This window comes from Salvelinus alpinus, chromosome 9 (assembly GCF_045679555.1).
Source record: "Salvelinus alpinus chromosome 9, SLU_Salpinus.1, whole genome shotgun sequence".
Classification (NCBI taxonomy): Eukaryota; Metazoa; Chordata; class Actinopteri; order Salmoniformes; family Salmonidae; genus Salvelinus; species Salvelinus alpinus.
Genome location: NC_092094.1, coordinates 81816084 through 81960262, shown reverse-complemented (window position 1 = coordinate 81960262; position 144179 = coordinate 81816084). Strand labels below are relative to the sequence as shown.

Here is a 144179-nt window from a genome sequence, read left to right as displayed (position 1 = left end):
AGTGCAGATAGACACAGGCTTAAGGGTTGTAGGATCGGGCAGAGCGACTTATCAGATCATAATGGAGTTTACCTTACTCTACACCTTGATAGCAAACCAAGAAATACTATATGGAGACTTAATACAAGCATGCTGAATGATCCAGCATTCAAGGAATCAATAAAGACAGAATTGAACATCTATCTGGAGAATAATGATAATGGGGAAGTATCTCCTGCTATATTGTGGGATGTAGCTAAGGCAGTTATTAGAGGAAAGATCATAGCCACATCGTCTCTCAAGAAAAAGATTAAAGCACAGAAACTGCTGAAATTACAGGAAACCCTAAAACTTAGAACAATCATTTGACAAAGCAAAGCATTTGATTCAGTCAATACAAAGACCCTCTTATATTACGAGAGATCCAAAAGGTAAAACAGGAAATTGACCAGATTTATAGAGAAGAAGTAGAGAAAAAGCTTAGGTTCCTGAAACAACGATATTATGAAGCAGGCTCAAAGGCAACCAAATTACTAGCATGGAGACTCAGGAAACAACAAGCACAGAATACCATTTTCAAAATAAAAGACCCCAAAACAAAAAAGATCACATGCAAATTAGATGAAATACAGAATGCATTTGAATCATATTACACAAATCTGTACAAGCAACCAGAGAAGGCAGATGCACAGACAATAGAGCACTTTTTGAACTCACTTGATCTCCCCTCAATTGGGACAGAGCAAAATGATAGACTAACTTTAGAAATATCCACCGACGAGATTAATAAAGCAATATCTCAACAAAAAGTCAACAAGTCTCCAGGCACTGATGGCTTCCCTTCAGAATGGTTCAAGACCTTCAGAGAACAATTAGCACCTCTACTTAAGGCCTGTTTTAACTGGACTCTGAGGGGGGGGGGGGGGTCTCCCACCGTCATGGAGAGAGGCCATCATATCTGTAATCCCAGAAGAGGGTAAAGATAAGAAGGAATGCAGTTCATATAGACCTATCGCAATTCTTAACACAGATTATAAACTATATGCATCAATAATAGCCAAAAGAATGGAGAACATAATCCCAGAATTGGTTGACGGAGATCAAACTGGTTTCATACAAAATAGGCAGACACAGGACAATATAAGGAGAACACTACATGTCATGGACCACATTACTCAGAATAAGACAAGTGCAATATTAATCAGTCTAGATGCAGATAAAGCATTTGATTCAGTGGGATGGGATTACCTATTCCAAGTTATGGAAAGATTTGGTTTCAACAAAGAAGTGATACATTGCATCAAAACATTGTATTCGTGTCCGACCGCTAGAATAAAGATAAATGGACATTTGACACGAACGATAAAATTAGAGCGAGGGGCAAGACAAGGCTGTAATCTTTCACCCACGCTCTTCTTCTTGTACCTCAAACCATTAGCACAGGCAATAAGACAGGACCCAACCTTAGAGGGAATAACAATAAGAGGCAGTGAACATAAGATATGTATGCTGATGACGTTCTGTTATTCCTTAAAGACCCAGGCGCAAGTGTACCTACAGTGGGGAGAACAAGTATTTCATACACTGCCGATTTTGCAAGTTTTCCTACTTACAAAGCATGTAGAGGTCTGTAATTTATCATAGGTACACTTCAACTGTGAGAGACGGAATCTAGAAAATCACATTGTATGATTTTTAAGTAATTTGCCTTTTATTGCATGACATAAGTATTTGATCACCTACCAACCAGTAAGAATTCCGGCTCTCACAGACCTGTTAGTTTTTCTTTAAGAAGCCCTCCTGTTCTCCACTCATTACCTGTATTAACTGTACCTGTTTGAACTCATTACCTGTATAAAAGACACCTGTCCACACACTCAATCAAACAGACTCCAACCTCTCCACAATGGCCAAGACCAGAGAGCTGTGTAAGGACATCAGGGGTAAAATTGTAGACCTGCACAAGGCTGGGATGGGCTACAGGACAATAGGCAAGCAGCTTGGTGAGAAGGAAACAACTGTTGGCGCAATTATTAGAAAATGGAAGAAGTTCAAGATGACGGTCAATCACCCTCGGTCTGGGGCTCCATGCAAGATCTCACCTCGTGGGGCATCAATGATCATGAGGAAGGTGAGGGATCAGCCCAGAACTACACGGCAGGACCTGGTCAATGACCTGAAGAGAGCTGGGACCACAGTCTCAAAGAAAACCATTAGTAACACACTACGCCGTCATGGATTAAAATCCTGCAGCGCACGCAAGGTCCCCCTGCTCAAGCCAGCGCATGTCCAGGCCCGTCTGAAGTTTGCCAATGACCATCTGGATGATCCAGAGGAGGAATGAGAGAAGGTCATGTGGTCTGATGAGACAAAAATAGAGCTTTTTGGTCTAAACTCCACTCGCCGTGTTTGGAGGAAGAAGAAGGATGAGTACAACCCCAAGAACACCATCCCAACCGTGAAGCATGGAGGTGGAAACATCATTCTTTGGGGATGCTTTTCTGCAAAGGGGACAGGACGACTGCACCGTATTGAGGGGAGGATGGATGGGGCCATGTATCGCGAGATCTAGGCCAACAACCTCCTTCCCTCAGTAAGAGCATTGAAGATGGGTCGTGGCTGGTTCTTCCAGCATGACAACGACCTGAAACACACAGCCAGGGCAACTAAGGAATGGCTCCGTAAGAAGCATCTCAAGGTCCTGGAGTGGCCTAGCCAGTCTCCAGACCTGAACCCAATAGAAAATCTTTGGAGGGAGCTGAAAGTCCGTATTGCCCAGCGACAGCCCCGAAACCTGAAGGATCTGGAGAAGGTCTGTATGGAGGAGTGGGCCAAAATCCCTGCTGCAGTGTGTGCAAACCTGGTCAAGAACTACAGGAAACGTATGAACTCTGTAATTGCAAACAAATGTTTCTGTACCAAATATTAAGTTCTGCTTTTCTGATGATTCAAATACTTATGTCATGCAATACAATGCAAATTATTTACTTAAAAATCATACAATGTGATTTTCTGGATTTTTGTTTTGGATTCCGTCTCTCACAGTTGAAGTGTACATATGATAAAAATTACAGACCTCTACATGCTTTGTAAGTAGGAAAACCTGCAAAATTGGCAGTGTATCAAATACTTGTTCTCCCCACTGTCGATTGATGGATGTTTTACAAACATTTGGAACATATTCAGGGTATGTGCTTAACGTACACAAGACCCAAGCCCTAGTATATAATTATACCCCACAGGAAGAGCTGAAGAGTAGGTATAACTTCACCTGGACCTCTTCATCCATTAAATATCTTGGAGTATATCTACCAAAAGATACACCCAAACTTTATTGCATGAATTACGATCACATCAACAAGAAAATATATGATGACCTAGACAGGTGGAATTCACTTCCCTTAGATCTTAGTAGTAGAATTGAAACAATCAAAATGAACATCCTGCCGAGGTTACTGTATTTGTTCCAGTCACTGCCCATAGAAATCCCACCTAAACAGTTTAGGGATAAACGGATATCAAGGTTTATCTGGAACAGTAAGAGACCAAGAACTAGATATACAACATTATAATTACCAAAAAACGGTGTGGGTATGGCCTTACCAAACCTAAAAGATTATTATGTGTCAGCCCAATTAAGACCTCTGGTGTGTTGGTGCAATTCAGAATACGAATCCAAAGACATCGAGACTACTTTGACAGAGATACCCATACAGTCAGTTTTGGGAATTACAATAGACAAAATCAGTGGATTAATTTCTCTCTGAAGACATGGTTTAGGGTAGTTAAGCAAAATCATTTAGACAGAGAGATCAAACTGCTGAGTTGGCCCGCATACGACCCCAGCTTCATCCCTGCAACTCAGGACAGCAGATTTAAACAATGGACGCAGAAAGGCATCACATCATTCAGTACAATTATAAGGAATGGGAACCTAGATAACTTCCAGGACCTAAGTAAAAACATGGCTTGGATAAACAAGATTTTTACAGATACCTACAAGTTCAACACTATTTCTTAAGGGAGATAAAAGGGACTGACCCTCGAGCACCTCCAAAATTAATCCAAGTATTCACTAACGCATTCAACTTGGGGAGTAACAAAAAAACGATTTCAAATCTCTACTTGGGTATTCAATCATCAAAGAAACATTCTACAAACTATATTAAACAGAAATGGGAGGAGGAACTTAACATTGAAATAACTGATGAAACATGGTTGAACATATTAGAGACTCAACAAAGCTCCACCAACTCAAGGTCATGGAGAGAATTCTGTTGGAAGAATGTTATACGTTTCTTCATAACACCTAAACTGAAATCAAAACAGACTGGCTCCCTACACCCTTGTTGGAGAGAATGCGGGCTATTGAGGGTGGATCACTCTCATATCTTTTGGACTTGCCCCGCAATCGAAACTTACTGGGGAGAAATAAGATCTAACATTGAAAAAATAATGGGATTTCACATAGAACAAACATTAATTTCTTTGTACTTGGGTGAAATACCTGATAACTTACACAATAGAGAAAAGTACTTCTTGAAGGTCCTACTGACAGCCAGTAAAAGGCTATCACTAGGAAATGGCTACAAAAAGACCCTCCCACAGTGACACAATGGATAGACATTGAAATACACACAGAAATACACCACATGGAGCGTATGACCTTTGCTTTTAGAACTCAACAGGCGAGAGGTCAAGAATCCTGGGAAAAATGGGTTTCGTACTTGGAAAAGGTCTAATTCAAAGATGTCAATGTAACTAATATGATGATATGATGATGAAGGTATCATCACTGTAACTGCCAGATCTTTTTTGTTGTTCTTTTATTTGACTTTATTTGTGCTTTCTGTGTGTTCCTACAATAAAAACAAAGTATAAAAACAAAAAAAGAAGTGGTTTTCCCTGTGGTGAAGTCGGAGGTTCTGACTAGGTCCTCGTGTGGGAGTGATGCTGAACTGGAGTAGTACCCACCACAACTATTTTCCACTGTCTGAACAGACCAACTTGTTTTCACTGAGTTGCACGGATGTTCACTGGGGGGTTCATGTTATTGTCCAGGTGAGGCTAAGCTTTACTCTTCCCTTGACACTAATAGGTAACTGGTGAAAATACGGCCCCAGACTCCAGGCTCCTGCCCTGGCCTGAGCGAAGAACACTTGGGGACAGAGCTGTGTCTCTCCCTGTCACAACCCTGGACACACCAACCTGTACACCAACATGACCGATGTGGCGATAGTGAAGGAGGGATGGCTGCACAAAAGAGGTGAGTGGGTTTGGACCATTTCCCTGTATCAACAGATGCTTTACTTCTTATTTTATCACAACATGTGCATGACTGCTGACCAAGCTAGCAGCTCTAACTGTGTGGTGTGGCTCTGTGGTGGACGTGATCCTGTTTGGACGAGGAGGCATTCCTCAGATACCTGCTGACTTTGAGCGGCTGTGTGTGTGTGTACACGCGCCTCAAAGCTGGGGCTATAGCTCCCCCCCACACAGGGCAAAAGGGAATCTTCCAGCACAGAGAGGGATCAGGGGTGTGGTCCCGGGGACAGGGACACGGGCTCAGGAGACAGACATGGGAACATGTCACTAGGGGCCAGATTCAGACTCAGGAAATGCACGCCTTTCCTATGCACTTCTCTGGAGTTGGTATTCAGACTTACCTTATGCAGGTGTGTAACGGGCTTTGCAGGCGTGGTTCCCTTGCGCACTTGCTGAATACATTTAATTCAACTGCTGAAAACCCTCCCACTTGCTGGCCAACAGATTTTCTCGTGGAGTTTTCATTCATTAGGGTTCTCAGTACATTTCTCTAAAGCCATCCCATTACATTTAGTGTACCTCTATTTAATTAGAATTTTCTCGACAGACTATATGGAGAGAACTGTTCAGAATATTAGGGATCAATTCAATAAAGCCATGTAAATACACGCATGTTCTTCTCCTTTTCAGCACTGCTTGTTAGTAGAGGTCGACCGATTATGATTTTTCAACGCCGATACCGATTTGGAGGACCAAAAAAAGCCGATACCGATTGATCGGCCGATTTTTAATTTATTTTTAATTTTTTTAATAGATAAAAAATTGTAATAATGACAATTACAATAATACTGAATGAACACTTATTTTAACTTAATATAATACATCAATAAAATCAATTTAGCCTCAAATAAATAATGAAACATTAATAATGAAACATTAAACCAATTTGGTTTAAATAATGCAAAAACAAAGTGTTGGAGAAGAAAGTAAAAGTGCAATATGTGCCATGTAAGAAAGCTAACGTTTAAGTTCCTTGCTCAGAACATGAGAAAGCTGATGGTTACTTTTAACACGAGTCTTCAATATTCCCAGGTAAAAGGTTTTAGGTTTTAGTTATAATAGGACTATTTCTCTCTCTACGATTTGTATTTCATATACCTTTGACTATTGGATGTTCTTATAGGCACTTTAGTATTGCCAGTGTAACAGTATAGCTTCCGTCCCTCTCCTCGCTCCTACCTGGGCTCGAACCAGAAACACATCGACAACAGCCACCCTCGAAGCAGCGTTACCCATGCAGAGCAAGGGGAACAACCACTCCAAGTCTCGAGTGACGTTTGAAACGCTATTAGCGCGCACCCCGCTAACTAGCTAGCCATTTCACATCGGTTACACCAGCCTAATCTCGGGAGTTGATAGGCTTGAAGTCATAAACAGCAGAGCTGCTGGCAAAATGCACGAAAGTGCTGTTTGAATGAATGCTTACGAGCCTGCTGGTGCCTACCATCGCTCAGTCAGACTGCTCTATCAAATCATAGACTTAATTATAACATAATAACACACAGAAATACGAGCCTTAGGTCATTAATATGGTCAAGTCTGGAAACTATCATTTAGAAAACAAAACATTTATTCTTTCAGTGAAATACGGAACCGTTCCGTATTTTATCTAACGGGTGGCATCCATAAGTCTAAATATTCCTGTTACATTGCACAACCTTCAATGTTATGTCATTATGTAAAAAGCTGGCAAATTAGTTCGCAACGAGCCAGGCGGCCCAAACTGTTGCATATACCCTGACTCTGCGTGCAATGAACGGAAGAGAAGTGACACAATTTCACCTGGTTAATATTGCCTGCTAACCTGGATTTCTTTTAGCTAAATATGCAGGTTTAAAAATATATACTTCTGTGTATTGATTTTAAGAAAGGCATTGGTGTTTATGGTTAGGTACAGTCGTGCAACGATTCTGCTTTTTTCGCAAATGCGCTTTTGTTAAATCATCCCCCGTTTGGCGAAGTTGGCTGTCTTTGTTAGGAAGAAATAGTCTTCACACAGTTCGCAACGAGCCAGGCGGCCCAAACTGCTGAATATACCCTGACTCTGTTGCAAGAGAAGTGACACAGAAATTCATGTTAGCAGGCTAAATATGTAGGTTTAAAAATATATACTTGTGTATTGATTTTAAGAAAGGCATTGATGTTTATGGTTAGGTACCTTTTTCGCGAATGCGCACCGCATCGATTATATGCAACGCAGAACACACTAGATAAACTAGTAATATCATCAACCATGTGTAGTTAACTAGTGATTATGATTGATTGATTGTTTTTTATAAGATAAGTTTAATGCTAGCTAGCAACTTACCTTGGCTTCTTACTGCATTCGCGTAACAGGCAGGCTCCTCGTGGAGTGCAATGAGAGGCAGGTGGTTAGAGCGTTGGACTAGTTAACCGTAAGGTTGCAAGATTGAATCCCCGAGCTGACAAGGTAAAAATCTGTCGTTCTGCCCCTGAACAAGGCAGTTAACCCACCATTCCTAGGCCATCATTGAAAATAAGAATGTGTTCTTAACTGACTTGCCTAGTTAAATAAAGGTGTAAAAAAAAAAATAATCGCTCGCGTTAATTCAAGGTCAGAATATGCATAGAGAGAAAAGTGCATAAAACGGGAATTATGTTCCATTTACATGCGCTTAACTCGGGTCGGAATTCCCCCCTAGGAGAGGAGAGTCCCAGAGGCTGTAAGCCAGGGAACAGCATGCTACGCAGTCTGCTCTCCCTGAGGCAGGAACACAACAGGGCCCTGTGTCGTAACATAGTCACCCGAGGCAAGCTTCGCAGGCTGACCCAGGCCCATGCACACTGATGCAACCCCTGACGATGCTTCCCTGGGGTGGAGAGAGCAACACTAGGTACTACTGACTTGTCGTTTCAGTACTACTGACTTCTCGTTTACATAAAACAACAATGTAATCTATCTGACACCCTTAGATTCTTGGGGCATGTCCAGAGGTTGAGGAACACAGTCTGATGCCTTCAGATGTAAGATATGTTGTCTGGATAACCAGAGGCAATATATGAAAAACCAAACAAGGAGACAAATAACAAGGAAAGATTAAACAGCATTTGCCTTGTTGGAAGTATATGGACCAAAGTTTATAATTTAGAGTTCTGATTTAATAACAAATGTTAGCTAAGGAGGGTCTTTCTAAGGGTGTCTAGTTCTTCTGACCGGGCCAATTTTTTTTTTTTACATCATGCATGTGATTTTAACATCTTTACCTCACTGTTGGCATACAGTATGTCTATTTCCGCTATTCCTTGCCAGAGTGATAAGGAAGCAGGGAGGTTTCTGAAAGATTGCCAGCGTAAAATGTCAAATAGTGACAGGTGAGGGGAAATACAAACTCCTTGAGCTAAAGTCACATCTTAACCTTGAATTATTGAAGAACAAAGAAAATATACAAACAAACAAGCCTTCAGGAATAGGGAGTTGGCATGCTGTCATACCCTAGCAGCTGTGCCCGGTGAAATGTCACCCAGAGCAACTCTGTTTTGATTGGAGGGCGTCTGCCTGCTTGCTGCCCGTTACTTGACAGAACGGATTTTAATGTCACGTCACTGTCACCCCGTCTCTGCCCCAGTGCCACAGCACAGAAGGTGAGTATGCAGTAACGAGCTTCTGCTGGCCATCACCATTAGCCAGCCACCCTTTTTCTGTGAACCTTTTAGTTTGATCTGAATCTCTAACCCTACCACTACCATGTCTTATGATAGCACTGTTTAATATTGTGGACTGCAGTCACAGGACAATGCAGGACTGATGTCTACAACTCATTACAGTGTATGTTTGATGGCACGTGATTGAGGCAGGCTTCTGCAGCATTCTGAAGGGACTTCCAGGTAGGTGGCAGTGCTGTTGACTGTGGCTTGCCCAGTGCCCCAGAAATGCCACTTTAATGACGTGCTGTCGCGACTACATTCTATGCTCCAGACACGGCCACGGAGTGGAGCAGCTCAGGTCTAGCCTGGCTGGGAACTGAGAACATCCACACCACCCTTAACCCTCCTAACCCTGATTCCTGTTTGATTCATCGTTTGGGCACGTGACTGTAAGCCAGTTTTGTAGTTCCCTTTTGCTGCCAGACAATGTCAGAGTAAAGAAAGTAGATTCCAGCCAGTCTAAGCCACAGAACGGCCAGAGTGTTCTGTTCTGTATCTTTGTTCCAGATGGGCCCAGCTCAGTCGGGTGATCCCCAACATCAGACCACACCTTCCCACTCCATCAGCCTTCCCTCTCCATCAGCCTTCCCACTACATCATTGAGATGTCATTATTTTGCATTTTTAGTCTGACAATCATTTCTGTTGTCATTCATCTGACAATTGATGACTCCCATTGAAAAACCACTGGCTCCATCCAGGATTTTGGGACACAATCTCAATGTGGCCATACCCTAATCTGTAAATCAGGGGTCCCCAACTAGCGGCCTTTGAGTCAAATTTGGCCCGCGGGTGGTTTTATTTAGCAAAAAATCTATATATTTTTTTGTTGAATTTTCATTTTTGGACATAAGACTGTAAAAATACCAGGAAACCAGCTCCAAGTGATTTTTAATTTTGGAACTCTATTCCCAAATATTTCCACACATAATAGAGATGTATGTATGTGATCGTGTACAAATAATAATAAATAATTAATTTGATTTATATAGTGCTGTTCTACCAACTGAGGTACACAACACGCTTTACAAAGTGGTGGGAAACTCACCTCATCCACCAGCAATGTGTAGCACCCACCTCAGTGATGCACGGTGACCATTTTTGTGCCAGAACGCTCACCACACATCAGGTGGAGAGGTGAGGAGTGATATATGCCAATTAGGAATGAAGGGGGATGATTAGCTGGCCATGTTGGGGGAATTTAGCTACTCCTACAATAATTGCAATGGGATTTTGAATGAGTCAGGACGACAGTTTTAACGTCCCATCCGAAAGACTGCACCCTACTCAAGGCAATGTCCCCAAATGAAATTAAGGTTTGAAATTATTTTGTAAAAATATTTGTTTTGTAATGTTCCGGACCCCAGATCATCTGCTCAAGAAAAGAATTGGCCCACGGCTGAATCTAGTTGATGATCCCTGCTGTAAATGTTTTGGATCTCCTTGACACCAACCACACAGTTTACATTATACCTCTAGTGGTGGCTACATTCAATGGCTCTTCTAAAGCCTATTTGTCTAAAGTTTCCATCAAAGGTGGAGTGCATCATCCAACATCAAAGAGGCAGATTGCAGGTTCTCTAGATTCCATGTGAGCGCCGTGGCCAATAACTCAGTGAAGTGTAACAGAACTGTGCTCGTTATCCCTCTCTCTTCCAGGCAGCCCTTGTTCATTGGACTCATTTGCTCTCTGACAAGTATAAAGAGCTGACCCCCTCGTTAGGCTAACGAAGGCCACAACAACTGTTGAATTTGGGTAGCACGCTCAGCTGGCTCGGAGGCGAGAGCAGAGGGAGGGAGCGAGGAAGCAGAGAGGAGAGGAACGAGAGCTGCAGCACACAGGTTTTTATGATGTTCCCAGAACATCATCACTGTGTGCAGTCCGTTACTCACTTACCCAGCCTTCCTCAGAAGCAGGGTGTTCGGTTTAATCTCTGTGTCACACTGACTGGGTTGATGCTTATTGGATGTGATCCCATGGAGTAAATCATGACTGATCACCTGCGAGTCACAACACCATTATCCCAGAAACCCTAGACCCACTCCAATTTGCATACCGCATCAACAGATCCACAGGTGACGCAATTTTCTATTGCACTCCACACTGCCCTTTCGCACCTGGACAAAAGGAATACCTATGTGAGAATGCTATTCATTGACGACAGCTCCGCTTTCAACACCATAGTGCCCTCAAAGGTCATCACTAAGCTAAGGACCCTGGGACTAAACACATCCCTCTGCAACTGGAGCCTGGACTTCCTGACGGCCCGCCCCCAGGTGGTAAGGGATAGGTAACAGCACATCTGCCACACTGATCCTCAACACGGGGGCCCCTCGGGTGCATGCTCAGTCCCTTCCCTGTACTCACTGTTCACTCATGACTGCACGGCCAGGCACGACTCCAACACCATCCTTAAGTTTGCTGATGACACAACAGTGGTAGGCCTGATCACTGACAACGATGTGACAGCCTATGAGGAGGTCAGAGACCTGACCGTGTGGTGCAAGGACAACAACCTCTCCCTCAATGTGATCAAGACAAAGCAGATGATTGTGGACTACAGGAAAAGGAGGACCGAGCACGCCCCCATTCTCATCAATGGGGCTGTAGTGGAGCAGGTTCAGAGGTTCAATTTCCTTTGTGTCCACATCACCAACAAACTATCATGGTCCAAACACACCAAGACAGTCGTGAAGAGGACACGACAAAACCTATTCCCCCCCTCAGGTTACTGAAAAGATTTGGCATGGGTCCTCAGATCCTCAAAAGGTTCTACAGCTGCAATATTGAGAACATCCTGACTGGTTGCATCACTGCCTGGTATGGCAACTGCTCGGCTTCCGACCGCAAGGCATTACAGAGGGTAGTTTGTACGGCCCAGTACATCACCGGGGCCAAGCTTCCTGCCATCCAGGACCTCTATACCAGGCGGTGTCAGAGGAAGGCCCTAAAAATTGTCAAAGACTCCAGCCACCCAAGTCATAGACTGTTCCCTCTGCTACCGCACGGCAAGCGGTACTGGAGTACCAAGTCTAGGTCCCAGAGGCTTCTAAACGTCTACCCCCAAGCCATAAGACTCCTGAACAGCTAATCAAATGGCTACCCAGACTATTTGCATTGCCCCCCCCCCCCCCTTATACGCTGCTGCTTCTCTCTTATTATCTATGCATAGTCGCTTTAATAGCTCTACCTACATGTACATATTACCTCAACCCCGGTGCCCCCGCACATTGACTCTGCACCGGTACCCCCTGTATATAGCCCTGTTATTGTTATTTACTGCTGCTCTTTAATTAGTTGTTATTCTTATCTTTCTTTCAAAAAAATATATGTTTTTAGATATTTTCTTAACTGCATTGTTGGGTAAGGGCTTGTAAGTTATCATTTCACTGTAAGGTCTACACCCCAGCTAGCACAGTGGAACTAGGCCGATTCCGGCTGAGAATAGGGGCACTCGGCTGTAGGTCAGACTCGGCCGACGTCATGTAGCCAGAGTCTGGGCCGCCTTTGGCAGTATTACTTATGGCTAGGATTCCGGGACTGAGATCTGGCCCAAATGTATTATTTGGGTCTCGGGCCGATTAGGGCTACTCTCTGGCAGATGATTACACTGGCTGCTTTATGTAATTAACTTTTCATAATTTCATTTTTTCATTTTCCTCATTGTTTCTGTGATCAGAAAATACAATTAACATTTTAAAGAAATTCTTTAAGAGTCCTGTGTAGTATTTTGATACTTTGTGCAAGGCAATTGATAAGAATGAAAAACTTTGTGGATGGAGCCTGCCGAGTGGCGCAGCGGTCTAAGACACTGCATCGCAGTGCAAACGGCGTTGCTACAGATGCTGGTTTGAGACCCGTGCCGGCCGTGACCGGGAGGCCCATGAGGCAACGCACAATTGGCCCAGCGTCATCCGAGTTAGTGGAGGGTTTGGCCGGCCGGGATGTCCTTGTCCAATCGCGCTGTAGCGATTCCTGTAGTGGGCTAGGCGCATGCACACTGACACGGTCATTATGGTGTATGGTGTTACCTCCGACACAAAATGTATTTTTGTGGATGGGCATAATTTGTATGTGTAATATTTAAAATGACGAAATTTATTTAAATTTGCATCGGGCCACTTCTGGGGGGATTCTGGTAAGATGCCGACAAATTCTGCAGAATTCCGGTAGACGGAAATGGCCGCTTTTGGGCCGATTCCTCATCGCTAGCTGGGACCAGTTGTATTCGGCGCATGTGACAAATATAATTTTATTTGATCTAGCCAGCTTTCTAGCGTAGTAGCTAATAGCTAGCTAACACCACAGATGAAGGTGTTAGTTAACGTAATCTTTGCTAACAGGTATCTGCTTATCTAGCTTGCTTATTGCATGCATGTCCGGGCATGTCGACACAAGCCTTATTATTAGTGACATATCTAATATTTGCAACAGAAGTTTGATTTTGGTCACTGTCAGTTCAACATGAATGTACAGTATTGAGAAATGGATGAAGTGAGCTAGCTTGCTGCTACTGCTGATTTTTCCCAGCTAGACATTCCTCGGCATTGTGCAGTGTTTGTGGCTCGGCGGTGAGAGGTGGCTGGCATAGAAGCAGCTTTGCTATGTAGAGGGCGAAGGGCTGATAGCCGATAGACTAGAAGAGGCCGATACATCGGTTCAGGCATATTATCGGTCGTTTTGTTTTGTGTGTATGTATGTACAGTCGTGGCCAAACATTTTGAGAATGACACAAATATAAATTTTCACAATCTGCTGCCTCAGTTTATATGATGGCAATTTGCATATACTCCAGAATGTTATGGAGAGTAATCAGATGAATTGCAATTAATTGCAAAGTCCCTCTTTGCCATGCAAATGAACTGAGTCCCCAAAAACATTTTCACTGCATTTCAGCCCTGCCACAAAAGGACCAGCTGACATCATGTCAGTGATTCTCTCGTTAACACAGGTGTGAGTGTTGACGAGGACAAGGCTGGAGATCACTCTGTCATGCTGATTGAGTTCGAATAACAGACTAGAAGCTTCAAAAGGAGGGTGGTGCTTGGAATCATTGTTCTTCCTCTGTCAAACAGAGTTACCTGCAAGGAAACACGTGCCGTCATCATTGCTTTGCACAAAAAGGGCTTCACAGGCAAGGATATTGCTGCCAGTAAGATTGCACCTAAATCAACCATTTATCGGATCATCAAGAACTTCAAGGGGAGCGGTTCAATTGTTGTGAAGAAGGCTTCAGGGCGCCCAAGAAAGTCCAGCAAGCGCCAGGACTGTCTCCTAAAGTAAATTCAGCTGCGGGATCGGGGCACCACCAGTACAGAGCTTGCTCAGGAATGGCAGCAGGCAGGTGTGAGTGCATCTGCACGCACAGTGAGGCGTAGACTTTTGGAAGATGGCCTGGTGTCAAGAAGGGCAGCAAAGAAGCCACTTTTCTCCAGAAAAAACATCAGGGACAGACTGATATTCTGCAAAAGGTACAGGGATTGGACTGCTGAGTACTGGGGTAAAGTCATTTTCTCTGAATCCTCTTTCCGATTGTTTGGGGCATCCGGAAAAAAGCTTGGCCGGAGAAGACAAGGTAAGCGCTACCATCAGTCCTGTGTCATGCCAACAGTAAAGCATCCTGAGACCATTCATGTGTGGGGTTGCTTCTCAGCCAAGGGATTGGGCTCGCTCACAATTTTGCCTAAGAACACAGCCATGAATAAAGAATGGTACCAACACATCCTCCGAGAGCAACTTCTCCCAACCATCCAGGAACAGTTTGGTGACGAACAATGCCTTTTCCAGCATGATGGAGCACCTTGCCATAAGGCAAAAGTGATAACTTAGTGGCTCGGGGAACAAAACATCAATATTTTGGGTCCGTGGCCAGGAAACTCCCCAGACCTTAATCCCATTGAGAACTTGTGGTCAACCTCAAGAGGCGGGTGGACAAACAAAAACCCACAAATTCTGACAAACTCCAAGCATTGATTATGCAAGAATGGGCTGCCATCAGATGTGGCCCAAAAGTTAATTGACAGCATGCCAGGGCAGATTGCAGATGTCTTGAAAAAGAAGGGTCAACACTGCAAATATTGTCTCTTTGCATCAACATCATGTAATTGTTAACAAAAGCCTTTGACACTTATGAAATGCTTGTAATTATACTTCAGTATTCCATAGTAATATCTGACAAAAATATCTAAAGACAATGAAGCAGCAAACGTTGTGAAAATTAATATTTGTGTCATTCTCAACTTTTGCCCACGACTGTATGTAAGCATGTATGCATGTTTTTGAGTACCTAATATGGTTGCTTCTCATACAACCACACACCATTTTGAAACTTGTTTTTACACTTCTTTCAAGATAGATTTTCTCAGTATCAAAGCAGTAAAAGGGAACTGGGTGTGTTCAGTTTTTGCTTTTCAAAGGAACCGACCCAACTGATTAACTCTGTCTCATGACACTGCAATGCTGATCACCCCAGGACTTTGTCTGGCTGCCAGCTTTACCGACAGGCTCGCCTCGCCTAGTCTCCTTCACACACACCCTTCATTAGGTTACAGCCTGCCATGGGCCACACACCGGTCCTGCTCTCACTCTCTCTCACACACACACACACACACACACACACACACACACACACACACACACACACACACACACACACACCACCACCTCACTACAGCAGCAGGGGCTGCCCCAGGGCCATTATGCCCTGTCCACACTCACACCACCCAGCTAGCTAAACCTGTACCAGTAACCAAACTTTAAACGCCAGAAGCAGAGTCAGGGACAGCAGCAGAGGGTCGCTCCCCAGGAGGGGAGTGCTCTGCCTGGTGTCAGCAGGGCCCCCTGCTCTGGGTAATGGGAAGCAGCCTCCTGCTAAATGTGGTGGAGATAAGTACATTGTCTGGGTACAGCTGTCGACAGGCAGGCTGGATGGTAGGGGAACAGGAGGCCAGGGAGAGCCACCTCCGTCACTTGTCTCCGCTCGCAGTGAGCCCGCTGTGTGCTTACTTTTCTGTGCAACATCCTCCTGCTCCACAACTGTGGCGCCTGGCTGTGCTCCCCCTACCCCTCTCTCTCTCTCTGTATTTGTCACTTACTCTCTTTCTTCAATTTTCTCTGTCCCCTTTTTCTCTCTTTATCCCATATCCTGCTTCCTACTCCCACTCTCTTCCTCCTCTCCCTCTTTCTTAATCCTCCTCTCATTTCTTCTCTGCCTCTGCCAGTCGCCCCCCCCCACCACCACCACCTCCTCGCCCTCTCTCCCTTCTCCAGCTCCTCCCTCCCCTTTGCCAGGATAATGACCCTGCTGAAAACACAGAGCCGAGGCGGAAGCTGCTTCTGACTGGTGTGGCGCTCCCAGTCTGACATCAATCACATCACTGGCTCTCCCCGGCAGCTGGGACAGAGAGAGAGGTGGAGTGTGGACAGGCAGGGCTGCTCAGCTGTCCATAGAGTCTGACTGTGACTATGTTCAGGCTGCTGTCACGTTCATCAGACCATCATGATACACACCCAGATTACACTTAGCCTCTCATCTGGCTCAGGGACCACTTGTCATTATGGATCACAGACAGATATACCCTAACAAATGTATTTGAATTGGCCTTACCTCTCCTAAAGGTAGAAATGTAATGTCCCCCTTTTATTATACATGATTGTATCATTTAAGAGTGATGGACTGTTCCCTGGTCATTTAAAGTTAATTGGCACTCATTTGAACTAAATAATGTGTATTTGTTTGTCATGCAGTAACCCAGTTAACTAATCCATGGTCGGCTTGTTTACCAAAAGGAGGGGCCAAATTTCACACACAGAAAAGCAGGGTGTACTTCCCACAGTGTCTCTATGGTAATAGGCAGGTGTCATTTGCTGTGGAGAAGAAGTGAGGGCTTTCTTACGAGCGTGAGAAAGAGGGGCAGACTCCGCACCCCCTCCCCGTGTCCCCCCTTTTTTCCTGTAGCAGCAGCCGCAGCAGCAGAGCGAGAGGGGGAGATGGAGAGAGAGGGCTGCAGTGGAGGCTGAGGCGGGCGGCCCTTCCCTGCGACCTGTTGAGGCTGCTGCCAAAGCCCCGGCAGTGCAGTCCCATCCAGCTGCATGGGAGAAAGAGATGGGCCAACAAAAGAAGAGAGGGACAGCAGGAAGAAAAAAAGAGGGGGAAGAAAAGAAAGAATGAAGGAGCCCAAACTCCTGGGCGGTTTAGCCTGGCATGTGAGTGGGCCTGTTGTGAGCCTTGTCTGCCTTATATGGTCATGGGGAGAGGGGCTGCCCTGAGTCCCGGGGCTGGCTGGGATGAGGATGGGAGCAGCATTGGGGTGGTGGTACAGAGTGGTGACCCTTCCATCAGGGAGCCCCTTCTCCTCTGGAGCGGCACAGAGGCTCATTGAGATGCAGGACGCAGGGCTGTAGGCTGCAGCTGCAGTCTACAGGCAGGGCCCAGCAGCAAAGGGCTGAAGGGATGGAGGGGGTGACTGAGGAATAACCAACAAAAGAGACACACACCCCCCCACCCCCCTGCTTTGGAGTTTGAATTCCTTAATCCGCAACCCTTCTCCTCCCGATGTGCTTTACAACTGCGGTTCCCAACCTTTTCCGTTCCGGGGACAACCAAATCACTGTCAAAAGCTTTTCAGGACCACCATTCGCGGCGACGCAGATTTGTTTTTTTACCTTTATCTTGGCTGTCAAATTGTCCATTTTACTAGTGACTGTAACAAATTAAAGGTTTATTATTAACAATTAGCATTGTGGAAAGTAATGTAACATTTATTAAATAGCATTAATACTCCCAACTATTACTAATTTTGGAATATTTTTTATATATATATATATATATATATATATTTTTTTAAATACATTTTATATATACATTTAAATACATTATATATATATTTTTTAATTATATATTCTTTTAAATAAAGTATATATTTTTAAATAAATTATATATTTTTTTATAAATTATATATTTTTTAATTAAATATATAGATATAGTGTGTGGACCACCTGCAGGCCACAGGTTGAAAACCACAGCTCTACACATACACTCACACAGTTCCCACTGGCTCCCTTCCTCTCTCTCATCCCCAAACTATGAATGGACGGCCAGGCAGGGACAAAACCACCACAGCAGCCACCTCAGGAAGTCCAACCACTGGGTGTGGGCACTGTGCTGAGAGGGGCTTGTTTTGTCTGACCTCTTCTCTTCTCCCCTTTCTTAACATTTATTTTCCGCTCTCATTCCTCCCTCTCTTCCTCTGTGTCTGTGTCTCTCTGTCTCTGTCTGTGTCTGTACTCTGTGCCTGTGATGCCAGACAGATCACAGGGGTTGGCCTCTCCTTTGCAGTGTGATGAATGTTGCATGATGTGTTTATTAAAGGGCTAGCTGTGGCAGCCGGGACCTCACATTCCTGCCGTTGTCACGTAGAGACAGAGCGAACATGACGCTTCTCAGACTCGCAAGCTAACCTCTGACACTCTACAGCATGCTCTCCCTTTTACATTTTTCCCTTAATCTTCTTTTCAATGACACACTGACTGCCTGGGCCTCTTAAGCTAAGCAAATGTCCTCTGTGTCAAATGGTAGTATTAATGTACACTGAGCAAAAATATAAACGCAATATGCAACAAGTTCAAAGATTTTACTGAGTTACAGTTCATATAAAGAAATCAGTTAATTGAAATAAAATCATTAGACCCTATTCTATGCATTTCACATGACTGGGAATACAGATATGCATCCGTTGGTCACAGATACCTTGAAAAAAAGGTAGGGGCAAGGATCAGAAAACCAGTTCGTATCTGGTGTGACCACCATTTGCATCATGCAGCGCGACACATCTCCTTCGCATAGAGTTGATCAGGCTGTTGAATGTAGCCTGTAGAATGTTGTCCCACTCCTGTGCGAAATTGCTGGATATTGGCGGGAACTGGAACACGTTGTCTTCCACGTCGATCCAGAGCATCCCAAACATGGTCAATGGGTGACATGTTTGGTGATTATGCAGGCCATGTAAGAACTGGGACATTTTCAGCTTCCAGGAATTGTGTACAGATCCTTGCGACATGGGGCCGTACATTATCATGCTGAAACATGAAGTGATGGCGGAGGATGAATAGCACGACAATGGGCCTCAGGATCTCGTCACGGTATCTCTGTGCATTCAAATTGCCATCGATAAAATATAATGGAACATGATACCAACACTTTACATGTTGCATTTATATTTTTGTTCATTGTAGATCCAAATCGGTCACCCTCTCTTTCCTTTACAATGGACTGACCTTGAAAACCGTATCTAGGTACAGTCTGGATTTTTTTTGGAAAACTTTTCATCAGTTTGAGTGAATAATTTTTGTCAGAATAGACTGTTCACCTTGGTTAGTTAAGTAGAAGGTTTTTGATGAATGTGTCTGTTTTTTTAAAGCTCTATTGAACTACGGCGTCAACTCACAAACCATTCAGACACATTCAGTAATAGCACCAGTTCTGAAGAAAATGACAACACGGTAACATACCATGTTCCATGGTAACAGAATTACGCTGAGACTCCAATTTTCAAATTAAAAAGTATGCCAAACAAAACCATTGATTGCAAAGTTAAACAAACCATTCAACTATATGCGCAAGGACTACTTTTTAACAATTTCCACAGAAAAAATTGCAAAAACACATTTACTCAGTTCAGATATAAAGTTTGGTAACAGAATGATGGTAAAATCTCCCTCAGTTTTTTTTTTTTATGTGACCGAATTAAGATTCAAAGATGTTTGCAGAAAGAATGGGGTGTCCGCTATGACATGACACCTTGACTTTGAAAAATATATTTTGGTTATTGAACTACAATAAGTGAAGTGTATTTACCCCCAGTAACAGAATGATGGTAACAGAATGACATCTTTGGCCTCTGATCTGTACTATAGAGAAATGCATAATTCTGAATGTCATTCTCTTCATGGTGATGTATCCTGAATAGGTACACAAAGGTAGAACATTGTAATATCCTCCTTTGCATTTTAATGAGTTCTATCTACAAACAAGACCAAATTTGGTTGGTCTGGACCGGACCACATCTGTACCAATCATAGATGTCTGTTTTCACAGCTTTGGGCATCACAGTAAAGTACAATACAGTAGAGTATAATTCAGTACAGTTAAGTACTGCACGGTGCATTCGGAAAGTATTCAGACCCCCTGACTTCTTACACATTTTGTCACGTTACTGCCTTATTCTAAAATTGATTAAACATTTTTTTTATCATCAATCTACACACGATACCATATAACGATCAAAGCAACCCCCCGGAAATTTAGCATTTTACATTTTACAAGTATTCAGACCCTTTAAATCAGTACTTTGTTGAAGCACCTTTGGTTAGCGATTACAGCCTTGAGTCTTCTTGAATATGACACTACAAGCTTGGCATACCTCTCCAATTTTTCTCTACAGTTCCTCGCAAGCGCTGTCAGGTTGGATGGGGATCATCCCTGCACAGCTATTTTCAGGTCTCTCCAGAGATGTTAGATTGGGTTCAAGTCCGGGCTCTGGCTGGGCCACTCAAGTACATTGAGACTTGTCCCGAAGCCACTCTTGCGTTGTCTTGGCTGTGTGCTTAGGGTTGGTGTCCTATTGGAAGGTGAACCTTTGCCCCAGTCTGAGGCCCTGAGCACTCTGGAGCAGGTTTTCATCAAGGATCTCTCTGTACTTTGCTCCGTGATCCTGACTAGTCTCCAAATCCCTAATGTTGAAAAACATCCACACAGCATGATGCTGCCACCACCATGCTTCACCGTAGCGATGGTGCCAGGTTTCTTCCAGATATGACGCTTGGCATTCAGGCCAAAGAGTTCAATCTTGGTTTCATCAGACCAGAGAATCTTGTTTCTCATGGTCTGAGAGTATTTTAGGTGCCTTTTGGCAAACTCCAAGCGGGCTATCATGTGCCTTTTACTGAGGGGTGGCTTCCGTCTGGCCACTCTACCGTAATGGCCTGATTTAGTGGAGTGCTGCAGAGATGGTTGTTCTGCTGGAAGGTTCTCCCATCTCCACAGAGGAGCTCTGTCAGAGTCACCTCCCTGACCAAGGCCCTTCTCCCTCGATTGCTCAGTTTGGCTGGGGCGGCCAGCTCTAGGAAGAGTCTTGGTGGTTCCAAACTTCTTCCATTTAAGAATGATGGAGCCCACTGTGTTCTTGGGGACCTTCAATGCTGCAGACATTCTTTGTTTTTTTTCCAGATCTGTGCCTCGACACAATCCTGTCTCAGAGCTCTACGGACAATTCCTTCAACCTCATGGCTTGTTTTCTTGTGCTCAGAAATGCACTGTCAACTGTAGGACTTTATATAGACAGGTGTATTCCTTTCCAAATCATGTCCAATCAATTGAAATTACTACAGGTGGACTCCAATCAAGTTGTAGAAACATCTCAAGGATGATATATATATTTATACATTTTATTTAATTGACCTGTTTGCTTTTTCATTATGGGGTATTGTGTGTAGATTGATGGAAAAATGTATTTAATCAATTTTAGAATAAGCCAGTACACAAGTGGGGTGTACTGTCCTCTACTTTATTGTGCTGTACAAACTTGTGAAACAGATGTTTAGATTTGGACTGGACAAATTTGATGTCTGGTGTCGGTCAGTGCTCAGTGGTGAGAGTGCTGGTTACAGTAAATGGAAAGAGAGGGGGCTCATGGGTAGGTGTCAGTAGGAGTTGGGAGATGTGACATTAACGAGAGAGTGGAGTTGTCCAGACTGTTTTCACGCTCTTGCTTTGACCACCACGCGACCGAAAGAAAACCGGTATAGGCTGAACATAACAGTATGCCAATGGAGGACAGTAGCAGGTGACCCAACTTTGGTTTGTGACTACTATTTTTCATTGTAGCCAATTCAGTTGCAGTCATTCTGTTACCGATTTTAATCACGTAATAAATCATGAACCAAATTGTTATCAGTAAAAAAAAAAAAAAAAAAATTTGTTAGGTCTACCTTGTTTGTTTGATTATCCTCCCTCATGAGGGAAGAAATGAGAAAATCTCTTAGAGGCAGTGCAACACCTCACGGCCTCCCCTATTTGAACTAGATATGTTGTGTGTATGTGTTGATGTAGTTCTGTCCTTGAGCTGTTCTTGTTTATCCTGTTGAGGATGGGGGCGCTGTTGTGGCTATTTATGCTAATCGTGTAATTTTTTGAAACGGCTTCCCACAAAGTTCTTGATCGTACAATATGCATATTATTATTATTATTGGATAGAAAACAGTCTATAGTTTCTATAGGAGTTGAAATTTTGTCTCTAAGTGGAACAGAGCCCATTCTACAGCAATTTCCCTGACATGGAGTCAGATTTAAAAAAAAATTGGCCACTGTTCTGGAGTCAGTTAAAAGGGCACTGTTATTGCTATGACTATACGGACACTGCTTACGTCTTCCCCTGGATGTCTTTACGTGATGACGATTTGAATGGGGTCGATTGCGCGTTCACAGGCACTATAAATTAAAAAACCCTGAGGCTAGTCACTCTTTTGGAGCTGCGTCAAGCGCCTAGAGGACACCGACCCGCACCTGTTCCAAGCATTAGTGGAGGGAGTAATATTACTCGGGTCATGTTTCTACTCGTTATGGGAGTTAAAAACATCATAAGGTAGTTAATTTAAAGCGTTTTATAGCAATTTATATCCGTTTAGTGCGATTTTGGGACATTTATTTCTGAAACGCTGTGAATTGCTGGGCACGCTTCCAGTTCATCCCGAACGCAGTTGGCATTTCCACATGGCAAGAGGACAGCTTTCCACCAAAAGACGATTGGACCCAAGAAAGGATCCTTTGCCCAAGATACCGATGGAAGAACAGCTCAAAGTAGGACATTTTTATTATGATAAATCGTGTTTCTGTCGAAAAGTGTTAGTGGCTTTGGACGCCATGTTTTTTGACGTAGCTTCGCTTGGCGCAAGCTGTATTGAAAAGTAAGGATAATTTAAAAAATGTAATTCCGCGATTGTATTAAGAATTAAATTGTCTATCAATCCCTGTCCACCCTATATTTTTTAGTCACGTTTATGAGTATTTATGTATAAGAGTAGATCACTGTCTAAGTGGCGCACAGACTTTTTCTGACCAGCTGAGCTACATTTCACATTGTCTAACCATGATTTTGGTGGCTAAATATAAACATTTTCGATCAAACTCTATATGGATTGTGTAATATGATGTTACAGGAGTGTCATCTGAAGAATTCTGAGAAGGTTAGTGAAAAAATTAATATATTTTGGCGATGTTTACTTTTATCGCTCACTTTGGCTAGAATCAATGCTGGGCTGCTATGTGCTATGTGCTATGCTAATATAACGATTTATTGTGTTTTCGCTGTAAGACACTTAGAAAATCTGAAATATTGTCTGTATTCACAGGATCTGTGTCTTTCGATTCGTGTATGCTGTGTATTTTTACGAAATGTTTGATGATTAGTAAGTAGGTAAACACGTTGCTCTAAGTAGTTTTTCTATTCCATTTGTGACGGTGGGTGCAATTGTAACCTATGCCATCTACCTGAAATATGCACTTTTTTCTAACAAAACCTATCCCATACCATAAATATGTTATCAGACTGTCATCTGATGAGTTTTTTTATTGGTTAGGGGCTATAAATATCTTAGTTTAGCCGAATTGGTGATAGCTACTGGTGTTGGTGGACAAATAAAAGATGGTGGATTATGCTAATGTGTTTTTAGGTAATAGATGTACATCTTTACATATTGTGTCTTCCCTGTAAAACATTTTAAAAATCGGACATGTTGACTGGATTCACAAGATCTGTGTCTTTCATTAGCTGTATTGGACATTAATGTGTGAAAGTTAAATATTTAAAAAAAATATTTTTTTTGAATTTCGCGGCACTGGTTTTTCAGTGGGGGTGGGGGGGGAGTGCCGCTAGCGCCACTCTCATCCTAGAGAGGTTATTAATGTTCTGTATTATGTCATGTTTTGTGTGGACCCCAGGAAGAGTAGCTGCTGCTTTTGCAACAGCTAATGGGGATTCTAATAAAATACCAAAAGTGCAGTTAAAAATGTATTAAATCTAAAAATAATAATAATGATATTTCCACGCTATGTGGTTGAAATGGGACTGACATTTTGAAAATGATGATATTGCCCTTTTCGTGTTCAGGTGGGATGGGACTTTTGGCCCACATCATGACCTCACAATGATCTGATTTATATTATACCAATGAAAGTTCATCTGGATAAGTGCGTGGGCTCTAGAGAGCATCCAGGCTGTGTATGTAAATATGTTCAAATTTGTTTCCTAATGCCCAAACGATTAGACTGAGCATTTAAAGGGCTTAAGGAGACTCAGGAAAATAACTCCCAAATATATTTAGCATTTATGTTCATTAAATGAACACACACACAATTATTTATTAGACATAGTGATGATTTGCAAAGACTGCACAGGGGTCTTTACAAATATGCTTTTTTGGGTAACAGAATGACAACACTAGGCAATATATATTTTAACTTACAGAAGGCAAAAAAATTCTGCAAGTTAAATGTTGATATTTGTTGTCAGGGGTCTTCACCTCAACGTTATTGTATTTCTAATACCTTATTCAGACTTTTTCTGCTAGATGTTTTCTAAGACCCCTTTTTCCATCTGTTTTAACCAGAAATCAAAGCTTTTGCTTATTACAATTTTTGGTGGTGGAAAAATTTATCAATGCCTTAATTTCTCATACTCTTAGCTTTCATTTGACACCAAATGTGATGTGCTCCTATGCACTTTACATGTTGGTGCTCATGGGTCTTTACATGGAACTGCCCATATACAGTATTTGGACAATTGGCTGTCTATGCAGCTGTAAGTCATTGAGTGTGTGTGTGTGTGGAGGGCGTGGCACTGGAACATTGTGGCTGTCCACACACAAGCCATGTAGCAGTTGGCAAATAAAGATGAATTCTCTTGTGTTTGGCAGATTCTCACTGTTCATTATTTTCCACTTTGCCAAGCGTGCATCCCAGACCTCAGCAGCTGTTTGTCATGTAAAGACACTCTATCAGCCCCCGACAGCTCCTCGCATGCCCCCCCCCCCCCCCCCCCCACACACACACACACACACACACGAACATGCGCGTATAGACTTCAGTCACGCTCTCAGACACGTATGTAGTGAACATATGTAGTAATCTCTCTCGCTACCTTCTGGTTCTCTCATCTCATTCATTTACAGTTTGTACTCTCGTCTACGTCCTTTGCTCCTAGAACTTTATCTGACGTCTCTGGGACAAATGTAGAGCAGGCTCCAACAGTGGAAATGGATCCTGTTTGTGGTTGTTGTTGTGCATATGTTTCCGGGATGAGTCTGTAGTCAAAGTTACCCATCTCAAAGATTGTTCAGTTCTTGATCTTATCTGCTATGTTGTGATGCTCTCTGTCCAGTTGTTTCCTGTTTTCTACAATCAAAACGTTCTAGTGGGATGAAATAGGCCAGTTTACTGCAGCTGAAAGACTTTGAAGATAGAGTTGATCGCAGGGGACTCCTTTTATCCCAGAGTCCCTTTTCTTAGTCAGCATGTTGTCTCTTCTCTTACTCTCTATCCTGCGACATGTCCAGTTGGTCCAATCTGTCAAAATATAGTGTGTCAAAAAAGCACACAAGTACTTAGTGAGTCATTTAATTTGTCTATGAATGAGTCTTGGCATCCCCTCTCACTGTGCAAAGACATCAAATCAACATCTAGTCCACATTGGTTCAACGTAATTTCATTGCCAACCAGTGGGCTGCTGCTGTTGTCTGCACATCCATAGCCTCATATCCCATAAGCACGCATTCTCAAGTTGTGGGGATAGCACGTTAGGATGTCATCAACATAACATTAGCACAGTACAGTACAGTAGTGGGCTGGGTTTTTAGTCTTAGAAAAAGGTCATTGTAAAAAGTAGAAGTGATAATGGAAAGGGGAAGTGCATGTAAATAGAAAACACAGCAGGGTCATGGCTGTTTTCTACAGGGAAAAAACAGACTGCAGGTAACAGAAATGGGCACACAGACAGACGGGTGTGGGCATTTCTACCGTCACATGACTCCACAGGCCCCAGTCAGGATGAGGATACGTATGGCTGGTCAGGATGTCCTCGCTCCAGCCAGACCAAAGACCATCTTCTCATTTTATAACCTGTCTCATAGGAGACATTGGCAGTATGCATGTTATCGAAGGGCTTTTAAGCATTCACAGCCATTGTTTTCACCACTGTTTAATTTGGAAGAGAAAAAAAGAAGCACACAAACAATTTTTTTGTTCTGCCAATTGCACCAATGTCAGTCCTGCTGTGGTCCCAGCCTGCTGTGGTCCCAGCCTGCTGTGGTCCCAGCCTGCTGTGGTCCCAGCCTGCTGTGGTCCCAGCCTGCTGTGGTCCCAGCCTGCTGTGGAGTCTCATGGTGGGGTTAGGTGGAGAGGTGTCACATTCCACCATGATGACCTCGTTCAGTTCACTGAACTCCCTACTCTCTGGTCTTTACAAGCTAGCGTTTCCTGAGATGCCATTTGTATTACAGTGAAGGATGACCATTAAGTGCCTGTCACCTTGGCTTTGTTATGTAGTGACCGGGTACAGCGTGTATTCATCATCACCTTGGCTTTGTTGTTATGTAGTGACACTGTGACAGGGTACAGCGTGTATTCATAGTCACCTCGAGAGCCATGTGACAGAGCCAAGTTTTGCGTGGAGGAATGTCTCTGCAGTGCGTTCCAGACACAAGGCATGGTGGACACCAACTCGTGCCAGCCTGGGTGGGCATTGTGCGTCAGAGGGGCTGGCAGGCCAAATCCAGGCCCCATGCTGGCCCTCTGTGCTTGGGGAGGGCAACAATAGCTGTTGTCAGATATATACTGTACATTCACACATTCAAACATAGACATATACACTGTAGAGTGTACTTTCGTGCACATAAACAAACATCTGTCTCTGCTTGTCTGTGTTGGGACCATGGTCTAGATACCAGTTTGTGGCCTCGACACAATTAAGGTAATCACTCAGCCAGTTCGTGTCATTGTTGAAAACCCCAAACGGTAGACCTAGCCTACTTCCTGAATCTCTCTCTGTATTCTTCCCGAAAGAGTTGAGCGGAGCCCTGCCAGTGTGTAGGCTAACCCTTCCTCTGTCACTGTGCTGGGGTGATGCAGGCTTGGAAGTAGGGGCTCATTATGCTGCCTCTGCATTGTGCACATACTGTCCCCAGCCTACCCTTCCAGGGGCTCTGAGCCTGGCCTGGGGTGAGGTGGGGGATATGGGTCAGCCAAGACCTCACTGACAAACCAGCTGGGGCAGAAGTGAGGCCTTGGTTTAAGGCTGGGGCTGAGACCAGGTCTGAGAGGGTGTTTTTTTGGACACAATGTCCCTCAGGTTTGTCATGAGTCTGGAAAGGGGTCTTGGATATGGAGGGTCCAGCTGTTGGAAACTGTTGGCTTCTCACCCATGATCCTGCTCCTTATAGCCGTATCTCTGTTTCTCCTCACCAATGCCCACCACTGTGCTGATGTAACGAGGAATTGTCAGTCGTGTGAAGCTGCCATTGACCCATAGTTGTAAATCACATTGACGATGTGGATTCTCTGGGGACCGGTGTGTGTGTGTGGATTAGTGTTGTGAATGTTGATTCATGAGCCATGTAGTGTAAAATAGACAAATGACTCATCACTGTAATTGCAGCATATTGGACAGGCATGGGGAAATCCACAGAGGTTTTACTCTATCACACCGTGTGTTTTTCAACGAGGATGTAGTGAGCTCAGCTCTGTATGCAAGCAGTAAGCATTGCAATCTGAAGGCAGACAAAGTCTAACTAATTTCTAAATGAGCTGCATTTGGTGTAAAAACACTTAGCCAGCAGGTTGGAGATGGAAAAATCTCCTCCCCGTGCCATGATGAAAAATGGCAACAGCCGTAATAACATATTGGACATCTGCTGCAGATTGAAATTTAAAGTATACAGTGCTCTGAGGCAGATGTTTTCTCTAGTGCTGTGATTTGTGCCGCCACCTCGCAGGTTGCAGTAAAGCAGGTGTTTCACACTCTGTGTGTGTGTTACTGCTGTAATGGTTGGTGTTTGAGTGAATCAGAGCCATCTAGCCCCTCAGGTGGCACTCTGCTAGTCGGACAGTTTAACCATCACTTTGAGGTGAGACTTTTAGAATATGGCGTACTATCCACTTAGTGATGGTCTACATTGCCTCTTCTCACTAAGAGGAGTTTATATGAGTTGTGATGAGTGGACTAGAGGTCATTTAGGTACTGTTATAGAGGGATTCCCGGTCTGTCTGCCTCATCACAGACAGGTCTGGGATCAGTTTCCTCAGACTGGAGCCTGTGGCCTAACTGTGCCAGGCTCGGGGAGAAGAGGAGCAGGACGCCGGCATTGACTGATCTCCACTTCCCCCAGACTTCTGTATCAGAGGAAATGGGGCAATTAAGGACAGCTTGCTCAGGCACTGCATGGGGTTAATATCCGGCTCCCATAATTAAAAATAAATTACACTTTTCCAATATAAATATTCAAGCCCCTCTCCGATGTGAGCCACTGCCTTTTTTATGGTGCGTAAGCGTTTTTATTTTTCAGATTTCGGGAACATCTGGCACAACGTTTCCTGAACCATCCACAGAATAAATTGAGTTTTGTTGCCTTTGAGAGATTAGTCTGTGGGTGTGTTGTATTGAAGTGGATGGGGAAGGGATGGATCCCTTTGGGAGCTCTGTATGGGACACGAGGCAGAGGCAAGGGTCCTGACTCTGGCTAAAACAGCCATTTGTCCTGGCTTTGTCCTACTATAGCGGAAAGTGGGTGAAAAGATGGTAATTTTAGTGAACAGCATGGTAATTAGATCACAGGAAATGGGTCACACCACTGAAATAAGGGTGGCGCCTTGAAAAGAATAACTTTGTGCATCATAAATCATCAAACCGCACAGCTAAATTGTCATAGACCAATCAACATGAAGAATATAGCTGTCGTCATGGTGTCGGCTAATGGGATCCAAAAAAAATTGAATCTTGTGAAACCAGCACATTGGATTATAGACACCAATTATGCGCATCCAATTTCTCCCTCTCTCTTTGCAGGAGAGTACATTAAGACCTGGAGGCCTAGGTATTTTCTACTCAAGACTGATGGTACATTCATAGGCTACAAGGAACGACCACAACATGTTGAGGCACTTGAAACCCCTTTAAATAACTTCTCAGTAGCACGTGAGTATCTACGCTTTCAAGACTACTATCGACATTACCTCACCCATTTTAAGTTCATATCACGCTATACACTGAGTATGCAAAACATTAAGAACACCTGCTCTTTCCATGACGTACTGTAGACTACTGAGCAGGTGAATCCAGGTGAAAGCTATGATCTCTTATTGATGTCACTGATCGAAGTGGATTTAACAAGTCTAGATGAATGGGAGGAGACGGGTTAAAGAAGGATTTTTAAGCCTTGAGACAATTGAGACATGGATTGTGTATGTGTACCATTCAGAGGGTGAATGGGCAAGAGAAAATATGTTCCTAATGTTTGGTGTACTCAGTGTATATTGCATAATCCCCCATAGAAAATGTTTATATTCTGTTCAGTAGCTCCTATGCCAATGTCTTACCTTAATTGGTACAGTTCAAAGAAACAGCAGAATAGACTGGTGTATTCTCCCTGGCTATGTGTGAATTCCAGTCTTGTCTAAGAGACCGCTCTGCTGCGACTCTGTAGAGCAGAGCAACCCTAGATGGCAGAAAGTTACTGGGACAGGCTCTGCAGATGATTGAACAGAGTAATTAGACATCATACTGTTTGTTAAACAAAACGTTTCCTCCTGACACTCTTGAGTTATAGTAGTTATTAACCGTCTGATTTCAATTATTTATCTGTGCTCTGCTCTGTAGCTCTGTCTCAATCAGCAGTACGGAGAGTCACTGAGCAGACCTGCAGTAGACCCACAGAGGGGCCGTGTGGTGCTGGGTGTGGGTCTGGGCTACACAGCCACACTGACAGGGCCCTGCTGGAGCTCAGTGGTGGCCCAGCCCCATATCCTCCATCTAACAGACATCCTGACAAACTCCTTCATGTCTCCTTTTGGCACACGCAGTATGTTGACTATGTGAAAGAGCTGCACTGGGAAACTGGCTGCTCTCTTAGAATTCTAACTTTGATTCAAGCAGATTCTTTTGAAGTGAATGTTGTCTGTGGCCCATATTATATATTTGACATTTTCTGGAATTGACTGAAACGTCTGCTTATTTCACATTATCCATCTCACAGTCCCATGTAATGACCAAATCTTGAGGTTCAAATATTCAGTATGAAGAGATCTGTGATCAGGGTTTCCCCCTTCACCCATAGTGCGCCTGTTCAGTTCCCTGTGTATGGTGGCAGTCCCTGCAGTGTCTGTTAGGGTGGCGATAAAGATAAATGGCTGTAACTGCGGGTCTCTCTCTCCTCCTGCGCCATCTCACCCTGGATGTGGCCAGAGTGCCAGCTGATGAAGACTGAGAGGCCCAAGCCCAACACATTCATCATCCGCTGCCTGCAGTGGACCACTGTCATCGAGCGCACCTTCCACGTGGAGACCCCCGAGGAGAGGCAAGCTCACATGATTGGGCTGAATTACCTCATGTTAAATGAGGTGTTGTAATTTCCCTTCCACTCTCTCTCCCTCTTTTCCTCTAACTCGTCTCCTTTCTCAATCTCTCAGGGAAGAATGGACGAAGGCCATTGAAGCCGTAGCAGACAGTCTACAGAAAGAGGAGGAGGAGATGATGGATTCCTCCCCAGACCCAATGGACATGGAGATGTACCTGACCAAACCCAGACTCAAAGTGGTGCGTCCTGCCCTCCTCACGGCCCTTCCTGCCTCACCCCCTCCTCACGGCCCTTCCTGCCTCACCCCGCTCCTCACGGCCCTTCCTGCCTCACCCCGCTCCTCACGGCCCTTCCTGCCTCACCCCGCTCCTCACGGCCCTTCCTGCCTCACCCCGCTCCTCACGGCCCTTCCTGCCTCACCCCGCTCCTCACGACCCTTCCTGCCTCACCCCGCTCCTCACGGCCCTTCCTGCCTCACCCCGCTCCTCACGGCCCTTCCTGCCTCACCCCGCTCCTCACGGCCCTTCCTGCCTCACCCCAGCCCACCCGGCTCCCTGACACTTTCCTGACATAAGCCCTGGGAGGCTTAGCACCACATAGCGTGTCCACTATGTTTCAACAGCACACGTGTGCTGTTAACTCATGAAACAAAGGTCTAAGGACACCGGATTGGATGTCCCCCACGCAACCGTTTTCAACATTCTCACCAGCCCTGGGGGTCAGAGGTTAAATTAGCCACTGCAGCATATAGTCCCACCTTTAGAAGAGTGGAAATTGCGGAGTGGATGAACTAGCACTTGTAATGCTTCCGTGTTGTTGTCAGTGGGATTATATGTTTTGACTAGTTAGAGCATGAATTTGTTATAGCTGCTGTTTTGTAACCCGGTGGCTCTTTTTCTCCCCTCACTCATAGACTATGCATGACTTTGAATACCTCAAACTACTAGGAAAAGGCACTTTTGGCAAAGTGATCCTGGTGAAGGAGAAGGCCACAGGACGCTACTATGCCATGAAAATCCTGAAGAAGGAAGTAATCGTAGCGAAAGTGAGTACAGGCCACTGACCGTTACAGGAAGCATGAGAGCGAGAGAGAGAGCATGGGGGCGATCATGGATACCTAAACGGCAGCCATTGTGGGAGTTGCACAGACACTCTTTGTGATCTCTTTCAGGATGAAGTGGCACACACACTCACAGAAAACCGAGTGCTCCAGAATTCCAAGCATCCGTTCTTGACGGTGAGAGACCCCTCCATCCACTCCATACACCTAACCCAAACTCTCCTCTGGCCACAAAGACTCTGCGGAGCTTCCATGCAGGGGGAGATGCTGAATCTGTGCTGGGAGAGTTTGAGCTATGTTTACAAACACAGCAATAGACTTGGCCTCTATTGAGGACACTAGACCTTTCATTGTCAGTTAACCACCTTTCTCAAAGTCTGATGGCTCACAATGCCAAACTCTTCCACGTTAAGTGGTAACACATGCAGCTTGTGTTCATCCCACTGTGGTGAATGGGCAGTTGGCACACATAATATCCCAAAGGCAGATATCACATCAACAAAGACTTATGTTTCTTTTGGAGAACTTGCAAGCTTATTTTTTCATTGATTGCAGTTAAAGTTATTAGTGTATATCTCCAGGGCCTGAAATACTCCTTCCAGACTCATGACCGGTTGTGTTTCGTCATGGAGTATGCGAACGGCGGAGAGGTGAGCTTTTTAAACTGTCAATAACACCTGACACGCAAGATCCAATTTAGCTAGTAGTAGCCAATAACGCCTCCCACCCCTCCTTCTGTGTACGCTTACCCTGTTCCCTCTGTCTCCTCTCCCTCCTTCCCTCCCTCCTCTAGCTGTTCTTCCACCTGTCCCGGGACCGGGTGTTCTCGGAGGAGCGGGCTCGGTTCTACGGAGCAGAGATAGTGTCAGCGCTGGACTACCTGCATGCTGAGAGGAACGTGGTCTACAGAGACCTGAAGGTAAGGTGGTGGAACACAGTCAGTCTCCGACCTGGGATATAAATAGTGTCCACAGCAGCATGCTGCAGCCAGGGGTGCATCGATCTGCCTCCCCCTGATTCAGGCCTCACTGCAGCTGGAAACTTAGGCCTAGACCTCCTCTTATGGCAGGAGGAGTAGAATAACCAACATATCCTTCTGGACAGCTGTTCGACTCGTTTATTTTTCTTTGTTTTCACCATTAATGTAAATAGGTAACAATTAAACATTTTGTATTTTAGAAAGTGTGTAAGAATATTGAGTCATCTTTTACCCCCGGCATCAAACTTATTCCGTAAAGCTGCAATTTGTTCCTACCAGAAGCAAGAGGCCGGTACAAAAACTCAGTGAACTGTATTCATAGCATAAGAGCAGAGGTATTATATGACTGTTTTTTAGGAGGGAGGGGAGGGAGGCATCTGTAGCCCTGTTTCTTCCAGCTGATGAAACTATACCAGCCAGGTCAGCATACCCCCCCCCCCCCTCCTCCTCGTTCCCCCCTCCCTGTGATCTTCCCATGGGTTTATGAGGCAGGCTTCCAACCTGCTAAGGTTCTCCTGAAAATGCCAGGGTAGCAGTATTGGAGGATGTGCTGACTCTGGCCTGCCTGCCTGGTGCTACTGGTCACGTGTGAGCTACAGATGCCAGGTGACGTTTAATGAGAGGATGATATTAAAAGGCAATGCATCGCTAACTCATTCCTCTGAGCTGAAGCCAAATCAGCTGGGCCTCAATCACACACCTCATACAGGCATTCTCCCTCCTGATGCGGATACTTCCTGTCTCATTCTGTCTCCTCCCTTCAGCTGGAAAATCTCATGCTGGACAAAGACGGACACATACAGATCACTGACTTTGGACTGTGTAAGGAGGGGATCACAGACGGGGCCACCATGAAGACCTTCTGTGGGACGCCAGAGTACCTGGCCCCAGAGGTAGTGTATTCTCACTGTCCAATCACCAATATGGGGGTCATTAAATCTTATCATTTTGAGTCAGTAAAGATGTAGCCTTTGGAGCCCAACCCATGTGGCCTTCTTCCTCTTCAGATGTTTAGAATTTGATGTTGTGAAAAGACCTGATGGTTCACACACTTTTGACATGTTCTTGTTAGTACACTGTATCAAATTTGAGTTTAAATCAACTGAACAGAATAAAGTCACATAATTGGTAAGTACCTGAAAGAATTAACAGTATGTGTGGCGCAGAGAATATATCCCACTACACACAGCATCATAAATGTATGTTGTCGGGCATATTGTTAAGGCATACAAGCTATGTGGAAGAGTGGCTTTGGGACAGCTGTTCCTAAATGCCTGTCTAATCTTCAGTGTAAGATATGGAGCTAATGAGTCTGCAGTGTGACTAGGGCAGGGCAGGGTGTGCCCATTTTTGTTGGTTGAGAGGATATGTGTACAGGGGTGTGGCTGCTCCCCACTGCGTGCAGATGTGACGTGTGTTTGAGTGGTGTGTGTTGCGCGATAGGGCATTGTGTGTGCGATAGCCCTCTTGCCATAGGAATTTCTTTCCGGGAGAAGGGTGCCCATGTTGACACATTTGCCGGCTCGTTGTTTTTAGCCGCCATTTGGAATTTGCTGGGGGGGGGGGGTTGGCAGTGCCTCAGGAAACATGAGCTTCCACCCCTGGAGAAAAGTCCACATTGGCTGCAGCTGCTTCTAGCCCAATGCTGCCCGGGATGATGATGATGATGATGATGATAACAATTGATTACATTTGTAAAGCGCTTTTCATTAAGCAAGATTTATCTCAAAGTGCATAAAATTTAAAGTTAAAATAGAAAAATCATTTTTTTTAAAAACAAACAAAGAAAATATAAATCACCATATCATAAAAGCAACAATCAAAGTCTAGGAAGAAGGGTAGGCCAGCCAATAAAGTTAAGTCTTCAGGCCTGCTTTAAAAGCCCCAACAGTCTGAACTGCTGTTCAGGATGACTATCCTGACCTGTCAAAGCCAGGGCCACGCACGTTGTCCTTACTTCACTTCTCCCCAGTAACATTCTCCCATGGCGCTTTCATCTGATATCTTCATCTCTCTTAGAGGACCATCCTGATCTAGGGCATAGTCTACAGTAGCTATCATCACAAAAGCCAACCAGCGCATGAATGACTATTTCATCATAATGTCCCCCACTCACACTAGGGCCAGCAAAAGGCAAATGATAAGTAAAAGGAAAGAACATAATCTGTTTATATAATTTCATGTTTTATGTGGGGTATGTTAGAAATGAAAGACAACCTCCATTAACTGGACCCCCCCCCCCCCCCCATATTCACCCCCAGCTCTTCCTCTGCCATTCTGTACACAGTAACATTCTAGCTGGGGCTGTTATAGGGTAGAATGTTACTGTGTACTGAATGGCAGAGGAAGAGCTGGGGCTGTTATAGGGTAGAATGTTACTGTGTACAGAATGGCAGAGGAAGAGCTGGGGCTGTTATAGGGTAGAATGTTACTGTGTACAGAATGGCAGAGGAAGAGCTGGGGCTGTTATAGGGTAGAATGTTACTGTGTACAGAATGGCAGAGGAAGAGCTGGGGCTGTTATAGGGTAGAATGTTACTGTGTACAGAATGGCAGAGGAAGAGCTGGGGCTGTTATAGGGTAGAATGTTACTGTGTACAGAATGGCAGTACACAGTAACATTCTACCCTATAACAGCCCCAGCTCTGCTAGACTCCAGCAGCGGAGACATCAGGGGGCGTTTCCGTGGAGACAGGGTCGCCGCAGAGCGTCTCTATGGAGCCAGGGCCAGGCAGTGTTACAGGTTGTTCTGCAGTAAACAATGACCTTGTTGTGTGTGCTGCACAGGAATCCTGTAACGTCTGGGAATATTCCACAGGCCAGGAGCCCAGCACTGTAAACCTTCCTCTAGAGAACACCCATGGAACCAGTTTCACTTAAGCCACTGTGAAATAGGGTCGTTTTATAGAAACATTGGAACAGTAATGACTGAAGTTGAATTAGGGAAGTTATTTACATTTACATTTAAGTCATTTAGCAGACGCTCTTATCCAGAGCGACTTACAAATTGGAAAGTTCATACATATTCATCCTGGTCCCCCCACAACCCTGGCGTTGCAAGCGCCATGCTCTACCAACTGAGCCACACGGGACCAAGTTATGAACAAGGAAGTTAAGGAGAGTGAAGGGAATCACATATAATGTGAGCCAGTGATGTGTTTGAGAGAGGGACGGTAGCTGTGTTTCTGTTAGAGGGAGAAAAAAAAGGGCCAGAGTAAGATGGAGAGTAGTATCAAGTGGAGGATATTTCTCTTCCACTCCTCCCTCCACTCTGCACTGTGCTGTCCTTGGGGCCAGTGTAACAGAGTCGGTCCAGGCAGCCCTGGTTACGTGTGAGGGATGAGCTTGGCTCCTGTGGTCCTGGCAGCTCCACAGCTGTGGCGCTCTTCTACATACTGTATATGGGGCAGCTGCAGACCCAGCTGTCTCACGGTGTGAATCGCACGACAGCAGCGCTGGAAATAGAGACGGTCCAGTAATCCTAGCACCGTGCCGGCTTCAGGTTACCCCTGCCCTCCGAGGCCCTAACCGCAGCGCCAAGCAGCGTGCCCCTCAGACACACACACGCCGCCCACCCACACGCACAAACACACTCCGGTTTTGTTCTATTTACGGCCACGTCCGTCCATCTGTTCTGCCTTCCTCTTTCTGGGTCTGTGTACCTTCATGTCCATATTTAATTATATTAGGCTGCCCCCTTACCTATGAATCTATTCCTGGACCGGTCTATCTCACCTCATATAACCTTTTGATGTTTTAAAGAACAGCCTGTTCTCAGTGACTTGATTTCACTTACAACATCCTTCTGGTACTGTTGACCCAACTACACATCCCAGAAGGCCTTGTATAGTAACAAATGGAAGAGTGTACTGACGTTCAACAGGTTGCCTCAGTTGGTCAGCACAGAGCTGAAGCAAGCCAGTTGATTAGAACGTGTGAACATGTCACCTTCCACGGTGTGTGAGCCTCCACCACCATGACGAAGGGCTGTGGCAGTGGTGTGGTTGGATATACAGTGCATTCGGGATGTTGGTGTGTACTGCAGACCTCTGGTGATTAAATATGCAGGGCTCCTGGGGAAATTCTATCCCTGCTCCTATTGTGAGATGTGAGTCAGTGCTTGCTGTGGCTGGTCAGAAAGCCCAGACCAGGAGAAGGGGGGGGGGGGGGAGGGGGGGCACTGGCCTCAGGGTTCTTTATACAGCCTGGAGAGCTGCTGACCTCACTACTCACCTAATGTCCATCCACTTAGCTAATAGATAGGTTTCAGAGATCTAAACCAAGAATGTATAGTATGTGTGTCTCTTTTGATGCCGTCATAGGGCTGACCGTACATTTGAACTCCTGCTAGCCCTATTATTGTCCTTGTACTGTCCTACATTATTTTATTTGTATTATTATTTTTATTTCACCTTTATTTAACCAGGTAGGCAAGTTGAGAACACGTTCTCATTTACAATTGCGACCTGGCCAAGATAAAGCAAAGCAGTTCGACACATACAACAACACAAAGTTACACATGGAGTAAAACAAACATACAGTCAATAATACAGTAGAAAAATAAGTCTATATACAATGTGACCAAGTGAGGTAAAGGCAAAAAAAAGGCCATGATGGCAAAGTAAATAAAATATAGCAAGTAAAAGACTGGAATCGTTGATTTGCAGTGGAAGAATATGCAAAGTAGAGATAGAAATAATGGGGTGCAAAGGAGCAAAATAAATAAATACAGTAGGGAAAGAGGTAGTTTGGGCTAAATTATAGATGGGCTATGTACAGGTGCAGTAATCTATGAGCTGCTCTGACAGCTGGTGCTTAAAGCTAGTGAGGGAGATAAGTGTTTCCAGTTTCAGAGATTTTTGTAGTTCGTTCCAGTCGTTGGCAGTAGAGAACTGGAAGGAGAGGCGGCCAAAGGAAGAATTGGTTTTGGGGGTGACCAGAGAGATATACCTGCTGGAGCGCGTGCTACAGGTGGGTGCTGCTATGGTGACCAGCGAGCTGAGATAAGGGGGGACTTTACCTAGCAGGGTCTTATAGATGACCTGGAGCCAGTGGGTTTGGCGACAAGTATGAAGCGAGGGCCAGCCAACGAGAGTGTACAGGTCGCAGTGGTGGGTAGTATATGGGGCTTTGGTGGCAAAACGGATGGCACTGTGATAGACTGCATCCAATTTATTGAGTAGGGTATTGGAGGCTATTTTGTAAATGACATCACCGAAGTCGAGGATTGGTAGGATGGACAGTTTTACGAGGGTATGTTTGGCAGCATGAGTGAAGGATGCTTTGTTGCGGAATAGGAAGCCAATTCTAGATTTAACTTTGGATTGGAGATGTTTGATGTGAGTCTGGAAGGAGAGTTTACAGTCTGGCCAGACACCTAGGTATTTGTAGTTGTCCACATATTCTAAGTCAGAACCGTCCAGAGTAGTGATGTTGGACAGGCGGGCAGGTGCAGGCAGCGATCGGTTGAAGAGCATGCATTTAGTTTTACTTGTATTTAAGAGCAATTGGAGGCCACGGAAGGAGAGTTGTATGGCATTGAAGCTCGCCTGGAGGGTTTTTAACACAGTGTCCAAAGAAGGGCCAGAAGTATACAGAATGGTGTCGTCTGCGTAGAGGTGGATCAGAGACTCACAGCAGCAAGAGCGACATCATTGATGTATACAGAGAATGCTGAGTATGCAGAGTATGCTTCCAGGTATGATTGTAATTGTCCATAGTGGTATTAGTAAAGTTGTATTCTATTGAGTTGTGGTTGTCCTGTGTTGTTTAGGTTCTGGAGGACAATGACTATGGCCGGGCGGTGGACTGGTGGGGTCTGGGCGTGGTCATGTACGAGATGATGTGCGGTCGGCTGCCCTTCTACAACCAGGACCACGAGAAGCTGTTTGAGCTCATCCTCATGGAGGACATCCGTTTCCCACGCACCCTGGGCCCCGAGGGCAGGTCCCTGCTCTCAGGCCTGCTCAAGAAAGACCCCAAGCAGCGGTATATAGGCCTAGCCTCTCCTCCCTTCTCATTCCAACCAAAAAGGCCTCTGTAGTTACTCTTGTCCATTGGTCCCTGTGTCTTCCAGGTTAGGTGGTGGACAGAATGATGCTAAAGAGATCATGCAGCACAAATTCTTTGCTGGGATTGAATGGCAAGATGTTTATGAGAAGAAGGTAAATCGGTGTAACAATTTCCATTACTTCAGAGAACAACCAATAGATTTGACCAGACCTGCAAATGTCTATACTCTGACAGGACAGATGTGCCAATGTGCTCCATGATATCCTCTCTTCTCTCACAGCTGGTCCCGCCCTTTAAGCCGCAGGTTACCTCAGAAACAGACACGCGGTATTTTGACGAGGAGTTCACAGCACAGACCATCACTATTACACCGCCCAGACAAGGTACTACCTCACCCACTGCCACTGTATCGTTACAGGGTACACACACCAGACTCGCATCAGAGAACAGTATTACGAGCCCAAATAGACAATCAATCATACTAATGTTTTTCACTGACTCACTGGACCGGAATGCTTTTGTTTAATTGTGATGATCATAATGAGTCAGACTAAGAATAAACTGGACACACACGTGGGTCTGAATGTCAGTACTGTTGAGAATACGACAACCACTTACTGAGTTTCAGAATCTCAGACATTTCTATCCCCCTCTTCAGAGAATTTCTGAAAATGTTGATTTTAAACTGAACTTTAAATTGTTTTTATCATGGCTCCAGAGGTACTTGTTTATTTTGAGGGGGGTTTACAGAATTTCAGTGTCCCAAACGAAAACCCCAAGCTGATCTACATGGTTTAGTTTTAGAATGTTGATTGAAGACTAATATTCTTCCTCTTGTCAGGCTTATGAGAGAATGCCCCTTGTTTCTACTTTAAATGCAGTCCTATCTTTGCTTACTATCAGACTGCCTAGGACATGTACGTTTTGGGTACCCCCAGTAGATTTACAACCTATTAATTGAACAACCATTTTAAAAGGTGCACTCCATAAGAGTTCCACGTGCAAATAGCCCTTGATGTAGATGATACTGTATATCTGTACTGCAGTAGTCAAGGAATTAAATCCCACGAGATAAATAAAAGTTTGAACATCATTTAGAAGTATAGATTGCACTCTCAAAGGCGAGTATTGAAATGAGAAGGGGAAGGTTCATGTTCCCTATCCCAGTGCAATTAATGCGAGGTCAAATTACATAGAGCTTATTCAATTCCTCTGGGGGATTTGTGCCCTCTTCTGGAACGCGCGTGTAACATCTATGTTATTCCATAGTTCACTGTGTCCCTCAAAATGGTGGGGCTAGAGCACTAGCAATGTGTGCCAAACTGCACCCTGGGCTAGTTCTAGGTACATTATGTATTAGGACTAAATCATAATGCTTTTCGTAGTCACTGAGATGAAAAATAACAAATTGAATTCAACAAATGTGATGATCAGATTAACGTTATACACTAATTGAGTTCTCTCTGTGCCATCTCGCTCTTTCCTTCCCACTTATGTATTCCAGAAGACAGCATGGAGTCGTTTGACAGCGAACGGAGGCCCCACTTCCCACAGTTCTCCTACTCTGCGAGTGGGACAGCCTAAACACCCCCTCATTCCTCTGGTCCCAACATTTCCCCTCATCCTACCAGACTGCACATCCAACTACATTCGCCCCATCCTTTTTTTACTTCCAGTGTCGCATATAGTATTGTTGAACAGACATTTGCTATCTGCAAGTTCGGTAATTATAGGGGAACATGCTTCATACTACACAAATGAAAAACTGGTTGTTTCTGTGGCTTCTTAAGACTTTTCTAATGGTGAGAGATAACACGACAGTGTTGCTTGTCTTGATGAGTTGAGTCAGACAAGCTTGATGTTCACAAAACCATACTTTATAGGAAAAGGGTGGCAATGCAGCAAATCATTTTAGAATGGTCAGGCTACACTTTCCTAAACTTCTATTTGCCTTGCTTCTGTCAGCACCTGTTATATTTGTCACAAAGTGAACATTTTATGGGACCATAAGGATTGTATCGGAATTAGCCATGTAAAATGTAAATGTATTTTTGATGTTCTTTGTTTAAGGCAAAGACATATTGTGGACCAACAACAACATATGACCAATGACTTAATGTTCCATGTAGTGGGAGGTTTAATCATATTTAGATATTGTTATCAGGACTTTCACATTACACTATTTGACCAACACTTTGAAACCTGTTGTTCAGCCATTTGAATGTACCTAATCAATAAAATGTATAATTCTGCATACCTAACTGTTGTAGAACATGGTTGATTCTCATAGGACTTCCATCCCTCAAAAGAACATTCTTATCCGTATGTTAGAGCCCCAAAACATTCTAGAACAAAGTGAGAATGACATGGTCTATGGACCTCTGTCAGAGTGCTCCGCTCCATTATCAGTCTAATGACAAATTGTGCAATACAATGGCAGACACTTAAAGAACTGATTCTGGGAGCAGGCATACAATGTAAATGTGTTCAAGCTTGCCGTCAATGAATCTCAGAACTGTGTCTACACGGTCAATTGGATATCCTTTTGCTGTTGTCCCATTTGAAAAGACAGTTACTCTAATCTCTCTGGACTATGTGCTTGGATCATGATGCCTTCCTGTCTGAATGCTGTGTTTCAAACACTCGGCTGTTTCTTTCTGAACTGGCCAGTCAGGTACTGATCCTTTCTGCCCAATCAGGGAGTCTTCTGTCTCCTCTGGGTTTTTTCCTCTTCCACAGTATTGGGTGTTTTCACTACAGCCTCAATGAGGTCACTGTAACAACATAGTCCTTTAGGACTTACTCCATAAACAAGCTGGGCTGTGGTTCAGGGGAAAACGAGTTGAGTCCGCTTTGATCTCTATAGGTAGGGATCAGGGTACATGGTTCTGAGTTATTTATAGAAAACGAGTTTGACTGTGCCAATGACATGCAATTTTCTACCCCAAAACATGTATTTGTTACACTTTATAGTCAGAAATGACTGAATTAATGTCAATTCTGAAAGGTGTGAACTATTAAAGGCTTGTTTGTGTAATTAACCCCCCTATACAGATTGCTGTAAATAAACTGAGAATCTTGGAAATGCTTTTTGGGGAAACTGCACGGAGTGTTTCCAGAGGACTGATAACTATGACGTTAATGTTATTGAATGTAAAGGCTTTTTTTTTTTCACCTCAATTCCTTTTTTTTTCAAACAAACAATTGCTAGATTGGATTGTTCCTGGGCACTCACCCTTTGCTGTCACCCTCTGAAAATGCCTTATACCTTTATTTTTACTTTTTTTTTGTACCTGCCCTTTCCCATTCCTGAAACTGAGGACACCAGCTTTAGTAAACAAATAATATAACCTTTGTACACTTTTTACAGTTTTGTTTCTTTCAAATTTATATTAAAATGTCTTAACTAAATTTGTGCCAACTTGTCTTTTTTTCAGTTGATCGTTAAAGAACATTTATCTTCTCTAATATGCTTTAACCCACAGTCATAGATCCAAAACATTAGCAAGTCAAGCTTGTCCTGAGTGAAGTACTTAAGAAAAAAATAACTCATGAGGTGAGCGTCTGAAACAAATGAATAAACCTAAATACTGAGTGGTTGGACTTGGCCCTGTTTCTGTACCTCCACAGGATTGCTTAGGTCCATGTCTGTCTGGCTCGATCTGCAGCTGGTTAGAGCTGGAGGAGAAGCTCCTTTGGGCCAGACCCAGATGGTACAGTCTCTGGAGCAGATGTTGACAGCCAGGGCTCAGTCTGTCTGTCTGGCCAGCAGCACTGCTCCTCACCGCAGGACCATGGTTGTGCCCAGTGTGGGGCTCACCTGACAACCGCTCCTCACCTGGCTCCAGCTGCACAACCCACAATGCACCTCTGTGTTAGCAATGATGTTCTGCCCGCTCTTGGGATGCGTTGTAGGGAACTTGTCAAATACTGACTCCACCTCTTTCTCCTTACCTCACTGTACCAATCTTTCCAATTTTCATCTGAGGGTTGAAAACACATCTATGCTTTAGATATATCCCTGGGTGGCAGGTAGCCTAGCGGTTAGAGTGTTGGGACAGTAACCGAAAGGTTAGTAGCAAGGTGGAAAAATCTGCCGTTCTGCCCTTGTGCAAGGCAGTTAACCCACCTCACAACAACTGCTCCCCGGGGTTAAATGTGGAAGAGATTGGTTGTATGCATTCAGCTGTGCAACTGACTAGGTCTCCCACTAAAGTTGGAAGTCTTCATGTAAGGTATACTGAAGGAGAACAAACCCTTAATGCCATTAGAGGCCATTTACATCCAGGAAGGAATGGAAGAGGGCTCCAAGAAAAGGCCTTTGGAATAAATAGGATGTGCTTTCCCTCCTCTCACACGGCTGCCTGCAAGGCCCTCAATGGCTAGAATAAAGTAGGGTGTGTTAAGATGTTGAGAGGAAGATTAAAATAAACTGGTGGTTGTAAATGACTGGGAGAACAGATTTCTTTGCTTTCGAAGTGAGCAGGGAAACAAAAGGGGGTTGCCCTGAGAGAGGTCACAACCTCAGAAAACCCAGATAAGGAAGGATAGGGATTAAGTCTAACAATGGAGAAGAGTCTTTGGGTTTGGGGCAAGTTTGGTGTCAATGTGAGCTAGTCTGGACCCAGCTGTGATTAAACCAACTTCCAGGACTTATACCATGTACTCAGCCCTTGGTAGTTATGTTGCACCTGCATAAGCTATGGAAAAGTAAATATAGTGATCTGGTTACTATGTTAAAGTAGTTGCAGGTGTTTACTACAGTAGCAACTGCAATTTTGAGACAGACATTTTCTACTTAGTCGTAGATCACCACCTAGCGGAGAGTAGCAGAACATCTTTGATAGGTAACTCAGACAACGTGATCGTCAGTACGTCCGGGTCATGGAATTTTCTAAATAAAAGTCCCCCACGTAATAGAAAAGTGTAACCTGTATTTATTAATGTATGAAAAATTCTATAAACATTAACAATGATTCATATGTTTTCATATTTAAGTGACATTTGCTTTAATTTGGGGTTTTAAAACATGTTCCAAGGCCAAATAAATGCCCACCATGCAAATCACTGTATATGCATTACTTATTGGCTTACAGAGAATAAATTATTCTTTTTGCCGATGGGACGTGGGGAGTATCAGTGGCGTCTGTAGAATCTATATGGCATAATTTCACATGGCTATAAATAATACGGAGTGTTGCTGGCCCTTTACAGTGGTCAAAACAGCTTAAAAATGGGGTGCTTGGACACAATACGGTACAAATATAGCACTGTACAGGAAACTTTAATTTGTGCCGATGTAAAAGTGGGGTGGGGAGTACTCAGTAGGCTCTGTAGAATCTATATATGGTGTAATTTCACATGGCCATGAATAATACAGTGTTGCTGGCCTTTTACTCCGCCCAGTACATTGGCCACAATGCAAACGCTACGAAAAGATTGCAGTCAGAGTGTAGTATAACTGCAGTATGCTGCAAATACTGCATCAAAATAGTTTTGTTTACTGCAGTAATTTTGCAGTTTAACTGCAGTTATTCTGCAACTACCGCTTCCAATATACCACAAGCGACTGCGCACTTTTACTGCAGTTTCAAAACTGCAATCTTTTTTTGAAAGGGAATCACTGTATACCGTTGCCCATGGCAAGTAAGACCACAATTTAGCCAACGTTTGCCGTCTTTGTACACTTTTTTTAATCTGTTCTGGCGACTGATTCACGATCTCTGTACACTGAGATATACAGTACCAGTCAAAAGTTTGGACACACTCATTCAAGGGTTTTTCTTTCTTTTTTACTATTTTCTACATTGTGAAGACATCAAAACTATGAAATAACACATATGGGAACATGTAGTAACCAAAAACGTGTTAAACAAATCAAAATAGATTTTAGATTCCTCAAAGTAGCCACCCTTTGCCTTGATGACAGCTTTGCACACTTTTGGTGTTCCCTCAACCAGATCCATCAAGTGCAAACCAGATGGGATGGCCATGCTGGTTAAGCGTGCCTTGAATTCTAAATAAGTCACTCACAGTGTCACCAGCAAAGCATTCCCACACCATCACACCTCCTCCTCCATGCTTCACGGTGGGAACCACACATGCGAAGATCATCTGTTCACCTACTCGGTGTCTCACAAAGACACAGCAGTTAGAACCAAAAATCTGAAATATGGACTCAGACCAAAGGACAGATTTCCACCGGTCTAATGTCCATTGCTCATGTTACTTGGCCCAAGCAAGTCTCTTCTTCTTCTTGGTGTCCTTTAGTAGTGTTTCTTTGCAGCAATTCGACCATGAAGGCCTGATTCATGCAGTCTCCTCTGAACAATGTATGTTGAGATGTGTCTGTTATTTGAACTCTGTGAAGCATTTATTTGGGCTGCAATTTCTTAGGATGGTAACTCTAATGAACTTATCCTCTGCAGCAGAGGTAACTCTGGGTCTTCCTTTCCTATGGCGGTTCTCATGAGAGCCAGTTTCATCATAGCGCTTGATGGTTTTTCCGATTGCACTTGAAGAAACTTTCAAAGTTCTTGACATTTTCCGATTGACTGACCTTCATGTCTTAAAATAATGGACTGTCGTTTCGCTTTGCTTAGTTGAGCGGTTCTTGCCATAATATGGACTTGGTCTTTTACCAAATAGGGTTATCTTCTGTATACCACCTCTACCTTTTCACAACAACTGATTGGCTCAAATGCATTAAGAAGGAAAGAAATTCCACAAATTAACTTTTAACAAGGCATACCGGTTAATTGACATGCATTCCAGGTGACTACCCCATCAAGCTGGTTGAGAGAAGGCCAAGAGTGTGCAAAGCTGTCATCAAGGCAAAGAGTTGCTACTTTGAAGAATCTCAAATATAAGATATATTTTAATTTGTTTAACACGTTTTTGGTTACTACATGATTCCATGTGTTATTTCATAGTTGATGTCTTCACTATTATTCTACAATGTAGAAAATAGTACAAAATAAAGACACACCCTGAAATGAGTAGTTGTGTCCAAACTTTTGACTGGTACTGTATATAATGCTTGACACAATGGCAGAAGAGGCACAGATGTTTGATGTGGTTCCTTGAGACATTGGATGTCTGGACTCGGAGTGTTGCCGACCTGGACATCTCTCGACCTGGACTGGACAGAGCAATGGTAAATGGTGGTGAATTTTTGGCCTTAGAGATGGTCGTTCGCTTGGTGGTGCTGTTTCATCTTGGAGGAAAGCCGTTGTGCTTCGGCCTTGGTCTTGAGGCATTTGGAGAAGTCTGTCAGGTTGTACGGGTTGCCTGTTTGTCTGCAGCCTGCACCGTGCCTGTAAGTGCTCCACAAAGCTGTCCCTGTAGTACCTCGGGAGTTCTCCCACGTGGCTTGTGCATGACAGCTCTATGCCTTGGGGACCTTCAAGGGATTTCAGCATGCTGACCAGGAGGTCTACTTTGAGTGCGAAGCTGGAAGACCTTGGAATCGCCACCTCTGATGTCATGGGCATTGAGGATTGCAGCGATCTCACTCTGTGCCAGCTGGTGTGGTTGCCTGTACTGCATCTGCAAGACCTGCATGGCTGCAGTGTAGGGCTGCTGGTAGTGTCTACATGCTTGTGCTATCAGCCTGGCCTCATCCAGTGTCAGGTGCTCCATGAGGACCCTGTACTTGTAGTGTTCTGATAGTGCTGTATGAGGGTTCAAGAGGTAGTCCAGTGCCATCTTGAGGTCTGAACTCCCTTTCACTGTTGTGGACTAGATTAGTTGCAGGTATGGTTGGAGCGGATAAGCTAGCTTAGGTACAGATGGGTTCATTAGTTGTACAGGCTGGGCTGGAGGTTGCTGAGGTACCAGTGCATGTGGAGCAGGATCAACTGGCTGAAAGGGTGCATCAAGTTCAGGAAGGTGGACTGGCTGAAGAGGTGCAGCAGGTCCAGGCAGGTGAGCTGGCTGGAGAGGTGCAGCAGGTAGTAGCTGATAAGCCAGCTGGAGAGGACCGGTCCATGGAAGATAAGCTAGCTGGGCAGGTGCAGTCCACGGTTGGTCATTTGAATAGGATCGAGCAGATGACTGAGGTTGGTAGGTGGACTGAGTTTGAGCAGCTGATGGCCGATACCCAGAATAGACCAGAGCAGTGGATGATGCAGACTGAGCCTGAGCTGCTGGTTGGAACAGCTGGTGGTTGGAACAGCTGGTGGTTGGAAGACTGGTCAGACAATGGCTGGTTCAGTGCGGTTAAAAGCATCCACAGGGTCGACCTCGCCAGGGCTTCCATTCCTGCCGAGGGGTATGTTAGCGGTAGAGGGACTGAGACATTGGCAGCAGTGTCCTTTGGGTCTAGCCATGAGCTGAGTGTTGGATAGTGGCAGTTCATTGTACTGGGTGTGTTGTGAGGTGGTTGAAGTAGTACTGTAGGGACCTGGACCCTCACTGAGCAGGCTTGATACAGAGGAATGGATTAGTACGGCCTGACCGAGCTGGGAGGCCCTGGCGGTGATCTGGGCACTCAGGTTGACTACCCTTGATATAATGTAGTCGAGGGTAGTGAACTCTCCTTGAAATTGTGGAGACAGCGGACGTTGGGGGTGGGGGGGCGCAGGCTCGGCCTGCCCTCCGATGGGCTGCAGCTTAATGGTGCTGGCACTCTGCACCTGTACTCCTCCTGCTGGGGAAGTCAGGTAAAACTGTGGGGGCTGGCTGGAGAGGTTGGGCATGTGCTGCCATGGGTTGTTGTCGATGTTGTAGAGGTATCGGTATTCATCGGTTTCTGAGATCATGTCCTGGGATGGGATCTTCTGACGATGAGACTTTTGCTGTGTTTCTTTGCTCTTCCGCCATGTCACAGTAGGTGTGTTGCATCTGTCTTGAAGGACCAATGTAACTGAATGAAGGTTTAGGAGAGGGTGATGGTGACGCCCATCTACTGTGGGACTCCGACTAGAGAGCAGACGGAAGCAGAGATGCCGTTTAAGAGTATGTAGTCAGAGGAGATAGGTGATCAGGGCATGGAACATGTCATTTAGATGGGTTGTATTACAATTTTGAATTGGCTTGATGTCTTGAACAGTGCCTTGACTCAGTAACCAGCTGGTTGGTTATGTAGGATAGGTAAGTATGGTTTGTCTAAAGAGGGGACAGAGAGTATAAACAATAACAATGCATAATTAATTGACTGTTCATGAGGCTAGCAACAGCAATATGCAAATGGCATTAGCATATGAATGGGTAAAGCTATACATAATATAGCAGTACTTAACAAACGGCATTGAGAGGGGTTGTGATAGCATGAAGCATGGTAGGCCGAAGCTAGAGCACGTTACATGAACAGTGGCTACGTAGCATGGCATGTGGCAAACTAACAAAAGATAAATAAAGCTAATGAAATAATATTCAAGTAACAAGCAATGGCCATTAAAGCCGGGTTACAGAAGAGGGCTGCGGGCAGCTGAGCGTAAATGGAAGAAAAGTAAACTACAGGAGGCACTATCATCATTTCACTCCGTCCTCTCTACCTTCTGTTCCTCTGTATCCGCTGCTAAAGCCACTTTCAATCACTATACATTTCAAGCTTCTGCCTCTAACCCTAGGAAACTCTGTTCCACCTTTTACCCCTCAAACCTCCACCCCCCCCTCTTGGCGGACGACTGTCAACCACTTTGAAAAGAAGGTTGACGACATCCACTCCTCATTCACTCAGCCTATTGAATCCACTGGTCCCACTCACAGAACTACGCCTAGGACTCTTTCTCTCCTCTCTCTCCAGATGAAATCCTGTGACTAGTGAGGTCCGGCCGCCCGACAACCTGCTCCCTTCTCGAGACCATTGAACGTGCGGTCTCTGACCAACTCTCTCGTTATCACTCTCAGAACGATCTGCTTGACACTAACCAGTCAGGCTTCAAGACGGGTTACTCAACCGAGACTGCTCTTTTCTGTCACGGAGGCTCTCTGCGCTGCCAAAAAGGACTCTCTCTCCAATGTTCTAATCCTCCTAGATCTATCCGCTGCCTTTGACACCTTGAACAATCAGATCCTCCACTCCACCCTCTCAGGGCTGGGCATCTCAGGCTCTGCACGCTGTTGGATTGCATCCTACCTGGCAGGCCGCTCCTACCAGGTGCCTCAGGGCTTGGTTCTAGGCCCTCTCTTCTTCTATCTGTACACCAAGTCAATCGGCTCCGTCATATGCTCACATGGTCTTTCCGATCATTGCGATGGGGATGACACTCAGCTACTTTTCTCCTCCCCCCCCCTTCTGACACCCAGGTGGGGACACGCATCTCAGCTAGGATGTCGGCTACACAACCTTAAGCTCAACAAGATGGAGCTGCTCTTCCTCCCGGGAAAGGCCTGCCTGCTCCAAGACCTCTCCATCACAGTTGACAACTCCACAGTGTCCCCCTTCCAGAGTGCAAAGAACCTTGGCGTGACCCTGGGCAACACCTTGTCATTCTTTGCTAACATCAAAGCAGTGACTCGCTCCTGCAGGTTCATGCTCTACAACATCCGTAGAGTACGACCCTACCCCACACAGGAAGCGGAGTAAGTCCTAATCCAGGCACTTATCATCTCCCGTCTGGAATAAGGCAACTCGCTGTTGGCTGGCTTGTGCCATCAAACCCCTGCAATGTATCCAGAATGCTGCAGCCAGCTGGTTGTTCAACCTTCCCAAATGCTCACCCGCTTCTCCGCACACTCCACTGGCTTCCAGTCAAAGCTCGCATCACTACAAGACCATGGTACTTGCCTACGGAGCAGCAAGAGGAACTGCCCCTCCCTACCTTCAGCCTCTGCTCAAACTCTACAACCCAACCTGAGTACTCAGTTCTGCCACCTCTGGTCTCTTGGCCCTCCCACCCATACAGGAGGACAGCTCTAGCTCAGCCCAAGATCTTCTATGTCCTGGCACCCCAATGGTGGAACCAGCCTTCCCCTGAAGCTAGAAGAGCAGAGTCCCTGTCCATCTTCTGAAAACCTACCTCTTTAAAAAATCTTAAATAATCCCACAGCACTCCCCCTCATCACCTAAAAAAATGAAAAAAAGCCTTTAGTTAACAAAACACTCCCACTTGACTCTTCTCTCGAATTTGACACTTTTACCTCTTACTTTGCAGATAGTTACTTTATTGAGATTTATTTAAAAAAAAATGTTTTACATACTATGACATGTGGTTGTCTCACCTATCTATCTTAAGATGAATGGACGAACTGGAAGTCGCTCTGGATAAAAGTGTCTGCTAAATGACTAAAAAGAAAATAATTATCATACAAAAGGCAGCTGCACAAAAGGTGTGTGAACTATTAACATGTATTACAAGCTACATGTAACAAAGGAACAGATCAATAAACTCACAATGACTTACCCATAAAGCTTGTGGCGGCCATTAGCAGATGAAATCCCAAATAAACAAAACAGAGGTGAAGAAGTCCTGTTCTTAGTCCTTTTCTATGCAATATTGGATGTTGGTACTCACTGCTCACATTCAATGATGCATACTGGTTGTTGTTGGTGTGCTCAACTCTGGGTGAAGGAGCTGGATTGAAAGGAGGCACCCTCAATGGCTGCCCATATAAATACCTGGCTATAGAGCTATATAGAGGGCACACCTGCCACGAGTGCCCTCTGTTCTTACATGACCATAGAGTTGGGTAGAGGGCACACCTGCCACAAATGCCCTCTTCCCAATTCGTCACTGATCAGGGAATTCTGTATAGGTGTATTTCATTAGCTGATATCCTGAACCCTGATATTGCATATAATTTGACATTTCTGTGTAACTGTTGATGATCAATTTGATTAATTAACGTCATTGTGATATTTGTTATGAATGAAGTATACCAAATGTAATCTCTCTTGACTTTTTTAATAAATATATTGTACTATGTTGTATAAATTCCAAAGTATACACCAGAAGGAAGATTATAAGATATTTGTATTTTACATTATAAGGTATTTTAGTGTGACAATGCACCCTATGACATAGTGCTGTATTTGAACCATATAGTGTCCATGTACCCTATTTTAAGCTGTTTGACCATAGTAAAAGTCCAGCAACACTTGCTATGACCAAGCTTTTTGTTCAAACGAACCTGTTTTGTATTCTAGGGACTCTAATGACTGAACCCTGGTTTTATGGACACAAAATTGCATCCTTGAACAATAGTAAATAAACAATAATCATACAATCAAAATAATCATTTATTTTGTTTAATTTTAATTGTATATACAGTACCAGTCAAAAGTTTGGACACACCTACTCATTCCAGGGTTTTTCTTTATTAAAAAAAAAACTATTTTCTACATTGTAGAATAATAGTGAAGACATCAAAACTATAAAATAACACATATGGATTCATGTAGCAACCAAAAAAAGTGTTAAAACAAATCAAAATATATCTTATATTTGAGATTCTTCAAAGTAGCCACCCTTTGCCTTGATGACAGCTTTGCACACTCTTGGCATTCTTTCAACCAGCTTCATGAGGTAGTCACCTGGAATGCATTTCAATTAATAGGTGTGCCTTGGAAAGAAATTCCACAAATTAACTTTTAACTTCGTAATGCGTTTGAGCCAATCATTTGTATTGTGACAAGGTAGGGGTGGTATACAGAATATAGCCCTATTTGGTAAAAGACCGTCCATATTATGGCAAGAACAGCTCGAATAAACAAAGAGAAATGACAGTCCATCATTACTTTAAGACCTGAAGGTCAGTCAATCAGGAACATTTCAAGAACTTTGAAAGTTTATTCAAGTGCAGTCGCTAAAACAATCAAGTGCTATGATGAAACTGGCTCTCATGAGGACTCATGAGAATGAGGTGTGATTGTTTGGGGGTGCTTTGCTGGTGACACTGTCAGTGATTTATTTAGAATTCAAGGCACACTTAACTGGCATGGGTACCACAGCATTCTGCAGCGATACGCCATCCCATCTTGTTTGCGCTTAGTGAGACTATAATTTGTTTTCAACAAGACAATGACTCAACACACCTCCAGGCTGTGTAAGGGGTATTGGACCAAGAAGGAGAGTGATGGAGTGCTGCATCAGATGACCTGGCCTCCACAATCAACCGACAATCACCCGACCTCAACCCAATTGAGATGGTTTGGGATGAGTTGGATTGCAGAGTGAAGGAAAAGCAGCCAAGTGCTCAGTCCTTCAAGACTGTTGGAAAAGCATTCCAGATTATGCTGTCATCAAGGCAAAGGGTGGCTACTTTGAAGAATCTAAAATATATTTTGATTTGTTTAACACTTCTACATGATTCCATGTGTTATTTAATAGTTTTGATGTCTTAACTATTATTCTACAATGTAGAAAATAGTAAAAAATAAAGAAAAACCCTGCAAACCAAACTTTTGACTGGTACTGTATATTTTTTACCAGTAGGCTATTATTATGTTCTTGACATTAATATACTCTATAATATTCTATATTTTTACCAGGTAAGTCAGTTAAGAACAAATTCTTATTTACGATGACGGCCTAGAAACACTGGGTTAACTGCCTCGTTCAGGGGCAGAATGACAGAGTTTTTCCCTGTCATCTCGGGGATTCGATCTAGCAACCTTTCAGTTACTGGCCCAACGCGCTAACCACTAGGCTACCTGCCGCCCCTTTAGCTTATATAAAATAGTAGTTCTCTTTAGATTTTTCCCACATGTAGTTAGTTACCTTTGTTTAGTTTTTCATAATTGTAACATTATGCACTATGAAAAACTACAACAACAAAAAATAATGATTTCGTATCATACAAATACATTTTACCTTTTATTTTGAAGGGAAAATCCTAAAACCGGAAGTCTTAATGTGGATAGGATCTAGCTAGTGTCGCTGCCGTTACGCTAATCAAAGTCATTGATGACGGTACTAAAGCATACATAGCGCATATAATAAAAATGTTTTCCAGTCTTCTGTGGCTTGACAGTAAAAAGAACTCCACACCTGTCTACATACTACATTGCATCCACCAGAAAGAACACTGTGCTGAAATCAACTGCATCTAGTAATTTAATAGGAATGCTGTCTCCATGTGGGCGAGTTATGAGATTACTGACCGTTTCTGAAACATAATTTCACAAAAACTGTTATTACAAAGTTATATTTACTTTGTTATTTATTACTTTGATGTGACATGATTTAATTCATTGTAAAAACATACTTTTTCCCATTCCCTACATTTTTGAGCGAAGTTGGACAAAACCCCATAATTGTGTGGTGCTTTTATTTAGCAACTTTAGATATTTCATTACTCTTCTCTTTCGTTCGGGTGCTAAGCATTTGAGTTGACATGTGGGACTGACTAGTTGCGTCACTCGTCTAGAGAACGTTGATCCTTGTGCGTGGCGGTGGAAGTGTAATGTCAGTTTTCGTCGGCTTGTCAAATATTGAAGGGAGGGTGTGTTCGCCATTTACCTGGACTAACATTACTGCTTCTTGAAACTACTTTACTAAAGAAGAGGACAGATACAGCTGTAAATTATTATTTATTGTGTTAACGCTGGCTACTATTCTGGAGAAAGCAGAGTCCGGATTAAAGGTATGTTTGTGAAGGGGGAGTCGAACTAGTACTGTTTTTTTCTCGTTCGGGAAAACCTTTCCTATTTCCTGTATGATGATGTTTGGCCTTTAATTTAAACAGGTAACTAACTAACCAGAGAGACAGGAGCTAACGGACCAGTAATCCCAACATTCTTTCGAAATAAGATAATCTAGCTACTATAGCTAGCTTGCTGAAAGTGGAGAGTCAGTCTGCTTGCAAACTCACCATAAAGTCAGTGTCAACTGCTGGCTAACGTTGCAACAAGTGTTGTTACAACCATTGTAACCTTCAGGATCGTTTGTTGTTTTTGTAGCTTTCCACCTGGCCTAGCTTGTTTGACAAGTGAGTTGGCTAGACATGATGAATTGCATATACAACATTTTCCAGATATGAATATGGGAACTATTGGTTAGTAAAGTGGCGGAGACTGATAGCAACTAGCTTACTAACATTACTACAGTACAAGCCATTGACCACAGATCATTCTGGTATTATAGCATAGCCATATCATGTTTAATTAGTTGTACCTCGTTCCAAACCAATGTTGAATGGTAGGTAATTTTAAGCGAACAGCAATTTAGGTTGGCTGCATGATTGAGCAGAATTGTAGACCTAAAATCAAAGGTGATCAGAACTGAGGAGTTAGCATAGTTAAGGTACCCGAACAAACAGCCTAACTTGATAAGACCTAGCTAGCTCTCAGAACCTTCTACTCAGTATGTAGGGTTTTCAGCCATTACATTCCCCCATATTTGGCTCCGTGTAAACCGACGCTGTGTTTTAACGTTTAGAAACGTCAATCATCGCTTACGAAATGGTTTTCCAAACATATGCTGATATGCCCGTTATCTTTCATGTCAGCTAGAAAGAATATTTCAAATAAGAGACTTACTGTAGCAGTTTTGCACAGATCCATAATGTGTTTAAATCCAGTTGACAAAATACACTTCCTCCCCAAAAACACACAGGTGTTCGGATCATGCTAATTAGCACAGGTGGTCTTCTGTCTGTCTTCCATTAACAAGCGCTGTAACATGGAGATATGCCCGTCAAGGAACACTAACCCTATAAAAGGTGTGTAGTAATTTCACTTTTTTATTATTATTTCTCACCGATATGAAAAGAGACCCCAGCAAAATCGGGTTTTCATTTATCTGCATGTCCAGACCTTATATTTAGCCTCACATTGGAGTGTTTAAACATTTTCTTTTCAGGACAGGCTACAGATTAAATAAATTATGATGAACTTCATAGGGCGGTGAAAGTGCACGGAATGAGCTTGATGCTCCTTTCCAATAACTGTCGAGGTTCTTGTTCTGCTGACATGGTGGTCGATGCTAGAATGCTGTTTGACAAATAAAAATATTCTCTTAACCATAATAATCTCTTCAAGTAGACTAACCTACCTGCAGAGCCTATCCGCACTGTATCTGCAAGCTGTTGGCTGTAGTGAAAGTGCTAAAACCAGAGTAGGTACATTTGTTATTTAATGCAACAGTTTGTGATAACTCTTGGTAGAGTTGAAAATGGAAACACACTGAACATTAGATTTGTATTTGTTGCATGAAAACGTAAGTGGATACCAAATGCTGTGTGCACTACATCATCATGCACTGATTTTTATCCACAACGCGTCAGTTTGGTGGAAACACCACTCGTGGGAAAATGCACATATTTTCTTTCACATCAAATCAAAGTTTATTTTTCACGTGCGCCGAATACAACAGTTACAGTGAAATGCTTACTTACAGGCTCTAACCAATAGTGCAAAAAAGGTATTAGGTGAACAATAGGTAGGTAAAGAAATAAAACGACAGTAAAAAGACAGGCTACATACAGTAGCGAGGCTACATACAGACACCGGTTAGTCAGGCTGATTGAGGTAGTGTGTACATGTAGATATGGTTAAATTGACTATGCATATATGATGAACAGAGAGTAGCAGTAGCGTAAAAGGGGGGGTGGTGGGTGGCAGGACACAATGCAGATAGCCCGGTTAGCCAATATGTGGGAGCACTGGTTGGTTGGCCCAATTGAGGTAGTATGTACATGAATGTATAGTTAAAGTGACTATGCATATATGATAAACAGAGAGTAGCAGTAGGGTAAAAGCAGGGTTTGGGGGGGGCACAATGCAAATAGTCTGGGTAGCCATTTGATTAGCTGTTCAGGAGACTTATGGCTTGGGGGTAAAAACTGTTGAGAAGCCTTTTTGTCCTAGACTTGGCACTCCGGTACCGCTTGCCATGCGGTAGTAGAGAGAACAGTCTATGACTGGGGTGGCTGGGGTCTTTGACAATTTTTAGGGCCTTCCTCTGACTCTGCCTGGTGTAGAGGTCCTGGATGGCAGGCAGCTTAGCCCCAGTGATGTACTGGGCCGTACGCACTACCTTCTGTAGTGCCTTGCGGTCGGAGGCCGAGCAGTTGCCGTACCAGGCAGTGATGCAACCAGTCAGGATGCTCTCAATATTGCAGCTGTAGAACCTTTTGAGGATCTGAGGACCCATGCCAAATCTTTTTAGTTTCCTGAGGGGGAATAGGCTTTGTCGTGCCCTCTTCACAACTGTCTTGGTGTGTTTGGACCATGTTAGTTTGTTGGTGATGTGGACACCAAGGAACTTGAAGCTCTCAACCTGCTCCACTACAGCCCCGCCGATGAGAATGGAGGCGTGCTCGGTCCTCCTTTTCCTGTAGTCCACAATCATCTCCTTAGTCTTGGTTACATTGAGGGATAGGTTGTTATTCTGGCACCACCCAGCCAGGTCTCTGACCTCCTCCTTATAGGCTGTCTCGTCGTTGTCGGTGATCAGGCACTGTTGTGTCGTTTTTTTTCTTTATGCGGATTTTAGAATATTCACATGCAAGTCTGTCACCAATTGGATAGAAACCTAGCTAGTAAGACTCGATCACATTTTTTGTATTAATGGGAATACTTGGGATAATATTTCCTAAACAAAAAGTAGTTTTATATCTTAATTCCTGGTGATTTTTTTTGGGGGGGGGGGGGGCAAAAACAAAAATCTGCCAAAATGTTTTTCCTGTATCAGCTGTGTGTTAATAGATCTGAAAAGATTAATTGAGTTGTTAGTGAATGTGGTGACAACAAGAATCTACTGCGCTACATGTTGTCTAATATCAAGTCTTCTCGCCCCTCCCAGGATGCTAAAAAGGCTCTGAGTCTGGGCTCCAAGATGAGTGTGACGTCATGGTTCCTGGTCAGCAGCTCAGGCACAAGACACCGGTTGCCACCGGAGATGATCTTTGTGGGCCGGGAGGAGTGCGAGCTCATGCTGCAGGTGTGTATGACATCAAGATTCCCTAAAATCTCGTCCCGTGTGGCTCAGTTGGTAGAGCATGGCGCATGCAACGCCAGGGTTGTGGGTTCATTCCCCACGGGGGGACCAGGATGAATATGTATGAACTTTCCAATTTGTAAGTCGCTCTGGATAAGAGCGTCTGCTAAATGACTTAAATGTAAATGTAAATGTAAAAACACGGCACTTCCATACAGCTACTACCAGAACTGGCTTTTTCGTAGCAGGTTAGGAGAATTAGCTTAAGGTTAGGATTAGCGAAAATGCTCTCCTAACCTGCTATGAAAAGTCACTTCCAGTCGTAGCTGTATGGAGGTGGTGTGTTTTTAGGGAGTACCGAATGACATCCGCAGCACCTTCTGTTTAGACACCACATGCCATCAACCTGTCAACTGCCCATCCACCCTCTAGTGAAAGGATGACGCCTATATTAGGGTCCTGACTCAAGGAAAGCAAGTTTTATTAATGTACGAAAGATCTGTGGGAGTTAACCTGTGTGTATATGAGAGGTGTTTATTTGTGCACGTGTGTGTTTTAAGAGCAGTGCCTGCTGGGAGAATTGCCTCCCGCAAATGTCAAAGCAAAATGCAACTGACACATTCCACCCTGCTATTTTTCTCCATGTTTTCTGGTTCTAATAACTGTTTGGAATCATTTGCTAGTTTCTTTCTGTGTACTTCTCGCTCTTGCCTTCTAGCTCTTGCCACTGGAAAAAAGAACGCTGCCTTCAAAATAGTTTATACACTTTCCTCAGTCTGTGGTTTGCTCAACATGCCCAGCCCACCACATCTGCTTGTAGAATTGAAAAGTTGCTCTTGTCCACATTCAGGCATCACTGGCTCCAGCAAAACCTCAGCCTCTCCTATTGGAAATGATGCTTACTTATAATCTCTCTTTAAGTGTGCATGCTTTCTGGTCTGGCATGTGCTACAGCCCAAGCATATTTCAGTCTTGTCCCTTTTTGGCATTGTACAGTCTTTTGTTTTTGTATTTGCAGCACAATGTAAAATGACAATACCCACAAAAACCAACGTTTGGTGACTGTCTGTAATGTGAGCATTCCGTTTGGCTTTTTGACAGATGTGGAACTGGAGCCATTTCAAATGAAAGTTGTTTAGCGTCTTGATGTTGTCTCTTTGTAAAAGTCTGTCTGAACAGTATGTGCCTCTACAAGCCCAACAAGTAGGCCATGAAGTCTTTAGAGAAACTGTATTCGTCACTCTGCAACGGCTGTGGGGTGCCAGAGGTCGCATTCGTCTCAGATAAGATAAATGGACATTCCTCTGGGAAAGTGGGGTGATGTTGTAACTGAGTGGTGTTTTATTTATTATTTGAGACCAGACCTTTTTTTTTGTCAAGGGCAATTCCATGGTAATGGAATTTTCACTTAAAATGTTTGCTAAACTAAAAATATTGATTTCAAAATGTAACAATACATACAACTCTATGCACAAGTAACACTTTCAACAATTTACACAGAAAATTGTACAAAATCACATTTACTGGAAGAACTGTGCAGATGCAAATTTTGGTAAAAGAAATTCGGTAAAATCCCCACATTTCACCACAACTTTTTTTTACATCATTTGGATGATGCAAGGTTGCCACTTTACAAAATAGTATGCATTACAATTTTTTTTACCACAGAGAATCAGATAAATGTAGGCTACAGTCTTTCTATTGGCTTATTTGCATATTCAAGCCTGTCTCAAAATACAACACTCCCCTTTTAAGGCTCTCCTGGGGGATGGTTAAACACCCTTGGTAGCCTATAACATATTGCACCATTAGGCTACAATTTAAACCAAATACTTTTTGTTTTTATAAAATAATTCTCTCCATGGCTTAACAGTAATGGCGTCCCATCATCAAAGAAATATATGGTTCAAAACGGACTCTTGGACAACTGATCCAAAATTCATACAACCACTGCATATAAAAAAAATAATTCAAAAGCAAGGAGGCTGATTGATGCAACCGATCAGACTGTTTAGCTTAAAATCGTAATGTTTTATTTCTTCTTATTAAAAGCTCAACGATGCTTACATGGCTATAGGCAATGCGCAAATGTTCCAAAATGCAATTGGCGGGAAAACACAATTCTCAAACGCGCACCCCAAGCGTAAGCAGTTTCATGTGACAGGTATGAAAATATCTGTTAAAAATTAAGAAAGGGGAGCTTTGAAGGTGCTTCAGCTAGCATGGGTTACTAATATGACAAGGATTATGCCTTTGGCTGCTGGACAATTAAAATAACGTTGATTTGAAAACCAATAACGTAAACTCACTCACTTTTGTACATCGTCTTGGTCCGTACAATTGACCTTACCCCAAAAACGTCATACTTCCAGATCAACTGTAATGTCAATACCATTGTAAAGCACAATTTCTCCCCTTTCCAACAAAATCAATGACATGCGCTCCACGCTGCCCGTTTCTGCATAATTCAAGAAGGCATTTTATTAAATGGCGGGTGGGGAAGCAAAACTAATGCGTGATAGTGAGAAGGACAGATGTGTGGGAAAACTGCTTTTTTTTGTCACGGTTGCGCACATTTGTACAGAATGGGGTGAGTTTACATACATTTTTGAAAATGTATAAAAAACAGGTACTTTATTTACATTTACAGTATTCAGACCTTTTGCTATGAGACTTGAAATTGAGCTCAGGTGCATCCTGTTTCCTTTGATCATTCTTGTTTCTACAACTTGATTGGAGTCCATCTGTGGTAAATTCAATTGATTGGATATTATTTGGATAGGCACACACCTGTGTATATATAAGGCCCCACAGTTGACAGTGCATGTCAGAACAAAAATCAAGCCATGAGGTCGAAGGAATTGTCTGTAGAACTCCGAGACAGGATTTGGGTCGAGGCACAGATCTGGGGAAATGTACCCAAAAATGTCTGCAGCATTAAGGGTCCCCAAGAACACAGTGGCCTTCATGATTCTTAAATAGAAGTTTGGAACCACCAAGACTCTTCCAAGAGCTGGCCGCCCGGGCAAACTGAGCAATCGGGGGAGAAGGGCCTTGATCAGAGAAGTGACCAAGAATCCGATGGTCACTCTGACAGAGCTCCAGAGTTCCTCTGTGGAGATGGGAGAACCTTCTAGAAGGACAACCATCTCTGCAGCACTCCACCAAGCAGGCCTTTATGGTAGAGTGGCCAGACGGAAGCCACTGCTCAGTAAAAGGCACATGACAGTCTGCTTGGAGTTTGCCAAAAGGTATCTAAAGACTCTCAGATCATGAGAAACAAGATTCTCGGGTCTGATGAAACCAAGATTGAACTCTTTGGCCTGAATGCCAAGCGGCACGTCTGGAAGAAACCCGGCACCATCCCTACAGTGAAGCACGGTGGTGGCAGCATCATGCTGTGGGGATGTTTTTCAGCGGCAGAAACTGGGAGATGAGTCAGGATCGAGGGGAAAGATGAATGGCAGAGAGATCCTTGATGAAAACCTGCTCCAGAGTGCTCAGGACCTCAGACTTAAGCAAAGGTTCACCTTCCAACAGGAGAACAAGTCTCTGAATGTCCTTGAGTGGCCCAGTCAGAGCCTGGACTTGAACCCAATCTAACATCTCTGGAGATACCTGAAGATAGCTGTGCAACAACGCTCCCCTTCCAACCTGACAGAGCTTAAGAGGATCTGCAGAGGAGAATGGGAGAAACTCCCCAAATACACGTGTGCCAAGCTTGTAGCGTCACACCCAAAAAGACTCAAGGCTGTAATCGCTGCCAAAGGTGCTTCAACAAAGTACTGAGTAAAGGGTCTGAATACTTTATGTAAATGTGATATTTCATTTATTTGTTTTTTAATACATTTGCAAACATTTCTAAACCTGTATTTGCTTTGTCCTAATGCAATATTGTGTGTAGATTGATGAGGGGAAAAAACTATTTAATCAATGTTAGAATAATGCTGTAACGTAATAAATTGTGGAAGAAGTCAAGCGGTCTGAATACTTTCTGAATCCACTGTACATCTTCATTTCTGTTCCAATTAAACTGAGTGGATGAAAATGATCCCAATTTGTGACTTATTTTCCTTTCTTAGGGATTAGGGATATAGTAGCTGTGTTGATGTCTCTGTGGAATTGTCCTTTTTCAATAGCAATGTTAAGCGATTCAATAATAACTGATCCTAGCTCATCCCAAAAGTTGGGAATGGGTTCAGGAGGCATTCCATCAATACCAGGCGCTTTATCTGTCTTCATATTTAAAAGAGCAGCTTTCAGTTCAGATAAAGTGACAGGTTCCTCTAATAAAACTGTCTCTTCCTGAGAAAGTTTGGGCAACGTAAGGTTCTCCAGGAACCGCCGACAAGCAGAAGCTATTTGAAGAACTCTATAAATCTGACTAATATGCTATAAAACTTCTTTATTTCTGTAGGATCAGATATCAGTCCCTTAGTAGGGGATCTGAATAGCTGTATTGATGATCTTGTTTCAGCATGTTTAAGCTGCAGTGCCAGTAAGTGGCTAGGCCTACTCCCTTAAACAGTATTTTTGTCACACCCTCTGCTCTGTTGCAACAGGTCATTAAGTTTCAGTCTACTTGTTTTTATCCCAATTTCTTTCTCTGAGTAGTTGTCTTCCTGCATTTTACAATGAGTTTTCCAATTCACTGATCTTCTGAAGTCTTTATTTCTGGAAATGGGAGGAAAAATGTGTAGTGTTTCCTCTTATGAAACCTTTTACAGCTAACCATACCATAGTTGAGTCCTCCACTGAGTAATAATTTATTTCAAAAAATTATTTTAAATTGGATCTAAACTGAAAAAGGAAGTCAGTTGTGTAGTGAAGTATTATTAAACCTTCATCTCAGTGCACATTTTTTCATTGGGAAGATTTGAAATTTACAGAAGAATGATCAGTTAGAATGGCGTGTAATGTTTTTATAAGTTCCATGTTACCTGTAATATCAGTAGATGTTGAAACATAGTAAATTCTTAAGTCTTAAATCTAAAAGAAAAGCATGTATAGTCCTTAGTTGTGTGATTTTGAAGTCTCCAACGGTCATTAAGATCTTTAAGAAATTGGTTAAGTGCACTGGAAGCATTCACTTGTGATGAGCTATGAGAAGGTTCATATCTATCTAGCTTAGCATCAATAATGGCATTCATGTCAGTTCCAATAATAAGCGTATAATCCGATTTAAATTGATCAGGCTTCTGGTTACAGAAGGGAGAACATCTTTGTCATATGGGTTAGGAGCATAAATAGATACAAATGCTATTCTAATTCCATACAGAGTGGAGCATATATAAGTAAATCTGCCCTGTATCATTTCCACTTTTTTCAATTGTAAAGGGTACATTGTGTTTATGTAGGATAAGCACCCTTTTAGATATGAAGCAGGAAGCAGCTACCAGTTTGTAGTATTTGTTTTGAAGTCTATGGACATCACCCTCTAAAATATGTGTTTTGATGTATTTCTAATAGCTTTAATGACTTTTTCTGCTAGATGTTTTCTAAGGCCCCTTTTTCATCTCTTTGACCAGAAATCAAAGCTTTTGCTTATTCATAATTTATAGGATGGAAAATGGTTGAAAGATTTTTTATAATAATATCTCTCTATATATACAGTTGAAGTTGGAAGTTGACATACACTTAGGTTGGAGTCATTAAAACTCGTTTTTCAACCACTCCACAAATTTCTTGTTAACAAACTGTTCTTTTGGAAAGTCGGATAGGACATCTACTTTGTGCATGACGCAAGTCATTTTTCAACAATTGTTTAGACAGATTATTTCACTTAATTCACTGTATCACAATTCCAGTGGGTCAGAAGTTTACATACACTAAGTTGACTGTGCCTTTAAACAGCTTGGAAAATTCCACAAAATTATGTCATAGCTGTAGAAGCTTCTGATAGGCTAATTAACATTATTTGAGCCAATCGGAGGTGTACCTGTGGATGTATTTCAAGGCCTACCTTCAAACTCAGTACCTCTTTGCTTGACATCATGGGAAAATCAAAAGAAATCAGCCAAGACCTCTACAAGAGAAATCAGCCAAAAATTGTCGACCTCCACAAGCCTGGTTCATCCTTGGGAGCAATTTCCAAACACCTGAAGGTACCACGTTCATCTGTACAAACAATAGTATGCAAATATAAACACCATGGGTCCACGCAGACGTCATACTGGTCAGGAAGGAGACGCCTTCTGTCTCCTAGAGATGAACGTACTTTGGTGTGAAAAGTGCAAATCAATCCCAGAACAACAGCAAAAGACCTTGTGAAGATGCTGGAGGAAACAGGTACAAAAGTATCTATATCCACAGTAAAATGAGTCCTATATCGACATAACCTGAAAGGCCGCTCAGCAAGGAAGAAGCCACTGCTCCAAAACCGGCATAAATGGCTTAAGGACAACAAAGTCAAGGTATTGGAGTGGCCATCACAAAGCCCTGACCTCAATCCTATAGAACATTTGTGGGAAGAATTGAAAAAGCGTGTGCGAGCAAGGAGGCCTACAAACCTGACTCAGTTACACTAGCTCTGTCAGGAGGAATGGGCCAAAATTCACCCAACTTATTGTGGGAAGCTTGTGGAAGGCTACCCCAAACCGTTTGACCCAAGTTAAACAATTTAAAGGCAATGCTACCAAATACTAATTGAGTGTATGTAAACTTCTGACCCACTAGGAATGTGATGAAATAAATAAAAGCTGAAATAAATAATTCTCTCTCCTATTATTCTGACATTTCACATTCTTAAAATAAAGTGGTGATCCTAACTGACATAAGACAGGGAATTTTTACTAGGATTAAATGTCAGGAATTGTGAAAAATCTGAGTTTAAATGTATTTGGCTAAGGTGTATGTAAACTTCTGACTTCAACTGTAAATATATATATATATATATATATATATATATATATATATATATATATATATTGCTTTCATTTGACACCCAATTTTGATATGCTCCATTGAACTTCACATTGCTGTTCATGGATCCTTTTAAATGGAAATTACTCAATACTGTGGAGTTTTCAAAGTGGTGATGATAATACCAAACAAACCAGGATAATGATACTAGCCATTGCCCTGCCCAGTGCTGATTGAGACAGGAAAATAGTTACTCCATAAAGCCAGAGCCTCTCAAATCTCCAAATTAGTGGTAAACCAGTGGATGCTCCTCAGAGGAGGAAGGAGAGGACCATCCAACTCTGTGAACTTCAGAAAAATAGTGAAACATTTTTAGATAACTATACTAAATATATTCATGTCACCAAATAACTGTTTTAAAATACACTGTTTTGCAATGGTCTCCCTGAAGGACATCTACCTGAATTTGTCTAATAGAAACACTTGTTTTGCAATTGTTTTGGACTAATGGTTACACCCTAGAGGAGCTAGATGCAGGCAAGAGTGGTGGTATTGGCGGTATTGAATGCGTTACTGTCTGTCACCTTGATTACTCCAATTTTTCTATCGACATGTGCACCAATGTTAAACTTTCATTTGTAGGCTAGGTTGTAGCAACCTGATGATGGTGATAGGGAAAATTTGATTATCATGTAGTAGCCTTAACCTATCTATGTTACATTGAACTGGGTGAAAGGAAAATGAATGACCGTCATCCAATATCCTGTAATAGAAATAAGGCCATGCTCATAAAAAAATGAGGTGTCCTCCCTAATATTAAATGGCACCGACTGCCACTGTGGTTAACATGCAGCATGTGACAACAATAAGAAGGAACGATAGCAACAGTAGCAACTCTGCAAATGAGTTAGGTGGGTGAATGGTCTGTCTCTGTGGTGAAGAGGAGGCCTGGAGTGGATAATGAGTGGAAGAGAGAGCGAGTGGCTCAGCCTGCCTTAATTACTGCTTTTGTTCTGCCCGTTAATTAATGAGCAGAACTACAGTAGAGCTGTCTGTCTTGTCCTCCTGCCCTACCGGCTGGTGGCTTGTTGAGGACCGGAATGATTGGTTGAGTTGTGTAAAGTGCTCTTTCTGCCTGTTCAGTGTCAGACTGGGGTTGTCTTCAACCAGCGGGTACCATAAAGGCCCGGCGTGTATTGGTTAGGAGTAATAGGGATAATTTGCGAGAATGTAAGCAAACTCAAAGGCCTATCTGTTTGACTATGAGCACGGTGATCTACTGTACATGCATGTTGCCTTCATTGCGGATATTTTGTTTTACTGCTTATACTCATGACAGTATCTAGTCTGAAGTTTCTTAGCCATTGCCCATCAGTATGAGATGCTCAGGTATGTTCTCTGTTGCTTTACAGTCACGCAGTGTGGACAAGCAGCACGCTGTCGTCAACTACGACCCAGCCACAGACGAGCACATGGTGAAGGACCTGGGCAGCCTGAACGGGGTGAGTCTCATCATGTCCCCTGCATACAGGTTAAATAAAGGATCCAGCCAGCCACAGCCATCTCTGGAGGGTCCAGAGCACCACTACCAGTCCCTCAGGCCTTAGCACAAAAGTGCCCTCAGTGCCAGAGACAGTTGCTAGAGCTGTAATGAGTACTGTGTTTTCTGCTGGCCTGGACCTTTTCTCTGGTGTTCCTTTCTCCCTCTCTTTCCTTCCCCCTGACACCTTCCCTCGTACTATTGCCACTTCATTGCACTGTTCCAGCCAAGCACAGGACTGAGGAGAGGGAAAGACTGTCCTTTGTTTCACGGTAGTGTTTCTCTCTGCACCAGCAGCCAACTCTAAACAGAGCAGAACTTAACATCAGTGGCTTGTTACTGAAATGTATCATGGCTGTTTCCTTTTACTTTGACAATTCTCTTTATTTAGTCTACTTACAGTGGGGAGAACAAGTATTTGATACACTGCCGATTTTGCAGGTTTTCCTACTTACAAAGCATGTAGAGGTCTGTAATTTTTATCATAGGTACACTTCAACTGTGAGAGACGGAATCTAAAACAAAAATCCAGAAAATCACATTGTATGATTTTTAAATAATTAATTTGCATTTTATTGCATGACATAAGTATTTGATCACCTACCAACCAGTAAGAATTCCGGCTCTCACAGACCTGTTAGTTTTTCTTTAAGAAGCCCTCCTGTTCTCCACTCATTACCTGTATTAACTGCACCTGTTTGAACTCGTTACCTGTATAAAAGACACCTGTCCACACACAATCAAACAGATTCCAACCTCTCCACAATGGCCAAGACCAGAGAGCTGTGTAAGGACATCAGGGATAGAATTGTAGACCTGCACAAGGCTGGGATGGGCTACAGGACAATAGGCAAGCAGCTTGGTGGGAAGGAAACAACTGTTGGCGCAATTATTAGAAAATGGAAGAAGTTCAAGATGACGGTCAATCACCCTCGGTCTGGGGCTTCATGCAAGATTTCACCTCGTGGGGCATCAATGATCATGAGGAAGGTGAGGGATCAGCCCAGAACTACACGGCAGTACCTGGTCAATGACCTGAAGAGAGCTGGGACCACAGTCTCAAAGAAAACCATTAGTAACACACTACGCCGTCATGGATTAAAATCCTGCAGCGCACGCAAGGTCCCCCTGCTTAAGCCAGTGCATGTCCAGGCCTGTCTGAAGTTTGCCAATGACCATCTGGATGATCCAGAGGAGGAATGGGAGAAGGTCATGTGGTCTGATGAGACAAAAATAGAGCTTTTTGGTCTAACTCCACTCGCCGTGTTTGGAGGAAGAAGAAGTATGAGTACAACCCCAAGAACACCATCCCAACCGTGAAGCATGGAGGTGGAAACATCATTCTTTGGGGATGCTTTTCTGCAAAGGGGACAGGACGACTGCACCGTATTGAGGGGAGGATGGATGGGGCCATGTATCGCGAGATCTTGGCCAACAACCTCCTTCCCTCAGTAAGAGCATTGAAGATGGGTCGTGGCTGGGTCTTCCAGCATGACAACGACACGAAGCACACAGCCATGGCAACTAAGGAGTGGCTCCGTAAGAAGCATCTCAAGGTCCTGGAGTGGCCTAGCCAGTCTCCAGACCTGAACCCAATAGAAAATCTTTGGAGGGAGCTGAAAGTCCGTATTGCCCAGCGACAGCCCCGAAACCTGAAGGATCTGGAGAAGATCTGTAGGGAGGAGTGGGCCAAAATCCCTGCTGCAGTGTGTGCAAACCTAGTCAAGAACTACAGGAAACGTATGATCTCTGTAATTGCAAACAAAGGTTTCTGTACCAAATATTAAGTTCTGCTTTTCTGATGTATCAAATACTTATGTCATGCAATAAAATGCAAATTAATTACTTAAAGATCATACAATGTGATTTTCTGGATTTTTGTTTTAGATTCCGTCTCTCATAGTTGAAGTGTACCTATGATAAAAATTACAGACCTCTACATGCTTTGTAAGTAGGGAAACCTGCAAAATCGGCAGTGTATCAAATACTTGTTCTCCCCACTGTATAGTGGTGAGCCCTCTTACTTACAGTACATTGTTTTAAGCACTGTTAGGCTATAACCTTCCACTAAGCGATACAGTATCTATACTTCTGGATTGTGGGTTTAACGTAGATTGTGTAATGTAATTACGTCGTGTAGCTTTTGCTGGTGTGTGAGTGCTTTCAGTGTCAGCCTGCTCTCTACCCACCTGTCCCCTGACTGCCTTAGCCTACTCAGGGCAGATGGCCATTACTTAACTGCATAATCTCGTTAATGCCTTAATTTACAGGTAGGATAGCTTAAATTTCACTCACAGGCAACTGCTAAGCAGCACCTAGCTAGGAAAACCCCAGAGGCTGTGTGTGCAATTGAATGACCTGTTGCCAGTGTGACAACTAACTCTCATCGTCAGTATCTGTTTTTATTGCAATGGTATTGCACTAATCATGATTGTTGTGAAAACAAATAATTACTGTCTAGATTTTTCTGAAGCTTTCAATGTAAACACACCAAAACAAACTGTTTTATCTCTTTTCTCCCCAGACTTTTGTGAATGATCTGAGAATCCCAGACCAGACTTACATCACCCTGAAGCTCTCTGATGTCATCCGCTTTGGATATGATATCCTTTTGATTATCTGATAATGATTGTAATTCTTTTGTTTTATTGATTCTTCATTGTTTGGGGACTTTCTTGATTGGATCAGAAGGATGTGTACTTTTCAACCTCAAAGTGCTCTCTGTGCTAGTTTCTTACAAACAATTGAATTCCATAAAGCTTTGGTCTATACTTGCTGGTAGAAAGGAATTTAAACATTCATTTTCTTTTCCCTCTGTGGTTTGTGCACCAAACTCTCCCAACATGTTAATTCCCTGTGGTTTGAGTCAGGGGTTTTGGATTATGTCCAACTCTGGACTGAAAATCTTTTGGACCCTTGAACCTCTGAGCTGAAAAACATGAATAGTGAAAATGAGTTTCGATAACTGGGACAAAAGCTGCTTAAAGGTAGACGTTTAGTATGCGTTACCAGAACTTACCATGCATGCTACATGTCACATGTCTTGAGTTCTCAGAAAGTTAGAGCTTCAAGGACTGCACAGGCTAATAATTACCCAAAATGGCAAGTGTCAGTGACATGTATTATTCTAACCCAATGGCTTCAGTTTGAATATGCTTTCCTTAACTCTGCTTTCACATTCTCATGTGTACATCCTGGAGAGGAGTCAACACAAGGTGCCAGAGGAGGCTCTCAAAGTAAGAGAACTTCCACATGTACAGTGCATTTGGAAAGTATTCAGACCCGTTGACTTTTCCCACATTTTGTTACGTTACAGCCTTATTCTAAAATGGATCAAATATTTTTTCCCCTTATCAATCTACACACACTACCCCATAATGACAAAGCGAAAACCCTCAGACCCTTTGCTATGATACTCAAAATTGAGCTCAGGTGCATCCTGTTTCCATTGATCATCCTTGAGATGTTTCTACAACTTGATTGGAGTCTGCTTGTGGTAAATTCAATTGATTGGACATGATTTGGAAAAGCGCACACCTGTCTATATAATTGCAAACACCAAGCCATGAGGTCGAAGGAATTGTCCGTAGAGCTCCAAGACAGGATTTTGTCAAGGCACAGATCTCGTGAAGAGTAGCAAAACATGTCTGCAGCATTGAAGGTCCCCAAGAACACAGTGGCCTTCTCCCCCATTCTTAAATGGAAGAAGTTTGGAATCATCTAGAGTGGCCAGACGGAAGCCACTCCTCAGTAAAAGGCACATGACAGTCCGCTTGGAGTTTGCCTAAAGGCTCCTATAGAACTCTCAGACCATGAGAAACAAGATTCTCTGGTCTGATGAAACAAAAATTGAACTCTTTGTCCTGAATGCCAAACGTCACGTCTGGAGGAAACCCGGCACCATCCCTATGGTGAAGCATGGTGGTGGCAGCACCAGGGATGTTTTTCAGCCGCAGGGACTGGGAGAATAGTCAGGTTTGAGGGGAAAGATGAACGGCGCAAAGTACAGAGAGATCCTTGATGAAAACCTGCTCCAGACCCCTCAGGATCTCAGACTGGGATGAAGGTTCACCTTCCAACAGGACAACGACCTTAAGAACACAGCCAAGACAAAGCAGGAGTGGCTTTGGGACAAGTCTCTGAATGTCCTTGAGTGGCCCAGCCAGAGCCCGGGCTTGAACCCGATGTAACATCTCTGGAGAGACCTGAAAATAAAATGTGTAGTGATCCTCCCCATCCAACCTGACAGCGCTTGAGAAGAATGGGAGAAACTCCCCAAATACAGGTGTGCCAAGCTTGCAGCTTCATACCAACGAAGACTTGAGGCTGTAATCGCTGCCAAAGGTGCTTCAACAAAGTACTGAGTGAAGGGTCTGAATACTGAATACTGAATACTTTAAAAAGTGTAAAATCCTAATTTTGCTTTGTCGTTAGATTGAGGGGAAAAAACGAAATCAATTTTAGAATAGTGTAACAAAATGTGGAAAAAGTCGAGGGGTCTGAATATTTTCCGAATGCACTGTACATATCATCTATGAATGTGAGTGGTAGGGGCTTCTTCATTTCCCGTTTTCCTTTTTGTGTTTATTAGCATGAGAAGTACACCAGCCAGCTGCAGATGAGTATGAAGGCCCTGGAGGCCAGGAAGAGGGAGAAGGAGAGGCAGCATGCTGAGGAGAGAACCAGAGACTCATTCCGCTCCAAACAGGATAAAGCTGAGGGTAAAACTGCCCTCGCAGCAGGTAAACCTTGCCCAGTCCTGTTGTCCATTTCTTCTAGAGACCACAGTATAGGTGCTATCCTACATTATAGACCAGGCCTATGAGTTTTCTCTACAAATGTAGAAGAATTGCGCTGGAGATGGCTGACGTTTTACAGGCTCCTCACCAATTGTGTTTTTTGGCTTTGTTTGTAACTTATTTTGTACGTAATGTTTCTGCCTTTGTCTCTTAAGACCGAAAAGAGCTTCTGGATATCAGAACAGCGATTACTCTCCTCGAACTGGACAAATATGTTTTTTTTCTTTAACAAGTCGGACGTGAAGAATTTACTCCAGTTACCCAACCAGGCCCAAATCCCCATCATTTGAATGAAAGAAGATGCCGATACAGGGGACGCAGGTGCGGGTGCCATTATATTGGCCAACGTGCAATCATTGGAGAATAAACTGGATGAGCTCGGTTCGAGACATTCCTACCAACGGAACATTAAAAACTTGAATATCTTATGTTTCACCGAGTCGTAGCTGAACGACAACATGGATAATATACAGTTGGCTGGTTTTTCCGTGCATCGGCAAGACAGAACTGCTTCCTCCAGTAAGACAAGGGGTGGCGGTCTGTGTCTATTAGTCAATAACAGCTGTTGTGCGAAATCAAATGTTAAGGAACTATCAAGGTTTTGCTTGCCTCACTTAGAGTATCTCATGATAAGCTGTAGACCACACTATTTACCAAGAGAGTTTTCATCTATATTTTTCATAGCTGTCTATTTACCATCACAAACCGATGCTGGCACTAAGACCAGTCTCAAAAAGCTGTATAAAACTGTATAAGCAAACAAGAAAATGCTCATCCAGAGGCTGCGCTCCTAGTGGCCGAGACTTTAATGCAGGGAAACTTAAATACGTTTTACCTCATTTCTACCAGCATGTTACATGTGCAACAAGAAGAAAACAACTCTAGACCACCTTTACTCCACACACAGAGACGCGTACAAAGCTCTCCCTCACCCTCCATTTGGCATATCAGACCATAATTATATCCTCCTGATTCCTGCTTACAAGCAAAAACTAAAGCAGGAAGTACCAGTGACTCGCACAATACAGAAGTGGTCAGATGACGCAGATGCAAAGCTGCAGAACTTTTTTGGTAGCACAGACTGAGATATGTTCCGGGACTCATCCGATGGCATTGAGGAGTACATCACATCAGTCACTGGCTTCATCAATTAGTGCATTGATGACGTTGTCCTCACAGTGACCGACCATACATACCCCAACCAGAAGCCATGGATTTCTGGAAACACCCTCACTGAGCTAAAGGGTGGAGCTGCCGCTTTCAAGGAGCGGGATGCGTATAAGAAATCCTGCTATGCCCTCAGACGAAACATCAAACTGGCAAAGCGTAAATACAGGACTAAGATTGAATCCTACTACACCGGCTCCAACGCTCGTTGGGTCTGGCAGGACTTGCAAACTATTGCGGACTAAAAAGGGAAGCCCAGCCGTGAAATGCCCAGTGACTCAAGCCTACCAGATGAGCTAAATGACCTCTGAGTGCTTCGAGGCAAGCAACACTGAAGCTCTATACTAGCTGTGTGATCACGCTTGCCGTAGCCGACGTGAGTAAGACCTTTACACAGGTCAACATTCACAAGGCCGAAGGGCCAGTGGTTTACCAGGACATGTACTCCGAGCATGCGCTGCTGTACTCCCTGTTCACCCATGACTGCACGACTCCAACACCAAGTTTACCGACGACACAGCGGTGGTAGGCCTGATCACTGACAGCGATGAGACAGCCTATAGGGAGGAGGTCCAAGACCTGGAAGTGTGGTGCCAGGACAACAACCTCTCCCTCAACATGATCAAGACAAAGGAGATGATTGTGGACTACAGGAAAAGGAGGGCCGAGCACACCCCCGTTCTCATCAACAGGGCTCTGGTGGAGCAAGTTGAGAGCTTCAAGTTCCTTGGTGTCCACATCACCAACAAACTATCATGGTCCAAACACACCAAGAAGGTTGTGAAGAGGGCACGACAATGCCTATTCCCCCTCAGGAGACTGAAAATATTTGCCATGGGTCCTCAGATCCTCAAAGTTCTACAGCTGTACCATCGAGAGCATCCTAACTGGTTGCATCACTGCCTGGTATGGCAACTGCTCGGCCTCCGACCGCAAGGCACTACAGAGGGTAGGGCGTATGGCCCAGTACACAGTACCAGCATATCAGTCTGTTATGCCTCAGGTAAAATATAGCTGCTGACGTCTATTCTAATATCTTATTCAAGTGAGGAAGATTGTCTCCTCATAAGCATTTTATACCACAAAGTGTTAGATGATCTGTTAAGATGCACACAGCTCTCCTTGTTAAGTCTACCCTTAGTGTGCGATCAAGCAATATTATGAGATGACAGGGTCAAAGGTTCAATCCAGTAGGGTCGGACAAGCAGCATTACTAATATGGAACACCAGTTGGCAGGATGAGTGAAGTGACATTGGGCTTGCCTGCTGAGCATGTTGAGCTGGGACAGTTACAGCCTTATCTCTGTCTGCCATGCCTCTGGGGAAGAGTGCTGAACCTACTCCTGGTGCCGCTAGCTCAAGGTGTGTGTGTGAGGCTGTGTTTTTCCATGCCATGTGAGCGTCAGTGGTCGGTTGGTTAGAGGGATTGTAGTTTTGCTGTCTCACTCACCTTCCAGTACATACAAGTCTCCTTCTGTCCTTGTCTCCACTTTTTGGCTGCATCTTTTTGGCTGTTATGTATATTCCGACCGATATATCGGTTCACCAATATTATTGCCGTTATTCGCCTTTTACGTTTATATTGGTATCGGATAGGGCTGTGGCGGTCATGACATTTTGTCAAACTGTCATTGTCAAGCAAATAACTGCCAGTGTTATAATTAACCGTTAATTAACAAACACATTTATCATCTCCTGGCGCATGGACACGCATAGCCTACAAGCCACCAAAGCAGCCCTTTGGAACATCTACATTTTAAAAAGTCTAACTTTTAATATAGCCTACACCATCACAATAAATCCATTTTATTTTAGACTGGTCTAAAGAAACATATGAAGAAAATATAGTAATATTTTTGAAGAACATACTATCATACTTTCTTTGTTAGGAACTAATATGACTATGCCATATTGCTGTGGGCTACACTAGTTCATTTAGCAGACAAGATTTGCTCAGAATTCCGTGGCATAATTATTTTCTTGTTTTATAGTATGAATAATATAATTGAACATAGCTGAAAAAAATAAAATTATATTTTCTTCAAATGATTTCCAAGGAAGTGCACACTTCCTTGCTGAGCAGTTAACAGGACCTTCTACAGTGAATTCAGAAATTATTCAGACCCCTTGACTTTTTCCATGTTTTGTTACATTACAGCCTTATTCTAAAATCTATAAGGATTTTTTTTATCCATCTACACACAATATCCCATAATGACAAAGCAAAAACAGGTTTTTAATCATGTTTGCAAATGTATAAAAAAACGGATAAAATGATACCACATTTACATAAGTATTCAGACGCCTTACTCAGTACTTGGTTGAAGCACCTTTGTCAGCATTTACAGTCTCGAGTCTTTTTAGGTGTGACGCTACAAGCTTGGCACCTGTATTTGGGGAGTTTCTCCCATTCTTCACTGCAGATCCTCTCTCATGCTCTGTCAGGTTGGATGGGGAGCGTCACTGAACAGCTATTTTCAGTTCTCTCCAGAGATGTTTGATCGGGTTCAAGTCCGGGCTCTGGCTGGGCCACTCAGAGACTTGTGCTGAAGCCATTCCTGCTTTGTCTTAGTTGTGTGCTTAGGGTTGTTGACCTGTTGGAAGGTGAACCTTTGCCCAAGTCTGAGGTCCTGAGTGCTCTGGAGCAGGTTTTCATCAAGGATCTCTCTGTACTTTGCTCTGTTCATCTTTCCCCTCGATCCTGACTAGTCTCCCAGTCGTTGCCGCTGAAAAACATCCACACAGCATGATGCTGCCACCACCGTCCTTCACTATAGGGATGGTGCTGGGTTTCCTACAAACATGACGCTTGGCATTCAGGCCAAAGAGCTCAATCTTGGTTTCATCAGACCAAATAATCTCGTTTCTCATGTTCTGAGAGTCTTTTAAGTGCCTTTTGGAAAACTCCAAGCAGACTGTCATGTTCCTTTTACTGAGCAGTGGCTTCCGTCTGGCCACTCTACCATAAAGGCCTGATTGGTAGTGCTGCAGAGATGGTTGTCCTTCTGGAAGGTTCTCACATCTCTACAGAGGAACTCTGGAGCTCTGTCAGAGTGACCATCGGGTTCTTGGTCACCTCCCTGACCAAGGCCCTTCTTCCCAAATTGCTCAGTTTGGCCGGGCGGCCAGCTCTAGGAAGAGTCTTGGTGGTTCTAAACTTCTTCAATTTAAGAATGATAGAGCCCACTGGTGTTCTTATAGACCTTCATTACAGCAGAAATGTTTTGGTACCCTTCCCCAGATCTGTGCGTGAACACAATCCTGTCTCGGAGCTCTACGGACAATTCCTTCGACCTCATGGATTGGTTTTTGCTCTGACATTTTTTTCCCCCACCTTTTATTTAACCAGGTAGGCCAGTTGAGATCAAGTTCTCATTTACAACTGCGACCTGGCCAAGATAAAGCAAAGCAGTGCGACACAAACACAGAGTTACACATGGAATAAACAAACGTACAGTCAATAACACAATAGAAAAGTCTATATACAGTGTGTGCAAATGAAGTAAGATTATGGAGGTACGGCAATGAATAGGCCATAGTGGCAAAATAATTACAATTTATCAATTAAACACTGGAGTGATAGATGACCAGAAGATGAATGTGCAAGTAGAGATACCGGGGTGCAAACGCGCAAAAAATAAATAGCAATATGGGGATGAGGTAGTTGGGTGGGCTATTTACAGATGGGCTATGTACAGGTGCAATGATCTGTAAGCTGCTCTGACAGCTGATGCTTAACGTTAGTGAGGGAGATTTGAGTCTCCAGCTTCAGTGATTTTTGCAATTAGTTCCAGTCATTGGCAGCAGAGAACTGGAAGGAAAGGCGGCCAAAGGAGGAGCTGGCTTTGTGGAAGACCAGTGAACTATACCTGTTGGAGCGCATGCTACGGGTGGGTGCTGCTATGGTGACCAGTGTCAGTGGGTTTGACCTGGAGCCAGTGGGTTTGGCGACGAATATGAAGCGAGGGCCAGCATACAGGTCGCAGTGGTGGGTAGTATATGGGGCTTTGGTGACAAAACGGCTGGCACTGTGATAGCAAATTGGATGCAGTCTGAGTAGAGTGTTGGAGGCTATTTTGTAAATGACATCGCCGAAGTCAAGGATCGGTAGGATAGTCAGTTTTGCGAGGGTATGTTTGGCAGCATGAGTGAAGGATGCTTTGTTGCAAAATAGGAAGCCGATTTAATTTTGGGTTGGAGATGCTTAATGTGAGTCTGGAAGGAGAGTTTACAGTCTAACCAGACACCTAGGTATTTGTAGTTATCCACATATTCTAAGTCGGAGCCGTTCAGAGAAGTGATGCTGGATGGGCGGGCAGGTGCGGGCAGTGATCGGTTGAAGAGCATGCATTTAGTTTTACTTGCATTTGGAGGCCATGGACGGAGAGTTGTATGGCATTTAAGCTTGCCCGGAGGTTTGTTAACAGTTTCCAAAGAAGGCCCAGAAGTGTACAGAATGGTGTCGTCTACGTAGAGGTGGATCAGAGAATCACCAGCCGCAGGAGCGACATGATTGATGTATACAGAGAAGAGAGTCGGCCCGAGAATTTAACCCTGTGGCACCCCCATAGAGACTGCCAGAGGTCCGGACAACAGGCCCTCCGATTTGACACACTGAACTCTGTCTGAGAAGTAGTTGGTGAACCAGGCAAGGCAGTCATTTGAGGAAACCAAGGCTGTTGTCTACCGATAAGAATGCGGTGATTGACAGAGTCGAAAGCCTTGGCCAGGTCGATGAATACGGCTGCACAATATTGTCTTTTATCGATGGCGGTTATGATATCGTTTAGGACCGTGGCTGAGGTGCACCCAAAAGGACTTGACTTCCTGTATGTTGTTATGATCACACCACGTCTCGTTAATCATAAGGCATACACCCCCGCCCTTCTTACCAGAGAGATGTTTGTTTCTGTCGGCGTGATGCATGAAGAAACCAATTGGCTGTACCGACTCTAACGTATCCTGAGTGAGCCATGTTTCCATGAAACAAAGAACGTTACAATCTCTGAGGTCTCTCTGGAAGGCAAACCTTGCTCGGATTTCGTCTACCTTGTTGTCAAGAGACTGGATATTGGCGAGTAGTATACTCAGGAGCGGTGTGCGATGTGCCCTTCTACGGAGCCTGACCAGAAGACCGCTCCGTCTGCCCCTTCTGTGGCGCCGGTGTTTTGGGTTGCCGGCTGGGATCCGATCCATTGTCCTGGGTGGTGGGCAGAACAGAGGATCCACTTCGGGAAAGTCGTACTCCTGGTCGTAATGTTGGTGAGTTGACGTTGCTCTTAAATTCAATAGTTCCTAACGGCTGCATGTAATAAAACTTCAGATTTCCTGGGGTAACAAAGTAAGAAATAATACATAAAAAAACAAAATACTGCATAGTTTCCTAGGAACGCGAAGCGAGGGGGACATCTCTGTCTGCACCGGAAGCTTTAGTGTCCCAGAACTTTTTGGAGTTTATGCTACAGGATGCAAATTTCTGTTTGAAAAACCTAGCCTTTACTTTTCTTACTACCTGTGTTTATTGGTTCCTAACTTCCCTGAATAGTTGTATTTCGCGAGGGCTATTCGATGCTAATGCAGTATGCCACAGGATGTTTTTGTGCTGATCAAGGGCAGTCAGGTCTGGAGTGAACTAAGGGCTATATCTGTTCTTAGTTCAACATTTTTTGAAAGGGGCATTATAAGAATGCAGAGGATGCCTGGTTATTCTTTTAAAGTGCTTTCCTCACCATCTTAAATAAGTTAAGATGGTGAGGAAAGCACTTTAAAAGAATAACCAGGCATCCTCTACTGACGGAATGAGGTCAATATCCTTCCAGGATACCCGGGCCAGGTCGATTAGAAAGGCCTGCTTGCTGAAGTGTTTTAGGGAGCAGTTGACAGTGATGAGTGGTGGTCGTTTGACCGCGGACCCATTACGGACGCAGGCAGTGATCACTGAGATCCTGGTTGAAGACAGCAGATGTATATTTAGAGGGCAGGTTGGTCAGGATGATATCTATGAGGGTGCCTGTGCACTGTCAACTGTGGTACCTCAATATAGACAGGTGTGTGCCTTTCCAAATCATGTCCAGTCAATTGCATTTACCACAGGTGGACTTCAATCAAGTTGTAGAAACATTCTAAGGATGACCAATGGAAGCCGGATGCACCTGAGGATGCATTTCGAGTCTCATAGCAAAGGGTCTGAATACTTATTTACGTAAGATATTTCTGTTACTTTATTTTTAATACATTTGCAAAAATGTCTAAACCTGTGTTTGCTTTGTCATCAAATCGTATTGGTCACATACACATATTTAGCAGATGTTATTGCGGGTGTAGTAAAATGCTTGTGTTCCTAGCTCCAACAGTGCAATAGTATCTAACAATACACACAAAAAGTCAAATAATGGAATTAAGAAATATATAAATATTAGGAAGACCAATGTCGGAGTGGCATTGACTAAAATACAGTAGAATATAATACAGTATATACATATGAGTAAAGCAGTATGTAAACATTAAAGTGACAAGTGTACATAAATGTAGATATTACCTCAATTACCTCGACTAACCGGTGCCCCCGCACATTGACTCTGTACCGGTACCCCCTGTATATAGCCTCGTTACTGTTATTTTACTGCTGCTCTTTAATTATTTGTTACTTTTAGTTTTTGCGCATCAATTTTTTTACTTAACACTTATTTAAGCATTTCACTGTTGTATTCGGCACGTGACAAATATTTGATTTGATTTGTTCCATTTATTAAAGTGGCCAGTGATTCTATGTACAGTTGAAATCAGAAGTTGACACACTTAGGTTGGAGTCATTAAAACTCGTTTTTCAACCACTCCACAAATTTCTTGTTAACAAACTATAATTTTGGCAAGTCGGTTAGGACATCTACTTTGTGCATGACACAAGTAATTTTTCCAACAATTGTTTACAGACAGATTATTTCACTTATAATTCACTGTATCACAATTCCAGTGGGTCAGAAGTTTACATACACTATGTTGACTGTACCTTTAAACAGCTTGGCAAATTCCAGAAAATTATGTCATGGCTTTAGAAGCTTCTGATAGGCTAATTGACAGAATTTGAGTCAATTGGAGGTGTACCTGTGGATGTATTTCAAGGCCTACCTTCAAACTCAGTGCCTCTTTGCTTGACATCATGGGAAAATCAAAAGAAATCAGCCAAGACCTCCACAAGAGAAATCAGCCAATAATTGTCGACCTCCACAAGTCTGGTTCATCCTTGGGAGCAATTTCCAAACGCCTGAAGGTACCACGATCATCTGTACAAACAATAGTACGCAAGTATAAACACCATGGGACTACGCAGCTGTCATACCGCTCAGGAAGGAGACGCGTTCGGACTTTGGTGCAAAATGTGCAAATCAATCCCAGAACAACAGCAAAGGACCTTGTGAAGATGTTGGAGGAAACAGGTACAAAAGTATGTATAGCCACAGTAAAACGAGTCCTATATCGACCTAACCTGAAAGGCCGCTCAGCAAGGAAGAAGCCACTGCTCCAAAACCGCCATAAAAAAAGCCAGACTACGGTTTGCAACTGCACATGGGGGCAAAGATCGTACTTTTTGGAGAAGTGTCCTCTGGTCTGATGAAACAAAAATATAACTGTTTGGCCATAATGACCATCGTTATGTTTGGAGGAAAAAGGGGGGAGTCTTGCAATCCGAAGAACATCATCCCAACGGTGAAGCATGGGGGTGGCAGCATCATGTTGTGGGGGTGCTTTTCTGCAGGAGGGACTGGTGCACTTCACAAAATAGATGGCATCATGAGGCAGGAAAATTATGTGGATATATTTAAGCAACATCTCTAGACATCAATCAGGAAGTTAAAGCTTGGTCGCAAATGGGTCTTCCAAATGGACAATGACCCCAAGCATACTTCCAAAGTTGTGGCAAAATGGCAACAAAGTCACTGTATTGGAGTGGCCATCACAAAGCCCTGACCTCAATCCCATAGAAAATGTGTGGGCAGAACTGAAAAAGCGTGTGTGAGCAAGGAGGCCTACAAACCTGATTCAGTTACACCAGCTCTGTCAGGAGGAATGGGCCAAAATTCATCCAATTTATTGTGGGAAGCTTGTGGAAGGCTACCCAAAACTTTTGACCTAAGTTTAAACAATTTTAAGGCAATACTAATTGAGTGTGTGTAAACTTCTGACCCACTGGGAATGTGATGAAATAAATAATTCTCTCTACTATTATTGAGTTTGAGTTTATTTTATTTTTACAGGGACAGTGCACACCAATAAACGTTTCAGTAAAAGTGCCGGTTTTAGCCAGCTGGCTAATTTTCAACCGCATTCCCTGGGCAGGTTATTAAAAACAATTACAATATAGACAATCATGTAGCAGTGAGCACATGCAGAGCAACATAGGACAAGCAAGACATAGAACAAAAAGCAACAAGACAAAATCCATAAAAGCAACAAAGTGTTTCCACCTCACAAGCTACAGACAACAGACAACATGGAAAGCCGCAATACACAGCTAGGGATTATGTTCACAAATCTGATTGACCTTTAGCCATGTCTTCATGCATTTTGTGAAAGTGTGATATGTGGTGCAGTTATGTGTGTCTGATGGCAGTGTATTCCAGACATGGGAAATCTCTCACAGAGAAAGCGGATTTACTAACGGTGCTTTTCCTTAAGGGAACTATACAGTCACCTCTCATGGCAGACCTTGTGGATCTGCTGCCATATGTTTGGGTTTTCTGTTTAACAAAAATACTGAGTGGAGGGGGAGCCAGGCCATTTAGGATCTGGAATACAAGACATGCGTCGGTGTATTGCACAAGATTTTCCCAACTCAGGAGCTCATGCTTTCTGAGGATGTAACAGTGATGATGGCTATTGGGCTTCCTATCAAGCACTTTGAGAGCCTGTTTGTAGACACTGAATAGGTTTTCATGTTGTACAGCAAGCTTGGGCCCAACTAGTCAAGCAGTATGTTAAGTGGGGAAGTACAGTTTTGCTACCTCTGTAGTCAAACAGTTTCATATAAATTGGAAATTAGCTAGGTTGAACTTGGTTATTTGAATGACCTTTTTCACATGCTTTTTAAAAGAGAGGTTGGAATCAAGTATGATGCCAAGGTACTTAAAATCAGATATCACCTGGAGCTTCTCCCCTGACACATAGACATCTGGCTCAGTAGCATCTGTTGCCCTCTTTGTGAAGAACATGCAAACTGTTTTTTTCACATTGAGATGCAAACTGAGCCACTTTGTCACTGAGCCACTTTGTAACCTGGACCATTACAGTAGTGAGTTCTTGTGCAGCTTGTTGTTTGCTCTTTGCATACACATATATCACTGTATCATCTACATACATTTCAACTTCAGACCCAGTACAGACAGAAGGCAGATCATTAATGTACAGGCTGAACAGGAGGGGCCCCAGTATTGACCCTTGGGGCACGCCCACATCATAGCTAAGAGTGGGCGACAGCTCATTGCTCACTCTGACACACTGAGTTCTGCCTTCAAGGTATGATTTCATCCATCTCAAGGCATCGGGGGAAAAGTTGAACTTGGACAATTTTGTGATGAGAATCTCATGGTTAACAGTATCAAAAGCCTTTCTTAGGTCCAGAAACACAGCCCCAACAACGCCCCCTTTGTCCATCTTGGACTTCACATTTTCCAGAAGAAAGCAGTAGGCCGTTTCTGTGGAGTGTTTCGCTCTGAAGCCAAACTGCATGGAGTGTAATGTTGAGGTGGGCAATCAGTTGTTCTGCTACACACTTCAACAACCTTCGACACCACAGGTAGTATACTAATGGGCCTGTAGTTACTCACGTCAGCAGGGTCGCCTGATTTAAAGATGGACGTTATTATGGCCGACTTCCATACCCTTGGAAACACCCCCAGACCAATAGATGTGTTGGTGACCTTAGTAATGGGGCCAATGAGTGACTCTTTGTAGTTTTTAAGAAAGGTAGAGTCCAGCCCAAACACATCTTTGGCTTTAGAGTTCTTTAGTGAGCTAATCACCTTGTTCACCTTTGACTCAGAAACCTCCCTTTATGATTTTATTTTATTTTATTTGGATCTCTTTTAGTCCCTATTTGGACTAATCTTCCAAGAGTCCTTAAACATTAAAATACAATTTATAATACAAACACATTTTCACATATAACACACTATTACAAACATACATAATATACTAACATAATGACCCAATAAATACTCAATCTAAAAAATATTGATTCTTCTACTATAGTCCCACAACATTTCTATATATTATATTTAAATAGTTTTAAAATAATGTTTAAATGTATATATTGAAAGGTTTCTGGTTTGCTCAGTTAATTTATTCAATTTCTTTATTGCTCTAAATAGAAAAGAGAAATATGTTATTTTGCCTTTCTGTCTGGATAACACAGATGGTGGACAATCTATTCCTAGTATTTACGGAATGTGTGTCTCTTACCAACTGAAAACCGTTGTGAATAGAACTTGGCCGTTTTAAATTATGTATATTATGAAATAAAATAAGCATGTTTTTTTCAATTATGTTGTCGATTGATGACCAACCAAGAACACTGCGCATGACTGCAACAGAAGAACCATATCTTCACCTTAAAACAATCCTTGCTGCTTTGTTCTGTGCATTCTGCAGCCTCCTAACTTCACTTGATGATGCATTTCCCCAGACCACAGAACAGTAGTTCACCTATTTCTCAATTAATGCTTGTGTTATTTGCTGAATAATTTTTCCTGGTAAATATTTAGCTATCCTTCTGATTATGCATGCTGTTTTAATAATTGTTTTACATAGATTAGTTATTTGAGACGACCATGATAAGCAGTTGTCTAGCTGCACTCCCAATAGTTTGGTTTCTGCCACTTCTTCAATTTGTACTCCTCCCATACTTAATTGTATCCCATGCTGTTTTGGCCTTTTCCTAGTGGAACAGACCAACATAACTTTGGTCTTCTTGGTGTTTAAAACAAGTTTGTTTTAGCAAACCCACTCCCTGATATTCTCCAAATCTCCTTGTAAAGCTTGCTGTACCTGTTGAACCGATTGTCTTCCTGCATAAATTGTAGTATCATCTGCAAATATAGTAGCTTGAGTTTCAGCTAAGGCATAGGGAAGGTCGTTGGTATATATTAAATAAAGAAGTGGCCCAAGGCAGCTGCCCTGCGGTAGTCTTATGATAAAGACAGGTTGAGCATCATTCACTAGCACTGAGCCCAAGAAACCAGTGGAGGGGTTCTGTGTCAGTACCCTGACAGAGTCAATAAAGTAGGAATTGAAGGCTATTAGTATTTCGATTGCATCCTGTGTTAGATTGTTATTCACCATGATTTCTAGTCGTTTTCCAGTGTTACTATGGTCTTTCCCTGTTCTCCCAGATAAATTTATTCTGACATTTCACATTCTTAAAATAAAGTGGTGATCCTAACTGACCTAAGACAGGGAATTTTTACTAGGATTTAATGTCAGGAATTGTGAAAAACTGAGTTTAAATGTATTTGGCTAAGGTATATGTAAACTTCCCACTTTATATCCAACTGTATATAGGACAGCAGCTTTTAAGTTGCAGGGTTGAGTAACCAGGTGGTAGCCGGCTAGTGATGTCTATTTAACAGTCTGATGGCCTTGAGAGAGAAGCTTTTCAGCCTTGTCCCAACTTTGATGCAAATGTACTGACCTCGCCTTCTGGATGATAGCGGGGTGAACAGGCTTTGGATCAGGTGGTTGATGTCCTTGATGATCTTTTTGGCCTTCCTGTGCCATCGGGTGCTGTTGGTGTTCTGGAGGGCAGGCAGTGTGCCCTGGGTGAAGCGTTGGGCAGACCGCACCACTCTGATGAGCCCTGCGGTTGCGGGGGGTGCAGTTGCCGTACCAGTCGGTGATACATGATGCTCTCTATTGTGCATTTGTAAAAGTGTTTGTGTGTAGATTTCTGTGGAACATTTGTTATTTTACCTATTTTAGAACAAGGCTGTAACGTAATAAAATGAGGAAATTCATTCAGTGCATTCATTCCGAATGCACTGTATATGCTTAATTTAAAGTTATTTATGAAACTTTAGTTGATACATACGTTTGGCTATATGTTTTGATTTTTAATACATTCTAAGGCTGCAAGATGCGACTCTAATGATGATGCTTTGAAAAAAGTTGCATGAAAGGCATGACTTCTGCTTTGTTTCTTGTGCAGGCTGCACACAATTCATCAGTCTCTCATTCCCTATTTAGCAAGCCCTTGATAATATTCCCACCAGGCCTTGAATTTCCTGGCAGCATCCCCCTTGTGTGTCCATAATGCCCCCTAAAAAATCAATACCTTTTGTGACCAAAGTGGCTGTTGTGGGCTTAATAAAATAATTATAATTCCCTTCTCCCGGCTGCCATGCTCCGAAGCACCTCTCACTCACATGGCTCTCTCAGATATCTCAATTCTTATTAGCCAATGCCCGTCACGTGATCGGGTCCTTCTCAAAGCATCTCAGCTAAGAAGTAGGCTACAAGTGAAGACGCACACATCGGGGACGCAACTGCGTATTTCGAGGCGCATATTGAAGATGCAAGAACTGTCCACGTTTAGCCTACTTTTCGTCAGCCAACAAGATGAGTAGGCCTAACGAACAGCAAAAGCACTGGCCTATGTCAATATGCTATCGCCCATAGTACAAAAGTTGATCTATTCTATTGGAAGAAGAAATACATTTTCCAAACATACTCTGGGACAGTTGTGGGATGCGATAGACCCCTGATTATACAACCACTCGCATCAACATTTTTTTTTAAAGCAATGAGGCTGATGCAACAGATCAGAAGGTTAGCATAATAGTTTATCAACATTTTAAGCTTTTTCTTCCCATTATTGGCGCAGCAATGCGCATAAGGCAGTAGGCTATAGGCATGAATGTTCCAAGATGCAGTCAATTAGCGGGAAAACTCTGTTCTCATAAGTAACCGCAAATGTGATTATTCATGTAATACTTTATTATAAAGGTGCACTTTTATGGTGTAAATGATCTTCCCCAAACGTGAAACTCATGCACCGCCTATGTATGCCAGTAAGGCTCTTCACCGGTTGTAAAGCGGATTAATATGCTTAATTTTAAGTTATTTGGCCACTTTAGTCAAAACATATAGGCCTATGGGCTAGGCTACGTGAGTTGTGCGACTGAAAAGTTGCGCACAAATAAAAAGGCATGCGCTTTTTCTTTCCTTGCTGCACGCACTGGGCATCATTCACAAGTGATGATACATCATTCACAAGTGATAGGCTAATATTATCACCCATCAGACAATTCTTAATTTAATGTGGTCTTTACCTATACTAAATAATATGTGTGAAATAAGTTTTGATTTAGAATGGACCATTATCATGCACTCAGGGGCATGGGGAAAATAAATGCATGTCATCTATGCACTTAAATAGCGAATGGAGAACGCGTTTCCCGTGGTTCATTTTCATGCCAGCCAGGTAGGCTATACTCCTGTTGCAAAGCAATGTGCTTAATATTAAGAAAATTCAGAAATAAATATAGTAGGCCAAGCCTATAGAAAGATGATCGCATTTATTTAAAAAAGTGGAGGACCTATCAAAACTTTGTTTTCTCACGCAATTGCAGAGCCTATAGAAATGTTGCGCAACATGAGCTCATTGGCTCTCATGAAGTGTTTTGATTTGAATTTAGATTTTTTTTTGCATTGATGTCAGAGTGATTAGAGGTCCAATAGAGTGCTGAGTACCAGGCAGTTAGCAAGTTTGGTAGGCTAAGAATGACCATCGGCAGCATCAGAGCTTGGAGAAGCCTAGTTACCGTGACTAAACGGTCACGTGGAATTTGTCTGTGGTCATGATTCCTGACCGCCGATGTGGTGGTAATACTTTCACCGTTACAGCCCTAGTATCGGACGAGAATTCAACCAATATTCAATAAATAGGATGAAAAAAGGGTATTTCATGCTTATTTGAACACTTGCTTATCTGAACACTTGCAACCATTCTCATGATGTCATTATTGCCACAATGTATGAAATCAGCATTTGAAGCATAGTTATAGGACAAATGCTCTTTTGGATGGAAATTGATGTGAATTCAGTGTGGGGAAATTACTTTTTTTTATTTCCCCGCTGTAAAACACTAGTCAGATATGTCGGTATCAGTCATTTTTGTCTCCCAAGAATCGGACCCGAGAAAACATATTGGTCGGGCTCAACTTTAATATGATTTTCAGGGCAGTTATGTTCCTAAATCACTGAGGGATGTACTGTCTGATTCCAATGAGTGATATCTTATTTTCTATCTTCATTTTCAAATCTTGTAGAGTTGTTCATTGTTCACACACACAGTCAGTACATCTGGCAAATTGCTAAACATCTAAATAACACAGGGGAATCGAAGTTTCAGGCACTGCATTTTGAATGAGTTTCAGAACACACACGACTGCTGTTGGCTGAGCAATTTCCACACTACTCTCAGATAGTTTCCATTTACAAGATGCAGACATGAACTCTACTTGAGAAAAGAGCTCTTTATTCCAAACGATTGGGGCACATTTTTTTGCACGATCGCTTGATGTTTTCTCTTGAATTCTCATCATACCTGTACATAGCCTTGATGACTTGAATATTGGATTTGGAATTTGGGTATGTCAGGTGGTTGTGTAAGCCAGCCAAGCATACTTGGATTGATCATATACTGTAACTCTTCATAAGCAGTACTGCTGTCTCGCTCCACAATCTTTAAAACTGGATGTCATAGCTCCCATGACTGTAAGTTGATCAACCATGTTGTATGACAGTAGAGTAAACCCTTTAACCCAGCTGATCCCACTCTGTAATCCAGCTCATACAGACCCATTATCCAGCAGTGGAATGCAAGGATGGACCATCACTAGTGGTTTTAACTACTGACAGTCAGAAGGTTATGACACGCCAGACTTCCAGCCATTTACACTTAGTTTAAATGTTTACATTCAGCCTTCATCCCACTCTGCCTGTATGTGATGGGGTAATGTAGCTGCTGACTGACTCTTTATTTCCTCCTGATGAAGCAGCTGGACTGGTGAGGTGACCAGTGTCCCGGTACCTACAGGCCACATCCTGTTGACAGTCCAGTTACTCCATACTGTGAGGCTCAGAGATGTCTGTTTTTCCTGAAGCCTTACAGGGTGTGGACTGTGGAGGTAGTCTTCTCCTCCTGCTGTCTCTAAAGCCTGCTGGCTCTCTGAGGTGACCTTGTCTGGACTACTGTAGTCTACCCTGACAGGCCATGTACTTTTTAATATATATTGAACAAAAATATAAACGCAACATGTCAAGTTTTGGCCCAGTGTTTCATGAGCTGAAATAAAACATCCCAGAAATGTTCCATATGCACAAAAAGCATTTTGTGCACAGTTTTGTTTACATCCCTGTTAGTGAGAATTTCTCCTTCGCTAAAATAATCAAAAAATCTGATTTTAAACAGCATGATCATTACACAGGTGCACCTTGTGCAGAGGACAGTGAAAGGCAGCTCTAAAATGTGAAGTTTTGTCATACAACACAATGCCACAGAGGTCTCAAGTTTTGAGGGAGTGTGCAATTGGCATGATGACTGCAGGAATATCCACCAGAGCAGTTGCCAGAGAATTTAATGGTCATTATCTACCTTAAGCTGCCTTCAATGTTGTTTTAGAGAATTTGGCAGTACGTCCAACCAGCCTCAACCGCAGACCACGTGTAATCACACCAGCCCAGGACCTCCTCGTCTGGCTTCTTCACGTTTGGGCTCATCTGAGACCAGCCACCCGTACAACTGATGAAACTGTGGGTTTGCGCAACTAAAGAATTTCTGAACAAACTCTCAGAAACCGTCTCAGGGAAGCTCATCTGCGTGCCCGTCGTCCTCACCAGGGTCTTGACCTGACTCCAGATCGGCGTTGTAATCGAATTCAGTGTGCAAATGCTCACCTTCGATGGCCACTGGCACGCTGGAGAAGTGTGCTCTTCACAGATTAATCCCGGTTTCAACTTTATCGGGCAGATGGCAGACAGCGTATGGCATTTGTGTGGGGTTGAGCGGTTTGCTGATGTCAACGTTGTGAACAGAGTGCCCCATGGGGTTATGGTATAGGCAAGCATAAGCTACGGACAACAAACAAGTGCATTTTATTGATGGCAATTTGAATGCACAGAGATACCATGATGAGATCCTGAGGGCCATTGTCGTGCCATTTATCCCCCGCCATCACATCATGTTTCAGCATGATAATGCACAGCTCCATGTCACAAGGATCTGTACACAATTCCTGGAAGCTAAAAATGTCCCAGTTTTCCATGGCCTGCGTACTCACCAGACATGTCACCCATTGAGCATGTTTGCGAAGATGTTGCGCTGCATGAGGCAAATGGTGGTAACACCAGATACTGACTGGTTTTCTGATCCACACCCCACTTTTTTTTTTAAGGTGTCTGTGACCAACCAATGGAAGTCTGTATTCCCAGTCATGTGAAATCTATAGATTATTTAAATTGACTGATTTCCTTTTATGAACTGTAACTCAGTAAAATCTTTGAAATTGTTGGATGTTGGTTTTTATTTTTGTTCAATGTAGAACATAATGTGGAAATGTATCCTTATGGTTTCCACTGCCTGAGAAGAGCTCTGGATTTAAAGTTTATTTTCATGTCTTTCATTAGTGGCTTCATCATTCCTGATACACACCAACATAGAAAAGCTTAAAATGACTCAGTGCAGCACTAGAGAGAGTCCACAAACCATTTTAGGCTGTGTCATCCATCCTGTGTAGCTAGAAATGAAGCATTGGGTAAGCCACATGGAATTAGTGACATGCCCTTCTGTTTCCTTCCCTCTCTCTGTTGATGTCTTATTGTGTGTCCTGGGCAACAGCACTTTGGAGTTGTAGTGCTATGGTTTATTTAGGCCAGTGTGAGAGAGCCCTAATGTGTCTGTTTAGTTTTCACAGACACCAGGCATGTGGATAATCTGATTTATGCCATATAGGCTAGTGTCCTGGGCTTGCCAGCCAGCTGTTAGATGTCATCACATTAATGAGGGTGACAGGAAATCTGCCCTAGTGCCCTTATTGGTCAGATGTAGGGGATGGATAAAAACAGATTCATATGGTTTGTTAGTGCAATTTTATATAAAAGAAAGAAAATGTAAAGAATATATTTTGGTTTATTTGTTACTGAATTATAAACCACTTACCAACCTGGAATCTGTGTGACAATCAATTAATATTTATAAGCAATAAATATAATTGAACTGCGTCAGCAACCCCTCATCTCATATATGGAAATGCGCATGGAACCAACCTGTATTTTGGCGTCTATAGAAGTGGCCTTTTAGAATCTAGGGACCACCACTACATGGATCAACCATGATAATGCATTCAAGCAGGACAGCAGCAAGTACTGTATGACCATATACTGTAGATGGAAGGTTATCAGTTTGTCTCAATGTTCTGCTCTGGAGAGATGAGTCATCGTTAACCAGTGTTGTTTGAAAAGCTTCATATTTGTTATAATTCTGCATCTCCTCCCTTTAGTGAAGATTAGGATTACCATGTCCAGTCTCATTCTCCTCCGAGGAGGAGGATTGTGTATCACGTGACCTCATTTATAACTCCAGGCCCCTCTACCTGCTTTGTCAATGGCTGATTCTTATCAAAGTTATTAAATTGATGAAACATTTTAGTAGGACAAAATGCTTAATATTATCCATTGCGACTGTTTGTGCTACGCTTATTTGTAATGTTTCAATGTACAGCTTCACTTCAAACCCAGACATTATAGGGTTTGCAATCATTCTGCCATGTGACTATTACATCATTCAGTTTTTGTATTTATTATAGTCCAGCTAAATTAAGGCAGTTGCTGCTATACTCACTCTGTTCTCTCTCTGTCCATGTATCTGCTCGTGTGTGTGTCTGTTAGTGGCCAGCGAGGCTCCAGTGTCCAGACCTACTCCTCTGTATGGGCAGCCGTCGTGGTGGGGGGAGGATGATGCTGAACACGGTGAAGGACAGCGGCCAGACGAGGACCCGGCAGGTCTGGAACAAACACTTCTCTACTATTAGTATACTATCAGTTCATTTGTTTCTCCTGATATGTGAGAGTGAGCATGTCACTCTGAAAGAGGCCTGGCACTTCAATATTGTTATTAGCTGTGCTAACTCATAAAGGTTACAGCCATTGTATTTGATTAGAGTGGCAAGCATATTACTTCGTTATGCATCACACCAAAAGTTTTCAATACATCCATTGAGAGATAGATGGTGTTTAGCTCTGTAGTGCCTACTGGTGACCAGGAGCTGCCAGTGTCACACTGAGCCAGGTTGGTCCAGGGCCATCCCAGGCCAGCGGGCAGTGCCTCGTGATGGATTACCCCTGTAAGACCAGGGGACAGGGTGGAGGAGAGAGGAGGGAGGGTGACTGTTAGCGTCATGCTGCCCAGCCTGGCTGGAACAGATTACCACTCTCCTTTGGACTCCATGCTCCCACAGTGGCATTTCTTCACGGCCAGCTGGCTGATGTTTTTGTTTGTTTACTTAGTCAAGCCACCTTATTATTTGTGGCTGCAGATTTATAGGGAATACTTGGCAGACTGAGTTTTTCTGTGATTTGTTTTCCTTTGAGTATTTCATTAGAGTAGTGACTGTGTTTCCTTCCCTTAACCACCTCATACTGCATGTCCTTTGTGCCTGCAGTTTACAGTAGGGCTGGGAATTGCCAGGGACCTCACAATACGTTATTATCATGATACTTAGGTGCCGTTATGATATGTACTGCGTTTCTCATGATTCTCACAATTCTGTGTATTGTGATTTGATGTTCCAAAAATATTGCTCACTAGATGTCTGCTGCAGAGAGACGAGAGAGCATGATAAAAAATAGTTTTGATCAGTCAGGGAAATAAAAGTGAGTTTTGACGCCCACAAGCGCTAGCTAACGCTAATGATATCAAATATATCAAATATCGATATAATATCATCCAAAATAATATTGCGATATGTAACTTTATCGATTTCCCCACCCCCCCAAAATCACTAGTTTACAGTATTGGTCTATATAGTATTGATCTATATTGTCCCCTGTGTCTGCCCCTACAGAGAATACTAAAGAGAGCTACAAACAGGAGGCCAACGGCTCTCTGTCAGACAGCCAGGCCAGGTCCATCTACTCGCACCACAGGGAGCCCAGCTACTTTGAGATCCCCACCAAGGAGTTCCAGCAGCGGGAGCTCCAGGAGGTTCCCACTAAGGACACTGACCCCCCTGCTGTCCCTGTTCTCCCCCCAGCCCCCACACCCCCTGTGGTGCAGAGCCACGCCTCCTTCACCATCGAGTTTGATGAATGCATGCCGGGCAAAATCAAGATCAAAGACCATGTGACCAAGTTCTCCTTCCGCCAGCAACGCAAGCTCCTGAGTAAGGAGGCGGTCACCGCACCCACTGAGGTGATGTCAGCAGAGAGCAAGGTGGCTGATTGGCTGGACCAAAGCGACGTGCGCATGATGCAGAGGTGGTCTCGGACAGAGGACATTTTCAGCACCAACAGTGACCTGCCCATCTACAACAATGCTTCCACAGGTGAGTGACTCAATGATTTATACACTGAATCCACTGTTACTATCCACTGTTACTGTCAGAGCTTTCAAGCTAACATGTTTCTGTATTTATTGTCAGGCCATCACCATGAGGATGGGACTCGGGGCAACTCTGAGGATTCTGTTGTGAACGGGAAGCAGGTTATCCAGTCAAAGCCACCGATGGGGCCTCACACGACTCTATCAACCCATCTGTGGCCCCCTAGACCCTTCACACCCCCTGACTCAGAGGAGCTTCTGTCCAGCTCCCCTCCAGAGACTCACTCCCCTCCTCAGAGCCATGGCAAAGAAGACCCCCAGCAGGCCTTCGTCATCGAGTTCTTTGATGACAATCCACGCAAGAAGCGTTCACAGACCTTCACCAACAACACAGTCCAGCCCGACAGCCCGGCCCTTAGGAACAAGCTGGAGAAGAAGTTGGGCCCCAGCACCCCCACCCAGCAGTATACCATACCCCTGAAGGGCCCGGGCTCTGGAGGCCCCCAGAGGGCCGGCTCCCTGAGGCGGGAGAAGGTGGAGGATCGGATCAATACTAGCTTCTCTTCCCAATCTTCCTCCATACAGCCCAGGCCCTTTAGAAGTGTGGGCCGCAGGTCCAAACTGGCCCAGGACTTCACTGCTGAGTTCCTGAGGGAGTCCAGACAGGAGACTAGACCGAGCATGAACACAACCTGGGAGAGGAAGACTTCACCTGTGTCTCCTACCATCAGCCCACCACCAACAGAAATGGCAGCAGTGCCCAACTCCCACCATACCCCACCAAGCCCCCCTCAGCCCCCTGTCCCATATCTGACTCAGACCTCCACCGTCAACCAGCCTGTGCCCCTGAAAGCCCCTCTAATATCCCTGGTCAACCATACCCTGGAGGCCGCACGTACCCTGGAGGCCGCACGTACCCTGGAGGCCACACGTACCCTGGAGGCCACACGTACCCTGGAGGCCACACGGAGCCTGGAGGCCACACGGAGCCTGGAGGCCACACAGAGCCTGGAGGTTGGAAGCCCCAGAAGCTTGGGGAATGAGGAGGATGATGCCTTGAGTGAAGCAGGCACCTACACCATCGAGACAGAGGTCCAGGATGAAGAGGTGGTGGAGGCACGCAGCAAGATAGACCAGGCAAGTCTCTTTGCCTTACTCTCTCTAATAGTCTTATCTCTCCAAGTTTGTTTTAATATCACACCTTGTCATGCCATGAGCTTCAGCCTGAGAACCTGCCTTGTCAAGTATCCGACAGCCATGCTATCTAACAAAAGCCACCATGGTTGTCACACAGGAGCGTAGAGGACTTGGCAGCCTCCAGCCCAGGAGCGACAGCATTCACACATCATGCTTTGTTTCTGACAGGTGTTTGGGGTTGTTGAGGGGCCAGAGCAGCCCAGCCACACTGCAGCAGCAGCATATAAGCCTGTTAAGCCTCAGGACAGGGAGGAGCGTAGGGAGAGTAGCTCTGTGGATCTAAGGCCAGCTCCAGGGCAGGGACAGAATCAGCTGCAGGTAAACCCCCAGCCGGCCTCCGTTTGGTGACAGATTCCCAGAGCTAACACAATCAAACAAACAATCAATCAGTCAATTAATTCATCTACTGGGTCAATAAGCTGGGAAGCACAAATCTGCATGTTTTGGTCTCTTGATTCTCCATGGTTTCTCCTTATCTCCCTCGCAGATTTTGTGTAGTCTCTTTTGGTTTCTGGGGGTGTTGGTGGTGTAGTTCTTTACTTCCTGCTGGTTTTGGATGTGACCAACTGGTTTTCTCTTGTGGTGTCCTTGGTTTCAATCTGAGGAATAGGAATGGCTTTGTGGCGGCTGGCATGTTTTTGCTGTCATAGGATATTTTTTTATATCTGAAAATGACACTAACATCCCAAGCCGTAAATGTGTCTATTCCCTAATAGATTTTTAAATCGTAAATTATACTTTCTTGAACGGGATTATGTGTTATTTTTCCTTATATTGTAAGCGTTATTGTGTTTACTGACTGCTGTTGTGACATGAATAACTAAAGTGATCCTTCATGCAGGTGTCTGGTGGCTCTAAGTGGGTGTCTCGCTGGGCCAGCCTGGCAGACAGCTACACAGACTCTGGCCCCGCCTCAGGCCTCTTCGACATCCCCTCACAGATTGAGCTGTCAGGAGGAGGTAAGACACCTGATGGGAATTTGCACAGAATTTGAAATGATAATGAGTTATAGTCCTGATTATCAACTTCATAAAAAATGCATCCTTCTGTTTCCATTCAGTTGGTGGGAGGACCGGCTATCAGGCGATGCTCAGTCGCAACGTCAAAAGTGTGGAATCAGAAGGCCAGAGTTCCAGAACACGGCGGATTCTGCCTCAGGCACCGTTGGTGGAGAAGAATGAGACTCCAACTCCCAGCATTCTAGTCCATCAGGACACTTACTCTACCTATGATGTCAGAGAGAAGAGCTCCAGAGCCCTCTGTCCACAGGAGGGACTCCACAACCTGTCTGTACAGGACGACCTAGACCCAGACAGTCTGAGTGATGTCAGTAAGTCAGACGACGGCTCCATCGTAGAACAGAGGACGACGCCCACACCAGATATGACAGACAAGAGTTCATCTCAGAGCAGAGAAGAGGAGAGGCCCAGACTCCCACCCAAGTCTACATCATTCTACATCGACTCTGAGAAGCGGGGATCCAGACCCAATACGCCCAGGACTGAGAGAAAACGACCACCTCCTCCTAATACACCACAGCTCTCCACAGCCACCCTGACCAAACAACGGGGTGGACAGGACTCACAGAAGACTGTGAAGCCCAACTCGTCAGCTCCCAAGCTGGACTACCAGGGTAGAGTCAGCCCTCAGCCCAAGGAGATCTCAGTGTGTCTGGTCAGGCAGGAGAGCTTCACTAAGGACCAGCCAAGTGATGCTGCACAGGTCACCAGACTCCCCCACATCTCCAGCCAGCCTGCTCTGAATGACCCAGACCCTGCTGAGGTGTTCCAGGGTATCTGCAGCCAGGACACCCACTCCTACCTCAAGGAGACTGAGGACGCTCTGGCTGCCCTGGAGGCCAAGCTCCAGGCCCAGACTGATGTAGTTCCTTGTCCCATAGATGACACTCTGTCTGGGGAGTCTGACATGGACTCAGCTAGCACTGCCAGCCAGCGCAGCAACCAGACTGCCCCCAAGACCAGATCTAAGAAGCCCTCTATCACCTGTGGCCTTCAGAGGGAGAGGTCCTCTGCCAGCTCCTTCACCCAGGAGCCCAGTCGCCTGCCGTCAGCCCATAATCGCCTGTCAGAAAAGCAGCGGTCTCAGGGAGAAGATAGCAGAGATAGTAAGCCTGAACCAGGCAGGAGACTGGGGATGAGACGCAGTGTGGGCAAACATGGCTCCATGGACCTTAGCGATGACCCCCAGAGCTCCAGCTTACCCTACTGGCCTGATACCATTTCCTCAGACCAGGAAGGCTACCGGCCCACTGCACGCAAGAAGTACACCGCCCCCCTGCAGAAGGAGGAGTCTTCTAAGTCCTTCAAAGTGTCCCAGGCCCTGAGCCGCTCCAACAGCATGTATGCCCCAAGGCCTACTAGAGCCTCCATGCTTCGTCGGGCTCGCCTGGGCGAGGCGTCCGACAACGAGGGCACAGAGACGGACAGGATCTCCCAGGAGGCCAGTGGGACCACCAAGGCCTCCCAGGACAGTAAGAAGCAGCTCTCCAGGCTGGACATGCTGGCTCTGCCCCGGAAGAGGACCAGCTCCTTCCACACTCCCAGTGATACAGAGTCCTCCGCACCCAGGACCGGCTTCTCCAACCGCAGCACAGAGTCCAACAGCGGCTCTGGGCGTAAGGCCTCTGTCGCCGGACCCAGCTCTAAGCCTGTGCTAGGCAGGGCCTCTGGAGCTCCCTGCAAGCCCATCACCCGCGGCCGCTCCAGCAGTGCCAAATACACCAGCAGCACAGCCAGTGAGTTACACACACAGTCTACTCTTTGCAAAATATGATATAACATTACAGTCTTTTGACAAAGTGGTCATTACAGGTAGAAAAATCTGTCTTAAGTGTTTAAATATGTCCCAGACAATCTTGAAATGTTACAGAAATGTAATGAAACATAAACATGTCAACTTCTGGATTGGAAGCATCACAATGTAGGTTTGCATAAAGGAGACCAGTCCTATTAATGATCTGGATGAATTGGTTTAAGTGAGTTTGAGACAATTAGTTCAACTAACAAGTTACAAGGGGGCAAGCCTAGGTTGTATTCTTCTGGAGATTGGTTTCATGAGCCATGGTTTAAAGGTCCCTGACCTTTGGCTTTTAATAAGGACCTTCACTAACAACACTTATGCTGTATTGCTATTTGTAATTTAAATATAAACCCTGCAATATTTTCTATAGGGGCAATTTCACGGTAACAGATTTATGCTGATATGCTGGTTTTTCACTTTAAAATGTATGCAAAACAAAAACCAATGATTGCAAAGTTCAACAAACTATACAGCTCAATGCACAATGACTTAATTTCCACAGAAAATTTTACAAAAACACATTTAGTTGAAGAACAGTGCAGATGCAAAGTTTGGTAACAGAATGACAGCACAAACCGCCATTCTGTTACTGTGGAGTTGTATGGTCTGTCTGACTGCAATTATAGTTTTTTTGTGTGACATAGCTTTTAAGGTGAAATCAGTCTCAGCATCACTCTTACCGTGGAATTTCCCCTAGAATACCTGTGGTGAAAGTGGATACCATCTGCTCAATGTTCTCATAATCATTATATAACGTTCAATCATAACACGACTGTCTAGAAAATTGTTGTGAGAGTATTGTGGGTCAGATGTCGAATACTGTACGTACACTATCCTTTGAGCGATAACAATTACATTTCTCTTTACTTTGTGACTTATTCTATGGTCTTCAACAGCATTACTATTTTTTACAGTAGCCATTACTATTGTTGGGTTGAGTGCTCATTTCAGGTTGTGAATGTTTTTGAATAAAATAAAATCCTAATGAATAACATATACAGAAAGACTTAGGTTGTGATCTTGCATCAGTACATTTACCATCTGAATGAGCACTTCTACAAAACCCTTCTGTATGGGTCTCTGGGGTATATTTGGGTGTTATGGGATATGTGGGGTTTGTACTTTTTTTGCGGTGTCCTTTTCATGGTGTCTTTGTCTTTTCCTGCCTTCCTTCTCCTCATCCTCCTAACCTCACAAACACCGTTCAAACCAATTCATGGCTCCAAGGCTCCAGACAACGGCAGAAAGGCTCTGACTACACCTCCACCTCGGAGGAGGAGTATGACTCTGGTAACCAGATCACCCCTAAACACAAACGCTCCCAGACCCCCTCAGCCTCCCGCTTCCAGCCCCTCATCCCCCCGCGCCCCAAACCCCGCTCAAGAGACTCGGACCAGGAGAGTCACGAGGGAGACGCCTACCAGAACTGGTCCTCCCACAGTGCTGAGATAGCAAAGTGAGTTGAGATAGCAGGGGGACAACCAGGGCTGGCTCCAGGCATAAGTGGTCGCTTAGGGCACCAGACCCTTTTTTTGTATTTATTTTTAGGATCTCAATCGGCGTCTCAACATTGAGTTCGAAATTTGGTTGTGCATCAGCATTTTTTCTCTTTTTATGTCAGCCATTAGCAGTCACTCAATGATGGCTAGCAATTATTTGATTGGTAAGTCAGTCTAGCAAGCTATCTAAACATGTAGTAATCATGGCCAAATACTGATCGGGCACGCAGGGCATGTGCTCAGGGACCCTGACATCCAGGGAGCCCCCATAGATTTTGTTAGTCACTCTCACTTAGATATAATTAACATGGCATTAGTCATGGCAAAATGTATAGAATTACAGAAAATTGGCTTTAAAACTGAAAAAGAATTCTCTCCACCCCATGACAATTTTGTGGGGATATTATAGGAAATTAGCTGTAAAAATGCCCAAAACAATATCTCTGCCCCATGGCAAAATTAAAAGAACAGCATTACATTTCTTATAAAATTGTAAAAATGTCTCCACGCCCAATGGCAAAATGTGTAAAACCTCTGAAAACTTGCTTCAAAACTGCAACACTTTTTCGCTCTTGGAGGAGTGCCTGAGGTGTCCCTATATTGGTCTGTTTTCCACTTCTAGACTGAGTCAGGACCTGGCTAAAGATCTGGCCATCCTGGCCAGGGAGATCCATGACGTGGCTGGTGATACTGATCCTCAGAGCTCTTCTGGAGTGGAGGCCAACACACCTGCCTCTACCATGACCACCCAGGATGAGGTATGTTAACCACACTGCCAAGTCACACACTTATGGGCCTGATGGAGAGCTTTTCAATTTATATATTTTCTTTAGCACCCATTAAAGTATATCCTTACCTGTCTTCACTGGTTCATGTTACAATGGCTGGAGAAGACATACTCAACCTTTAAACCAAGAGTTTCCATTCACTCCATGCTATCAGACAGCACAGCCATCTCCTCAGGCTGCTCAGCCTTCTCAGGTGCAGATTTATCAGTTCACTCTCACAACAACATTTAAATTGGTTGCTCTCACATCTGGGGCCAATGCAAAACATTCCGCTGTCATTAATGGGGTCGTATCCATGGATTCATCTTGATCGCTCTGTTTCTATATGTTACCTTATGATTGGCACATATCATAACCACCCTTAACTAATGTCTGGCTCCTGTTATATTGCAGTTGATTCATCCTATTCCTGAGGCTGGTGTGAACTACCAGAGAGCTCCCCCTGGTTCACCTGCTGCCGGGGACCCCGACCAGACCATGATGAATGAGCAGGAACACAACTCTAAGCACAGAGGATGGAACCAGGAAGAGGTTAGACAATAACATTGTTCATACCGCTTCAATCCATTTTGAGAATTTACATTTAAAAAGCAAATAGATTGTCTCTTGATAAGTTGCTGTTTAGCCCAGCGGTGATCAGCCTTGTCTTTGTGAAGTGGAGAGCTGACTGAATGTATTTGTCTGTCATCTCTCTCTCCAGGTTGTTGTTGATGACCTTATGCTGAATCCAGTGTCCCAGATCTCTCTGGCTATTCGAGAAAACACAGAGCAACTAGCTGAGAAAATAAAGTAAGAATGTATACCTAGACAAGAAGCATGTGTAAAAGTTCACAATACTTTGTCAGGCCATTCTCCCCACAGCTCATACCAGAACCAGATGAGAAGTTGTATTAATCCTCTCTGATATGCAGTTAGCTCTGCATGACTAAGTGAGTGATCACAGCCTGCCAGCATGGTTAATGGACTGAGAGTGAGTAGAATATGCTGTGTTGGGCAGATAGTCTATCCTTAGGGAGATATGGGACATCAGATATTCAGTTTAGTAATTCCTCATTTTATACGTGGTTGCTCTGTCTGTACTCAAGTTCGGTTTTTTTTTGTGCTTTCAGGGTACTATTCCACAACAAACAGGACGTTTGGGAGGAGATTGAAGCAAAGATCAATGCTGAAAATGACATCCCTGTCCTGAAAGGCTCAAACAAGGTTGTTATTTCCTCAAGTTTGGACCAGGTGTTTATAGGTATTTCCGATGATTTGCTGTATTGTTTATTTCCCTCGGCAGTGTAAAATGCCTATCTGTATTTCAGGAAATCACATCTATTCTCAAAGAGCTCAGAAGAGTTCAGAGACAACTTGAAGGCAAGTGCACCTTCATCACAAATATTGAGTAAATACTCCATGTAAACAAGCATCACTTAAAAGCTTTTTTTATTTTATTGTTTTTTTGTTTGTCATTTGCTTTTCTCCCTCAGCATTTCAGATGTGTTGATTTATGCCAAATTTGTCTGTCTCCCAGTCATCAACACCATCATTGAACCCAGTGGGAACCTTGAGCCAGCCAAAACCTCCACTCCTATCTCCCCCTCCTCAGCCAGCGTAAGGCCATCCAGGGCCCCTTCGAGAGACTGGAGATCATTAGGTTCCCAGCGGGGTGAGGGTGGGGTCTCCTCTTCCAGCTCCAGGTCCAGTGAGAGTGTCAGGAGATCAGCTATGGCCTCAGAGGCAGAGAGCTATGTGGTCTGAGGTTCTGGAACACAGTGCCTCCTCTTCACTGCTGCGCCACAATCCCAGGTGTTGAGAGAGTGGATTTGAGAAGGGGAAATGGGCACTGCAAGAGAGAACTGTGGCCCCACTGCACGAAGACACTACTGCACTGTGTGTACACTACTAGAGAACTGAAATGCGTATTTAACTGCCATGGTGTGAGAAGGGGATTGTACAAGACACACTAAAGCCATGCATTGGTTAGTTCAGCTGAGAGAAAACCCCTTTAAGGCAAGGCCATTATTGTGCCATATACAGTGCATTCGGAAAGTATTCAGGCCCCTTGACTTTTTCCACATTTTGTTACGTTACAGCCTTATTCTAAAATGTATTACATAGTTTTTCCTCCTCATAAATCTACACACAATACCTCATAATAACAAAGCAAAAACAGGTTTTTAGAAATTTCTGCAAATGTGTTAAAAATTAAGAACTGAAATATAATATTTACATAAGTATTCAGACCCTTTACTCAGTACTTTGTTGAAGCACCTTTGGCAGCGATTACAGCCTAGAGTTTTCTTGGGTATGACGCTACAATCTTGGCACAATTGTATTGTTCATCATTCCCTCAATCTGGACTAGTCTCCCAGTCCCTGCTGCTGAAGAACATCCCCTCAACATGATTCTGCCACCACCATGATTCACTGTAGGGATGGTGCCAGGCTTCCCCCAGACGTGACGCTTTGCATTCAGGCCAAAGAGTTCAATCTTGGTTTCATCAGACCAGAGAATCTTGTTTCTCATGGCCTGAGATTCTTTAGGTGCCTTTTCGCAAACTCCAAGCAGGCTTCATGGGCCTTTTACTGAGAAGTGGCTTCTGTCTGGCCACTACCATAAAGGTCTGATTGGTGGAGTGCTGCAGAGATGGTTGTCCTTCTGGAAGGTTCTCCCATCTCCACAGAGGAACTCTGGAGCTCTGTTAGAGTGATCATCGGGTTCTTGGTCACCTCCCTGACCAAGGCCCTTCTCCCCCGATTGCTCAGTTTGGCCGGGCGGCTTAGTGGTTCCAAACTTCTTCCATTTAAGAATGATGGAGGCCACTGTGTTCTTGGGAACCTTCAATGCTGCAGAAATGATTCGGTACCCATACCCAGATCTGTGCCTTGACACAATCCTGTCTCTGAGCTGTACGGACAATTCCTTCGACCTCATGGCTTGGTTTTTTGCTCAGAAATGCACTGTCAACTGTGGGACCTTATATAGACAGGTGTGTACCTTTCCAAATCATGTCCAATCAATTGAATTTACCACAGGTGGACTCCAATCAATTTGTAGAAACATCTCAAGGATGATCAATGGAAACAGGATGCACCTGAGCTCAATTTCGAGTCTCATAGCAAAGGGTCTAAATACTTATGTACGTAAGGTATTTCTGTTAATTTTTTTATACATTTGCACAAAAGTCTAAAAACCAGTTTTCGCTTTGTCATTTTGGGGTATTGTGTGTAGATTGATGAGGAGAAAAAAATAATTTAATACATTTTAGAATAAGGCTGTAACGTAACAATGTGGAAAAAGTCACGGGGTCTGAATACTTATCTCAGTTAATCTCACTTTCACAAAAGCATACTTGATTATATGCATTTTATTGACCTGTTTCGGTGATTTTCATTCATTGGGAAAATGTTGCTGCAATGAACTTAGAGCACAGTATATTTCAAATCCGCTTGAGTATGTTTTATTTAATTAAGTATCTCTTACTAATGCAATTAAATACGATGAAAATTAAAGAATATTTTGACTTTGATTTGGTGAAATGTATGAATAAGTAGAAAGGCGTTCTCCAGGATCCCTTGATAAACCAGTGACTGGGTTTATCAAAGACTTCCCCACTGTTTTCTTTTTCTATTGACCACTTTTTACCTCTATGGACCAGACTTGAAGAATGTATATCAAGTATTTAATTGTCATGATTTATATAGTATTAACAAGTTTATAAGTTGGCACTTGGACACTTGCTTTGAGCTAAGAGAATAATGTTATTTGTCTAGTCTTTTAAAAGAGACTGAAGCATTTTAGAGATGAAATGTAAGAATGGGTCTAGGAGTCACTGTTTCACAAGGTATCTCACGTTGCCAGTAGAAACATGTCATGATCAGATGTGTTTTGTGCCTTTTTTAAATTCTTTAGAGTCAAAAGTAGCAATTAGGCCTCATGTCTGACATTAGAAGTTTCCTTGTTCTCAGAACTGAACATCTGTGTGGAATGTACTGTATGGTTGGGTGGGCAGTGCAGTGGGGCTTAGTGGTGCGGTAGAACATCTAGGTTTAATCACCTGACAACAGCCAACTGTCTGGAGTGAGTAGTTGCATAGCTCAGCCCAGAGATTTTAAGCTTTAACACCGAATAAAACACAGGACTCATTCAGGACTTCTACCAGCTAGCGCCATTTGGAAAGTGTTTGTTAGTATTGCCGATAGGTTTGATTGTCAACCTGTCAGTTGATTGCACACCTGTCAATACTGTGGTCAGCGATATCGCAGTGCTGTCTACTTTCTGTTCCCTTCTTGATTCCCCTTTCTCGGTTTAAATTGTGATCTGTGGCTTCAATTTTACCGTTGAAGTTTACCGTTGAAACGTCTAGTAAAAGTTTTTGTGTGTGTCCTTTCAAACTATATAAACTAGTGACCCGCAGTGTTTGGCATTATACCCTGATGAAGACTGCCTGGCTGTCGAAACATTGGTTCTAATATTATTGCATCGGAGCTCCTAGAGTGTGCGGCTCTCCTTTATATTTTTATAGTAAAAGTGAACACTTTACGGACTCAAATGCCCTCTGACAGTTTTGCTTTCTGGAGATATTTCCTCCAGTTTTATTGCTGTACACTCCTTCATTAAGCACACCACACTACCTGGTCTCCTGTGTTGTTGATGCCAGTTTATTAGGCCTATTAAGTGCAGTGTCAAAAGCAAGATGCACATGCTGTTCATTGTTTTATTATAGTCTAATTATAATTGTGAGTGACAATTAGCAGAAATTCTGTGCAATTATAAATTAAATAAACATGTCTTATGATATGTGTACGTATCTAAAAGTTTGATCTGGAGATGACCTCCATCTAGTATTTTGCACTATTGTAATACCATCAGGACCCTTCAACCTTATATGCTGAGAAGCTACACTTTAAGCCCTCTTTTTTTACTAATGGGGTTGCGTTCATTCTTTTAAAGATTGTATAAATGCTGTCCTGTCCAGAATGAGAGGAGGCTGAAAGTTCAATGAAATTAAAGGACTGCAGTCCACAAGTGCTTTCCTCTTTTCTAACCAGTTTGTGTAGTTGTACATGAAGTAGTAACCGCAATTTCCCTCAGTGCCACAAAGCCTTTTGGGATATATTGTTTCATACCACAAAGTACAGTACTTGTTTACACCCATGAGCTCAGTTAAATATGTCTCTTTGAGCTTTTGATTGCTATGGCTCTGTGCTATTCTTGCAGTTCTTCATCAAAAGCGCCAGTCAAATTAGAAATATCTTGGTGTAAGTTATGAGTCCCATTTTGTTAAACCAATTTGTATCCCTTCAAAGTCGTCACCATAGTTTGGTTTTTTGGTTGTTTGGCTCTTGCACCCTAAACAAAAAAGTTTCCACTTTATTTTTTATTTATGTTTTCCAGAATTCATCTATTGAAAAAGTTATAATTTTGTGCATAATTTAGAAAATGGGATTCCATTTTTTGTAATAAACTGATTTGTAATCAATTATGTGGTGTACTGTCATCTTCATAATTTTTTATTCCAAAGTCACTTGTTTGATATAGGCCTAATATTGTAGAACTCAACACATTTACATGTTTTACAAGTCATTGTATTTGTATGTCCTGATCTGTCAGAAAGAGAAATGAAAGAAAAAACAGGAACCATGTATGTTACTGTGTACAGTAAATATCATACTTCTTAGTTTCATATCAGTTTCTGTGGATTAGAGGAAGAACAAATCGCTTGTAGTAGACAACACCTGCTTTACTCTGTAAGTCGTTTTTCTATGTTAAATGCTGTTTAAATGTATGTTTAAAATGATATTGATGATCAATAACATTTTAGGTCTGAATTTCAACAGGATGTCAGGAACATTAGTGCCAGAGATGTCTTCTCCTTACAAGACTTTACATGATAGCTATGTTCCCAACCGAAGGGTAAGAGTTGCTTGTCAAGCATTTGTCAAACTTTTCAGTAGAATCTTATCTGTTGATACAACTGAAGTCTGTTCTAACTATTATTCATATTCATGTTGAAATAAAAATAATTCTGTCCTCATTTTTCAATAACATCACACTTGGTTGTGTGTCCGTGCTCTCAGGGCTCAAAACGGCTTGTGTCTATAGCTGTGGTTGTGGGATGTTTGACTGCTTTGGGTGCACTGCTCTCCTTTTCTATATTGGACAAGTGCACAGAAGAAGAGCATTTCCAAAATGACAAGCTCTTCCAAGAAACAAGAACTGATCAAAATAACATTTCTGATGAGCAAAGCAGGTGAGCTTCATGTACACAGTATACGTTTTTGCTTTAACACAATTGACAATGTAAAACAGTGCCATTTTTTTCAAGGGAATTGGATGCTTTGTTTCCAGTTTGTAATCATCCCCAAAGACTAGTAATTAAGAGGTCCTGTTGTGAATTCCTCAGAATTATCCTTGTGGAGAGCATTCCCCTGTATATGAAATATGACGACAATGCAACCTTTGGGACCCCAGTGGACAAGGCCTGGAGAGATCTCCTGTCCATGGCAACTAACCAAGTCGATGTGGCTTCCTTCTACTGGACTCTTACCGGTGATGACATCAATATGAACTCTTCCACTGACTTACCTGTGAGTTCTAAAACAGCCACTGCAGGCAAATTCATCCCTTTAAATTTGCCTGCACTTTATCTAATGTCATCATCAACAGGGAAAGGACATACTGGAGCAGCTTGGAGCTTTGCCTTCCAGAAACATATCAGTGAGGGTTGTGACCAGTATTCCCTCTATGCTGACAAACTCCACAGATCTACAAGTTCTGAGACAGAAAGGTCTGAAAACATCCCTTAAACCAACCCTGGTCCTCCAGTAGCCCCTACAGTAGACATTTTTATTGTAACCCTGGACACACACACCTGATTCAACATGCAAACAAAAAAAAACTTTTTTTTTAACCTTATTTAATTAGGCAAGTCGGTTAGGAACAAATTCTTACTTACAATGACGGCCTACCGGGGAACAGTGGGTTAACTGTGTTGTTCAGGGGCAGAATGACAGATTTTTACCTTGTCAGCTTGGTGATTCGATCCTGCTACCTTTCGGTTACTGGCCCAATTCTCTAACCACTAGGCTACCTGCCGCCCCAAATCATCATGCCCTCGATGAGTGAGATGCATTTGTCCAGGGCTACAATGAAAATGTGTACTGTTGGGGGAACTGGAGGACAAGGGTTGGGAAACAAATCACATTTTATTAGTCACATGCGCCAAATACAACGGGTGTAGACTTTACAGTGAAATGCTTACTTACAAGCCCCTAACCAACAATGCAGTTTTAAAAATATGAAAAAGAATAAGAAATAAAAGTAACAAGTAATTAAAGAGCGTTATAGAGTTATTAAAATAACAATAGCGAGACTATGTACAGGGGGCAGCGGTACAGAGTCAATGTGCGGGGGCACCGGTTAATCGAGGTAATTGAGGTAATATGTACATGCAGGTAGAGTTAAAGTGACTATGCATAGATAATAAACAGAGAGTAGCAGCAGCGAAAAAGAGGGAGGGGGGGGTAATGCAAATAGTCTGGGTAGCCATTTGATTAGATGTTCAGGAGTATTATGGCTTGGGGGTAGAAGCTGTTTAGAAGCCTCTTGGACCTAGACTTGGTGCTCCGGGTACTGCTTGCTGTGTGGTAGAGAGAGAACAGTCTATGACTAGGGTGGCTGGAGTCTTTGACAATTTTTAGGGCCTTCCTCTGACACCGCCTGGTATAGAGATCCTGGATGGCAGGAAGCTTGGCCCCAGTGATGTACTGGGCCGTACGCACTACCCTCTGTAGTGGCTTGCGGTCGGAGGCCGAGCAGTTGCCATACCAGGCAGTGATGCTTTCGATGGTGCAGCTGTAGAACCTTTTGAGGATCTGAGGACCCATGCCAAATCTTTTCAGTCTCCTGAGGGGGGATAGGTTTTGTCATGCCCTCTTCACGACTGTCTTGGTGTGCTTGGACCATGCTAGTTTGTTGGTGATGTGGACACCAAGGAACTTGAAGCTTTCAACCTGCTCCACTACAGCCCTGTCGATGAGAATGGGGGCGTGCTCGGGCCTCCTTTTCCTGTAGTCCACAATCATCTCCTTTGGTCTATTTTATTTAACCTTTATCACTTTGAGGGAGAGATTGTTGTCCTGGCACCACACGGCCAGGTCTCTGACCTCTCTATAGGCTGTCTCGTCATTGTCGGTGATCAGGCCTATCACTGTTGTGTCATCAGAAAACGTAATGGTGTTGGAGTCGTGCCTGGCCGTGCAGTCATAAGTGAACAGGTAGTACAGGAAGGGACTGAGCACGCACCCCTGAGGGGCCCTTGCGTTGAGGATCAGTGTGGCGGATGTGTTGTTACCTTCCCTTACCACCTGGGGGTGGCCCGTCAGTAAGTCCAGGATCCAGTTTCAGAGGGAGGTGTTTAGTTCCAGGATCCTTAGCTTATTGATGAGCTTTGAGGGCACTATAGTATTGAACGCTGAGCTGTAGTTAATGAATAACATTCTCACATAGGTGTTCCTTTTACCCAGATGGGAAAGGGCAGTGTGGAGTGCAATAGAGATTGCATCATCTGTGGATCTGTTAGGGCGGTATGCAAATTGGAGTGGGTCTAGGGTCTCTGGGATAATGGTGTTGATGTGAGCCATGACCAGCCTTTCAAAGCACTTCATGGCTACAAATGTGAGTGCTACGGGTCGGTAGTCATTTAGGCAGGTTACCTTAGTGTTCTTGGGCACAGGGACTATGGTGGTCTGCTTAAAACATGTTGGTATTACAGATTTCGGACAGGGAGAGGTTGAAAATGTCAGTGAAGGCACTTGCCAATTGGTCAGTGCATGCTCGCAGTACACGTCCTGGTAATCCGTCTGGCCCTGCGGCCTTGTGAATGTTGACCTGTTTAAAGGTCTTACTCACATCGGCTGCGGAGAGCGTGATCACACAGTCGTCCGGAACAGCTGGTGCTCTCATGCATGTTTCAGTGTTATTTGCCTCGAAGCGAGCATAGAAGTAGTTTAGCTTGTCTGGTAGGCTCGTGTCACTGGGCAGCTCTCGGCTGTGCTTCCCTTTGTAGTATGTAATGGTTTGCAAGCCCTGCCACATCCGACGAGCGTTGGAGCCAGTGTAGTACGATTCAATCTTAGTCCTGTATTCATGCTTTGCCTGTTTGATGGAGGGCATAGCGGGATTCTTATAAGCTTCCAGGTTATAGTCCCACTCCTTGAAAGCGGCAGCTCTAGCCTTTTAGCTCAGTGCGGATGTTGCCTGTAATCCATGGCCTCTGGTTGGGGTATGTACGTACGGTCACTGTGGCGACGACGTCATCGATGCACTTGTTGATGAAGCCAATGTACCTTGTATATTATCCTACTGTATTTGAATCTTTAAATGTAATTTCATTGGTTTTCTGTAGGAGTCCAAGTCAGAAAGGTGCACTTTGGGCGTTTGACTGGGGGTGTACTCCACAGCAAGTTCTGGATTGTTGATAGGAGACACATATTCCTAGGAAGTGCCAACATGGATTGGAGGGCTCTTACACAGGTAAAGGTCTAGTGATGATATAATAGACTTACCTTTGAATACTCCACTCGCTTTGCTCCTACATGTGTCATGACAGGTAACAATGCACTATCATCTTAGGTTAAGGAACTGGGAGTGGTGATCTACAACTGCTCCAGTCTGGCTGAAGACCTCCAAAAGATATTTGAGTCCTACTGGGTGATGGGTCATCTCAACAGCTCCATCCCAGACCCTTGGCCCTCCAAATATGACACTGCCATCAACAAAGAGCATCCCTTGCTGCTGAAGGCTGATAATGTTTCAAGCGAAATCTACATTACAGTGAGTCTCTTCTGTTTCACTTCCCCATTCTGTGCTTTCAAAGGGCCCAGATCATAAAACCAATAGCATCTGAATAAAACCTGAGAGAATTAAAGAGCGTGCACATTGTCCAACACATAACAGGTTGAATGGAGATTTCTTTCTCATCTAATGACCATCACATCACAGTTCTACTCCTCACAGACCTCTTCTTCCCATGGCATGTCTGTCCTCTCTCTCCCAGGGTTCTCCTCCCTCTTTCTGCCCGACATCTCGGACTCAGGACCTGAATGCCATCCTCTCAGTGATATCAGGGGCGCAGCACTTCATTGATGTGGCAGTCATGGAGTATTTTCCCACCACACGCTTCATACACCCTCAAAGGTGAACCTACTGTCCTACCAGGCGTATAGCATTTTTCAATATGCCCTTGAGTTTTACTTACAACTCTGCCTTCTTGTTTTATTGTTAGATTCATTTAATCAACCTCTAATTTATCCTTTAGGTACTGGCCGGCCATTGATGATGCATTAAAGAGAGCTGCTTTTGAGCGGAATGTTAAGGTCCGTCTGCTGGTCAGCTGTGGACGTGATTCTGATCCAACCATGCTGCCTTTCCTTCAGTCTCTAGCCTCCCTGAATTACCCTGCCCATAACATCAGCATTCAAGTGGTAGGAAGACACATATAGCATACTGGTATTATTATTCAACCATGTGGTTGTCTTCTTTTCTGTACTGTAATGCCAGATTGTCCTCTTTTTCAGAAACTGTCCATTGTGCCAGTAGGGAACCAGTCAGAGATTCCCTACTCCAGAGTAAACCATAATAAATACATGGTGACTGATAGAGTGGCATATATTGGTAAGTGTTAGACAGGTCTAACAACAAGGCCTACAGTAGACTTTTCAGAAAATAGTTTAATATGATGCTACTTTATTGTGAACAGACACAGTTGTATATATGAAGGCATTACATGTAATGAACAGCCTGAATTCCAAATCCTTCTGCCCCTCAGGGACATCTAACTGGTCTGCTGACTACTTCAACACCACAGCTGGAGTGGGGCTGGTGGTTTCCCAACACACACCAAACTGGCCCTGGGGGACCCAGGCTCTGCAGGGGCAGCTCAGAGCAGTGTTTGACAGGGACTGGCACTCTCAGTTTACTGTATGTTTTGCTGACTTGGGCCATCACCCTGACTGTGCACTCTCAAAAGGATAGGCGCTTTGACTACCATCCATACTTAGCTATAACAATGTTTACTTTAGAAAAGTATGGCTTAGGGAAATAACAGTAAGCCTGTTCGGCTGCTTTTTCTAGCCTTGGGGTTGTTTCTATAAGGGACGTTGCAACTGAACACATGATTTGCATCATCATTTGTTTGTTAGACCACTTGTTACCCTTTTCTCCTACTGAAAATGTACTTTTGGAATGTTTCATACGTCACTGTGTTACCTTTCACAAGCTAATAAATGCAGTTTCATGATGTACTTTATTGCTCATTATTTTTGCAACGAAATTGTATTATACAAGTTCATTAATTTTAAATAAAGGCAGCAAAATACTGAGCTCTGTCTAGTTTATTTAAGGATTTGTGATTTTTTCCCTCTACAGTAGATGGCAGTAATGTAAATTATTCAGCGTGTACTTTGTAAGTTGAAAGGTCACGGAGCAGAGTTTCATGTTGTAGTACGTGTGCTTCTGACGGGTTAGCCAGCTAGCTGAAGCTACAGAATTGCAGTGGGAATCATGGTACTACTTGAAAACGACTCGGTATGATAGAAAGCCCCATCGACTAATGTAGTACATCTTAGCTAGATACTGTCATTATTAGAATACTGGTTTAATTTGATAAGTATTGTGCATTGGCATAGTGGAAAATAAACCACGGCTGCCTGCCGCCATAGTCACTAGCTAGCATTTGCTAACTATTAGTTTTGATTGCTTCTGTGGTCAGCTTTATAGAATAAGAAATACTGGACACGTTTTTAGGTAGAAGTAGCTAGCAAGATAGCTAGGTCGTAGAGAGTGAGTTCGAATAAATATATCTAACGTTACACACACATAGATATGTCGGCGAGTTAGGTAGCTAACGTTAGCCAGCTGGCTAGTATTAACATAACGTTACAAGCTACCACCACAGTTGATATCACTGTTAACAAACCTAAATTACATCTGATTATTTCCCTCTAGTTTTTGACGGAGCTGACACGGCTGTTCCAGAAATGCAGGACCTCAGGCAGTGTTGCCATCACGTTAAAGAAATGTAAGTGCTCAGATCTTGTCAGCTGTGACTTATTTGGTGGCCGAGTTTATCCTTCAGTTCTTCCAGGAAATGTTCATATTAGGCCTATATCCTCTTTTGAGCTCAACCTCAGAGGTTTACATTTACAGTGAGTTTTTAAAAATGTATTTATACATTTTATTTTACTTTTTGCAGTTTTTTTTTTTTACAAGCAAACATGCATAGACAAAAACAATAAACTTAAAGCAGCAATATGTAACTTTTTGGGCAACTCCACCAAATTCACATAGTTCTTTAACTCACATTTCTAATATTCTCATTGAACGCAAGTCTCTTAGAAACGGTAGATATGTTGTGTGCTATTTCTATGCTTCCCGTTAAGTAACATTTTTTCCTCTTACTTTCAGTTTTGTACACCAGCTTTAAACAGCTGAAAATACAATATTTTTGGTTATGGAAAATATATTTCAGAGCGGTTTAGACAGTAAAATGATACTCTACACTATACTTGCTTGTTTTGTCACGCAAACTATTCGAATTTTAGCAACCATGAAATGGCGTAGCGATTCTGCATAGTGCATATTTAACATGGATACCTTTTTTAGGGCTGACCCCAATTAGTCGACGGGTCTATTGTTTGGCTGTTGGTCGATCTGAGATTTGTTTTAGTCGAGCAGTAGCAAATATATTTTTTATGGCACGAGACGCATGTTTGATTCGCGCCCATCTCAGTGAACTAATCCATTGCGGAGGCCGGGTGGATGGCATAGTCCAAGAAGGTCTGTGAGGCTAAAATGCACGTCTCAGTCCAGAATGCACTCTACTGCTAATTTGTGCACGTTCATTATTTCGTAACTTAATTGTGTGAATTGTTTGCCTTGATTGTTAGTGTATCAATTCCCCATTACATATATAATCAGTAATAGTTTATATTTACCGTTAATTTCTAATCTACAGTTTTTGTTTGGTTATGGTAATTTCTGTTAATACATTCAATATATTATTATTCCAGTCTTTTACCATTATCATTGTCAGAGTGGACACGTTGTTTGAAAAGGGCACAACCTATGCTACACTTGTGCGAAACAAGTTTTGGTTCTTTACATTTACAAGTTATGTCAATTTAGTCATTGTCTTTGTTTGGAGCGCTACTGTGAATGTTGAGTAAGGACTCGAACTGATTACGCATAGAGGTAGGCTACCTGGCCGGCACGCAAATGTAGGCATATAAATGTGCCCATTTGGGGATCTGATAGTATTTCTGATTGGCTTAAGGCACCACCACTAATGAGCTGTGGAGCTTCTCAAAGTAATGTTTTCTTCGCCTCAAACAGCAAGCAAACAAAGTCTGTTTTTACATACATTGAGAATGACAATAGTTCCTCAATGTATTTGAAAAATCTTTCCAGGGCTCACTGGTGCGGGAAACTGATGGCCCAGAATATTTTATAAGTTGCAAGTTTGCTAGCATGAACTTCTGGCTGGACCCAAGTTGATAGTTGATACAATGTTTCAAGTCCGTTGCAGAAAGGCCATGGGTAGCCAATATTTATTTTTATTAGGATATTTTCTACCTGCAGGCTGCAATGTTTTTTGTTGTTGCTTTGTGTAGGCTATTTTTTACATATTTGACAATAGAAGTTACTTTTTGGGTTTGTATCATTTTTATTTAGATTTGGATAGAATTGATTAACCACATGACAATGATTTTTAGATACGAAGACGTTATTATAAATTAAATGAAACTGTTCCACGAAAATGTGCATAAGAAAACCATAACTGGTACGCAGGTTGGTAGAAATTGTAAGATAAATTGGCATTCTACATGAGAAAGGTTACTGACTCCTCGTGTAGCCTATTACCGCCACCTTCAGGAGAGTAATGGCTGTGAAATCCAGTAGGACCTGAAGGAGAATAGTCGGGGTTCGGTCAAGGTTTTTCGCTTCTGGTTATCTTGATCTCTGGCTCCCTCTTGAGTCATTTGTGGTGTATTTCATCAAACTGCATCAGACAAGCGTATATTTGATTTCATTAAAACACATAGGGTGTGTCTATATATGGAAAAATACACTGTAAAACATTTCTACCAATCAATTGGGTGAAAGAACAGGTGGCTTTCGGTCACACAATATATTTTTTAGTCTGGCACAGCCGTAATACCTTTCCACCTAGATGAATAACATCACATATGCTCAGACCCAAATGTCCCCAACGTATCCACACCCAATGTTGTTTCTAATACTTTTAAGACTACCGCATATGACTTTATATTGTGTTATGTTTTTTCTGTTTGTTGCCAGACTTTTTTCAATATTTGAATAATAAAGCATTTGATTCTTCCATTCTCTTAACGTTGGAGTATCATTTAACTTCCAGTATTTAAGTAATAGCTTCTTCAATATAAGTGACACCCAATGGTTTGGACAATATTGTTTATCTCACCACACTCCCATATGCCATGTCTTGAAATATGCCGATAGACGGTTTAAACGTACATTTACATTGTAAAACTTCCTACAGCCAGCTTTCTAATTCTGCTCATATCTTTTGGACTTTATAACACTCCCAGAATGCATTAATTATTGAGTCATTGTTAGTTTTACACTTACGACATGACTTTGCCATGGTGCTGTATAATTTGAATTTTGTCTCTTGTATAATAAATTCTATACATTAATTTATACTGGATTAGGCATACATTTTTGTTAAGTGTAATTTAGTTTTTTATATTCAAACACTCCCTACATCTTGTGCCAATATCAGTTCTTTTAATTTGTTGGTTCCAATAGTTAAATTTTTTTTCTAAAGTATCTTTACCACACGGGATCCCCAATGATCCATCGCATCTCCCCAAAACATTTTCAATATCTGTAAAATGATAGTCTAGAAACTAAAGCTTTGGTCGTCTGTCTCTCAGGCTTCCATGTCTTTATCCTGGACCTCCTCAATGTCCACCTATGGAACATCAGACTCTGAGGCTTCATCTTCACTGTCACTTTCCAACCTTGTTAAGGATGGCTCGTTGTCCGGCTCAAAAAGTCTCAAATTTGCCCGGATGGCCACCAATGTTTCCACCCTTGTATTGGTCAGCCTGTTGTGTGCTTTGGTGTGTGTTCCCAAACAAGGGCCAGTTGCCAGCATATGTACGCTGCGGCGTGTATGGGCTTCAGGCAGAGGTCTTCACGTTTTGTTTTTGTATTTCAGAACTGCAGTTTCTTCTGCTTGAAGCAACCGTGAAGTGTGCAGGGCAGTAAGGATTTCTTCTCTTACATCTGCAAGCAGAGTCTGAACATCAGACAGGATAGCATTGTCTCCCTCAATCCGTGCAATGGCTACTGCTATAGGTTTCAGGCTGCTTACCACTCTATTCCAAAATACATCATCCAGGAGGATCCTCTTGATGGGGCTGTCCATATCGGCAGACTGTGATATAGCCATTTTTTGGAGAGACTCCTTCCCCTCCAGGAGACTGTCAAACATGATGACAACACCACCCCAACGGGTGTTGCTGGGCAGCTTCAATGTGGTGCCCTTATTCTTCTCACTTTGCTTGGTGAGGTAGATTGCTGCTATAACTTGATGACCCTTCACATACCTAACCATTTCCTTGGATCTCGTGTAGAGTGTATCCATTGTTTTCAGTGCCATGATGTCCTTGAGGAGCAGATTCAATGCATGAGCAGCACAGCCAATCGGTGTGACGTGAGGGTTGGACTCCACTTTAGACGAAGCAGCCTTCATGTTCCAGCATTGTCTGTCACCAGTGCAAATACCTGCTGTGGTCCAAGGTCATTGACTGCCTTCAGCACATCTGCAATATAGAGACCGATGTGTCTGTTGTCCCTTGTCTGTGCTCTTGTAGATTACTGGTTGAGGGGTGGAGATGATGTAGTTAATTATTCCTTGCCCACGAACATTCGACCACCCATCAGAGATGATTGCAATACAGTCTGCTTTCGCTATGATTTGCATGACTTTCACTTTAACTCTGCATCCAGCAAATTAGTAGATAAAGCATGTTTGGTTGGAGGGGTGTATGCTGGGCGAAGAACATTCAGAAATCTCTTCCAATACACATTGCCTGTGAGCATCAGAGGTGAACCAATTGCATACACAGCTCGAGCAAGACATTCATCAGCATTTCTCTGACGACGTTCCTCCATTGAGTCAAAAAAACTTCTGATTCCAGGAGGACCATGAGCTGTTGCTATCGTAAGGTGTCTGATTCATCCTTTTCACCTCGAATAGAAGTAGAGGGACTTTTGTCAGAGGTTGCTTGTTGTGAGCTCTGAGGGAACTTTATGCACTTGGCCAGATGATTTTGCATCTTTGTTGCATTCGTCACATATGATTTGGCACGGTATTTGCAAATGTACCCAGCTTTTCCTTCTACATTATCTGCAGTGAAATGTCTCCACACATCAGATAGTGCCCGTGGCATTTTCCTGTAAAGATTTGAAAAAAATGAGTAAAAAAATCCCAAATACAATTCCAAGTACAGATAAATAGTTAAGCAGTTAACCTCACCTGGGTATGTGGGACGGTAGCGTCCCACCTCGTCAACAGCCAGTGAAACTGCAGGGCGCCAAATTCAAAACAACAGAAATCCCATAATTAAAATTCCTCAAACATACAAGTATTTTACACCATTTTAAAGATACACTTGTTGTAAATCCAGACACAGTGTCCGATTTCAAAAAGGCTTTACGACGAAAGCACACCCAACGATTATGTTTCGTCAGAGCCAAGTCACAGAAAAACACATCCATTTTTCCAGCCAAAGAGAGGAGTCACAAAAAGCAGAAATAGAGATCAAATTAATCACTAACCTTTGATGATCTTTATCATATGACGCTCATAGGACTTCATGCTACACAATACATGTATGTTTTGTTCGGTAAAGTTCATATTTATATCTAAAAGTCTGAGTTTACATTGGCGCATTATGTTCAGTACTTCCAAAACATCCGGTGATTTTGCAGAGAGCCACATCAATTTACAGAAATACTCATAATAAACATTGCTAAAAGATACAACTGCTATGCATGGAATTTTAGATCCACTTCTCCTTAATGCAACCGCTGTGTCAGATTTCATAAAAACTTTACGGAAAAAGCACACCATGCAATAATCTGAGTACAGCACTCAGAGCCCAAACAACCCAAACAGATATCCGCCATGTTGTGTAGTCAACAGAAGTCAGAAATGGCATTATAAATATTCACTTACCTTTGATCTTCATCAGAATGCACTCCCAGGAATCCCAGTTCCACAATAAATGTTTGTTTTGTTCGATAATGTCCATCATTTATGTCCAAATACCCCCTTTTTGTTCACGCGTTTAGCCCAGTAATCAAAATTCATGAGGCGCGATCACTAGATGCAGACGAAAGGTCAAAAAGTTCCGTTACAGTCCGTAGAAACATGTCAAACGATGTATAGAATCAATCTTTAGGATGTTTTTAACAAATCTTCAATAATGTTCCAACCGGAGAATTCATTTGTCTGTAGAATTGCAATGGAACGCAAGCTAACTATCACGTGAACGCGCGTGGTCAGCTCATGCCTCTGGCAGACCTCTGACTCAATCCCCTCTCATTCGCCCCCACTTCACAGTAGAAGCCACAAACAGGGTTCTAAAGACTGTTGACATCTAGTGGAAGCCTTAGGAAGTGCAATATGACCCCATAGACACTGTGTATCCGATAGGAAATTCGTTTCCTGGTTGGATTTTTTCTCAGGTTTTTGCCTGCCATATGAGTTCTATTATACTCACAGACATCATTCAAACAGTTTTAGAAACTGCAGAGTGTTTTCTATCCAAATCTACTAATTATATGCATATTCTAGCTTTTATGGCTTAGTAGCAGGCAGTTTAACTTGGGCACGCTTTTCATCCAACATTCCCAATGCTGCCCCCTACCCTAGTGAAGTTAAACAACTCCTTTGTAAGATAAATGTTTTAAAATGAAACATGTATGGAAACAGGTGAATTAACACTCCTCAAAACTTACCAGAAAGCATGTAGTCCTTGGCTCAGACTGTGTAGTAGTGTTGGCTCAATAGCATCTCATTAGTGTGCAAGATCTTGAGAATCAGCTGAACATGTGATGGAAGTGTGCACTGCAGATGTGATGGAAGAATGCATTGTGCATGCAGAGGGTTGCAATTCCATTGAATAGGGGATAGTTTAACCAAAATATGGCACAAGACCTAGAATTGCCTTCACTGTTCACTGTTATGAGCACATTTTTAAATGAATTTAAGCCCTGGAATTTGGGGAATTTTGCTTAACTTCCCATGGAAAGTTTCCGACCCTTTGCAACCTAGGTATGACGCTACAAGCTTGACACACCTATATTTGGGGAGTTTCTCCCATTCTTCTCTGCAGATCCTCTCAAGCGCTGTCAGGTTGGATGGGGGAGCATCGCTGCATAGCTATTTTCAGGTCTCTCCAGAGATGTTAGATCGGGTTCAAGTCCAAGCTCTGGCTGGGCCACTCAAGGACATTCAGAGACTCGTCCCCGAAGCCACTCCTGCGTTGTCTTAGCTGTGTGGTTAGGGTCGTTGTCCTATTGGAAGGTGAACCTTCGCCCCAGTCTGAGGTCCTGAGCGCTCTGGAGCAGGTTTTCACGAAGGATCTCTCTGTACTTTGCTCTGTTCATCTTTCCCTCGATCCCAGTCACTGCCGCTGAAAAACATCCCCACAGCATGATGCTGCCACCACCATGCTTCACCTTAGGAATGGTGCCAGGTTTCTTCCAGGTGTGATGCTTGGCAGTCAGGCCAAAGAGTTCAATCTTGTTTTCAACAGGGTCTGAATACTTAAGTAAATAAAATAAAAAATATTATATTTTTTTATACATTTCCCAAAAATTCTAAACCTGTATTCGCTTTGTCAGTATGGGGTATGTGCTGTAGTTTTGCTTTAGGATATTTATATATTTTAATTTAATGTATTATTTCAGCTGGGAAGTTGAATGCTTCCGAAGACGGTCAAAAGCACTTTTTGCATCAACAGCCATTATTGATAAATCTACATCTTGTTTTTTTGCGTATTGTATTATACTGAGAAATGTTCTTGTATTTTAAGTGTCTATTTAAAAAAAAAAAAAAACACTGTTTGATTAATATGTATCAAATCTGGAAATACATTTGCCATTCTGTTGCCCTTGAGTTTAATTATTGTTGCAACTTTATAAAATGTATGTGTCTAATCGGTTGGGAACTCCAGAATTGACTGGTTTTAATATAACTGAAGTAACTGTTTGATACATGGACCTAGGAAGCACTGAATTGAGTGACATGAGTTGTTATTTAAGTAAATAGAGGCGCTACTTTGTCCCAAAATACAATTCTATGGGAAAGCTGTCCATCCCTGGTGCTTTTCTCAGCGCAAATGTTTTAATTGTGTAATATTATTCTGTGATTTTCAATTTTTTTGTGACTTTATCTGCTGGTAGTTGCCTCAGGGTTATTGAATCTAAGGCTGTCGGATCAGTCCAACTACAGTGAGTAATCCTGTTGACCTGTAGTTTGTTGTCACGAACTTTACAGATGACGGGAGAACCAAACCAGTCCCCAGAAAAGGCCAACAAGAAAGTTATGAACCAGCAGACAACAAGTGTCTACTCAGAGCGTCAGACGGCAAGAAGAAAATCAGCACAGTGGTAAGTCTACAACATCATGTGGCAATGAAGTGATTTATGATGGTTTGGTTGATATTTAGAATAAAATATTTTTCTTACCTAGTCAGGCAATTAGTCCATACATCTCTACTTAGTATTTAGCCAGACTAGATTCCGACTTCACGCTTGCGTACAGCTGCACTGGGGTCGGACAGACTTCCTGTTTCGATTAAGACACTGCGGAACCGGTGCGAGATTGCTTGTTTTTCAGGAAACTGCCCTTTTCGTCCTCATGCTCGGTTGCATAAGCCACAGCCATTTTGTAATGGCAGTGTCAGCCAATCAGCTCCTTTGTTGTTCAAAGCGACGTGCCATTCCATAATGGTTGCTGTGGCTACTGCTAGCTAGCATGAGGATGAAAACAGCAGTTTAATTAAACTAGCACTTTACTTAAAAACGTACAATTTCTGAGCCCAACGCAATTTCATCATCCCTGGGTTGAGGTGCGATTTCCGAGCCGGATCTGCGGTGGCTTAATGTAAACAGGAAGCCTATTCGACCCCAGTGCAGCTGTAAGCAAGCGTAGGGTCGGAATCTATTCTGTCTACTTAGTAATCCGATTGCTCTTGGGTGTTCTGACATCAAATCAATGTTTATTTGTCACGTGCGCCGAATATAACCGTAGTAGACCTTACAGTGAAATGCTTACTTACAGGCTCTAACCAATAGTGCAAAAAAGGTATTAGGTGAACAATAGGTAGGTAAAGAAATAAAACAACAGTAAAAAGACAGGCTATATACAGTAGCGAGGCTAAAAAGTAGCAAGGCTACATACAGACACTGGTTAGTCAGGCTGATTGAGGTAGTATGTACATGTAGATATGGTTAAAGTGACTATGCATATATGATGAACAGAGAGTAGCAGTAGCGTAAAAGAGGGGGGTGGTGGGTGGGACACAATGCAGATAGCCCGGTTAGCCAATGTGCGGGAGCACTGGTTGGTCGGCCCAATTTTAGGTAGTATGTACATGAATGTATAGTTAAAGTGACTATGCATATATGATAAACAGAGCGTAGCAGCAGCGTAAAAAGATAGTAGCCATTTGACTACCTGTTCAGGAGTCTTATGGCTTGGGGGTAAAAACTGTTGAGAAGCCTTTTTGTCCTAGACTCGCTTGCCATGCGGTAGTAGAGGGAACAGTCTATGACTGGGGTGGCTGGGGTCTTTGACAATTTTTAGGGCCTTCCTTTGACACCGCCTGGTGTAGAGGTCCTGGATGGCAGGCAGCCACTGTTGTGTCATCTGCAAACTTAATGATGGTGTTGGAGTCGTGCCTGGCCATGCAGTCGTGGGTGAACAGGGAGTACAGGAGGGGACTGAGCACGCACCCCTGGGGATCTCCAGTATTGAGGATCAGCGTGGCAGATGTGTTGCTGCCTACCCCCACCACCTGGGGGCGGCCCGTCAGGAAGTCCAGGATCCAGTTGCAGAGGGAGGTGTTTAGTCCCAGGATCCTTAGCTTAGTGATTAGCTTTGAGGGTACTATGATGTTGAACTCTAACTTAGCTGTTGAAATAAATCCATATGATTTGCTATACCTTGCAGACAGTAGTGATAATCAAAGTTTTCCTTTTATCTCCAGGTTAGCACCAAAGAAGTAATCAAGTTCCAGATGGTAGGTACTGACATTGTGGTATGGTTTTTATAACAAATGCGTCACTGGAGCACTGAATGCACATTGTCTTGTTTGACTAGATCTATGAAATGCTAAAAATGATTTAGCAAATAATTTAAACACGTTCCTTTTGACAAACTCCTCTTGTCTGCTCTCTCTCTTTTCAACTTGTCAGGCATACTCTAACCTCCTGAGAGCACATATGGATGGCCTTAAGAAGAAAGACAAGAAAAGCAAAAGCAAAAAAACCAAAGCCACCCAATGAGCAACAGACTCTTTCATAGCATACTGGGGGAACCCAGACTGGCCTGTACCACCTCCAAGGCGCTCCAACTATCATCTCTACCCCCATCCTTCCTGCTGCTGGCTGCGGCCCACAATCTTCCACCTGGGGACTGCTTTGACATCATGCCATTGTTTACACAGCAGTGTCTCATCCCTGGCCAGTGTATGGCATCGGTCTATAGGGATGAAGGGAAAGCTGAGGAGTTTAACACTCACAGAGGATACTATAAGTGAGCTGCCTTTTTAGATCAACCCCCCCCACCCCCATGTCAACATCTCTGGTCTGGATCCAAATTACACAGAGAGCTGCATCGTTTATGTAGTCACGGAAAGGATGGAGCGCGTTGATAAAATGCCTTTCAAATCGTTTTCATTTTAACTACTATCTATTTAGTCAGTTCGGTTTGCATGCATCAATTTGATTACATGTTCACTAAAGTGCTGATTTACTTTCCAACTGGACCTTGTCTTAACCATTTATGGATAGATGATTAAATGTATAACTATATACTAACTAGAGTGACGCTGCCACATGCATTTGTTATTGTTTGGATGCTGAATGTTTTTTTTGCCATTCGGAAAATGTTAGATTATTATATTTTATGGTGGAAAGTGAGATACAGAATTGTTTATGTTTTTACTTAAGAAGAAATTATTAAATGGGTGAGTTCCTTATTGGTCCAATTAGTTTTGTCATTCATCTGTCCACTTAATGAAGGTGGTAAATTCATAGTTGTAAACTAATCTGTAAAGAGAGGATCCAAAAGTTAGCTGACACATTGTAAGGCCTCTATTGTACTTTTGAAGTGTGTACTGTTGTGTTGTATTATCAATTCAAATGCAGAAAAGCTGCAGACTCTTAATTTGTAGGATGTATTTGCCATGTGATGGAAGATTGAGTGAGGGGGAAAGTATTTAGAAACTTCTGAATAATATAGTATATTTACTGGTGGCTGAAAGGCATATTTGATTTATGGATACAGAGAGAACCGTGTACTTGATAAATTTAGTTTTTAATCAACAGGCTTGGTTTTCCTTACTGGGTGTAAACCTAACCATGATAATTATCATTAAGGATTATAATTACTTTCCAGTGAATGACACACAGCTGCAGCTTTTAACACATCGTTTATCACAATGTCATTGATGAGGAATACAAATTGTTACTGTAAAATGAGAAATAAAGTGCTTTGTTGGAATAAATAACAATCTGTCAGCGGTTTGTTGAAATAAGGAATACGCCGTTTAACTTTACATTGTAGGCTGATAACACTATGCCTAATAATATGAGCTACAGTTGAAGTCGGAAGTTTACATACACCTTAGCAAATACATTTAAACTCAGTTTTTCACAATTCCTGACATTTAATCCTGATGGTATAAAATTTCCTGTCTTAGGTCAGTTAGGATCACCACTTTATTTTAAGAATGTGAAATGTCAGAATAATAGTAGAGAATTATTTATTTCAGCTTTTATTTATTTCATCACATTCCCAGTGGGTCAGAAGTTTACACACACAATTAGTATTTGGTAGCATTGCCTTTAAATTGTTTAACTTGGGTCAAACGTTTCGGGTAGCCTTCCACAAGCTTCCCACAATAAGTTGGGTGAATTTTGTCACATTCCTCCTGACAGAGCTGGTGTAACTGAGTCAGGTTTGTAGGCCTCCTTGCTCGCACACACTTTTTCAGTACTGCCCACAAATTTTTTATAGAATTGAGGTCAGGGCTTTGTGATGGCCACTCCAGTACCTTGACTTTGTTGTCCTTAAGCCATTTTGCCACAACTTTGGAAGTATGCTTGGGGTCATTGTTCATTTGGAAGACCCATTTGTGACCAAGCTTTAACTTCCTGACTGATGTTGCTTCAATATATCCACATATTTTTCCTGCCTCATGATGCCATCTATTTTGTGAAGTGCACCAGTCCCTCCTGCAGCAAAGCACCCCCACAACATGATGCTGCCACCCCTGTGCTTCACGGTTGGGATGGTGTTCTTTGGCTTGCAAGCCTCCGCCTTTTTCCTCCAATCATAAAGAGAGTCATTATAGCCAAACTGTTCTATTTTTGTTTCATCAGACCAGAAAACATTTCTCCAAAAAGTATTATCTTTGTCTCCATGTGCAGTTTTAAATCGTAGTCTGGCTTTTTTTATGGCGGTTTTGGAGCAGTGGCTTCTTCCTTTCTGAGGGGCCTTTCAGGTTATGTCAATATAGGACTCGTTTTACTGTGGATATAGATACTTTTGTACCCGTTTCCTCCAGCATCTTCACAAGGTCCTTTGCTGTTGTTCTGGGATTGATTTGCATTTTTCTCACAAGTACGTTCATCTCTAGGAGACAGAACGCATCTCCTTCCTGAGCGGTATGACGGCTGCGTGGTCCCATGTTGTTTATACTTGCGTACTATTGTTTGTACAGATGAACGTGGTACCTTCAGGCATTTGGAAATTGCTCCCAAGGATGAACCAGACTTGTGGAGGTCTACAATTTTTTTTCTGAAGTCTTGGCTGATTTCTTTTGATTTTTCCATGATGTCAAGCAAAGAGGCACTGAGTTTGAAGGTAGGCCTTGAAATACATCCACAGGTACACCTCCAATTGACTCAAATGATGTCAATTAGCCTATCAGAAGCTTCTAAAGCCATGACATTTTCTGGAATTTTCCAAGCTGTTTAAAGGCAGAGTCAATTTAGTCTATGTAAACTTCTGACCCACTGGAATTGTGATACAGTGAATTATAAGTGAAATAATCTGTAAACAATTGTTGGAAAAATGACTTGTGTCATGTACAAAGTAGATGTCCTAACCGACTTGCCGAAACTATAGTTTGTTAACAAGAAATTTGTGGAGTGGTTGAAAAACTACTCCAACCTAAGTGTATACAAACTTCCAATTTCAACTGTATGTAGAAAATGAATACTGTAAGCGATAAATACACTATATACACAGCTAAAAGCCACGTGCCACATTTTTGTGCTATGCTCAACAGTCTGGGTGGAGGCCAGCCATAGCCAGGCCTCTCATCTGGCTGTGTTCCTCTTCTCTGGCCTTTCCTTGCGGGATTCTGCCTCATGGTGATGTCTGCTTGTCTCCTCCTGGTAGCCCTGCTTCATAAGCCTGCTCAGGTACAGGAACAGGGTCTGGTTCACCAACACAACACACAAGGAATTATGAGGATACCTGTAATAATGTAGAATTTGAATCAAGGTGTCTGAATGCAGGGTTCCCCCAACTGGTGATTTTAATAATTTTGGAAATCTGTTCCAAAGTATTCCCGCCCTTATACAGTGCCTTCAGAACGTAGTCATACCACCCTTTGACTTTTCCCATATTTTGTTGTGTTACAGCCTGATTTAAAAAATTGATTAAATTTAGATGTTTTTGTCAATGGCCTACAATACCCCATAATTGAAATTTTTGCAACTTAATAAAAAAAGAAAAGCTGAAATGTCTTGAGTCAATAAGTATTCCATCCCTTTGATATGGCAAGTTCAGGAGTAAAAATGTGCTTAACAAGTCACAAGTTGCATGGACTGACTCTGTGTGCAACAAAAGTGTTTAAAAATCTTTTTTAATGACTACCTCATCTTTGTACCCCACACATATAATTATCTGTAAGGTCCCTCAGTCGAGCACTGGATTTGAACCACAAAGACCAGGGAAGTTTTCCAATGCCTTGCAAAGAAGGGAAGCCTATTGTTAGATGGGTAAAAAAAAGGATGGCGGAGTTATTAATTACACTTTGGATGGTGTATCAATACACCCACTACAAAGATACAGGCGTCCTTCCTAACTCCGTTTCCAGAGAGGAAGGAAACAGCTCAGGGATTTCACCATGAGGCTAATGGTGACGTTAAAACAGTTAGAGTTTAATGGCTGTGATAGGATAAAACTGAGGATGGATCAACAACATTGTAGTTTCTCCACAATACTAACCTAATTGACAGAGTGAAAAGAACGATACCTGTACAGAATAAAAAAACATGCATCCTGTTCGCAACAAGGCGCTAAAGTAATACTGCAAAAAATGTGGTGAAGCAATTCACTTTGTGGCCTGAATACAAAGTGTTATGTTTGGGGCAAATCCAATACAACACATTACTCTCCATATTTTTAAACATAGTGGTGGCTGCATCGTGCTATGGGTATGCTTGTAATCGAAAAGGACTGGGAGTTTTTCAGGATAAAAATAAACAATGGCAAAATCCTAAAGGAAAACCGGGTTCAGTCTGCTTTCCACCAGACACTGGGAGATGGATTCACCTTTCAGCAAGACAATAACCTAAAATACAAGGCCAAATCTACACTTGAGTTGCTTACCAAGAAGACAGTGAATGTTCCTGAGTGGCCGAGTTACAGTTTTGACTCAAATCTATTTGAAAATCTATGGCAAGTTCTGAAAATGGTTGTGTAGCAATAATCAACAACCAATTTGATGGAGCTTGAAGAAATTTGAAAAGAATAATGCACAATACAGGTGTGGAAAATTCTTATATACTTACCCAGAAAGACTCACAGCTGTAATCATTGCCATAGGTGCTTCTACAAAGTATTGACTCGGGTGTGATTACTTAAGTAAATTAGATATTTCTGTATTTATCTAAAAACATGTTTTCACTTTGTCATTATGGGGTATTGTGTGTAGATTTTTTATTTATTTAATCCATTTAGAATTTAGGCTGTAACACAACAAAATGTGAAATAAGTCAAGGGGTATGAATACAGTGCCCTCCACTAATATTGGCACTCTTTGTAAATATGAGCAAAACAGGCTGTAAAAAATTATATTTATTGGTTATCCTCTTGGTCTTTCATTCAAACTATTCACAGAAATCAAACTTTCAATTAAAGTAAAATAATTGAAAGAAAAAATAAATTCCTAACATAAAACAAATATTTTTCTCACATATATGTGTGCCACAATTATTGGCACCCCTTCATTCAATACTTTGTGCAACCTCCCTTTGCCAAGATAACAGCTCTGAGTCTTCTCCTATAATGCGTAATGAGGTTGGAGAACACATGGCACGGGGTCTGAGACCATTCCTCCATACATAATCTCTCCAGATCCTTCAGATTTGAGGTCCAAGCTCGTGGACTCTCCCCTTCAGCTCATCCCACAGGTTTTCTATGGGGTTTAGGTCAGGGGACTGGGATGGCCATGGCAAAACCTTGATTCTGTGGTCAGTGAACCATTTTTGTGTTGATTTTGAGGTGTGCTTTGGTTCATTGTCCCGCTGAAAGATCCAATCAAGGCCCAGTTTAAGCTTCCTAGAAGAGGCAGTCAGGTTGTGATTTAATATCTGCTGGTGCTTGATGGAGTCCATGATACCATGTATCCTAACAAATTGTCCAGGGCAAGAAAAACAGAAAAACAGGCCCACAACATCAATGATCCACCACTGTACTTCAGGGATGGGGATGAGGTACTTTTCTGCATGGATATCTTTCTGTCTATGCCAAACCCACCTCTGGTGTTTGTTTCCAAAAAGCTCTATTTTGGTCTCATCTGACCATAGAACCCGGTCCCATTGAAAGTTCCAGTAACGTTTGGCAAACTAGGCGCTTGAGTTTGTTGTTTGATGACAGCAAAGGATTTTTTATGGCAACCCTCCCAAACAACTTGTGGTTACGTAGGTGGTGTCTGATCGTAGTTTTGGAGACTTTCTGAACCCAAGACCCAACTAACGTCTGCAATTCTCCAGCTATGATCCTTGGAGATTTTTTGGCCACTCTAACCATCCTTCACTGTGCGTGGGGTCAATAAAGACCGAAAAAGTTCTGTGGTAAACACAGGCTTATGGAGATCTTGTACATTTTGTTCTATGAAATCATCTTCATTAGCTAACGTCACTTTTTGTGAATTTTTAAGCATTTATGTATTCAAAACAAGCACATAAAGTCTTCATAATTCATAAAGGTCATGTTAACTGACTGATATTATCTTATAGATCAAAACGTATAAGATCTCCCGTGTTAACCTCAGACCTTATTTTTGGCGTTTATCCCTAACCCCCATTCTTCCCCATTCATTTACCCCATAGGAATGGCTGAACGAACCAGAGGTAACTCATTTACGTTTTTTAGGACTGGTAAGCACAAGGTTGGAGTTAAGGGTAGTTCTCCATGAATCAACTAGAGGCAAGTACAGACAGTTTCAATGGAACATTTATGGTAAAATACAGAGCTTTATTCACTCATTTAATTTTAGTTATAATAGCCAGGCTAGTTCACTCAGTAAAATTAGCCATTGTTTTCATGGAGTCATGTAACCCATAAAACTAATTAGAAAACACAGTGACTATCAAAAAAACAAACATTATTCACATCATACACAGTAGCACACACAGCGCAGTTTTACATTGTACTGAAACGTATATTTTATTTAATAAGAGTGTATGATATAATACTTTGTTAGTTATGTAAAGCAGGGTTACATGATGTGACAGAGCCATGCACTGGTTTCACAATATGGTCATTTCTGGTTAATTGAAATTGAAATGTTCATGTCAGTCAACCTATCTCATCCACTGGTGATCATTTCCATCTTGACATGAATCATTCGATGTGAATAACTCAGCAGAAAGCCAAGGGACCTCTTGGACAATAATTGGTTACACACATGATTATACCAATTCAACGCATTCTGCTGAACATTTATACTGGGTGAATTCCTAGAAGAGCATGTGAATGACACCCACATATTAAATCACAGGGGGCGCCAAGAAAGACTGAAATCTGTACCTTCCATGCCTCCTCAAGCTCAGGGGTCCATCTCTCTTTGAGAATGGGTTGGACAGCACAGATGAATTCTGCTCCTACATACTGGAAAGAAATCACACCAGAATAGAAATGTATGCATGTATACAACAACAAAAATGCTAACTCTAACTTTGCTTAAGATGCACCGTCAGTGTGTGTGTCTTACGCTGTAGTATTTGGGTGGGGCGTTGTAATGGTAATGGCTCATCCCTAGCTCCACAGCCAGGACCTCTAGTCTCTCCAGCTGGTCCAGTCTGGCCACACTTTTCTCAATGAAGGACATTACTCTGAGAGGAAACACAGGCCTGGATATTAGGACCCACAGGCACACCTTGGATTATCATCATCATTTGATCATACAGCATGCACTTAATGCGATCCAATTCATTTAGTCATCTTTTATCCTCTCTTTCAACAATTGTTCTCCAACATTAAACCCTGAAACTGAACATGGTTTCGTTGTTGCCCGTAGGCCTGTCTTTTACGCCAAAGAGCATGTTAGGGAGAGTTTATGCAGAAAGATAAATATGCACAAAAATATGGGGGCCGGTGAGGACATTCTGCACTAATGCCTGTGCAAGTGATTTGAGGGGCACTTGGCCTTTTCCTGGGAGTATAAGCTCGGAAGGGCCGTGTGGAGATGTAGTGTACATATCCCTGTCTGTCTCCTGTAATGCCACTGTAGCCTTCATACCTTTGATTAAGTGGAGTCCTCAGGCTTAATTAGGTTTATTGGCCTTTTGTGGGAAGGAAAACTAAGAGGCTCAGCATACCCCAGTGACACAACAGAATGGAGAAAACACACCATTGGGAGCTGCATATGGAGGATAAGTGTGTTCTTCACTGGCAGCAGACCTGATAATAACTAGCCAGATAATGATAATCTCATATAGGGACACAAACAGTGTTGACAGATCTTTGAAATAGGAAACTTAATCTCTACAGTATGTCATACATTAGTTTGCTTCAATGTAATCAGTGATGGTACATTGTGAGATTTTGAGATATATGTAAAAATACCATTCCCTCAGCGGTACACCGGCCTTAGTGTATTGAATTTAAGAGTTGTACAGTGTTGTGGTGTGGCGACTGACCGTAGGCCATGTGACCTCAGCTCCCGGCTGGTACGTAACGTCTCAAGGTCCTCCACGTCTCGGAACAGGAAGAATACATCCTTGCATTCTGGATGGGTCTCAAATAACCTGTTACCAAGACAACAGACATGAGCCTACAAGAGCCAAGCCTGCCTTAACCAAACTGACGTATTCATGCCCACACACAAACATCCCTCCGTCCTCCAAATTCTCCCACTGACTACGTAACAGAGTTCAAGCAAGGCTGTAAATAAGGTCATGAAAGTCTTCCACTATGTTTTTTTTACAATGTAAGTGTTGATATGGTCCTCTAGTTAAGCCATGCCTGTCTCTATCCTATCTTCAAGGTGGCGTTTAAAATCATCACATCTCATCCACAGAGTGATTTTAAGAAAATCTCTATGAGATCTGATTGTTTGTTTGAGCCCCTTGCAGTTATCAGTCCTGGCTGCTCTCTAACCCTCAGTCCTTGCCTGCTTTGCTCTAGGCCTACTATGGGCTGCAATCACAACATCAAAACACTCAGTGCCAGGGGGTGTAAACCCACTTGTCCTTCTCCTCGTAGAGCTGCCTGTATTGAGTTCCCCTACCCTTTAAGGTGTCATAATTCAGTCCCCAGATGTGGTGATCTGGCCCTGGCCGTAAAAGTTCCCTTGCCCTTTCAGACACAATCATGTTTGGCCTTTCTCATAGACTTTGTTGCTTTCATGATATGGTTCGATATATATATATTTTTTTTTAATTATATTTTCTATTTTATTTTATGCATTTTGGGCCTGATTCAGACTTAGTAAATCGTTTCATTTTTTACGCGTGCAGTCAAAAACGTGATTTTCCTCTGTTTTATATATATTTCCACACTATGAGAATGGAATAATACTATCAAATTGTGAAAATTATGTTAATGTCCTTTTAGTGTAAGAGCTGTTTGAAATGACCACTGGAAATTGTTGCCTGTTTTGATGGGCTGGAGTTTTGGTCTGCCTGGTGACATCACCATGCGGTAAATAAGTTAATGGAGCAATAAGAAAGAAAGTTCCAAACTTGTCTGCCAATGACAGATAGTTTTCAATTGTCCCTTCCCCACTCAGACCACTCCCAGACAGTCCTATAAAAAGTCTTGCTTGAGAAATAATCTTTGCTAAGAAGCAATTTTTGTTTATTTTTGACCATTTTAATTGAAAACAATCACAGTAAGGTACTTAATTGTTACCCAGAAATTATTTTATATTGAGATAAAAATGGCTTCATTGGACCTTTAACAAGAGATTTAACTCATGTTGCAATACTATCAGGGAGCATTTCCAGCAGAGGTGTCTACCTTAAATATAGTCATGAAATCAGTAAACACATACCCTGCTGTGAGTTCCATAATGTATACATCACCATTTATGGTATATACCATTAAAGCCCTGTAGGATCTAAAGGAACCATGCATGAATTACTTGGCTTTATAATGCTAATTATGTTAATAGTAATCAACCAATCATCTCCTCTTTTTTTGTGTTTTCCCTCATCCGTCATCCCTCTAGTCAATCATTTTATGAAGTGAGGTACATACACTTTGATTTGCACCTCTTACTGCCTCTGTGCGTGAGGGAGAAAAACACTTTTACACTCACAGTTGTATCTCAGTCCATTGCTACTGTCATAAACACAAGGCCCTAGAAATAAATGAATAGGAGCAGAGAAGAGGTGTGTGAGATGATTTCAAAATAAGTCTCTCTGAATGGTGGCTATGTTCTTGCATTAAAAATGATTGCTTTTTTATGCATTTTGGCTGATAATAAAACTTGTACTATAAGTGATACGTATCAGGGGACTTAAGTTGACACATGAATTATATGGAAATATGCCACAATTACTAGAACCTTTAAAGAATAACAGTGAATGACAAACTATGAACAGGGAAGCAAAGTAATACATGCTGAAGAAAAAAACATAATTTTCTGGACATGTGCTGCACTGAATGCAGACCTGAATAAATTGTACAATTCTGTGGCTAGGTGAAATGGATGTCAAGATAAGTGGATTTCGAGATGAGTCCTATTCCGGGCACAGCTGCAAAGGACATATTCTTTACTGTGAATGTCATTCTCACTTTATAGGCACAATGTAATTCATACCACACCTCACTGATGTGAGAGCACAGGGGAAATGACCCTTGTCTCTTTTTCTCCCACACACAGAAAACCACGGTTCAAGAGCTCGACACTTTGATCTACAGTGTATTCCCTGTACTTGAGGGGTTTGAAGTGGAAGTGGAATTCTAATTCCTGCTCTCTCATATGCAGTAGGTATTTCAAAGGCTCGCCTCTGATTGAAGAGTTTACATTTCCTCACATAGCATGCACACAGCATAATCTCTACAGTCCATCAATTACATTTCCACTGTCAGCTTATAGAAAATACATTCCCTGGTGAGACACTCTTGGTCTAGTAGTACACAGAGCAGAGGAGGGCAAAAAGGTGGAGTCTTCACAGTGCTGCTGGTCTAATTGAATGTGCATGCTGTTAACCTGAGGACAGCCTTGCTGATAACCCGAGGACAGCCTTTGTTTCTAGGGGCCTTGAAGTGACCTTAAACCATGGAAGGCCCCAGTGGTCCCAGGCCAACACGCTAAGGTCAATCTCTTCAACTCTCTGGATCTCCTCCAGGCCAGGGACACATTGCCCTGATTGGGCTTGAAGCCATCTGCTGTGCTGTGCCTGGTGGTCTCTCTCTCTCCATCTCTCTCCACTAACAGCCATAATGTCTGACTACATTAGCACCAAACTAGGAATGCATTGTGCACTCAATATTCATGTTTTTTTCTCTCTCTGCAAGCTATTACATTTCAAAGGCTGGCCATTGTGCTCGTTGCAATGTATTTTCTTTGCTGTGAATGTCTTTGTTTGTCAATAGATGGGAAGAGGACTGGTGCTGTATATTTGTTATGCAACATTGAGATGTAATGTTGGATGATGGGAGGGAGGGAGGGAGGCAACACCCTCCAACCCCTTCATAAAAGTCTCCAAGCCCCAAGGCAGAAGGATGTGGCAGCGGTTAAAGAATAGGACTATGTACAGTTGCTTGCTTGTGAGCAGAGGTTAGGCACAATGTCACAGTCACATTCAATCATTGAGCCCTGAGACTCCTCTCTGTTGTGAACCAAATAATGTCTTTCCCTAAAATGCCTTGAGAGCTTTTTGGGCAGCACAAGGAGTGACATAATTTTATTAGGATGATGGGGCTTAATTCTCATACAATATTACAATTATAATGTGTTGATCCTACATTTTGATCCTACTGTTTCCACAAAGGCATATGTATTGCAGCTATAATTAACACACATAGACAAATCACTACTGTGTAATAACATACAGTTTGAATAATGTGAAGTTGGCATATTCTTTAATTTATAGTCATGTATGGGCCTGAGGGCACACAAATAGTGTGTTGTGAATTCTGTAATGAATGTATTGTAATGTTTTTAATTTTGTATAACTGCCTTAATTTTCCTGGACACAATGAATAGTAGCTGCTGCCTTGGCAGCTAATGGGGATCCATAATAAATACAAAAACGTCATGAATGATAATAAACGTAACATTAGTCACTTACAGTATCATGCAGTCCCTGCGGTCAAACTGTCTTTGTTCTAGCCAATTTATTCAATCATTTCTGGAATGTATTTATCTCTGTTATTTCAAGTTGAGCGCAATAGTGTTGAAGAGTTTTGCCTTTCTGTGAGCGAGATGTGTATTATGAAAATGTTCAGTCTGATAAAGCAAATGTCTAACTTTCTTACAAATAACTAAAACAAAATTATTCAAAACACCTCACCTGACGAACATAATAATTCCAACTTTCGCAATGTCCTCCTGGATAACTTTCCAGGACTCTTTGATCATCTGGATTTGCTTCTCGTTGAGATGCGCAACATCTTCTTCCGTTTTTGTCTCTCCAAGTGTTTTTGGTGCCAGTCCTGATATTGCGCAGCCCATGCTTCTTGCTACAGTACAATTAACTTAAATGTAGGTAACCTACTTTAGTAATAACACAACAGACGCAAAAATAACCGAATTACTGCCGTGAGAAAGGTCTGCTCCCCTGGCATATGGTTCACGTATACTCCTCTTGCGTGTATAGCTGTAAATCTAGGCTACACCAGAGGTTCCCAAAATGTTCTGTTCCGGGGACCATCAAATCGCTATCAAAAACTCGGGGATTCGTAGATTTTTTTTTACATAAAATATCTTAGCAGTTCATTTTTAGAAATGAATGTAACACATTAAAATGCTATTTTTATTATTATAAACAATTTTGATTGTGAAAAGTAAAATAACATTTCTTATAATAACATTAATAATCCCAACTGTTATTAGAATTCATTTATTTATCATAAAACATCTAAAATAGTCACAGACGACCTACAATACCCCGGAACACAGATTGGAAACCACTGGGCAACACCATCCAGCATGAATGGGATTCAGTGATATCCAGAGCGCAGGAGTGCTTCGTAATAAGAGTTCATTTTCTGTAACCTTGAGGGGAGGGGTAACATTTTTTCCCATAACTACTGCCAAAAGCACATCGATGAATACTGTAGTAGTCTATGCATCTTATATATGTATTTAATAGGCTTCATATAGGTAAATATGACCATTAAAACAATGTGGAGATATATGATTAATCAATGGAATCAAACTGAAGATGGTTTATAATATTTCTATCATATTTCCTGGGGCGTTTCCAAGATTTGAAGACATTGGAGGCTTAGCCCAAAGCCAGAGGTAGAACTGTAGTAGAGGTGTATGGGGGAATCCTCCCCCGGAGAAGAACAATTTAATTTCAGCAGCTAAATGCATTAATCTGGTGTACTTTGAGATGAACCTTGAGAGATTAGAGCACTAAGAATTTTGTAAAGAAAAATATAAAATAACTTTCATTAATGTGGATGAACTATGCTGTCACGTTCCTGACCTATTTTCCTTTGTTTTGTATTTATTTTAGTTGGTCAGGGCGTGAGTTGGGTGGGTTGTCTATGGTTGATTTTCTATGTTGGGATTTTGTGTTCGGCCTGGTATGATTCTCAATCAGAGACAGCTGTCAATCGTTGTCCCTGATTGAGAATCATACTTAGGCAGCCAGGGTTTCACTTGTGTTTTGTGGGTGTTTGTTCCTGTGGAGGTTTTGTTGCCACACAGGACGGTTTCGGTTTTGTCACGTTGGTTGTTTTTTGTATTTTGAAGTGTTTTGTTGACTTTCATTAAAAGAATGAACACTAACCACTCTGCGTTTTGGTCCACACCTTCTGTCAGCGAGGACAGCCGTAACAGAAACACCCACCACAAACGGACCAAGCGGAGTGGAGAAGGGCAGCGACAGCAGCAGAGACAGACAGAGGAATGGACATGGGAAGACGTCTTGAACGGCAAGGGTTGCTACACATGGGAGGAGATCCTGGCTGGAAAGGATCGCCTCCCATGGGAACAGCTGGAGGCAGCGAGGAGAGCAGAGGGAACCGGAGGTATGAGGGTACGCGGCTAGCACGGAAGCCCGAGAGGCTCACCCAAAAATTTCTTGGGGGGGGGGGGAGCTAAAGGGGAGTGTGGCGAAGCCGGGTTGGATACCTGAGCCAACTCCCCGGGCTTACCGTGGAGTGAGAGGGCGTCGTACTGGTCAGACACCGTGTTATGCGGTAAAGCGCACGGTGTCCCCAGTACGCGTGCTTAGCCCAGTGCGGGCTATTCCACCTTGCCGCACTGGTAGGGCTAGGTTGGGCATCGAGCCGGGTGCCATGAAGCCAGCCCAACATATCTGGCCTCCAGTACGTCTCCTCGGGCCAGCGTACATGGCACCAGCCTTACAGATGGTGTCCCCGGTTCGCCAGCATAGCCCAGTGCGGGCTATTCCACCTCGCCGCACTGGCAGGGCTACGGGGACCATTCAACCTGGTAAGGTTGGGGAGGCTCGGTGCTCAAGAGCGCGTGTCCTCCTTCACGGTCCGGTATATCCGGCGCCACCTTCCCACCCCAGCCCAGTTCCATCAGTGCCGACACCACGCACCAGGCTTCCAGTGCGTTTCCAGAGCCCTGTTCCTCCTCCACGCACTCTCCCTGTGGTGCGTGTCTCCAGCCCAGTGCCTCCAGTTCCGGCACCACGCACCAGGCCTACTGTGCGCCTCAGCAGGTCAGAGTCGGCCGTCTGCCCAACGCCGCCTGCGCTGCTTGCCTGCTCAGCGCTGCCTGAACTGTCTGCCTGCCCAGCGTTGTCTGAACTGTCTGCCTGCCCAGCGCTGCCCGTCTGTCCCGAGCCTTCAGAGCCGTCCAGCCAGGACCAGCCAGAGCCGTCCAGCCAGGACCAGCCAGGAGCTGTCCAGCCAGGACCAGCCAGGAGCTGCCGTCCAGCCAGGACCAGCCAGGAGCTGCCGTCCAGCCAGGAGCAGCCAGGAGCTGCCGTCCAGCCAGGACCAGCCAGGAGCTGCCGTCCAGCCAGGACCAGCCAGGAGCTGCCGTCCAGCCAGGACCAGCCAGGAGCTGCCGTCCAGCCAGGAGCTGCCGTCCAGCCAGGACCAGCCAGGAGCTGCCGTCCAGCCAGGAGCTGCCGTCCAGCCAGGAGCTGCCGGCCAGCCAGGAGCTGCCAGCCAGCCAGGATCAGCCAGGAGCTGCCAGCCAGCCAGGATCAGCCAGGATCCGCCAGCCAGCCAGGATCCGCCAGAGCCAGCCAGCCAGGATCCGCCAGAGCCAGCCAGCCAGGATCCGCCAGAGCCAGCCAGCCAGGATCCGCCAGAGCCAGCCAGCCAGGATCCGCCAGAGCCAGCCAGCCAGGATCCGCCCCTCAGTCCGGTGCTGCCCCTCACTCCGTTACTGCCCTTTGGAATAGTGGGATTGACATGGAGGGTGGATATTGGGAGGCCACGGAAGCGGGGGTTGACTATGGTGGGGTGGGGACCACGACCAGCGCCAGAGCCGCCACCGTGGACAGACGCCCACCCAGACCCTCCCCTAGACTTTGTGCTGGTGCGCCCGGAGTTCGCACCTTAAGGGGGGGGGTTCTGTCACGTTCCTGACCTATTTTCCTTTGTTTTGTATTTATTTTAGTTGGTCAGGGCGTGAGTTGGGTGGGTTGTCTATGGTTGATTTTCTATGTTGGGATTTTGTGTTCGGCCTGGTATGATTCTCAATCAGAGACAGCTGTCAATCGTTGTCCCTGATTGAGAATCATACTTAGGCAGCCAGGGTTTCACTTGTGTTTTGTGGGTGTTTGTTCCTGTGGAGGTTTTGTTGCCACACAGGACGGTTTCGGTTTTGTCACGTTGGTTGTTTTTTGTATTTTGAAGTGTTTTGTTGACTTTCATTAAAAGAATGAACACTAACCACTCTGCGTTTTGGTCCACACCTTCTGTCAGCGAGGACAGCCGTAACATATGCCTTTAAAATAGGACTTGAAGAAAGACCTGCAGGGGGTCTGTTTCCCAAGTGCAGGGGGTTTGAAAATGTTAATTATAACAATTAATTTCTCCAAGGTACCCCACCTTCAATACAAAGCTAAAGGTGGTTGAGGCTGACTAGTTGCTGACACTTGTCATCATGCAATACATAGGCAAGATATTTTACATTTAAAACCTGTTTGGGCTGCAATCCCCACACAGGTACACTTATGACAACATCCAAATCAAGTGCAGGGCGCGAAATTCAAATCTATTTTTTAAAATATTTAACTTTCACACATTAACAAGTCCAAGACACCAGATGAAAGATAAACTTCTTGTGAATCAAACCAACATGTCCGATTTTTAAAATGTTTTACAGGGAAGACAAAATATGTAAATCTATTAGCTAACCACGTTAGCAAATGACACCACTTTCTAACACCAATCAGTTTTTACCTCCATCACCAGCTATCACTAATTCTACCAAATGAAGATATATATAGCCACTAACCAAGAAACAACTTCATAAGATGACAGTCTGATAACATATTTATTGTATAGCATATGTTTTTTTTTAAAAATGTGCATATTTATGGTATAAATCATAAATTACATTTCAGCTACAATCAGAAATTGCACCGAACGCAGCCATAACATTTACAGACACCAACGTCAAATACCTAATTACTCCTCATAAAACATTTCTGAGAAAGACATACTGTGCAGCAATTGAAAAACAGGATTCTTGTGATTCCAGACAATATTTCCGATTTATTAAATGTTTTACAGCGAAAACAAAATGTAGCGCTAAATTAGCATAGCCACGCCAGACAGACACACTTGGGCGCGCACGACCAGTTGACATGCACGACAGATATATGAAATAACATTATAAATTTGGTCTTACTTTTGCTGGTCTTTCATCAGAATGTTGATCAAGGTGTCCTGAGTCCAGATGAGTCTTGTTTCCATTCAGAATGATACCTTTCCCTCTTCATTTATCATAGGTACTGGTCGACTGGCACGGATCTGTCCAACGCCAAAAAAGTTTGACAACGGAACACGGCAAAACTCCCGAAAAAATTCAAATAATCTGATTAAACTATATTGAAAAAACATACATTACGATGATATGGTCTGATTTATCAACTAAAAACCGAGCCGGAGATTGTTCCCGTCCAAAACCTCAGCAAAACAGAACACAATGTCACTCCCACGTCGCGCGTTTCGGACTTCCGGAATAGGTCGGTCACGCCAAAGAAATAGCTACAGTGGGGAGAACAAGTATTTGATACACTGCCGATTTTGCAGGTTTTCCTACTTACAAAGCATGTAGAGGTCTGTAATTTTTATCATAGGTACACTTCAACTGTGAGAGACGGAATCTAAAACAAAAATCCAGAAAATCACATTGTATGATTTTTAAGTAATTAATTTGCATTTTATTGCATGACATAAGTATTTGATACATCAGAAAAGCAGAACTTAATATTTGGTACAGAAACCTTTGTTTGCAATTACAGAGATCATACGTTTCCTGTAGTTCTTGACCAGGTTTGCACACACTGCAGCAGGGATTTTGGCCCACTCCTCCATACAGACCTTCTCCAGATCCTTCAGGTTTCGGGGCTGTCGCTGGGCAATACGGACTTTCAGCTCCCTCCAAAGATATTCTATTGGGTTCAGGTCTGGAGACTGGCTAGGCCACTCCAAGACCTTGAGATGCTTCTTACAGAGCCACTCCTTAGTTGCCCTGGCTGTGTGTTTCGGGTCGTTGTCTTGCTGGAAGACCCAGCCACGACCCATCTTCAATGCTCTTACTGAGGGAAGGAGGTTGTTGGCCAAGATCTCGCGATACATGGCCCCATCCATCCTCCCCTCAATACGGTGCAGTCGTCCTGTCCCCTTTGCAGAAAAGCATCCCCAAAGAATGATGTTTCCACCTCCATGCTTCACGGTTGGGATGGTGTTCTTAGAGTTGTACTCATCCTTCTTCTTCCTCCAAACACGGCGAGTGGAGTTTAGACCAAAAAGCTCTATTCTTGTCTCATCAGACCACATGACCTTCTCCCATTCCTCCTCTGGATCATCCAGATGGTCATTGGCAAACTTCAGACGGGCCTGGACATGCGCTGGCTTGAGCAGGGGGACCTTGCGTGCGCTGCAGGATTTTAATCCATGACGGCGTAGTGTGTTACTAATGGTTTTCTTTGAGACTGTGGTCCCAGCTCTCTTCAGGTCATTGACCAGGTCCTGCCGTGTAGTTCTGGGCTGATCCCTCACCTTCCTCATGATCATTGATGCCCCACGAGGTGAGATCTTGCATGGAGCCCCAGACCGAGGGTGATTGACCGTCAACTTCAACTTCTTCCATTTTCTAATAATTGCGCCAACAGTTGTTGCCTTCTCACCAAGCTGCTTTCCTATTGTCCTGTAGCCCATCCCAGCCTTGTGCAGGTCTACAATTTTATCCCTGATGTCCTTACACAGCTCTCTGGTCTTGGCCATTGTGGAGAGGTTGGAGTCTGTTTGATTGAGTGTGTGGACAGGTGTCTTTTATACAGGTAACGAGTTCAAACAGGTGCAGTTAATACAGGTAATGAGTGGAGAACAGGAGGGCTTCTTAAAGAAAAACTAACAGGTCTGTGAGAGCCGGAATTCTTACTGGTTGGTAGGTGATCAAATACTTATGTCATGCAATAAAATGCAAATAATTTCCTTAAAAATCATACAATGTGATTTCCTGGATTTTTGTTTTAGATTCCGTCTCTCACAGTTGAAGTGTACCTATGATAAAAATTACAGACCTCTACATGCTTTGTAAGTAGGAAAACCTGCAAAATCGGCAGTGTATCAAATACTTGTTCTCCCCACTGTATTATTCAACCTCTAAACAAGATGAACACCCAATTCCTTCTCTCACGTCCTCTTGACACCCAGAGGAAGACGACTGAAGTGTCAATAGGGTCCTACGTCAAATGACCATCTATAGGCATAACGTTGAAGCGAGCATAGATATCTGGCATTCTACTTCCTGGTCAGGGAAAATGCTGTCAAATGACCTCTGTTTCACTCAGAGAAAAAATTAAAACAGTTTTAGACACTAGAGACTCTTTTCTATCCAATAGTATTAATAATATGCATATTGTAAGAGCAAAAATTGATTAAGAGGCCGTTTGAAAATTTGCACATATTTTTCAGTTTTTCCTAAAAGCAACCTGCAGCCATAACAGGCTAATGAGAGTCCCCTTACCATCTCTGCACACTACTAAAATGAATAAATAATTAAGGTAACAGACATTTCAATATAGTCTATTCTCACTTTTATAACTGACAATCAACATAGAACATAACATATGAATGCCGAGAAAAATGAATAGCCTCTTGTAATTTATTTTTAAAGACACAAGTAGGTGTCACGACTTCCGCCGAAGTCGGTTCCTCTCCTTGTTCGGGCGATGTTCGGCGGTCGACGTCACCGATCTTCTAGCCATCACTGATCCATTTTTCATTTTCCATTGGTTTTGTCTCGTCTTCCTTCACACCTGGTTCCAATCCCATCAATTACATGTGTATTTAACCCTCTGTTTCCCATCATGTCCTTGTCGGAGATTGTTTGTTTGTATGTTCGTGTATTATGTATTGGTGCACGACGGGTTCTTGTACCCACTTTTATTTATGTTGTATTTTTGGTTTTGGAGTTTTGTTAAGTCTATTAAACGACTCCATTTATACCAAGTTCGATTCTCCTGCACCTGACGTCCCTGCCACCTACACACATGTTACAGTAGGTATATTTGATTTCAAATACGTACAGTGGCTTGTGAAAGTATTCACCCCCTTGTCATGTTTCCTATTTTGTTGCCTTACAACCTGGAATTAAAATACATTTTTGGGGGGTTTGTATCATTTGAATTACTCTACATGCCTACCACTTTGAAGATGCAAAATATGTTTTATTGTGAAACAAACAAGAAATAAACAAAAAAACAGAACTTGAACGTGCATAACTATTCACCCCCCCAAAATCATTACTTTGTAAAGCCACCTTTTGCAGTGATTACAGCTGCAAGTCTCTTGGAGTATGTCTCTATTAGCTTGGCACATCTAGCCACTGGGATTTTTGCCCATTCTTCAAGGCAAAACTACTCCAGCTCCTTCAAGTTGGATGGGTTCTGCTGGTGTACAACAATCTTTAAGTCATACCACAGATTCTCAATTGGATTGAGGTCTGAGCTTCGACTAGGCCATTCCAAGACATTTAAATGTTTCCCCTTTAAACTACTCGAGTGTTGCTTTAGCAGTATGCTTAGGGTCATTGTCCTGCTGGAAGGTGAACCTCCGTCCCAGGCTCAAAGCTCTGGAAGATTGAAACAGGTTTCCCTCAAGAATTTCCCTGTGTTTAGCGCCATCCATCAATCCTTCAATTCTGAACAGTTTCCCAGTCCCTGCCGATGAAAAACATCCCCACAGCATGATGCTTCCACAACCATGCTTCACTGTGGGGATGGTGTTCTCGGGGTGATGGAGGTGTTGGGTTTGCGCCAGACATAGCATTTTCCTTGATGGCCAAAAAACTCAATTTTAGTCTCATCTGATCAGAGTACCATCTTCCATATATTTGTGGAGTCTCCCACATGTCTTTTGGTGAACACCAAACGTGTTTGCTTATTTTGTTCTTTAAGCAATGGCTTTTTGCTGGCCACTCTTCCATAAAGCCCAGCTCTGTGGAGTGTACGGCTTAAAGTGGTCCTATGGAGCTTTGCAGCTCCTTCAGGGTTATCTTTGGTCTCTTTGTTGCCTCTCTGATTTAATGCCCTTCTTGCCTGGTCCGTGAATTTTGGTGGGTTTGTTGTGGTGCCATATTCTTTAAAGTTTTTAATCATGGATTTAATGGTGCTCCGTGGGATGTTCAAAGTTTTGGATATTTTTTTATAACCCAACCCTCATCTGTACTTCTCCACAACTTTGTCCTTGACCTGTTTGGAGAGCTCCTTGGTTTTCATGGTGCCGCTTGCTTGGTGGTGCCTCTTGCTTAGTGGTGTTGCAGACTCTGGGGCCTTTCAGAACAGGTGTATATTTACTGAGATCATGTGACAGATCATGTGACACTTAGATTGCACACAGGTAGACTTTATTTAACTAATTATGTGACTTCTGAAGGTACTTGGTTGCACCAGATCTTTTTTAGGGGCTTCCAAGCAAAAGGTGTGAGCACATATGCATGCACCACTTTCAATTTAATATTTGAATTTTTTTTGAAACAAGGTATTTTTACCATTTCACTTCACCAATTTGGACTATTTTGTGTATGTCCATTTTATGAAATCCAATTAAAAATGAATTTAAATTACAGGTTGTAATGCAACAAAATACGAAAAACGCCAAGGGGGTTGAATACTTCTGCAACGCACTGTAGTTCCACCAGCAAAATTGGGATGAAGTGGAATAATAAAAAAGGATGAGAAATAACAGTAACCTAGCCTACTGTTCTTGCTGACAAGCACACTAATTATTATGTATACAGTGCCTTCTAAAAGTATTCATACCCCTTGATTTATTCCACATTTTGTTGTGTTACAGCCTGAATAAAAAAGGTATTACATATTTTTTCTCACCCATCTACACACAATACCCCATACTGACAAAGTGAAAATATGTTTTTAGACATTTTTACAAATGTATTGAACATGAAATACAGAATTATCTAATTTACATAAGTATTCAAACCCCTGATTTCGATACCTGGATTATGCAACCATTATTATTTTCATTAAACTCAGTCATATTGGTTGTTGATCATTGCTACACAACCATTTTCAGGTCTTACCATAGATTTTCAAGTAGATTTTAGTCAAACTGTAACTTGGCCACTCAGGAAAATTCACTGTCTTCTAGGTAAGCAACTCCAGTGTAGCTGTGGCCTTGTGTTTTAAGTTATTGTCATGCTGAAAGGTGAATTCATCTCCCAGTGTCTGGTGGAAAGCAGACTGAACCAGATTTTCCTCTAAGATTTTGCCTTTGCTTAGCTACATCCCGTTTCTCTTTTATCCTGAAAAAATTCCCAGTCCTTAATGATTACAAGCCTATCCCTAACATGATGCAGTCACCACTATGCTTGAAAATATGGAGAGTGGTACTCAGAAATATGTTGCATTGGATTTGCCCAAACACAACACTTTGTATTCAGGGTAAAAAGTTAATTGCTTTGCCAAATTTGTTGCAGTATTACTTTAGTGCCTTTTTGCAAACAGGATGCATGTTTTGAAATATTTTTTATTCTGTACAGGCTTCCTTCTTTTCCCTCTGTCAGTTAGGTTAGTATTGTGGAGTAACTACAATGTAGTTGATCCATCCTCATTTTCTCCTATCACAGCCATGTTTTAAAGTCACCATTGACCTCATGGTGAAATCCCTGAGCGGTTTCCCTCCTCCCCAGCAACTGAGTTAGGAAGGACACCTGTATCTTTGGAGTGACTGGGTGTATTGACACACCATCCAAATTGTAATTAATAATTTCACCATGCTCAAAGGGATAATCAATGTCGGCTTTTTATTTTTACCCATCTACTAATAGGTGCCCTTTGTTGAGGCATTGGAAAACCTCTCTGGTCTTTGTGGTTGAATCTGATTTTGAAATTCATTGCTCAATTGAGGGACCTTACAGATAGATGTACAGTGAGTACAGAGATGACATTCAAAAATCATGTTAAACACTATTATTGCACACATAGTGAGTCCATGCAACTTAACGTCATTTTTACTCCTGAAATTATTTAGGCTTGCCATAACAAAGGGGATGAATACTTCTTGACGCATGACATTTCAGCTTTTAATTCATTTGTAAACATTTCGAAAAACAATTACACTTTCACATTATGGGGTATTGTGTGTAGGCCACACAATCCCTTTTATATTCAGGCTGTAACAACAAAATGTGGAAAAAGTCAAGGGGTGTGAATAATGTGTGTGTGTGTGTATATATATATATACAGTTGAAGTCGGAAGTTTACGTACACCTTAGCCAAATACATTTAAACTCAGTTTTTCACAATTCCAATTTAATCCAAGTAAAAATTCCTTATTTTAGGATCACCACTTTATTTTAAGATTGTAAAATGTCAGAATAATAGTAGAGAGAATGATTTATTGCAGCTTTTATTTCTTTCATCACATTCCCAGTGGGTCAGAAGTTTGCATACACTCAATTAGTATTTGGTAGCATTGCCTTTATATTGTTTAACTTGGGTCAAACGTTTAGGGTAGCCTTCCACAAGCTTGGCACAATAAGTTGGGTGAATTTTGGCCCATTCCTCCTGACAGAGCTTGTGTAACTGAGTCAGGTTTGTAGGCCTCCTTGCTCACACACGCCTTTTCAGTTCTGCCCACAAATGTTCTATAGGATTGAGGTCAGGGCTTTGTGATGGCCACTCCAATACATTGACTTTGTTGTCTTTAAGCCATTTTGCAACAACTTTGGAAGTATGCTTGGGGTCATTGCCCATTTGGAAGACCCATTTGCGACCAAGCAAGACTGATGTCTTGAGATGTTGCTTCAATATATCCACATATTTTTCCTGCCTCATGATGCCATCTATTTTGTAAAGTGCACCAGTCCCTCCTGCAGCAAAGCACCCCCACAACATGATGCTGCCACCCCTGTGCTTCACGGTTGGGATGGTGTTCTTCGACTTGCAAGCCTCCCCCTTTCTCCTCCAAACATGAAGATGGTCATTATGGCCAAACAGTTCTATTTTTGTTTCATCAGACCAGAGGACATTTCTCCAAAAAGTACGATCTTTGTCTCCATGTGCAGTTGCAAACCGTAGTCTGGCTTTTTTTATGACGGTTTTGGAGCAGTGACTTCTTCCTTGCTGAGCGGCCATTCAGGTTATGGCAATATGGGACTCGTTTTACTGTGGATATATATACTTTGTACCGGTTTCCTCCAGCATCTTCACAAGGTTGCTGTTGTTCTGGGATTGATTTGCACTTTTCGCACCAGAGTACGTTAATCTCTAGGAGACAGAACGCATCTCCTTCCTGGGCGGTATGACGGCTGCGTGGTCCCATGGTGTGTATACTTGCGTACTATTGTTTGTACAGATGAACATGGTACCTTTTTCTGAGGTCTTGGCTGATTTCTTTTGATTTTCCCATGATGTCAAGCAAAGAGGCACTGAGTTTGAAGGTAGGTCTTGAAATACATCCACAGGTACACCTCCAATTGACTCAAATTATGTCAATGAGCTTATCAGAAGCTTCTAAAACCATGACATAATTTTCAGGAATTTTCCAAGCTGTATAAAGGCACAGTCATTTTAGCGTATGTAAACTTCTGACCCACTGGAATTGTGATACAGTTAATTTTAAGTGAAATAATCTGTCTGTAAACAATTGTTGGAAAAATGACTTGTGTCATGCACAAAGTAGATGTCCTAACCGACTTGCCAAAAATATAGTTGGTTAAGAAGAAATTTGTGGAGTGGTTGAAAAACGAGTTTTAATGACTCCAACCTAAGTGTATGTAAACTTCCGACTACAACTGTATACATATACAGTACCAGTCAAAACTTTGGACACATTCTCATTCAAGGGTTTCTCTTTATTTTTCTTCTATAGAATAATAGTGAAGACATCAAAACTATGAAATAACACATATGGAATAATGTAGTAACCAAAAATGTGTTAAACAAATCAAAATATAATTGATATTCTTCAAAGTAGCCACCCTTTGTATTGATGACAGCTTTGCACACTCTTGGCATTCTCTCAACCAGCTTCATAAGGAATGCTTTTCCAAAAGTCTTGAAGGAGTTCCCACATATGATGAGCACTTGTTGGCTGCTTTTCCTTCACTCTGCGGTCCAACTCATCCCAAATCATCTCAATTGGGTTGAGGTCGGGTGATTGTGGAGGCCAGGTAATCTGATGCAGCACTCCATCACTCTCCTTCTTGGTAAAAATAGCCCTTACACAGCCTGGGTGTGTGTTGGGTCATTGTCCTGTTGAAAAACAAATGATGTTCCCACTAAGCATAAATCAGATGGCATATCGCTGCAGAATGCTGTGGTAGCCATGCTGGTTAAGTGATCCTTGAATTCTAAATAAATAACCAACAGATTCAGCAGCAAAGCACCATCACACCTCCTCCTCAATGCTTCACGGTGGGAACCACACATGTGGAGATCATCCGTTCACCTACTCTGCGTCTCACAAAGACACGGCGGTTGGAACCAAAAATATCAAATTTGGACTCCAGACCAAAGGACAAATTTCCACCGGTCTGATGTCCATTGCTCATGTTTCTTGGCCCAAGGAAGTCTCTTCTTCTTTTGGTGTTCTTTAGTAGTGGTTTCTTTGCAGCAATTCGACCATGAAGGCCTGATTCATGGAGTCTTCTCTGAACAGTTGTTGAGATGTCTGTTACTTTAACTTTGTGAAGCATTGATTTGGGCTGCCATTTCTGAGGCTGGTAACTCTAATAAACATATCCTCTGCAGCAGAGGTAACTCTGGGTCTTCCTTTCCTGTGGCGGTCCTCATGAGACCCGATGAACTCCGCATGTGGTTCCCACCGTAAAGCATGCTTATCTAATCAAGATATACAGCGCCTTCGGGAAGTATTCAGACCCCTCGACTTTTTCCACATTTTGTTGTTACAGCCTTATTCTAAAATATATATATTTTTAAATCCTCAGCAATCTACGCACAATACCCCATAATGACAAAGCGTGAACAGGTTCAGATTTTTTTTGCAAATGTACTCAAAATAAAAAAACAAATACCTTATTTACATAAGTATTCTGACCCTTTGCTATGAGACTGGAAATTGAGCTCAGGTGCATCCTGTTTCCATTGATCGTCCTTGAGATGATCAATTGATTGGACATGATTTGGAAAGGTACACACCTGTCTATATGAAGGTCCCACATTTGACAGTGCATGTCAGAGCAAAAACCAAGCCAAGAGGTTGAAGGAATTGTCAGTAGAGCTCAGAGACCGGATTGTGTCCAGGCACAGATCTGGGAAAGGGTACCAAGAAATGTCTACAGCATTGAATGTCCCTAAGAACACAGTGGCCTCCATCATTCTTAAATGGAAGAAGTTTGGAACCACCAAGACTCTTCCTAGAACTGGCCGCCTGGCAAAACTGAGCAATCGGGGGAGAAGGGCCTTGGTCAGGGAGGTGACTAAGAACCCATTGGTCACTCTGACAGAGCTCCAGAGTTCCTCTGGGGAGATGGGAGAACCTTCCAGAAGGACAACCATCTCCGCAGCACTCCACCAATCAAGCCTTTATGGTAGAGTGGCCAGACGGAAGCCACTCAGTAAAAGGCGAATGACAGCCCACTTGGAGTTTCCCAAAAGGACTCTGACCATGAGAAACAAGACTCTCGTCTGATGAAACCAAGATTGAACTCTTTGGCCTGTAAGCCAAGCATCTGGAGGAAACCTGGCACACTCCCTATGGTGAAGCATGGTGGTGGCAGAATCATGCTGTGGGGATGTTTTTCAGCGGCAGGGACTGGGAGACTAGTC

At 43.0% G+C, this 144179-nt stretch overlaps 5 protein-coding genes and 1 long non-coding RNA gene across 9 annotated transcripts in view; 4 read left to right on the top strand and 2 right to left on the bottom strand.

The window, feature by feature from the left end:
- LOC139530759 (RAC-alpha serine/threonine-protein kinase-like) overlaps nucleotides 1-40899 on the top strand; it is a 50545-nt gene extending 9646 nt beyond the window's left edge. Inside the window, exons 2-14 of the mRNA XM_071327432.1 lie at nucleotides 5078-5245; nucleotides 29082-29210; nucleotides 30477-30588; nucleotides 30701-30827; nucleotides 31502-31633; nucleotides 31760-31825; nucleotides 32230-32298; nucleotides 32442-32567; nucleotides 33392-33520; nucleotides 38400-38614; nucleotides 38703-38790; nucleotides 38919-39021; nucleotides 40143-40899. Of these exons, the coding sequence (XP_071183533.1) occupies nucleotides 5200-5245; nucleotides 29082-29210; nucleotides 30477-30588; nucleotides 30701-30827; nucleotides 31502-31633; nucleotides 31760-31825; nucleotides 32230-32298; nucleotides 32442-32567; nucleotides 33392-33520; nucleotides 38400-38614; nucleotides 38703-38790; nucleotides 38919-39021; nucleotides 40143-40222 (1422 nt within the window). The 5' untranslated portion in view covers nucleotides 5078-5199 and the 3' untranslated portion in view covers nucleotides 40223-40899. The remainder of the gene's footprint in view (nucleotides 1-5077; nucleotides 5246-29081; nucleotides 29211-30476; nucleotides 30589-30700; nucleotides 30828-31501; nucleotides 31634-31759; nucleotides 31826-32229; nucleotides 32299-32441; nucleotides 32568-33391; nucleotides 33521-38399; nucleotides 38615-38702; nucleotides 38791-38918; nucleotides 39022-40142) is intronic.
- A 2662-nt stretch (nucleotides 40900-43561) lies between these two features.
- Nucleotides 43562-50151, bottom strand: LOC139530758 (uncharacterized). The gene is made up of 4 exons (XR_011666117.1): nucleotides 49987-50151; nucleotides 49805-49868; nucleotides 49603-49648; nucleotides 43562-47746 (listed from the first exon to the last, which is right to left on the bottom strand). It is a non-coding gene; the product is annotated as an uncharacterized lncRNA (long non-coding RNA).
- A 2760-nt stretch (nucleotides 50152-52911) lies between these two features.
- LOC139530754 (centrosomal protein of 170 kDa protein B-like) lies at nucleotides 52912-102192 on the top strand. Of its 2 annotated transcripts, XM_071327424.1 has the most exons (19): nucleotides 52912-53167; nucleotides 56329-56466; nucleotides 64737-64826; nucleotides 67389-67469; nucleotides 68044-68100; nucleotides 69456-69606; nucleotides 88771-88884; nucleotides 89946-90425; nucleotides 90522-91558; nucleotides 91787-91936; nucleotides 92460-92577; nucleotides 92679-94373; nucleotides 95666-95894; nucleotides 96560-96695; nucleotides 97119-97256; nucleotides 97426-97514; nucleotides 97835-97928; nucleotides 98033-98084; nucleotides 98242-102192. In XM_071327424.1, the coding sequence occupies exons 2-19, from the start codon at nucleotides 56362-56364 to the stop codon at nucleotides 98466-98468; spliced, it is 5043 nt and encodes a 1680-aa protein (XP_071183525.1). In that variant the 5' UTR covers nucleotides 52912-53167; nucleotides 56329-56361; the 3' UTR covers nucleotides 98469-102192. The 2 variants fall into 2 exon arrangements, with proteins under 2 accessions (XP_071183525.1, XP_071183526.1); XM_071327425.1 differs by lacking the exon at nucleotides 91787-91936.
- Nucleotides 102193-102379: 187 nt separating this feature from the next.
- On the top strand, nucleotides 102380-108094 carry LOC139530755 (5'-3' exonuclease PLD4-like). 2 transcript variants are annotated; one of them, XM_071327426.1, is made up of 11 exons: nucleotides 102380-102460; nucleotides 102551-102626; nucleotides 102791-102963; nucleotides 103117-103300; nucleotides 103380-103500; nucleotides 106120-106247; nucleotides 106347-106547; nucleotides 106771-106910; nucleotides 107032-107197; nucleotides 107291-107387; nucleotides 107542-108094. In XM_071327426.1, the coding sequence occupies exons 2-11, from the start codon at nucleotides 102552-102554 to the stop codon at nucleotides 107745-107747; spliced, it is 1491 nt and encodes a 496-aa protein (XP_071183527.1). In that variant the 5' UTR covers nucleotides 102380-102460; nucleotide 102551; the 3' UTR covers nucleotides 107748-108094. The 2 variants fall into 2 exon arrangements, with proteins under 2 accessions (XP_071183527.1, XP_071183528.1); XM_071327427.1 differs by having other exon boundaries at nucleotides 102396-102460; nucleotides 102535-102626.
- Nucleotides 108095-108148: 54 nt separating this feature from the next.
- LOC139530757 (signal recognition particle 14 kDa protein) lies at nucleotides 108149-119566 on the top strand. 2 transcript variants are annotated; one of them, XM_071327430.1, is made up of 5 exons: nucleotides 108149-108299; nucleotides 108720-108792; nucleotides 116329-116441; nucleotides 118043-118075; nucleotides 118251-119566. In XM_071327430.1, the coding sequence occupies exons 1-5, from the start codon at nucleotides 108276-108278 to the stop codon at nucleotides 118338-118340; spliced, it is 333 nt and encodes a 110-aa protein (XP_071183531.1). In that variant the 5' UTR covers nucleotides 108149-108275; the 3' UTR covers nucleotides 118341-119566. The 2 variants fall into 2 exon arrangements, with proteins under 2 accessions (XP_071183531.1, XP_071183532.1); XM_071327431.1 differs by having other exon boundaries at nucleotides 108190-108278.
- On the bottom strand, nucleotides 118799-130567 carry LOC139530756 (neuroglobin-like). The gene is made up of 5 exons (XM_071327428.1): nucleotides 130044-130567; nucleotides 126219-126326; nucleotides 125291-125411; nucleotides 125107-125187; nucleotides 118799-121502 (listed from the first exon to the last, which is right to left on the bottom strand). The coding sequence occupies exons 1-5, from the start codon at nucleotides 130202-130204 to the stop codon at nucleotides 121383-121385; spliced, it is 591 nt and encodes a 196-aa protein (XP_071183529.1). The 5' UTR covers nucleotides 130205-130567; the 3' UTR covers nucleotides 118799-121382.
- Between the last annotated feature and the right edge of the window lie 13612 nt (nucleotides 130568-144179).

Excerpts from the sequence above, each read along its gene's own strand:
- LOC139530754 (XM_071327424.1), top strand. The coding sequence starts at position 56,362 with ATGAGTGTGACGTCATGGTTCCTGGTCAGCAGCTCAGGCACAAGACAC. Across the intron at positions 64,827-67,388 it reads ACCTGGGCAGCCTGAACGGG|ACTTTTGTGAATGATCTGAG; the intron begins GTGAGTCTCATC and ends TTTTCTCCCCAG. Across the intron at positions 67,470-68,043 it reads TCATCCGCTTTGGATATGAT|TCTCATGTGTACATCCTGGA; the intron begins ATCCTTTTGATT and ends CTGCTTTCACAT.
- LOC139530755 (XM_071327426.1), top strand. The coding sequence starts at position 102,552 with ATGTCAGGAACATTAGTGCCAGAGATGTCTTCTCCTTACAAGACTTTA. Across the intron at positions 107,198-107,290 it reads ATAACATCAGCATTCAAGTG|AAACTGTCCATTGTGCCAGT; the intron begins GTAGGAAGACAC and ends CCTCTTTTTCAG. Across the intron at positions 107,388-107,541 it reads TGATAGAGTGGCATATATTG|GGACATCTAACTGGTCTGCT; the intron begins GTAAGTGTTAGA and ends TCTGCCCCTCAG.
- LOC139530757 (XM_071327430.1), top strand. The coding sequence starts at position 108,276 with ATGGTACTACTTGAAAACGACTCG. Across the intron at positions 108,300-108,719 it reads TACTACTTGAAAACGACTCG|TTTTTGACGGAGCTGACACG; the intron begins GTATGATAGAAA and ends ATTTCCCTCTAG. Across the intron at positions 116,442-118,042 it reads AGAAGAAAATCAGCACAGTG|GTTAGCACCAAAGAAGTAAT; the intron begins GTAAGTCTACAA and ends TTTTATCTCCAG.
- LOC139530756 (XM_071327428.1), bottom strand. The coding sequence starts at position 130,204 with ATGGGCTGCGCAATATCAGGACTGGCACCAAAAACACTTGGAGAGACA. Across the intron at positions 126,327-130,043 it reads GGAATTATTATGTTCGTCAG|GTTATTTGAGACCCATCCAG; the intron begins GTGAGGTGTTTT and ends TCTTGGTAACAG. Across the intron at positions 121,503-125,106 it reads AGCTTGAGGAGGCATGGAAG|ACCCTGTTCCTGTACCTGAG; the intron begins GTACAGATTTCA and ends TTGGTGAACCAG.